Here is a 112588-nt window from a genome sequence, read left to right on the forward strand (position 1 = left end):
TGAGATGAGGGTTACGTGTCTGATAAGTGTCTACTGCAGTTGTGCACAAATGTGGTATGTATAGTCACCAATAAAGCCAACCTGCATTACTTGGTCCTGGGAGGTTTCCTGTATTTGACACACAAAGCACTACATCATCTGGGGACCAAACTGTGTCACGATTTTTTTGAAGAGAAGATAAGGTTCGTTAGCTGCTTTGTATGAGGAAAGGGATTTCTGTGATGCTGAACTAGCTAAAGCATTGCTTTCTACTAATCATCTTTTGTTTTGTATCTGGTTCTTATTATGATCAGGCTTGGATGATACAGCAGTTTTCAGTGCTTTAGAAGATAAAAATATCATACCTAAAATATTGTTCCTGCCAGATCACAGCCTACATAGATACAATCTGGGCACAGGTGCCTATATGAGGAGCTTCCAACAGATGCAGAAGCTCAGTACAGAAATAAACAGCCCAGTACAAGAGGTAAGTTAATGCTTCCAAGAAAAGTCAATACTGTACGCTTCAAATGACTACCTGCTGTGCTAAGCAGATGAATTGTAAGACCTTTGTAGGATGCTTGCTGCTAACCGTAGCAGGTTCTGGTTCTCCCAAAATCTCTCCCTTGTTGTTGGCCCTGCTCCTGGCGGTGCTGCCCGCAGGATGGCACACAGGAACCAGGCAGGGTGACCTCTGCAGTCCTTAGGCAGGCTGTTACTGACCTGTACAGGTGTTACTTGTACAGTCAGGGTAATGCCTTTGTTTCAAAGTGGAATCATCTAAAGGGCAGCTGCAAAGAATGAAACAAGGCAACATGAGTGCTCCCATCCTCACGCTGCGTCTTGACAGTAAGTGAAACTCTGCCCTCATCAAAGTCAGTGAGATTATTGCCTCTGACTTGCAGAACCAGGAGCTTCACATTTTAAATAGATGTGATATGATCTCTGCAGACGCCTGAAAGAACTGCAAGACTGACCTGAATGATTTCCCTCTCCAAATATGATATATTGATCTGACTCATGCCACTCACATTAGCTGTGTTGCCTTTTAAACCCTAGCCTGCCATCTACTCTGGTCCCTGGTGTGTGCACCAGGCCCAAACTGATCTAGATTTCATTTTCCGCTACTCCTCCTTTTGTCCTTACATTTAGTAATAGAAATTGGTCACTCTTTGAGCAAAGGATGACTGCTACTGTGTTTGGAGGGGATGCATAGTACTCCAGACTGACTAAAGAATTCCTCATAGAGAGATAGTGTCCTCAGTAAAGCAGGCAATATTCACATCCGAATCCACACAGCAAAGAAGTGTCTGAGCAGGCAGCAGGCTCCCTACAGACCATGGAAGAGCAAGGAAAGAAGCAGAGACGTGCAGCAGAGCAGGCAGCTGAAGGGTAATTCTTAGAGCTATAAAATTTCAGGCAGGGATCTGTAGTTCCTGAATCCTCCTAAATATTCTTTGTTCTTGTTTTATCGGTCTAAAATCAGGTGCAGCATAACGTATCATGGATAGTTGGTGCTGCCAGTTCTCTTCTTTCGTGTGCCCACACTCAACCAGTGAGAGTTTGCACTATGTGTAACAGAAATGGCAAACATGAAATCCCTGCTGTATGCCATCTTTGGAGGGATGCTCGTGCAAGGCATTCACCTGGCCATTCTGAACAGCAAATTGATTTAAAAGCAAACAAACAAATAAAAGAGCCCCAGCGAATTATTTCTCTCGTGTACTCATGAAAAGAAAAGACATAAAGTTCTTGAGTACATTACTGGCTATATATCATGCCAGCCTTCAAAATCACATGCAGAGACAGAGCAGAGGAGAACAAATGCAAATGATGTTCGTCTGTTTGCAGAAAAACTAACCTGGTGGGGTAGCAGGAAAACAACTAGGAAAAAACCCATTAGGAAAATATTTTACATTCTGTCAGGTTTTGCCTTTGTCAAACAAGAAGTAAAAAGGCAGGAGAGCATGATATTAAGATGCCACTACCTGATAATTTCTTGATAATTGCCCTTCAAGAGCAAATGACAATGAAATGAGTAAGGTAGAGCTTTCACCCACTCTATCCTGATTTAGGCAGTCTGCTTTGGTACACACTTCCTTTGAGTAAACAGTACCTATAGTTATACGGGATCTATTCACCCATTGATGTACCAGGGATTTATGTAGGTGAGTCCCATTAATGCTAATGGAAGTTATGTGTGTAATTCCCCTTTTTTCAGCAATGAGAGAATAGACCTTTATGTTTCTAAAGTAATTACAGCCTTAGCTCTGGCGAGGCTGTTCTCCCCACCCTCCCCCCTTTGATAACTTCTTTGCTTCCCTCCCCAGCATTGACTCTGGGAGAAAAAAAAGGGATAAATTCCTCCATTCAGAAAGGAAAATTGGAGAAATAGCTGAAAGGTGAAACAAATGTAACTAGATCCACTCATTGTGTGGAGGAAATGCAAATACAGGAAGCCAAGCTACATCCCCTAGGTTTGCTGTGCTTTTGGGGACAGAAGTAGATTCATTTTCCTTAAATTGTGTATTCACTGCGTATTCAGTTTTCTGGGCATGTAGGTTATTTAGAGAGAACAAGTTGGGGTTTATTTTTGGCACTTTATCCTCAATCTGCTTTAGAAAAGCTTCATGTCTTAATAATGCCAGATTTCTGCAGAAAAAAGATAAAGAGTAAACTGAATGGAAAGTTTCGAGAATGAATTAGTTGATTCACAGAATCCACTGTTATCATCTGGGTCTGAGCTGGGGGACAGAGTACCCCATCTAGGAGCAAAAGCAGTCCAGAGTTTTTTGACACCTCCTCTTAATGGGGGTGCTCAGGCTGGGGCTCAGTGCCAGCAAGTATCACAGGGTGTGCTGTAATACAATCAGGCACCCAAGCTGAAACTTTTCATTCTTGATTTTGGGACAGATTATCACCGAAATTCATATGCTGGCCCCATCTCAAAAGAATATTTCTTTCTGAATATGAAGAGAGAGACTCAAATTCATTGATGGTATGGGGTGTGCAGAACACAGGTGCATTTTTTACCTGTTTGGTCCCTGGAGGTTTATCTGCCAAGAAAGCCACAGGCACAATATTTAGCATCCTTTTGGAAAGCCTAGGTCAGTTTTGCAGCTGCTGGTATTGTATGCACTGTGAGCCCCACTCCCCGAAGACAGCACAACTGCCTGGTTTGGGGCTCACTGATATCTACAAGCAGGCAACAAGGACTGTTCTGCACCCTGCTGCCCACTCTGCCCATGTCTTAGGCCAGCTCCAGCACCCTGGGAGCTGATCTGAGCAGATGTGAGTGTGGCTGTGGAAACCTTCCTTCCAGAAAAGCCACAAATGTAAATTCAAAGGTGGAAAATGCAGCTTTAGGAACAGACAGAGGCTGCATACAGCTCAAAGTTTTGGAATCCCACAGCACACTCTGCCCCCGCTGCATTCTTTCATTTAAATTCTTCATCTTCTTTGCATCTGCAATAGAGATCAGCAGGGACAGACAGGACCCAGCAGGATCAGGCCCTCATTTAGGAATCCTTCTATTTTGTTAATCTGACATAAAAATGAGCTGTATACTCTTGTGGGTCTTTGCCACCTGGCAGGGCTAACAGCAAATACCCAATAGTTTCCTATAGGCTCACCCAGAGTTTAATACCCCTCCTGCCATGTCAAGAGAAGAAAGGAAGAGTGGGTGGAAACTTTTTTTTAAGTATCAAATCAGTCAGAATGCTGATTTATTTTCTTAAAAGCTTGGTAGAGATTAACCCCCGTGACATTTACAACACACATACATTAACTGGATTGAAATACCACTGGAGCTGTGACTGTGAGGGGGAGTGAAGGGAAATGATTGGAATGGGGAGGAAAAAAAGTTCAACATACACAGTATGCACTCATCTCCCCAAGGACACCAGAGTGGTGTTCAGAGGCCAATTCTCTCCCTGTTATTTTTTAGTGCAATAATAGGGGAAAGCACGACTTTACATATACTGGACTGGTAGCAGACCACCGGCTTCATCAGAAAGCCCAAGGAAAACCAAGAACTGCTTGGTGCTTTGGAGCACTGACTTCTCCCTCACTCTGGAAATAAGTAATATCTGGATTTTCCTTTTCCTAATTATGCAGACTGTTTCTCAGGGAAAAACTTTGCTTTGCATTAAACTTCATCTTATTCTCTGGATCCCATGTAACTCAAGAGCCCTGCAAGGTCTGTGGGAGACACAGGTGGGGTTTCAGCAGCATTCCTTGGTCAGTGCATACCATCTGTTCTGCTGACTTCAGGCTTGGTTTGTAATGAGTACTTTTTTGTTGTTGTTGAAATGCTTCAAATACGCCTCTTTTTCCAGGGACAGATACCTTGTGCTTGTAGGCAGCTCCCCAGGTAGGTCTCAGGGCAACACGTGGTAGCTGCACCTGTCAACATCCTGCTCCAGGGTCACTCTGAATTCCTTCTTCTTGCCTTTGTTTGTGCTGTGAAAAAGTAGATTAAAACAGAAATAATCCCATAAAACATCCAAAGTTATTGACATACATGCCTATGCCTCACAATGAAAAATACACTGAGCGCAAAGGAACGGTAACACTTCAACAATGGCAATTAGTTTTTGACATTTCCATTCACGTCATCGTTCAGCTTCTGAGAAAAAAATTTATTCTGCCTGATCATTCACTTTTCCCATCTTTTAAGATATCTTTGTGGTCCTGTGCTGTTCCCTGTAAATATTTCTTAGCTCAACATTTTAAAGTGGCTGGCACAGAGAGCTAAGCCAGAGATGATGACGATGATGAATCAGTCATTCATTTTGAAAACGCACCGTGAGATAACCAGAAACATTCAATCTCTGGTTTCTTTATTTGGCATTAAAAAATGTTCATTTTTCAAAATACAAGCACTAAAGATGTTGACAATCTCAATTCCAGACCTTCCAACATCAGAGATCTTCTTCGCTGCTATGTCCAAATGGGTACTCCGCATTTCTTCAGCACACTGTATTATGAAGTGCTGATTGGTTGGTTTGACACAATTAGTGCAACCATTGTGCTTTTGTCTCACCTTCTATTTCTAATTGCAAGTCCTTGTTCTTTAAATAACAAGTTTGCTGGTTAAGGGATCTGTCATTTTATATGCCTCGAGTTTTTTCTTGTGTTGCAAACATACGTGAAAAAGTACATCTGAGCAGTTGTTCTTTGGTGCAAGAATTGCTACTGTAGTTTTTTTTCTGTGTACATCTGTGTTCTATGAAAGCTTTTATTACTGCGTTTTTACATTTAACACCTTGAAAGAATTCCATGAAAAGACTCTCCTAAGTGTTTTGCCCTTGCCTAGAGCAGTGTCTAATGAAAAAGATTCATTATGAACAAATGCTCAGATGAAAATATACCAAATGAATTCCGTCTAAAAACTCGCATTCAGCAAGATTATGATAATACGCACACTTCATATCTTCCTACTTTATCAGGCTGTGGGAGGCAAACTCCTTTGACCTATGAAGTTGATCTGTGAACTGCGTCAAAAAATTCAAAACCTCGCGGTTGAGGTTTGTGCATTCTATTAGCATAATTTACCACCCAAGCTGTAAATGTACACTTTGTACAATGGCATGCTGAACAGATAGCATTCTACAGCGTCCTAAGGGGGATTGTTTACATCTAACATTTCTTCTGCAGGTTTGATTATAAGATTGCCATAATAGCTGTTTTTTTCTCCATTTTTCCTTCCTCACCTCTTCCTCCACCGCCCCCCCCCCCCCCATCCAGCTGCTCTGGAAGTGCCTAATTACAATGTCTTCTCTACCTCATACCCCGGGTGCTTATTTGTGGCCCAGAAAGGGCAAGTGGAACGCACAGGGAAGCATGCTTTGGCTAACTTGTGCCGCTCTGCTTGGGCGATGTAGAGGCCGTATCAGGCCCGTATCCATCCTGGGCTTGTGCAGCTCCCTCTGGGCGAAGGAGAGGCCATGTTGGGCCCTTATTCAGCCTCGCCTTGTGCAGCTCCCCCACAAGCGATGGCAGAGGCCACGCTGGGCCCTCACGACGCGTTCAGTTCTCTCCTTGCACAACCCCAGGCCTTCCCAGTCAGTACACTGGCAATGTCAACGTGGAAGGGGAAAATCCAAACGTGGGGCTGACGCGCATGCAGCCGCGGCTGTTTGTGAGGAAGGGGTGTTTGCTGAGCTTACTTCACCGCTCCTCCTGCTTTTGTACGCCCAGCTCAGAACCAGGAGGATGTTGTGTGCCGTCCCCCTGCTGCCACAGCCCTCCAGCTACACCCTCCCTTTTTTTAATTCCTGAAATTAAAATGTGTTGGAATGCTCAGTGCCGCTTTTCACTCTCTTTTGAATGGGCCCTTTAGTTTTTCACACCAAGGTGTCCTTTGGGGTGCCAGGTCAGGCTACCAAAACAGCTTCTAGGAGGGGATTAGGACCAATTAACATCTTTGTACACAAAAGCCACTGGCAGCTGAACAGGCGGCCTGGTGGCCTGCTCGGGAGCTGCATTTTAAATAGGGGCCTTCTGTACTTGAGCTCAAGTGGGAAGAGGCGGAGAAAGTTTTTATTTATAATTGAAAATGCTGCTCCTGGATAAAGTCTAATGAAAGGCAGAGTGGTGTTCAAAAGTATCTAACAAATACCATTTGAATATTGGCCTTTATTGTATGATTTCCATCAAGGATAGCATAACAATATAGTCATTTCTCCTACATATTGAGATGGAGTGATTTTTCTTGTAGAGGAAAACAGCTAAATCCACACGTTGCTTAGGCTCTTCTAGTTTTCATTTCTTCTTTTTTTTAAACCAGCTATACATTAAAGGCAGTTGGCAGGGCGGCTGCTCAGGAGTGAGAGACATCTTTACATCTTTCTAGGGGAAATTCTGCTATTTATCCACTTGATCCACCAAAGCTCAAGCCTGCAGAAAAAAAAAAAAAAAAAAAAAAGGAAAAAATCGACAAATTTAAGTACATATATCAGTACGGAGTGCGAAGGAGACCTACAAGGGAATCTCCATGTTTTACACAAGTAAATTTGCATTTCCACCTCTTCGGTTTGTGCAAAGGGGAGAGAAAAAAAAAAGGGCTCAAGGTTTGAATTGTTGAATTCAGCCAAACCAGATCCACAGCAGAGGTAATGGACTTCACAGCTTGGCCCTGGGTATTTTGCACCTGACTTAATATCTATACTCATGCCCTGCTTTGTTTTCAGCACCTATCACTTCTAAATCATCACTCTTGCAATCTGATCAGGCATTAAAGCTGGGGAAAGGGAAGGAAATATATGGTGTGTGAATTACTATTGTACAAGACCCAGTAATTTACAAAGGTTTGTAAGTAGGAGTTTTGTGAATTCTAAGCGATACTCTGTTACAAAGATTGTAATGAGACTGATTCCTGTTTGTTGAGGATGAGACTTCCTCAAATACAATATTTGTAATCACTGCATAAGCATCCCTCCTCCCCCTTTCATAACAGTAGTAGCAGAGCAGTTTCACATATTTCTATATCTCGGAACGAAAAGCCATTTCTAGAAGTTTTCTAACCATGTGTTTGGTAGGGAAAAGATTCACGATAGGAAAAATTGTCATGCAGGCAACCTAGTACCAACATCCTGATTGATATGGCTAAAAGGAAGAAATTACACTCTGGAAAGATGGTGCACAAAGTTTCTGAGAGGCTTGCAACTGGGTGAATGAAAGCAAATAAGAGAGATACTAAGAGCCCAGTCTGCGTTGGCTTAGCTGCATCGATGTGTGAGAAGGATGGTGTATGTTAGAAGAGCACTGGATGTTATTCGCTACGGTGTTTATTCATTCATTTTTGATACGTAGCTAAAATATGGATTTTTCCCTCAGTTGACGTGAATAGAAAAACCCTAATCACGATCATTTTCAGCCTCCTGGTTCATATAAATAACGAGAGATTCTACAGTGTGCTGTTCTGCAGCAAACATTAATACACTCTATGTGTGGCTTTGCCCTGTCCTACCCCCTCTTTAGTTTCAGATACTGTATTGTATTTCTTCCGACATGTTGATTCTACCTAATGTTAAATGGTAATTGGTAGTAGTATAGGTGGGGAGAGAAACATTGTTATATTTTGTTCATTTTTCACACTTGAGCAGTTATCCCTTTCTCTCTCTGGCTGTACGCTTATTAGTGTATGAAATGCAGGTGTGTGGGAAATGGCAAGCACACATTGACAGGTTATTTTGTTGGCCACTGCCTAATTAGTAGCATAGTGGATGCACCCTGCTAAGCTTTAGTGTGGTGCAGTAGAGCTGGTCTGTTCTAATTTCCTCACAGCTTTGATATTCAGCAAGAGATTGACGGTTAGCACAAAGAGCCAAAGCGCGACGGAGGCCTGCAGAAACAATGGCCCTTCTTGCTTGTAGACACCACAGATGTGAGAGAAAGCTGACTAAAAACAATTGGCCGACACTGTCTAATTGTCTCCAATGTCAGCATCATTAATGTTTTCCCATGTAAAAAGTAAAAGGCCAAGGTTGTATCCTCCCTTTATTTTGAGTCACATGATTATGTAACTTACTGAGATTCAGATTAAGTGTTAATTGTATTTGTGCAATAAAGAAACTGAAGCTACCTTGAATTTAATGAATATGTACTTAATTAACTTTGACAGCCTTTATCTTTATTACCTATTGAATAATCACAATCAGAATTAATAACATTTATAGGCAATTAAAATTACAGCCTATTTAATGATAATATATGTTTACATCTTTTGCTGAGATACAAATTATGATTACTTATTAGCAAAGAAGTTGTTTCCCTGCCAGGAGGGTTTCTTGTCTGTGTTAACAGCAACAAACAACAATAATCAGTTCAATGTGTAATAGTGCTTTTCACATCAGACAATCTCCCAAAGCACTACACAAGGGCACACGAGAAAAGGCTTTGCAGAATTTAAAGGTAATCACTAAATGGCAAAAATTGTAGTGTGCCTGGAACAAATGCTTCAAAATTACACACAGTAAGACAAGTCCGGCAATATTTTAGCAGTTCTAAAGCTTTATTTTTTTCAAAGAATAAACTAAAAATATAGAAGACCATCAAGGGTGCAATACCATATTCTGTGGTGATGTGGTAATAAATGACCAGAGCCACAACAGCCAGCATCCAGAATAACTCCACCAATGTCACCGTGGTTTCCTTGGCTTGCAAGAGCTAGCAAGTCTTTTGGACCCAAGGTTTTACACAGAAATCCCAGTTCCTTGGTACTACAGAGTTGGAATAAACACAGCTCTGGTTTAACCAGGTCCCACAGGAGGAGGCAGCATGATGGGAAAAGCATTAAATCTTACAAATAAATATGTTTTGAAACCACGAATCCTCTGCCACCACCAAAAAGCAGTAAGGCCATTACAAATGTACAGAAAAGATCTGTAAGCAGCAAGGATACAAGCCAGCCTAAGCACATTGTCTTTGGGAACACTGATCTCCCCTGGACGTCTTTTGTTTATTAATATAGATATAAGCATTGTAATGCATTCCCCATGAGCAATCTTTCAAAACAACTAATAGTTGACAGAGTAACTGCATCCCCAATAAAACCAGCCCTGTCCAGTATGTGGAGGGAACGATAATCTTAAAGAAAGGAAAAAAGAAAAGGAGCAATTAATGTGACATAGGTGTGAAAAACAGGAGCTCTAGAACTGGGGTACTAGCAGCTGTTGCAAAGAGGCATGCAGGAGCCCACTGCTCTCAGGTGGCTGTTTTCCTAGATGAACGGGCACAGGGCTCCCTGACTGGGAGCTGGGCTGTCCCAGCTGAGGCCACTTGCCCATCCCTGGGGAAGAAAGAACTTTCCCTGGCTCCTAACCACACCTGTGGCTACACTGCTGAGTGCTGGTATTTAAAGCAGCCCTGTGGGGGAGATTGTTTTCATTCAGTTCATATCAACTTGGTCTTTTCACTCTTCAGGTTTGTGACTTGCGTGTTTGACTGGTTTTTGTCTGACTTTGTGTTACCAGTGTGAGCGTCTTGATCTTTTATCTTGACTATTGGGTTGGCTTGTAGCACCTCAGTTTATGCATGAGTTTATTTCCTATGAGCAATTTTTGTATTAAAACCTTTAGGTTCTAAATGACCTCCTGGAAGGTAAGCGTGGAGATAAAATCCTACATGTCATGCCACTGGGATCCTAGCAGAACATAGCTACTAGGCTTGCCAGTTATGGTGCATACGTAGAGTTCATGGGACAATACGCTTGAGCAACTGTTAAGGAAGCAATTGCCAATGTGCTGTGAAGAAGGGAAGTGAGACAAGTGAGCTAAGGGCTAGAAGAGATTGGGAAACAGGGGGCCTATCCTTTGGAGAGGCTAATGGCTTTACTTGCTCATCCTTTCAAACTGAGATTGGAAAAGTAAAGCGTGCATGGAAGAGTCTCAAGGGAGGAAAGCTGTTTAAGCCATAAGCTAAGGTTGGTGTAATTAACAAGTAGCTAGATACCATCTTACCTTTAGTTTATCATCTGCACAGGCTGGTAGCAAGGCAAATGTGAGTGGTGTTTACCTGATCCTAAAAGGGAGGTTGATAAGTGTGTGAGAAGTGTGGTGTGAGATGATGTACAGGGCTGGACATGGGATCCTGGGTGCTCTATTGTAGCTCAAGTTTCTTGTGCAGCGGAGGATCTGGTCAGATTGGATGTATGTAGGCATCCTTTTGTGTGAGGAAAAAGGAGTTTTCTGCCTGACCTCAGAATCTGTGCTGTTAAAGTGAAGTAGAGTAACAAACAGAATGACAGGAGCTAACTGAACGTTCAGATTTCTGAAGCAATGCACGCCAACATTCCTAAAACCCAAGGAGCACATTTGAGGGCTTCTAATTGACCATCTAAAAATTAGTAATATGACTGACTCCCAGATAAATCTGCTAACTGGTCTCTTGTGCAGGGAGGTTTCAATCAACACCCAGCAACTGCTGGGCATCGACAGAAGCAAAACAGTGCATTGCTTTAGAATAGCTACAGTGTATGGAATCATTACATTAACTTATAAAATCAATCAGTGCCTATATGTTATGTTACTCATTAAGCTGTGGAGTGCATAAGCAGTGGCTTCACGAGCCTGAATGTCTGTTGCAGTCTCTTGTGCTCAAACACAAGACCCAATTTGTTAATGCCATAATATGTCAACTTTTTTATACTTGAGACTCTTGCTTTTCTTTTTGATCAAGCATAAGGAGGAGAATTACTCATCCGTTCTGCAGCTGTGTGTCCTTACATTGGCTTCACTCACCTTAGAAATATGTACTTAGTTGTGTCTAAGATAATTGAGTGCTCAGAGACAGATTACTTCAATTTAGGGCTGAATGTTACCCTTTTCTGCAGTGCAAGCAGGTGCAGGGAGGCTGTGCTCCTTGCATACCTACTCAAGAAGTGTAAAACAGGAGCAGATGCTGCCTGTGTCAGAGTGTGACCTGGGAGGCCAGAGGCATGTTGGCCTTCTGATGAAATGACAGCCAAAGGTGAGACCTTGGGGGCTCTTTTAGGCCTGATTATTTCCAGGGATTTTATTTCCTATTGCAAAGGTCCTAGGGCTCAAGTCTTACCAAGTAGTTAATTTTTAGTTGTTGGGTGTGTAACTGCTTTTCTCAACTTGCCCAACTGTGTGCTGTAGACTGAGCATGCCTGTAATTGTGGTTTGCATTAAAGTGAGTGTTCAGCTTGGTTTTCCTCACTTGATCCTTTGGCAAAGGGTAAGCTACAGGGGTCTGCAACTTCTAGGGCATCTTCTTTTCCTTGGTGTGGCAGAGTAAGCAGTGCTGCTGGAAGGTTGTTCACACTGAAGCAGTGCCCTTGCATTTCTCAGAGCTCTTCAGTGCCATACTTGACAACAAAATGACAGAAGGTAAGCACTTGTCAAAAACACTGCAGCCATATAAAAACATCACAGGCTCTGTTTGAATTGCACATCTCTAGGGAAAATGCTCCCTTTTCAAAGCATCTTGCAGAAATCTTTAAGGGACAGTGCCTTCACTGTCTGTACTGGGAGACCCTGAACACCAGATACTCTAGGACACAGAGTCCCTTTTTCCAGCTAGGAGCTTCTGCACCTGTTAAGTACTGGTTAAGTACTGGTTTTCTCCTTTAAAATGGTTGGAGTTTTGCCTCTACAGATTACGTTGCTTTCCCTGCCAGAAGTACAGACCATATCTAGGTTTCAAAATCGAATCCTCTGCAGGTACTCTCCTTACCTTTTTTCCTGTGTCTATTTATATATTTTCTCAGTGCTCTGAGAATTTACCTGTATGCATTCTATCTTAATAAAAGGCAATTTAAATAAATGGTCGTGTTTCATCCAGTACCACAGTACCCATCAGAGAGATCAACAAATGAAATGAATCTTCCTGAAAATAAGGAGGCCAAGGAAAAAAAAAGTAGGTGAGTTTTCTAGTATCATTCACTTGGATAATGGCAGTCTGCAGTAATGTATGCAAGAACATCAGTATTGACTTGTAATCCATTATGAACCAAGGTGTTAGCTTTGTAGCATGGTCTTGTTTTCATTTTCTAAGACTTCCCAGTGGCTTTCAATACTTTACATCTTCATTAAGGATTTTAAAAGCAAAGATCTTTGCTTACATTTAAAATACTTTCCTCGTGCAGTGGTGAAGCACAGTCACTTGCTAATGGATTTCTGAATGCCATTTTCATTATAATATTTTTTTGTAAGACCCCTTTCTTCCTCTATTATTACATTTGCTTTAGCAAAATGGTTGAGACTGCTCATCATGTACTTTAGGTTCTTTAAACATTGTTCATATTTACCATTATGTGAAGAGTCAGTGTTTTATTTATAAAAGAATAAAAAAATAATCCAGTTTGTATTTGGCAGGTAAGTGTGTTTATGTAGAACGTATACTTGTTCCCAGGATGGATAATAGGCCATCTTCCTTCAGTACAAATCAGTCTCATAGTTCACTTTGAATTATATGTATGGAACATTGGCTGAATCATTAGTCAATGCAAATTATAAGCGTGTAGGGATTCCATGATGCCATGAAACTAAACTCAGCTGCATTGGATAAATGGTGGTGGTTAGGGGAGATGAAACCCTGACAGCTTGAGCACCTCAAGCCTGACTGTGTAGCCTGTATGGGAAAGGGAGGATCAAATGCTATGAAGTCCTACTTATACATGAGTTGCTGCTGATAGAAGAGGATGCATAAAATTACCTTAGTTGAGGCACTTGGAATGGCTTAGCTAAGGAGGCTTTGGTACACAGTCCACCCTTTATTTAATGAATTAGTACCCTAGTCTGGCAAGACTCAACAGGTCCAGCAGACTTTTCCTTGGCTGCTTTTCCCCAGCCTCTTCAGACAGCTCAGAAAAGCAGCTCATGGAATTGGGGCTGGGAGCCCAAACCTCCCCCTATTGCTCCATGCAGTGCCTGAGAGACAGACCAGCTCTTTCAGTGCTGCTGGCCAGGCTGGCAGCTTGGTGAGGGGTTTGACTTGATGACAGTTTTCCCAAGGTGTCTATTGCCTCTCTGCTTTAAGAAGAAATATATAGAAAACTATATTAAAACAAGGAGGGAAGGAGATTGTTCTTATTATAAAACAAATATTTCAATGGCAGTCTCTCTATCATTGTCCTATATTGCAGTTATCTTGTTAATTTTAATTCAGTAGAATGTAGACCTGATTTTATTTTGTTCCCTGGCTATAGTTTTCCAACTTTATGGCCGTAAAGATGAACTTTTGTAGTTTATTCTTACACAAGATAATGTATATTGTTCCTGGATCCCCTGAATACTGAGTAAATCTATGGAGTAATTGTGAAGAGTGACTGCTGTAATTGCCAATAGTGTTAAGAGGTATCACAAAAACTCTGCAGTAAAATTCTGTATTTTTACTATTTTTTCAGTAATTCCTGTAGAATAGTATGTCAAGAAGCTGACTTAGCAGCTCAGGATTTGCTCCAGTGGGTGGAAGTCAAGGAAAAAAAAAGCAGTTATTGGACTTGATGAGTGTTATACTCTACCTTAATGCATCTTTTAACTGATCTGTCAGAAACATTTCAGACCTATTAATCCTGAAAATCTTCTTTCAGTTCATCTGTTTCATGCTGATAGCTTTCCTCTCTTGGAGCAATGATAACAATGCATTTTAGGATTCCTACACAGTAAAAAGCAGATGCTGCCCTGACAAGGGTGATGAATTCCACATGTTGAATGTGCCAAAACAAGGACAAAAGGCCCAGAGCCTTGAGCCTGAGGGCTGCTGATGGGCAATAGGAGACCCAAAAAACAGCGACACAGGTTGTCTAATGACAGTACTGGTAGTGTTTCCTTTCTGTGGATTTCCATCCTCATTATCTATTGAAGCTGTCTCTTTTTTGGAGGTAGATGGGGGTGGAGAGGCATAATTGCTACATACTGTCTCCAGGCGTTTTTATGACAGCTAGGATGATGAGCATAGGGCTTAGTGAGAGCTAGATGTGTGCCACTGTAAAGCAAACACTGGTTACTGAATACAGTCCTAAACAATTCTGGATGGGCAATCCCTGCTGCGGCTCCAAAGGGTGGGCATCACAAACAGAGCAGCCTTGGAGCCACCAGATCACTGTCACGTTTTCAATCTGCTGAGCAGGTGAGGGAAATGAAGAGGGCAGGAAGGCAGGGGGAGACAAAGTACACACTAGAAGGCTGATTCTTATTACACTGTTCAATATTGTCTGCCTTGTTGAACTCTCATTCCTGTGATCTGATCTGACCTTTTGTTTGATTTTTTTTTTTCCCGCCTTGCATTGGCTCACTTCTAGCTTGCACTGTTCAACCATCTGTAGACACCTTGAACTTGATGTAGTGCTGGTGGGGCGGGTGGTTTTTTTCTTGACAGCAGGACAGGAGGGCACTGGGTGTTCTGAAGGTATTTTTCTCCTGCCCCCTTGATGTGAGGGTGATTTTTCTGATGTTTGACAATGCCAGATTGTTCTTAGCTTGGAACTCAGAAGACGTGTTCTGAAAGCATTACTCAGATACTAACTGTGCAGCCTAGAAACAAAGGCCATGGAGCATTAGAAGCAGGAGAACAAGAAAATCTATATTGAAAGTGCAGCTGGCTTTTAGTAGCTCGGGTTGTGTGGGAAATGTGTTCTGGTGTGATGACGTAAGAGGAGATGGATATTCAAATAACAAACTGCTCATCTTTGGGCTGTCAGCTTGGATGGGGTCAAGGTTTGCTGTTGACATCAGCAAATAAAATTCTAGAAAGAGAAAGGCATTTGCATCTATCAGTATTGCTGAGTTTAGACATGAGTTGTGGGCGGAATGGTCTGCAGTGACTTTTGACTGCACTGTTACTCTTTAGCAGGAAGAATAAGAGAAGGGACTATCTCGCTGTCGGTGTATGCTAAGGGCTCTAGAAGATCTGGATGGGCTTTGGGCCTGCTGAGATGCTTATACCAGAGCCTGCAGGAAGGGGACTCTGGGTCCAGCAGCTCCGATCCTAGCAAGCTGCCTGTTTCCAGATGCTTATTACCAGCAGGTTTGGTTGGAGGCTCTGTCCTTATTTCCATAAAATACATCTCGTTTGTCTTTAAAGCCAAGTGCTGTTTTGATGGTGTAGAACATGCTGTTCAAACCAGCTAGTCAAGTTGGACTGTTTCACAGGCTACACAAGCATCTAATTTTTCAGTAACCATGCCAGAATGCTGCCTTTCCCAGCTTGATAAGTGCATGCTAGTAAAACAGACGTTACTCTTGATGTGGTGTAGGAAGTAAAATATAAATATGTATTTGCCAAGCATTTGTTCCAAAGAGATCTGCTGCTCACTGAAGGCTGCATGTCCTTGCCTGTTCTGCCTCCAGGCAGGCTCGTGGCCGTGTGCAGGCGTGCGTGTGTGCGTTTCTGTTTGCTGGGAGGAACAGCAGGGTTTTTCTGCTTTTTTTCTTTTTTGGCAAAGCTATTGTGGCTGTAGGTCAGCTCATCCAGCTTGGGACCCAGAGCCAGGATGTGTCAGTGCAATATTTTTATTAAACATTTTAATTAACAGTTAGGCTGCAAATCTCTAAGCTAGTCCTGGATGCTGCTGTACAGAAGAATGCCCTGCCTCAGTAGTCTCATGTGAGCAGTGCCATGAGAAGGGGCAGCCTGCCTGGCTTGTTTAGCCTTTGGGCTTGTTTATCTTGGAGAAGAGAAGGCTCCAGAGAGACATCACTGAGGCCTTCCAGTACTTGGAGGGAGCTTACAGGCAAAAGTGGGGCTGACCTTTTGTACGGTCTGATAGTGGCAGGACAAGGGGGGAATGCCTTTAAACTAAAAGAGGGGAGATTTAGGTCAGATGTTAGGAAGAAATTTTTTATTCAGTGTGGTGAGGGCTGCCCAGAGGTGCTGTGGTTGCCCAATCCCTGGAGACATTCAAGGCCAGGTTGGCTGGGGCTCTGGGCACTTGATCTAGTGGCTGCCTGTGGTAGGGGGATTGGAGCTAGATGATCTTAAAGGTCACCTCCAACCTAAGCAGTTCTATAACTGCAATGAGAGCAGAGAATGAAGCAGCTTTGTGTCTCCCCCTGCTCAACCTTGCAGCTGTAGACAGGGATGCATACTGCACCAGCCCAGGCTAACAGGGGTCAATGCCCCCTTAGTTGTACTCCCCTTTCACTTCCTTTCTCCCACACCTGCCACTGTATATTCCTGCTCCCCTGAGGATTGCAAAGATTAGATCCTTTGTTTAGGGCACTCTGACCCAAATATTTTATTTGCTATGCTGAGTGCCTAACTTAAGCTCCTTGGAAGGGTGATAATTTTGTGTGTCTTAGAATACCACCTAGAGGCCTTAGCTGACTCTGGGTGGGCAAATGCTCAGCTTTTTCTGGAAATCACAGTCCTTCAGGCTTTTCTCTAATTAGATGCTTCCTGGCAGAGAGCAGAGCAGCTTCACTGGTGTTATTGAGCTATGCAAACTTCTTGCAGCAGGGATTACTGCTTCGCACTGATAGCCTTGCAGATGTTCTGCTCCAGATGTGTATTATGTCAAACAAGAGAGGGGGTGCGGCCATTACACTGTGCTCTCCTGCATGGTTTGGAGTCTATGGAAATGCAGTCTACCTGACTATTAAGTCTGAGGGCGCATCTGAAAATCCAAATGGAGAGTGAAAATACATGGAAGCTATGGGTCATGATGTGCAGAAGAGCACTGAGCACTCTTCCAGGCAGCAGTCCTGCAGCACAGCCACCAGTGGGAGATGGGACTGTTGCCTACCATTGCCAGGGTACTATGCACTTAGAAAATGTGGTGGTTTCAATGTTCAGATCTTCATGATTCTTATTTTCTACACTAGGGCCATGTGGTGCCACACCTGGGCTCAATCAGGTCTTGTAGGGATGAGCTCCCTTCTGCTATTTAAGTGTGCTAGGCAGAAAGATGAGTTTTCTGTCAGCAGCCAGGTGGTGAGTTCTTTTTATCTGGGATTGCTTGACCTGGCACGCTTCATTTTGAAGAGTGCTAGGATAAATTGTAACACCTGATACACTCAAAGTAGTTTTTAATTAATATGCACAACTGCTGACTGCCATGAGGAAGTTCTGTGCTGTGAACTCAGGCTTTAAAGTAGACCCCAGCTCCCTATGTTCCTGAAAAACTTTACACTCAGTGTAGAAAATTAATTATGGTTTTATGATTTTTGTTGTATAATATATTCCACATCATAACACAAATCATAAAACCATAATAAAAATGGAACAACAAACAATATGAAGACTCTCAGACAATGCAAGAAATAATCTTAGCTTGAAAAAGAGTATTGTCTTTGATAGCATGTTGCCTAACTACCTCTTACAGGCTCTGGCATTTAGTTGCCTACCTTCTAGTTCCTACAACAAGATGGGTAGGGATGCTACTAATTATGGCAGAAGAAGGAATATGGTATGTTCCACAGGGAAAACTGATCACTTAACAAAGACTGCATCTTTGAGTGTACAGATAAGGTAAGATAAGCCAGATTTACTGTGGCAACAAACTCCCAAGATTTTCATAGTTGGATAATGCTAGAGGTTATATTTCTGGATGATTCCTCTGAAGCTGTAGAATATTAACACCTAGGGGAGGAGGAATAGACAAATGGGAATGTCCCTGACCCTTCCCTTCTTGTCTTCTGCTTTGGCAAAATTGATCTGTGTGGCCAAGGTGTCCCTGACTAGCTCTTAAGAATGATGGAGAGATGCTAGAGTTTATCAACTAGATGACAGTGTTTATTTATTTATTTAAGGTATCCAAAATCAGTGGTAACATAAGCATCAAAAATCATAAAATTTGGTATTAGGCAGGAACTTGCCCCCAAAATCAGTAGCTGAATTTCTTAGGGTGATGTTATAAACAAAGGCATACCAGCCCTCGTAATGACATATACCTGACACAGAGACCTGCTTTTCATTTAATCTGAAAGCAGTTACAGTGTGTACAGAAATGCCTTGATTCCAATACATTTTTACATAAACAGTGCTGTACCATTGCTGGGAGTGTCAAAAATTAGTGCATTATAGAGATTTATATAGTTCTGTGGCCCTCTGTGAAGTCTTGCTGCAGTAAAACACCCACCAACCAAACCCTTATCAGCATCATTAGCCTTTGGCATTACCTATGAGATCATTCACTGAATGGTGCAGAGACAGATTTTTCTCAATTTTTCAGAGGCACTTAGCATCAGTACAGCCCATCAATATCTACACCTTTAGATCTAGGCCTTCAAACAACCAGGGAAAGAAATGCTGTCTATCTCTTCAGTTTCTTTATTTGAAGTGTAATGTTTTTTTAAGATCAAAGCTAAGCTCTTTTGTGTGAACTCCTCTCCAGAGTTTCAGCACAGGAATGCAGAAGCAGGGTGATTATTTAGCATCTCAGCCAGACTTCTGCACATCATCTTTAAATGGCTTATATGACAGAACGGCCTGAACTCCAGCAACAGCATCCCTTCTTTAAAGCTTTGTCAAGTGCTTCTCTGTGCAGCTGGTGATGATTCAGAGTTTAACATTTGGCCCTCTGCCTATGAAGTAGCAGTGATGGAAGTGGCACCGTGGGAATGGCCCAGTAGGCCCTGCAGCACGTCCCACAGCACGCTGCCCACATCACTTGGGTTGTGTTTTGCACGTAGATTTCTCCGAAGCATTTTCATCTTATTAGGAGTCGCTGTGTATGGCCAATATAAGTTATATCCTTCCTTAAGCAGCAAAAGGAGAAAATAGTCAGGGATGAGGGGATTGCTTGGTGTTCTAGCATGAGGTGTAAGTGGCTGCCATTGCAATGTGAAGCAAATTCTAGTATCTCCTATTTAGCAAATAATCAAGGCAAATAATCAACAAAGGCAATTGTGATGAGTCAATGAAAGTAGTTGTCTCCATCTCAGATGATGGTAGTGGGAATCTCTGCTGCAAATGGTGAACTAGAAGTAGCTCAAGCCCTACTTAGGTAACAGCTTTCCTATCCCTACAGATCAGGGATGTGGATCAGAGGACACAGCTGCACATCTGAATGAGACATTAAAGTGTCCAGTGCAGATCAGATCACAAGCATCTCATTCTGAATTTCCCAGCTGAGTGCTTTTTGGGGGAATAATACAAGATGGCTATGCTGAAGGCTGCAGGGACAGAGCTGCTTTATTCAGATGAACAGCTAGCACAATTTCTCTGTTCCTTTCTACCTTTTATCCTTAGGAATAGTGTTCCTGAGGAACCTTTTGATTTATCATCATCTAAATTGCTTTTTGCCTTTCTGTTATTGCTGCCTATTATTGCAGGTGGTGTTCACAGGAACTTCTAGAGAGAGAAAAATAATTATTAACCCCTTTTTTGCCCTTCCATCTTGATTTTAATAAGACATGAAAGGCAAAAATTTGAGACATCTGTTGTTTCTTTCAGCCATTTCCACAGAGACATTAGATTGCATTTCAAGCACTCAGCTGAAACAAAACAACTCACCTTGCGATAACACTGCTTTATTAGATTACTGCATTGCATTTGTTTGGTATGATACAGTTTTTTTTCTGAGTCTTCCTCTGTTTTTGCATTAAAAGTGTTTTTTTATGCAGTCCTATGGTATTTTATTATACACGAGTAAGCATGTACTTGATGTGTAAAGCATGAAAGAAGTTGGTTTAAAAAGTGCAACTAGTCCCCCAAATCTTCTGCTCAGATCTAGAGATGTGGCTAATACAGGATTTGCCATACACCTCAGTGAGCTGCAGTGCAGAATCTATGTTCCAAGTAAAAGCACTGACAGAGTGCAAAGATGATACACACTACTTCTAGTGATAGAAATAGAATATATTATGACCCAAGGAATATAGCAAACTTCACTTTGCTAAAATTGAGTGAAATGAATAGTTTTAAAGCAAAGTGGTTACTGAAAACTGTTAGCATGCTGAGTGAACTTTTTACACCAGCTGTTCACTCTACAGCACTGTTCTATTTGGATGGGGATGGTGCAGCCAGTGTCATGGTCTGCTGGCTAAAGTGTTCTGCTTAGGGCAAACATTCCTCTGCATTTGGTTTGCAGCTTCAGACTCCAATTAAGAACTTGGAATACCCTCTTAATGCAGACCAGAAAAGGCCATGTGTGTCTGAGAAGTTACGGGGTAAACCATTGACTTCAGCCAACCTGTGCAACAAGTTCATTTGAATGGCTGAGGGCTTCCAGGAATATTCCCAGAATGAACTTCTAGTGCAAGAAATTGGATTTGAGGATTTGATCCATTACACAAGTCTCTGTATATAGCACTGTATCACCAGAAACAGAGCTTGAAGTAGGAGCTGCCCTGTGGTATGGCATGTCAGCAAAAATGAAGACTGTTGGAAAGGATGTACACTTTTTTTTTGCGTATGATGATGAACAGTTGGTTAAGTGGGAGAAAGTTTGCTTGTTCCTTGGTCCCTTCTGTCTTGTTGAAGGACTTCCAGATGTGCTAGTTAACTTGGTGAGAGCCCTCATGCCAACTTGGAGCATTGTCTCTGGCCAACTCTTATGAAGTACCTGATTTCCTACTGGTGTGAATTAATAGAGCTCTACAGTGTACATTAAACCCACGGTGATTTTTATCAGCAAAATACTTGGCATAATTATCTTAGCATAGCAAGTGAGGTCAAGTGGTGTAATGTAATCCAACACCATCTAAAGAAGGTATGTGACAGCTTTGTTTCGCAAGAAGGGAGTAGGAGGGCTTGTTGGAAGGAGAGCCCAAATGCTCTTTAATTCATGGAACTAGCATCTGACCCTAATTATGTAGTGAAAATGAAGGTAGTGAAGGCACCAGAAAATGGTCAAGTCTGCAGTGGGAACAAAAGCATCAACTACTGCCGAGGTCTATGCAAAGTTCAGCTGAGAGGAGGAGAGAGAGGCGCGAAGTGGCTCCAGTTGCACATAAATACTTGATGGAAAGTGCATTGAGGAAGCAGGGCATTGGGTTATTTCTCATAAGCTTCAAAATTGCTTACAAGTGAAATGAATTGTTCTTCCTGGAGAAATTAATTATGAAAGTAACTTTACAGAGCACTGTAATAAAGATGTAAGCAAAACAATAGTGGTATTGAATTCAAAAGCTATGCATAATGAGAGGCTTATTAACACGTCTACGGTCAGTACCAAGAGACCTTGACTGTTGTACAGTAATGTAAGTTTCTAACTGATTTTATTTTGTCTGGCATGATGTTAGTTGTTTAGCAAAGAACAAGGTCTAAAACAGTATTAACTCCTTAAGTAACTGGAATGGAATAACACTTATTCAGAAACACTTCATTGGCTTCTGGTGTGTTCTTTCCCTACGATTCCTGTCATGGTAAACATTGGTGCTTGCTCAAATTTGATTCTATCTTTGTTCAGCCATCAAACGATGGGCACGGAGATACTTGACTACAATTATGTGGCTAAGATCTAGTTTTTTCTGCCCAAGCTGATAGATTGCATCTTCTTCCTAGGATAAAAAGGTAACTTGTTTACTATTGTCATTTATCATTGCACAGCCTGTCAGGTAAAATACTGCAATTGAGGTATCAGAATTTAGACTTCTGTACTTCGCCCCTGATTCAGCCCAGGACACCATCAGTCTCCTTTGTGGCAAGAGCACACAGCTCAGTCATGTTTAACTTGGTATTCACTGTGATCTTCAGGTCCTCTGGAGACTTGCTTTCAGCTGGACGGCTCCCAGCAGGTAGTAGTGCATGGGGCTGCTCCTCCTCAGGTGCAGGATGTTGCACATTCCCTTGCTGAACTTCAGGAGACTCCTGTCAGCCCATTAAACCCTAGTGGTTCCCTTCCAACTTGGGATATTCTATGCTTCTATGATACTCAAAGAGTTATTTGCAACACTATAGAGCACAACAAAATTTTATTGCAACAATGCTCTCACGCAATCCTTAATCTCTTCTCTAATGGTCCGTTTTATCTAAAGAGGTACAGCATACACCAGGGAAGTACTGCAGAGAAGCATGTAAGAGACACTGCAGTAACTGCTGGAGGTTATTACAGACTCCCCAGTGTGGTACTGGTGAAACCGTGTCCCTCAGGAGAGAGGTCTGGAGATTGAGTCACTTTCTTTCTTTACAACTGCGTGGCATTTGTCCCTGCCAGGCTAGGAGCAAATTCATCTCTTTTTTTTTTGTGGGTAGGATCATAGTGAATCACTTCCGAACTATTTGCTCTCTCTAAATATGTGACTTCGCAGCCATTGGCAAGTGCTCACATCTCAGTGCAAGAGCATCACCACCTGTCTGCCCTTGTAGATAAAGGGAGCACTTATTTCATCCAAATTACATAAAGTGAGCATCCATAAAGTAGGGTGTATTGCTATGAAAGGCATGTTGCTATAATTTGCCTAGTTATATTTTGTAGCTATAAATTTAATTTGCAGCATTGTTAATTACAACACAATTAAAGTATTTCAAAATGCCATGCTAAATACTTACTCTTCTGATTTATCCTCCAATCAGCTTGTGCCTTTTTTTGTGTGCATAGACATGTTTGCCATCCTAGAAGGGTGGAACTAGGAAAGATCATGCCACTGTTTCTAATCAAATGGTTAAGTTTTTCAAATGAATCCGTATTATCTGGGGTTTTTATTTTTAATCATACTTACACTCTGGTTTGAATGCGTGCTGATTAGTTAGTTGTCATCTTAGGGGAACATGAAATGCTTATATTTACCCAGATATATTATGCCAGCCATTATTCAGCACTGATTGGTTTGATGAAAAAATACACATTATTTCAGTAGACAGTCTGCTCAGTTTTATTCATCGTCTCAATTATATACTCAAAAAGCTATTCTGATTTCATTTTTAATGGAGTTTATTAATAATTGCTTATCCATGAAGTGATTGTGTAGTTTATTCTTCCTTGTCGCTGTTCTTTCCCTGTTCCTCTGAAATATGTCTGCTATAAAGTGGTAAACATACAGCTGCAGCCATGCCCTGAGGGTAACTTCAGCTTGTAGCCATGGTGGTATCCACAGGGCAGCTCTCCTCAACAGTACCACGACCAAGGATTCATTTAGGCTTTGCAGGGATGGGTGGATGCCACTGCACTAGAAGAGATTGTCACAGTGTACTCTCAGTCACAGCAGATCCATGCACCCTTCTTTCTCATAGAATGAGAAGTTACAGCCTCAAGTTGTACCAGAAGGAGGTTCAGGTTTGATATTGGGAAATGTTTATTTTCAGAGTGGTAATAAATTGGCACAGGCTGCCCAGGAAGCTGAGGGAGTCACCAACCCTGGAGGCATTCAAGGACTGTGGAGGTGTGGCACTGAGGGATGTAGTGGGAGAATGGGTTGGGGTTGGACTGGATGATCTTTGTAGCCTTTTCCAACCATAATGATTCTGTGACTTACTGTTGGAGATGCTAAATTTTATTTGCATATGAGAGATAAAATTATCTTTGTGGTCACTGAAAGTTCCAAGTAACTTGTAGTCAGAATTAGGAATAGGAATATGCGCTATCTGGCACGGATAACAGCTACAGTAAATTTGACTGTAATGCTTATTTGGTAAGGTACCACACTTTTTCTGCAGGCACTGTTATGCACGCACAGTGCTCTGTTACACAGCTAAGGTATGAGGAAAAAATATTTTGCAAGAATGAATAGATAGGATTCAGAATCTGGTGTCTCTGGATCATTCCAGGTCAAAATTATTAATTCACAGGTTAAATGTTTGTGATGCTCTTCACTGAAAATGTATGGTTCTAGAAGGCATTTCAAGTGAAAAATAGCTACCATTTCTTTCAGTTTGTCATTCTGTGAGATTTTCAACATGCCAAGTCTGCCTGTCTGAGTACTCAGACAGGAGTAGAAGGGGAGAACAAGCTTAAAACATACTTTTAACCATGGGTGGGGGGGGAGGGGGGGGGGAAAGAAAGTAAAATGTTAAGCATGCTAATTATTTGTAAGATTTTGCTCAGATACAACAGTTTCGCTATACACATGAGGGGGAGCTGCTTGTTCTTATTAGCTCCAAGCATTAGTGAAAACAATTCCTACCTGTTGCAGTTCTGAGAGTGTTGATGCTTGTGTTTCTCTTTCATTTTGATGTGGCAGCGCTCTCTTGTCTGGTTCTCTGGAGCTGAGGAGACATCCCTGTGTCCCCTCTGGAATGGGTGAGCCCACATGGTCTGTGCATGGAGCAGCAGGCACAAAGAATATGTGCTGCATGGGGAACAACAGACAGGCTTTGAACAAATGTTGGTGTTATGTCCAATAAAGCTTATTGAACATCATCTGTGAATAACAGGGAGTGGGAGCCGAGATGTGAAGATTGAATCATCCCTTAAAACACAGACTTTGCAAACCCTTCCAGACACCTGGCTTGGGTTTCTGCATTTGGAAATTCAGCAGGGAGGAGGCATTGTCATTCAGCTCTCATTATCTCTTCTATTCTTCTCATAACTTAAGAGTCCATCACCAGTTCCTGTGTATATGTAAACCTGCATGGAGATAGGAAATTGTGAAATTCTGGAAAGACTGCAGGGGGAAGATCTTTTCATGATGTTAGCTTTGATGTGGATGATGGGAACCAGAGGCAGAGGCATGAACCCCATGGATCGTATAGATCTGTTAGAAATTTCTGGAGACTTCATCTTACCTTTTGCTTACAGCCTATTCCAGTGCTTTCACTAAGAAAACTCTTTTAATACCCCTCCCCTCTTATAACTTAAACCCTGCACTACTTCTCCAATCCAACTGAGAACAGTTTATTAACAATTTTATGTTAGTCTTTAATATTACTATATATTATTTTTCTTTCCCTCAGCTTCATCCACAGTAAATAATCTCCTCAAATGCACCCTTACTTTTTCTCACCAAGTGTCCCCAACTAGCCTGCGCTTCAATTTGAAGCGTGCCATTAGAGGCTGACATGCTGTTCTCTCTGATGTCCCACCAGAGCTAAGCATGAAGAAATCACCGTATGTTAAATGTATGTATTTACGTGGCAGTATTTGTCTTTTGTTTGCAGCCGTATATTGCCTTCATTAAGTCTAATTTCCAGAAATTATGCACTGATTGTTGCATATATAGGATAGTTTATGTGTAGAATAGTATAGAATTGTATATAATGATACCCAGCTTAAATCACTGCTCCACTTAAACAAGACCTGAATTTTAATCCAACTTTCTGAAGTTCTTCTAGCTTTTTCCTGCCAGTTATCAGGTGTGCCTCTCAAAATCATGCATAATCTGTGATAAAACTATTCCAGGTCTTGAAAGAAGAGATGCAAAAGGGTAGAACCTACAGATAATGGTGAATCAATCTGAATTTTCTTCTCTGCAAGGATGTGGATAACGATGATGTCATTTACTGACATGGATTTTCCAACAGAATGTGATCTAATCCTGGATTTTCCCCCCCCTCCAAGTACTAGTACTGTCTGGGAACTGAACCAGTTTTTGAACACATTCAGTCTTAGCTTCCCAGTTTAACAAAGAAGAAGTGATATTACTGAAGTGATACGACAAACTGGCTATTTATGTTCAAAGTACAATCTTGCTTCTCCTTCTCTGATAGAGGAAGTAATAACTACCTAATCTCTATGTAAACATTGAAATCCCATGTTGGATGCTTTTATTGCCTGCACAAGCTTTTTGTGATCTTAAAGGTTTACTGCATCTGCTATCAAATCACAATATAAATATTACTACACAGCATAGTATGGGCATTACAGACTATCTCTTATTTTAAATAACTTGGAAACAGTGAACTGAATTCATGATCCAAGGAAGCATTGCTGGAGATGTTAAGCCCTTTTAAAGCACAAGGGCATCCGTTAGCAAGAGCTAATTTTTCTGTTGTCTGCTAACTCATGAAAAAAAAAAGTAAGCCAGTCTGGCAATTAATGATTCATTAGCACCTTTGGAGAACAATGTCAGTGTGGCTTCCATCCTACTTGCTACTGCAGCCAAAAGGGTCTGTGATGAAGACATCCTGCATTAAGTGCTTACTTTTCAAGATACTGTAACTTGAGTTAGTTATGAGTGAGTAAGAACAGTGCTGAAGCTGCAGTATTGAAATTACGGAAGGGAAATGTTTTGACCATAATACTTGAATTTGAATAAATAAAATAATGGAAGAATTGCCTTACTGTCTCTGTGAAAATCAGAGAGATTTTATGCTCTGTTCTGGCAGCACATAACAGACAGGACATTGTTGCAAGATGAAGATGTCCGGTGTCTTGGCACGGTGCAACTCTATACAATGGTTCTTTTGCAAATCCTGCTATTGCACTGTAAGAAAGATTGGTTTGGGAATAGAGGGGGTGGCATCAGCAAAGGGATGGGGAGTTTGGAATGAAACCTGTGGCTAAAGGGAAGCCAACAGACAGCTTAAGACGCTACAAATTAAAACACTGGCAAAACTGCTCTGTCTTAAAGTGGGGGGCTATTTGAAACCAAGGTCAGCCCAGAACTCTGAAGTCTAAAATAAGATCTCTGTGTTATGCAAAATGGAGGCATTTATTGATGTGTAATCCTATTTGTAGCCTTCACGTTCAGCTTCTGGTTGCAGGCACGGATTCTGGTTGAGTCTTTTCCACTAAGCCAAAAAGCCCTCAAGTACCAAGGATTTTCTCCTGTGAAATCAGCATAATCCAATAATTTATTTCCTTTTTTGCTCAATTAAAAAGATCAAAAGTTTGAAGTCTCCCTCCTTGAGCCTTGGATCACTTTTTTTTCCTCTTTCGCTTTCTCTACAAATGACTCTGTGCCATCTTTTGAAGAGGTGGATTATAGTATCGTTATTTTGGTCTTGCTGATGTCATGGGAGAATTTTTCCCTGTAGTTAGTGAACATCCCATTCTGCTGCAGCACCTCACTGGCAGCAATTCTGTAATTACTCGCACGCTGCTTCCCACAACTGCTACAGGGCCTTTGTTTTCCAGAGTAATTTCCCCTTCTCTGTGTGTGAATGCTCACAGGAGAATGGATTTATAACTTCAGTTAAGTGCATTTTATGCTGACAAGTTCCAAAGCAGCTGACTAGCTTCTGAACTTTCCTGCATGGCCTTGGTAGCTCTGAGCACATTGCACCAGTACTGTTCGTGTGTGCTCCTGGCTCCTTTCCAGGACAACATCACACGTTAATAACCATCTCTAGGACAGATAACGCTACAGAATAACAGCACAAAGTCTTTTTTTTTTTTTTTTTTTTTAGGTTTACTGGGTCAAGAAGACTACAGGATGCAGTCGGGCAAGAAAGAGGCGGGATGTCTGAGCAGCAATTTGTGGTGAAGTCTTTTTCCTTTCTTTCTCAGATCTTCTAACTAAGGTTGCCACGTCAGGGGCAATGTTTTGCTTTCTGGATGCAATGGTGTGCTGCCAGCAATTGCCAAGGATTGAGATGGAAGAGCTGTGACTTTGCCAGTGCTTAAAGAACAAATCTGAAGACTGCTGCAGTTCAGTGGACCACTACTGTGGGCGGCTCCAGTGTGACTGACAGGAGGTTCTTGAAAATGAGCTCAACCTCAGATTTATCCCAGAATTATCCATTACGAATCATGTGTCTCACAGCATTTGGTTAGTTAACATTAAAAATGGCAATTTTATTTCAAAGTTCTGAGTTTATAGTTTCTAAAGTTCAAGAAAAAAAAAGGGGGGGGATGGGAGATACAACCAAGCTCTGCAGTATTCAGTGCCAGACTCCAGAGGAGCTGGGTGGGGTCACTACTTGAGCACAGAAATAGAAACAGAGAGATCAATTTGGTCTGTTGTGATAGGACAAGGGGAAACGGTTTCAAACTAAATGAGGGGAGATTTAGGCTGGATATAAGGCAGAAGTTTTTTACAATAAGGCTAGTGAAGCACTGGCACAGGCTGCACAGAGAAGTGGTGGATTCCCCATCCCTGGGGACAACCAAGGTCAGGACGGATGGGGCTCTGAGCACCTGATGGAGCTCTGGGCGACCCTTTTCAGCACAAGGAATTGGACCACGTGGCCTTTAGACGTCCCTTGCAACGCAAACGGTTCTATGCCTCTGTGTTCATTGTCAGATCCTCTCCTTTTCCCCTCTGGGACTGCTGGAAAGCAGAACTGTGTTCTTCATGGACAAGTGGAGCAGGGCATCCACCAAAGCCCTCTGCTCTGATGACGTCCCCAAGTTGCGTCCGTGCTGGTCGCTGACACTGGCCCACAGCTGCTTCTCTGCAATCTCTAGGAATGCACTTCTCCGCAAACGGTGTAAAAAACACTCATTAAAGCTACACAGGGGCGCATCCTTCTAACCAGGACGAGGCGAACACTGCGACGAGAACGAAGCTTTCCTCTGCCCAGACACTTGAGCGCATTTTCGACACCACCCACAGCAGCACCCCCGCCCCGATCGCACCCCTCAGGATCCCGCTTCACCCCCACAGCCCCGGGTACGCGCGGGCAGCGGGAGCCCCCCCGGCCCCGCACGACCACCGCCCGTCATAGCGCGGAGCCGCCGCACCCCGCACATGCTCACTGGGGCGCCGCGGGACTCTGGGCATGTGCAGAGCGGAGCGGGCCGGGCCGTCCGCCGCGCCCCGGGGCTGAGGGATCCGCCCGAGCGCTGCCAGGTGCGGGGCAGGATGAACAGCTCGGACGAGGAGAAGCAGCTGGAGCTGCTGGCCAGCCTGAAGGACAGAGGTAGGGGAGTGCAGGCGGGCGGCGGCTCTGAGAGGACCAGCTCTCCCTCCCTCCCTCCCTCCCTCAGCCGCCGCGGAGCCGGGTTCGGGCGGTGGGAGCGCGGCCTGCGGCGCGGGGCGGACCCCAGGCCCCCGTGGTGCGGAGAAAGCAGCTTTAAAAACGAGAGCGGGCACGCTGTGATTCTGCCCCGTGCCGGCTGCCTCGCCTCTCGGCACCTGCTGGCTTTACGCGCTGTCGGGGTGGGCATCGTGTGGCTGAGGGCCACGTGCGGGCATCGAGCCCCTCACACACAGCCGGTTGCAGTCCGGCCTACCCTGGGGTCAGTCCATCTCCTCCTCTTTGGAAGAGGGACTCGGCAGGAGCGCCGAGGCTCGGGGAAGTGAAAGCCTGGCTGTGGTGGGCTTCCTGCAAAGGCTGAGCTTCTTGAGAACGTGCCTGCTGTGGCAGAACTCTGACCCTGCTCTGTTGTGCGTGGCAGGAGGTGCTGGACCAGCCTGTGCTCTGCTCCTAATCCTGGTAATGCAGCTCAGGGCTAGCCCTGATATGCCGTGAGTTTCTGTAGAGCCTTTGTTGCTCCAGGGGAAAGGAATGAAGGGCGCTTTCGGTTCCCTGTGTGAGTCAGTACCCAGTGCTTCAGCCTTATGGATGCTCATGTCCTAAGGTGTTGAAGTGATTTGTGTCCTTAATAAGGAGAGACGAGGAAAAAAGCTTGGATACTGCACCTTCACTAGGCAGTTTACTTCTGAACCAAACTGGTCTGGAAGTTTCTGCCTCGCCTAGTTAAACAGATACCAATTGCTGGGGTTAGTTATCAGTCATCTGAGTTGTGAACATTCATCTGTGAGCATCTCTCCAGGGGCCAGCATGTCTCTGATCTCTCAGCTTAATGGCAGCAAACTTATTACAGGCTATAACTGGACTGGGTCACTTCTGCTGTGCTGTTGGCTTCTGAAGAGTTGTCTGTATCAAAGTGATGGTTGCTGAACAAGTATGCGTTATTCTTCAGAAATCCCAACATCTTGAAATTGGTTTGAGTTTCCTCACTGACTTCAGAAGATCTGGGGTCACAATGTTGACATCTGAAAGCCTTCTGCTCCAGTACATTGAATGTCCTGTAACATCTGAAGGAAGTTTATGGGACTTCAGGAGTTAGTTCAAAGGAAAGACACTAACTCAAGTACTGGCTACCATAGATCCTCCTAAGCTGTTGAAATAGAAACTAACAGGCAGGTCCTGTCCTGTAATGTGCTGTTCTTGATAGGTGCTCCTCAAATGTAGGAGTGTTAGTAATTTGTTGTGGGACTGACAGATAGTTTTGTAATTGCATGGCTGGTTGGGAAGCTGATTTTTATGGGAGAAGAATTATCCAGTGCAAAACTTCTTGAAAATACTTAGTTTCTGATATTGCATTGTTTTAGATGCAAACTGGCGTGTTATGCAAGCACACTGCAGTTAAAAGGTGTGCACTGGCAGGACTGAAGTGTCCCAAGAACCCAAAGAGGGTTGGAAAGAGGAAGAAAAAAACCCTAGTAATTTTCCTCTTTGCTGCTTCTAGGTATAGTTAAGAATATTACACTGAAAGTAAATGCAGGTGGTGGGATGACCTGCAGTCTCTGAAGGCTTGAGATTCCAGGTGTGTATACTGTTCAGGAGTCCTGTATTTATTTAAAGTGGTATATGGCTTCAGATCATTGCGGCGTTACGGTCTGTGGTCAGATTTCTGGATAACACCCATTGATTTGGAGGAGTTTGAAAACATTCTCTTGGTAGCCTGTGTTCAGTTTCTTTTTCAGGGCGCGTTTTTCCAGTGTTGAGAAACAGCCTGGACGTGATGCCAGGTGGAGAGGGCAGCAGTTGTGTACGTGGCTGATTGCAGTAGTGTCTCAGTGCTGCCTTTACTTCCTCAGCAAGGTCAGCAGATTGCACCTGAGGCAGGTGTTTGGTGGCTGCTGTGCAATTCTCAGTGGCAGCTGTGACACTGACTGGTGTCTGGACAAATTCACTTGGCTTGTTTGGCACAGCTCTGCGCAGCAGCAAGGACGCTGAAACTGTCTGAGTGTGCAATAGGCTTATCTTTCACCCTTGCTGAATTTTCCAGGTCCTGTGGATGAGACCTGGATACTTGACACTACTTGTTCTTTAGCTTGCTGAGTTGCCAAGTTTAAGGTGAACATCACAAAGAAACACGATCTCTGTATCAATGATATTTAAGCCTTAGATGTATTATTTGAGTTTTCATTCTGTAAGTAGCTTTCTCAGGTGGCTCGATTAGGTGAGACAGGTATGCTATAAATATGAGCATTACCTAAATGCACCTTTTTTTTTTCACTATCACAGTCAAACTTGTGGTGACTTGGCTAAATTACTGTAGTTAATGACCACTGTTAACTACAGATATACTGAACATGATTTTCTTTATCTATTTTAAAGGTCTTATCTATGTTTCTGTTGGCTTTTTTAGATTTGATTTTTATTATTTTTGATGAAGATTGGTGATTTTCCAGGGAGCTGTGGGACTCCCAGGATACAGTGCAGGCTGCTAAGTGAATCTTAAAGTTTGTATGTGGCTGATACTACCAATGCTGTGCCGTGTCCTGCTGGAAGAGAGGATGCCTGGGTTTAGCAGAAAGGATCTTTGGCCACAAGATTGGGAACAAAAGAAAAAAAAACAGTCCTTCTAGCTTGTATTTTTACTCCTGAGAGCAGTTTGCAGGTCTCGCGTACGCTTTACTTGTTAGGGGATTGTTGCTATCTGGGAGGTGTTTTGTGCAACAGATTTGGCCAGGCTGTTTTCCAGGTATGCTGGGATAAAGCGTGTGGCAGAAGCCAGCCTGATGGAGCTTCTGTGGTCTTGCTGTCAGGGATGATTCTCCCTCTCACGGTGTCCAATGCTGCCAAAGGCCAGGTGTGAATTTGCTCCTACCAGCACAGTGACTTCATTAAGATAGCTTTTTGCACTGCAAGCTTTGACTCTTGCCTGCACCAGTAAATACATGCCCAGCCTGCAGCCTGGAAGGATAGGTAGTGATGTGCTTTCCTTGTGCTCCACTTATTTTTTGATTGAGTCTGAAATGCTGAGGTGGCATTATGGGCTGATATACCGTGGAAGGGCTCTCCATGTACTTGAAGGCCGCTCTGGTTTGCAGTATAAATGCTGAAATATATGAGCATAGAGTTTTCTTGTTTGTGGTTTTTAGTATGCAGCTTTAGAAGGTTTTCTTTTAATAAGACTGGGGAATCTCACTTTGTATATGTGTGTCTTTTCTGTTGTAAATCTTTTCATTGTAAATCATAATCATTGCACACTTTTTACTCTTCTGACCTTGTTTTACTAATAAGTGCTTTGTATCATAACATGTATGTAAATATATAAATCAACTAATTGAGGTAGCTCATTTTCTGTTAGTAAATCCAGGTTTAGACTAGTTGAAAGTAAGATCAGTGCTGGCTGGGAGTATGTTTTGCGTGGGTTGGGAGCTGTAGCCAAGAATATTATGTTCTTTTTTCTTCACAAAATTATTCTTTCTTTGGTGTTGAAATGAACTCGTAGTGTTGCACCTCAGTCTGCATGCAGTTAGCCTGCAGCAAAGGAATCTATATCTTGCTGCATTATTTCTGTAACACTACTCGGTATCAGGAATAGATCTGTTAGAGATAAACTGAAATCAGTGTCATACTGCAGTGGCAGTTTTCCAAGGGATGTGGTAGTATTTAGTAAAGTTCTTTGGGGTTTATGGGAGGTGAATGGATACAAAATAGGAATTGTACTATCCACGTGTGTTACAGAGCTGATTCTTTGAGAAAATGATGTGGAGCTTTAGAATTTCAGGTGCATCTTTGCTATAGCAACTTCACTTGTTTGTTTCTCACACTGCTGATCTTGATTTGCAGGGTAATGTAAGTATAGTATAATCTGAATGAGCCAACGTGAGACATAAGAAGATCTCAGATGCCATTGTCAGGGATATGCTGTTTGGGAGCCTTTGTAGATGAAGAAGTAGTCCTGGCTTCTACAGAACAGATAGGCAGGTCCTGGTAAAACGGCATCTATGGTTTGTCAATCAAGGGATAAGTGATAATGATACTTTCTGATCTCCCAGAAATGTTTTTAGGGCTAGATACTCATGAGCTTTACAACATGAAGCTGTATCTAGTTGCTGCTGTTTTTTCCTAGGACAGCTACAGAGTGACAAGATTATTTCCACCTTTCTGCAGTTCAGGACTCCACTTGAGCATTAGATAGAGTTGTGACTCTTTCAGAGGTAGCTTCAGAACTTTGGTATGCATTCACCATTGAAAAACTTTGTATAAAATGCCCTCTGAATAATTAAAAAAAAACAATAACAAAACCAACCTCTGTTGTTAAAAAAATATACGATCCCCCAACTATCCATTCACTCTTTGTAATTTCAAAGTTCTCATCTGCCTCTGTGGGAAATCTAATATGCAGTAGAAAGCATGGTCGTCTTTAAAATTATAATTTAATTATTTTAATTGTTGTTTAATTCATTATTTTCAATGATCATCAGGCTTCCAGGCCTGATAAAAGGAGCAGGTTCTTCCTTAGCATTTTGTAAATCCGTACCTGAAGATCCAGAGAATGAGATCTGTATGGAAACGTGATGATCCAGAAATTGCCTTCCGTGGAGATTTCAGAATAAGAGAGCAGAACATTGCTACTTATATTCAAGAAAAAAGCAGTTGTTTTTTTAATGCCACTACTGGGGTGGCCGTGGTGAAAAGACACTGCAGTGTGAGCTTGGCACTGATGATTGTGTTTGCATTCCATGAGAAATGTGCACTACCAACAGCAGGAGAAGAGGGAAATGGCTTTCTCCAACACGCAGTGCAGTTCTCAGTCACACATAGGTGAGCTGTGAGCACGGGTTGCTGGAGGGTTGTGTAAGCTCCTGGCTTTGTGGGAACTTGTTCCAGTGTGTGGGCCTGAGGGGCTCATGACTTCAGAACTGTTGGTTTACAGAACAGATGAGAGCTCTTGAGGGTGGCACAAAGCTGTACTCACATTTTTCAGTCCTTTATAAAGCACTGCGTAACAGCGTGAGTTGGCCTTTAGAAGTGAGCACATGCTATCAGTTTCTGAGTACAAGGAAGCAGTACCTGCAGTTACAGACTTCATTGTCTGCCTTTGCCATTTCTGTGCTCCTTTAAGGAAACCAGAGTAGTACAGCAGTGATCAGGAGGCATGGCTTTTATGTTTCACTTGTGTCACTTCATGAGCTCTTTCTTAGAGCAGCTACACTAACGTGGTTTATTTCAGGTTAACATAGCAGCAAGATCTTGCCATTCCCTTGTTCCTGGCCTGGGCACATCAGAGCCCTGGTGTTAGAGGGACTGGCTGAGGAGCTACAATGACAGTCTGCCTCCTATACTCCTTGCAACTTTCATCCATGTCTCTAAAACAAAATGATACTGGAGAAAATAGACATAACTCAAATTTCTCTAATATGTTTCTGTGAGAGTAACAGATGTGCTTAAGAGAAGCAGGACTGCGATGTATTGGACATAGCTTTCAGAAGCAAGTTGTATTTGTTTTATTTCAACAGATTTTTAAAACGGGGTGGGGGAGATGAGAGATGTTCACAATTGTGCAAAACAAACTTGGTTTCTAAGAGCTTCGTGTTTGAATAAGTTGGGGTATTTAAAGCTGGAAAGGAGTAGCGTTTTCAGCTGGTTAATCCACCAGACTTGACATGGTTATGCCTGCAGGTGAAGCTTCTTTTACCATCTTACCCTACAACATCTCTGTTATCTGAAAGCTATGTATTCAAAACCTTTATCCAGTTCTGCTTAAGTTGGCTTAAAATAACACTGGTCTGCTAGTGTAAGTTCCTCTTGCGTGTGAGAACATTTTGAAGAAGTGAGTACTGAGGGAATGAGATAAGATGTAGGATAATGTCTCATTTTATTCATATAGTGTGCCTTTTAAGGACTGAGCAGAGTTCTCTTTTACCACACTTTGTTTCTTTACCACTTTGAAGGTGTGCTCAGACTTTTTCATAGTAAAAGTAGAATTTCTTGAAGGCCAAAACAGTCCTTAGGTTAAAAGAAGAGTAGGAGTGGGAAGTTGCGGCAGTGAAAGCATGTCCCTGAGGTGGTAGAATAAGCAGTTACAAAATGGCACACAAAAAAATATCCCATAAACTGATTTGTTTCAAACCAGTAAATGATATGCAGAAACAGAGGCCTTCAGCGTCCTGGAGGTTGAGCTGTTCCTTGCTCATCCCTGCAGCTGAGTTGTTGTGTGATCTTGGGTAAATCATGCTGTCTTCTTATGTCTTCTTTGTGGAGTATAATGAAAAAAAGTGTCTTGTAGGACTTATGCTGGTGAAAATATTTAAATAAAGGAGTGCTCAGCTTTTCTCTGGAGGTATATGTGCATATCTGTGTGTAAAAGTATTGCATTAGCAATGCCTTCTACTATTAATCTGTAACCTGAGCCAGTGTGGGTTTAAGCTAGTGTCTGCAAGCCAGTACATTCACCTTGTAATTTTTGAACTCGATCGATAGGATTGTTTAACTTTCCATTGATCAAACATTGATTGTTTTGAGAGCTACCATCATTTTCAGACACTTTCCAATTACTTCAATTCTAAAAGGATGTCCAGTTCATCCATAGGCTGTTAATAAAGTTTATGACCTGTGTTATTTAAAGTCTATGTAGATAGCCAGAAGAGCTTTGAAATGACTAAGTGGAAAGTTAATCTGAGTAAAAGAGATGCTGCAATGTTAACGTTTTTTTTTCTTTTTCTTTTATAGCTATTGGTGAATATGAAGAGCTTAGAGCAGAAAACAAGAAAACGAAAGAGGAGGTTCGTATTGAAGGATAATTTCTTAAATAATAATATGTTAAATATCAGAATACTTGATTGGCTGTGAGAGGTTATTGTCTGCTTTTTGTGAGCTCAGCTGATTTATAATTATTTAATTTAATATTATTTAAATTAACTAATCAGTATTTCTTGTACCTATACGTGTTAAGGTGCAAAGGAAATCACTCACAGCAGCTGTTCTATCTGTCTTAGACCAGAAAAGTTGCTGTAAGTGTATGATGATATGTGTTTAAGAGACTGCCTCTATAGCAGGTTTAGCAGGTCAACGTAGGCCAACTCATGTGTTTAAATATTCTTAGGAAAACTTGTTTCCCGTGAATCTAAACATTATATCACAGCTTGATCTGTGTCCCAAAACTTAATGAATAGGGAATAGAACAACTCCTGCCCGAATCCAGTCCTTCTGAAAGTTAAGAATGTGGGAGTACAGTTTCTGAAGGTACTCAGTTCGCTCTTTCCACAAAATTCCTTTGAATAGATGTCTCACCTCAACATTTAGAGTGCAGCTTAAATCAGAATTTGCAGTACATCACGTATCCTTTTGTGAAATATGTGCACCTGTGTAACTTGAAAAGAGACTCTGAATTTATGGAATGAACATCATTATTGCAGGCTTTGTTTTGTAATAATTTTAAGTTTGGTGATACAAACATAAGGGCTGCTTTCCAGGTTCATTAATGTAGTTATGATAAGCTGTCTTCCTAGTAGTGAAATTCAGCACATATGGCAGGGACTCTCTCCTCACCCTGGACTCCTATTCATATGACACACTTGTTTTCCATGAGGAAACCAACAAGAAGAGAGAGCTTGAGTCTATGTCATTGTCAGTGTGCAAAAGGTTTTTAGCAGGTATCTGCCAGAAGAAACTGGGATCTGTGAAAGCCTCTTATCAGTTCTAGATAGTGGGGAAGGCAGTAAGGGCACTGCCAATGTATACAGTGAACAGAAAATTCCTCTTTCTCCAGTACTAGGAAACATTTTTAGCTGCTAGGGTGTGAAGGTTTAGTTCTGCTTTCTGTGAAGTCATTTCTAAAAGGTCAGTTTTAGTCTCGTTGTTATAAATGTTGCAATCCAAGCCTATAAGGGGGAGACCTTGTCCTTAACTACTTTGTCATTATTTTGAAAATAAGCTTTAAGGGTTTTTTTTATGTTTCAACAGTGATTCTGTATACACTGTATAACAGTGACTGAGCTCAGCATATTCTGCTTCCTTCCCTTCAGCCCATTGATGTTGTCTCTTTTGTGCTTGTTCCTTTATTCCCATTCTCTATCCTACACCAGAGCCCCAAATATCCCAGGAAATGTATCCTCTGTATTCGCTACTGAGAAAACTGTGGCAGTTAACTTATAGTGCATGGGAGAAGTTCATCTAGCACAGCACGCAGTCCCTGGCAGAGGCCAGCAGCAGAGAGGGAGAGGTGTAAGCTCATGTGTAATACCTCCCCGGAGTATTCCTTTAGCCTGCAAAGCATGTGTAACTCCCTTCTTGAGCTGTATGTTTTCTGCATGTTGTGCCCCAGCAGCTCTCTCTTTATTCATGTGACCCTTGAGCTGAAGTTGGCAATTGGCCTCCATCACATGTGAGGAGTTCCACAGTGGGACTTTCCCATGCTTGGAAAATGAGTGCTCCAGCTTTGCCCTGAAAGGTTGTCCTGCTACTTTGTGAGTTTCTTCTGCAAAGTTGTGGGTTTTTAGTTATTTATTTGTTTTTTATGTCAGGGAAAGGACAGGGATTGTTCAGGAGGGTTTCCTTGAACTGCATTTTTATTAAGAAATTTTCTTTTCAAAGGCAATTCAAGTGAAAAAAAAATATTTCCAAAATCAAGATGAAATGAGATGTTCTGAGGTTCCTGCTATATTCTGCTTTTCTTTTTCTTGTTCCTCTTTTCCACAAGATTTCTTATACCTGCAAAGGTGTAGTCATTCTCATGTGCTTCTTCTGAAACCTTGTGTAACAGTTGAGAATCTTCCAGCACTGAGCCTGTTCTTAACTGATTTGCCCAGCTGTAAGGTGGGAGATGCAAGAACCTCTGTCCTACAGCTTGGTGAGCTCATGTATGCAGTTCTGCTTAATTGCTGAAGTGCTTGGACCCAAGTGGTTTAGTGTGAGGCTGTAAGTGCATTTCTTCTACACAAAAGGAATCTGCAGTTAAAGAGTTCACAGCTGTATTTACTTACAGCACTAATACTGGAAGAAACTGTTGTAGGCTGTGTAGGGCTGCAAGCTTATTAGTGTCTCTAACTATATGTCTAGTTTATGCTTTGCAGGATCAAATATGGTGTTGGAGGAATTATGACACAGCCTGTGTCTTTGGCTCTTAGAAGTTGCAAGTAAATTCAGTTTCAGCTTTTGCCACTGCCTGTCACAGTGTAAGCTTCCTCAGTATCCACCATGTATACCACAACTGCATCCATAGGTGGAAGATCAGAGGGAATTTGTTAAAGTCTTGGAGGGGGATTGTGCACTGGTGACAAAGACTAACACAGGAGTTAGTCTTTGTCACCAGTATACATGTGTGACTCTGAAACGTGAGCTGTGTCAGTTTAACTAATGGTAAAATGATCCTGCTTAATATTAGATCCTACTGGAACTAAGTGCATTGCAGACAAATAACTCAGGATCAAATGTAATGTTAATTTTTGAAAATATGTGCTCTTTATCCCATATTTTTTCTTTCGAAGATTAGGAAGTCAATTGATTTTTATGCATACTACTTTGTTTAAAAGAACACCACTATGAACCTTGACAATTCAGGAGTAAAGCATCAGATCTTTGGTCCACCGTGTTCCTTCCTTACTCCATCACTAAACTGTCAATTTGGAGATCTCTGCTGGGGTCTCTGACAAAATTGATGCAGGCATTTCTTTAGTTAATATTTTACAATACTTTCAAAAACTGGAATAAAAATAATGTTGGCAGATTACTTCGGTCTTCCTTTTAATTGGAGAACCCAACAGAACATGCATGCTGGTTCACAAAAAATAGAAGGTAACTAACATTCAGTTACACACAAATATAGTTAATATGCAGTTCTGACGTATTCATAGTCAGATCATGAATAAATATTTGAGTACTTGCTAATCAGCCAGAAATGACTTCAAACACTGGTTTTGACAGTGTTTTGTCATTCTGCCAGTAGGGAAAAAAAAAAGCAAGACAGCTTTCCAAAACAGTAGGTGTAATACTGTATCTCTGATACATCATTCATGGTGTTTGTTCTGTTAAAGCACGTGTGCAGAGTGGATTATATGTTTTGTCACCAAATGGGAACAGAGAAGGGATTCTGCCTTGATGACATGCTCATTCTTTCTAGGAGCTCAGCAAATGTCATAGGATACTTTTGCATGCTGTGCCAAACCAATAATTTTAGAACAAGCGTTAAATCTGCATAAATTTTACAATCTGTGTAAAAGGGACAGAATGTATCTTGTGTTGCTTAGCAATGGCTTAATTGACTATATGGCTACTGTGTGAACTTCTTGCATTTTAATATCTGGGCTGAACAATCTCCTTCTTGTTTTTGCCCTTTGGAGGCCTTTTGCTGAAGTCAGTAGGAACTTTATGCAAAAAAAGTAGGAACTTATGCATTGGCGAAATAGATGACTGTTAGTGGATTTCTTCTCTGATTTTCATCTAATTGCCTCACTGAAATTAATGGCAAAAGATCACTGGGTGAGCAGGAGTAGGTGTGCAAACCACAGCCTTGCAGGTGCTTGCATGCACTGACTGCAGCACAGCCCAGTAGTATCAGGTTCCCATGCTGTCGTGGTACCCTCTTGGTACTGTGCTCGTTCCCAGTGTAGGCCAAGTTCATTTACTGTTATTTACCTCACTAAATATGCAGTATTTTGTGTGAGCACCAGTGTTTGCCATGTAGGTGATTTGCTTTTAAGCAGTCAGTTTAGTCAGTTCTCTGCATTAGAATTGCAAGGATTGTTTCTGATTATTTGCCTCAAAAGCAAAAATCTCAAATTGAGCTGGATTGGCAAAGCTCCTAAAGTTGCTGCTTTAAAGGTGCAGAATCAAGGAATTAATCATAAAATGAGTTTTGGAAACTGAGCTGTTACATCTTTCTAAATGTACAAATGAGGTGACTTATTGCCAAGAATATAATGTTGGCTCCTGGACCTAGTTGAGGACTGAAATGTCTATTGCCTGTTATCTCTGGTTTATATTGGGATAATGATGCTATAAATACTTGACTAAAACATAGTAAATAAAATTGTATGAATGGTTATTTTGCTGGAACTCTTAGCAGAATAAAGTTTAAAACAGAAGAAATGGCTCACAAGCCAGGAGTAATCTACTTTTATTCCATTTGAGGATATATTGGGTTTGGAGCTGTTGGTTACTTCTGATGAGGGGATAAATGCTTGAAAACTGCTCTTCTCTTCAACAGTTCATGCACTTGAATGTGAAAAGTGAGAAATATATTTTACTGCGGTAGAACACTGCTTCTCTTTTAAGGTTTAGGATGAGTTGCTTGCTTGTTAATTAACGATTCTGCTGTATATACCTTGTGCTGCCTTTTTGAAATGAAGTAGCTGTGAATTTTAATGACTTCTGTACATTTTGTCAGAGCATCTAATAGATCTACCTTTGATATTTTTCACCATTTCCTATCAGTGTTTCCTGCCATGAAACGGAGTAGTTTTGTGTGAATAGCTTGCAGAATGTGCAGGTTATCAACGGTACAAATAGTTAAAGACAGTCTCAACTTTCTCTTATTTTTATCCGGCTTGGAGATAAAATAATTTTTATCTTTGCAGGGCTGTGTAATAGCTCTGCTTGCCCAGGTCTGATTGCAAGACAAAAGGCAAACTGCTTTGCATTGATCATTTCAGCAAGGGCAACAATCTGCCACTCTCCTTTTCTTCCTGCTCTTTTATTCTGAAGCGCAGCAGCCACCAAAGGGAAATATTCAGAAAGCTGTAACTGGGAGCAGGAACTGCTCTGCAGAGACCCAAACCTGCAGACCCTGATTGTGCAAAGAAACGTGTAGCTGTCAGGAGAATCGTCTAGTTCGCTGTGGTCCGAGTGGAGCTCTCTGCAAATAGCACTCAAGGTGAAGTGGGATGGGTCATTTAACTTCCCCTTTTGCTGTACAGGGAAAGCTGTTATGCTTTGCACTGTGTTGCTGGAGGATGTCAGAAGAAGTTTTTTCTACAGTGATAGAGGATGTAGTACATTCCCTACGTCAAGGTTTCTGTCAGCAGGAATGCATCTTATTGACTTCCACGGGCAACAGATTAGATCCTTAAAATGCTAAACTTTGTGTGTATATATATTTTTTAAACTGAGCATTAAGAAGCACTTTCTGTCATTGTGTGCCGTGGGCTGTAAGCTTGCAGAGTGCAGAGAAGTCCGTGGGTGAACTATGCCAGTATAGTACAGTGTCTCTGTTGTGAAATGTGAAGAGGCAGCAGCAGCTCACGCTGCTCCTCCTTTGCAGTGCAGCTGTGCTCTGCGGGAACAATCAGAACTACTTCCTTTCTGTGTCTTTTACTGCCTCCTGTTCTTAGACTGTGCTGCTGTTGGTAAGGTAAGACAAAATTCTGCTGAGGAAGCTGAGAGGAAGGGAAGCAAGCAGCAGGATTCTTGCATACATTTCCCTTTCCACCTTTCCTATGCAAGATGCTCCTAACCACTTCTTTAACACCCTACAGTGCCAGATGAAACAGCATGTCCTTGTCTGGCACTGCTTGGGCAGCATGGCTTGCTCCTTCTGTGTCTCTTCCCTGTTTCACAGACCCTCATCCCTGCTCAGTAACTGTCCTTCATCTCATCACCCCCAAAGCAGCAAGAGGAGGGATTGCTCCGGTGCCACTCCCTTGGCTCCTGCAGGCAGCCATGAGCAGCAGCTTCCAGTGCCAGCACAGAGACCGCTCCCGCAGCGACACTGACAGCAGCCTTTCCTTATCCAAGAGCAAGTCCTTCTTTGGGCATCATCCAAAGTCCCTTGGGGCTGAGAGAAGGGCTTTCTTGAATTTGGCTTCCTTTGAATCGAGCTCTCCCCCTTGTTACTTAACAGCAGGCTCCTTTCCCGGCTAACTCAAAGTGGGTCCTCATGTGGAAAAACTGAAAATAGAGCAAAATCATTTCAGCTTTTTTCTTTTCCCAGTTCTGTTCCAGTGATTGGAATCCTTGTAACTGCAGGAGGAGTTGCACTGTAAGGAACTCAGTCACATAGATCTTTTCCAGGAGTTGATTTGTGATCTTGAATACACATGGCTGTGTGTGAGGAGGAATGTTGGTACACCATGAGTGTGAGACACGTTATGTACCAGTCATACTTCCCCCCGGGTCATGTGTTTTTCAGTGTGGTTAATCACTGACTGTGCCTCTTGTGGAGTTTACTCATTTCTGTGGTTTCTTTCATTTGCTTATAAAAGGGGTTTTATTAGAGAAGTCTTTTGAATGTTTGTTTTGTTCTTTGTCTTTGATGAGACGTTTCCTTCGTAAGATCAATGTTTGCAGCCCTCTGTAGTATTAGTGTTAACCTGAAAATTAATGAAGTGAGATGGTGAGAAATTATCATGGTATGAAAATGCATATCCTTCCCTTTTCAAGATTGAATCCTTGATCATAGTGTTATGAAACTCAATTGAATGTCCCTGGTTATTGACTTTGGGTATTTTTTTTTTGCATGTGGTATGAATAGAAATGTATTTCTTTCCCAAATCTGTTTGTGTTTAAGAAACTAGACTTAAAACGTATTCACGACCTGCAGAGCATTACCTTTTCTGTTATGTGGGACCTGGATGACTTCGTTTATACCAGTTTTGGATAACGTGGGTTTTCTAAAATGTTTTGAGTAGCCAAACATCAAGTACAACTTGCCATTCTGTAAAGAAATGCTCTGGTTAATGACTTAAAAGGCCCTGTCAGTCTAATATGACTGAAAGTAAGAAGATATGCTTAGATAGGCTTCTGTAAATTATTGTTCAGTTGGTGAACTTTATTTTTGCATGTTGTGACTGGCTCCTAATTAAGAAACTGGGATCAGTGTTTCATTTCAGTTTTCTCTTTTCCTAGTGTGACAAAATCAAGCAAGAACGAGATGAGGCTGTCAAAAAACTGGAGGAGTTTCAGAAGAGTAAGTTGATGTGTTAGTAGAAATTTCTTTGATATAAAGGAGTTAAGAATATAGTTCTGCATTCTGTAAAGTGATGCTCATAATGTTGAGATTGAGGTCCTCTTGCGATTTCTCCTTCAAGGCCTTGTTTTAAGGAGCTGATCAGTCAGACTTCGATCACAAAGGCAAACTGCTTCGTCAGGCAAACTGCTGCCACAGCATTTACAGGTTCTGACACAGATAGCTATTTTTAAGGTACAGAGTGGTGAAAATAGTGGTACAGATGTGGCTCTGTCTCACCAGGACTTTGCAGGTGACTTTGAGAATAAGACATGCTCGGAGTGAGTGGGATTTATCCTACTGCTGAAGTTACTGCTAATAATAATGTTTTTATCTTGAAGGCAAAAAATTGCTTTAAGCACAGACACGCTGTCAAAGGTTTCTGGGATGAAGTGATGTCTCTTGATAACTTTTAGAGCAACTTCTTCCTTGCTTGGGCTGCGAGAATGTCAATATTCAGTTCTGCTCTTTTATGGTAATGGTTCTATTGAAACTGTACGGTGTCTGGAAGCAACAAAACACATCTAATGGGAGTGGAAGTATCGTGGTGGAATAGCTCCTTAGAAGGGACAATTACAATAGGATTGTGGTCTGTTGTGTCTGGTTTGTGCCCGTATGGTGGGCTGCACGATGAAGCATTAGAAACATGGATAAAGTTAATGCAGGATAAGGAAATCACATGGTCTGCACTTTTGTGTGACTGTGTTAATAGAGGAATTTGCTCGTTTCTGTTTTATAATTGTTCATATGGTGCAGTTATGGAAAATAGCGTAAGATCAGCAGGAATCACTGCTGCCCAAAATGATCGTAGGTAACTATTCTGTGAGGCAAGAATGTTCTCTAAGAAGTCTAATTCCTCTGGGAAAAATTGAAGCCTGTTTCGTTTTTGTTACGATACAGGGAGTACCAGAGTGTGGCAGAAAATGTCAAGTAGTTAAGACTTAAAATTTGAAGTAATATTTGATGTTGTAAAATTTTATAGGCTTCTTTTATCTTCCTTTCACATTTTTAAAGGACATACCTTGTAAACATAGTGATAAAATGCCAGAAATATTAGGATTTTAAGGCAATAATAGAGCCCATTATTTAAACGACAATATAAAAGGCAATTATATTGATGAAGAGCTACATCGGCTTTGTGTCTGTGAATAAACTTGGCCTGTACTCAGCTTCTATTTGTTCTCCTGGCATAAACACATATTGTGTGTGATTCCAGTTTAATGGGGCCCCGTTTGTATGCCAAGCAGCTGCATTTTAGGCCCTATTGCGTGATTTCATAGCTCTCTGAAAATTGGTTCTATTGAGCACAAGAGATAGAAGGTGGTGGTGGGGGGGAAAGCTTCAACACACAATCATTTCTTTTCAATTGGAGCCAGCAAGGTTGATGACAACATGACCATTGTGTTATAATGATAAGACCACTAAGGATCTGTACCTCTCATCAAGGCTTTCACACAACAGCAGATACAATTTAATTCACTGCTCTGTCAGCAGTGCTGATACCATTATGCCGTCTGTCTCCACAGTTATAATCACTGTCCTCCGAGAAATGCAGTTGAAATGATCTTGAGCAGTCAAAGAAACTCTCAATTAAGGCTGCCACTTCCAATGTGTCAGATTGTGTCTTATGCACTTGGTACAATTTTCACTTCCAATCCTGTTTATTTACAATGTCTACCAGTAATTACGCTTAACATGTCATTTAGTGAGGGTGCCCCTGCCAAGGAGATTGTTGGGTGCTGTAGTACCATTGAGTGGGAGTTTCTCGCAGTCAATGCCATCAGCGGCTTTTAGTCCCTGATGGGATGCAGTAGTAATGTTGATAATGCAAGTATCGTGCTCATCAAGTCATAATTAGATGCCACTCAAATGTGCCACTTGTAATAACAGTGTTGATTCATGTTTTCTCGGTGACTGCAACTACTAATTAGTTAAGTGGTTTTTGGTTGGCCTGCATTTGCTGCGGATTATTATTACCCCTGAAAAAAACTGTCAAGGTTAGAGATGTTTCAGGCCACTTAGTGCTGCTTTATGAATTTTAATATTGACATAATAAGAACTTTGGACAGACTTAGGAAATAATATATTTTTGTATTTAATTTGGAAAGATTTTTTTCCCCTGAGTTAATCATAATTGCAGGTTAATTAAGTTTAAATGAACCAAGAGTAATCTCTAGTTCTACCATGCGAGCCCAATCCTTGTTTCCTACCTTGACCTAGCTTGACTTGGGGGCACTGGATTTATGGCTCTGAAATGGGAGCAGCTCTGGATCTTCTTGGGCCCCTCATCCTGACTAGAGCTTTTCATTGCCCCAGATTTCCAGAGCTAAGTGGAATAAAAGCAGAACAGAGATGGGCATGCATTACCTGCAGCTTTCCCTCATCCAAATTAAATGTAACATCTGGTAATGGCATACTTAGAGCTTGTGACTACTCTAAAGCTAGGAAAAAAAACAAGAAATAGAAGACAACCAAAGAGAGGTGTGGTAGTTCTGCTGTTAGAAGACTTTGTGAATACAATTCGTGGAGTGAGATTTCCCTGTTCCCCCCTACTCTTTTTTTCCTGTTTTGGAGGACAGTTAACAGCCAGTAACTGTTCAGAGGACTGAACCTCAGTCCTTCAAATGAGACGATCTGAGGAATGCCATTAAAACTGCTTACACTGTGTAGAACTTAATTGCATGCAGCTACTGATGGGCAGCACACCCCAACGTATTGCTGGCTTCCTCTGTTACTAACTATAATGTTAGTTAATATTGACTAAGTATCAATAAAGCTGCATAAACAAAACTTGTCGGTGGTCTGTGTTGCCTGTCCAGAAGCCCTGCTCTGTAGTCATTAAGGTGATCTCTGGATGTCAATGAGGACTGAAATATCTCTCCTCAGGTTTCACCCAAAAGTCTCAGAAGAGGGCAGAAGGCACTTTCTATCTGCTGTTATTGTATTACTGTAATACCGTTGAAACCTGAGAACTGAAAGGTGAAAACAATCTCTTTGTGACACCTGAGTTAATGTTGCTGTTTAAAAATGTGGAGGTTCTCCTCTTATAGAATCTGCATCCGTGCCAAATTTTCAGGGAAATTACGGTGGCAGTATTGAGGGACAGTCCTTAAAATACCACTCTGACTTGCTGAGACTTAATGAAGTAAAGCTGGTGAATAACGATGGTCAGGGAGGCTTCTGCTGCCCTTCTGCTTCCTTAAGTTCTTGTTTGATTCTCCAGTTCCCTGTCTGCTGCTGGCATTCCTCAAGGGAGCAGCGATCCCAATGTTCAGTGTTCAAAGCAGTTCCTGTCCATACTGCTTGTCTTAATTACGTACTTCCCAGTTTTGGGACATTTTGCATAGCAATTAAAAAAGCGTAATATTTCTGATCATGGGATGCGTGCGTCAAGTGCAGGAAAGCAGTGACTAATTTTTAAATTCTCCCCATAGTTTCTCACATGGTTATTGAGGAAGTGAACTGTATTCAGAATCATCTTGAAATTGAGAAGACATGCCGTGAAAGTGCTGAGGCTTTGGCTTCTAAGGTGAGAATTGTGGTGTTTCTATTTCATCTGATTTCCATCTTTTTTAACTTGCTTTTGTGTGCCTATCCCATATATGTTTCTGCATAATCTTGCAGACCTGTGGAATGGTTTTGAAGTAGCAGAAGCTGTACGTGAGGTGCAAAATGCAGTTTGTGACTTTGGAGTAAAGGGATACCCATTAGGATTTGTTTGCTATTGTGGAAGAGCAAGTCACAGACCAACTTGTTGATTTCTACATTTTATGTGCATTTAGGTTAAATGGAAAACAAGTTTTAGAACTGTCCTGTGTGAGATATAAAACAATAATGAGCATTTCAGTGTCTAAATCAAATGGAAAAAGTCAACCACTGCATTACATTTCAGGTGATTGTTTGTGAAAGCAAAGTGAGGGCAGGGGAAAGGTGACCTCCGCTGCTCTGTTGATTGCGTCTAGTCTGATGAATTTAGCAAGTGTGTAATTTTCTATATTCCATCTCATCAGAAGTGCATTATTATTAAAGAATGTTTTTATCTCTCTGTTGTATATTTTTGGTTGTATAAAATGCATCTGAACCACTTCATCAGAAAATGGATTACAGCAATTTTGAACCAAATTTCATTAGCAATGCTGACTGCTTTTTTTTTCCCCCCTTCCTCTCCTCCCCATCCCCTGCCCGAAGTACATCTTTAGATATGGTAAAAATCACACCAGCAAGAAATCACTTTAATTTAGATGCATTAGCAATGTACTTTCTGGAGGTATTTACTTAATTGTTTCCATAATGACACTATATTAGAATTCATAAGATAGGCAATCAGCATATAAATAAGAAAATGAATGTATTTATGTAACTTTTCTTCTTCTCTGTGCTCTTTCTGTAATGGGCATACAGGGGCACTTCTAAGTCTAGCTTTATCCCCTGGGGCTGCTTTACCAAAGCGGATTTGGTGCTGTAAGCTGCCTGAACCATGTAAGGTTCCATGCACCTTTCCCACTTGAAATTCTGGGAGTAGATCTCCTTTAGTTAGGGGGCTGAGGAAAGGGTTGGATCAAAAACAATTGCCCGTGCAGGAGTTTAGGGTAACCTAAACTGTTCAGCCTATCTTTTATTTCAGTGCTGAAGTTGGACTCCTAAAGTGTAGGTTGACCTGAATGTGTTGTGTGTCTTTAGTGGAAAACTGAGCGTTATTCTTAGAGTTGAATGCAGGGAATGCTTGGCCACTGGGCAGACACCCCAACACGCACCTGACTGTTCCTGAGGAGCTGAGAGCTAGCAGGGGGTGTTTATATATAGAAGAGTGAAACTTTGAGAGTGAACTTCTGCAGTAATCCCTGTTGTTAGTATATCCTGGCACCTTGGTCAAGATGGAGATGCGTTATAAACCAGGCATGTGCTTGAGTATCCAGCCCAGAGTGGTTTCTGGCTTGAGGTCTGACATATAAAGAGTTGGTATGTGATATGGCTTTCATTTTACATATGTTGACTCTTCAGAATTTTCTGTCAATTTGGTTCTCTCTGGGAGTGTAGTAATTATTGTTTGTAGTTTACAAGCAAAGTGAGAGATTTTCTTTGAGCAGTTGATAGAACTGACAAAACCAGAAAAGGAACCCAGCCCCTCTCTTCAGGTCATTCACCTGGGGGTCTTATAGGTACTGGTACATGTTTGATGGTCTGGTACTGAAGCAGCTATCACAGAGACAGCATAGCATTATGAAAGCTTAGTAGTAGATAGGTTTGAACCTATGCAGGTTGTTTATTAGTCAGAAGTACCAGAAAAGAATGTCTTCCCTGATGGAAAAAAGGCATGGATGAAGTATCATGTTGAATTCAAGCCTTCTTAAAGAAGAAGGAGGGGAAGCTTCCCATCTTCAGACCATTTTAATGTTGAATGGAGCATTTAAGGAAATGTCACTTAAAAAAAAAAGTTTTCTTGCACAACAGCTTAAAGAAAGAGTAACCAGCTTCTTACTGTTTGCACTCTTAAACTTTCAGCTGAACAAAGAAAATAAGACCTTGAAACGAATTAGTATGCTCTATATGGCAAAACTGGGCCCAGAAATTATCACTGAAGAGATTAACATTGATGATGAAGATCCAAACACAGATACAGAAGCTAACTCTGGGTCATGCAATTCTGTGCATTGTCAACAGCAAATAAAAGGTAAGCATTGCTGGGCCTACAACACTATAGCAAAAGTGAAACCAGTGGCTGTGTCTAGGTATCCACCTGGTTTCAAGTTATGCTTCTGAGAGTGGTTCTCAAAGGATTTCTGGGAAAGGCTGTAAGGATGGGGGTAGGCCTGTAGTGATTCTGCAAAATGGATACGATAGATATATGTTATGCAAAGTAAATTGCAGTGCAGTAGGAAAATGAGATCTACACAGCCAAGAGAGTTCAATGTTACTGAGATGGTAAAAAAAAAAAAAAATTCCTTATATCCTTAACAAAGCTGAGTTAAACAGAAGGACAAGGTCACCTTGGTATTCAACTGCGTTGTAACTATTTCAGAGCTTGTGAAACAAGACCCTCCATTGGTGTTTCCATTGTGTACCTTTGTATATACAAACTTTGTTTATATTCCAGAGTTACTGCCAAATAAGCAAATTAAAAAGGGGCTGCTGTACTAGGAAAAGCAGTGAAGTTTTGGAACGTGGAAGTTCATTGCTATGAGAAATCTGTGTTAACAGAAGAAATCTCATGTTTTTCTTTGACAGGCTGTTTGTATTTTGATAATACAGAATCTGCTGTTCTCTCTTGTCTTAGCTCTGGTGGAGTCTTTGTAATTCTCAATGTTATATCTCAGCATCCAGAAAAGGAGGATGCCTATATTCTGCAGTTTGAGACAAAGACGTATTAAGTTCACTTTAAACGAGCAACCAAGTAAAAACTCTTAGTTTTTTTGTTGTTTTTTTCCCTAATAATAAGTTACAATAGTGAATACTGTACAAATACAACTGTCTTGAGCTTTCAGCTTGACCTTGTGAGCTGTCTGCCTGAATATTGCAGCCTCAAAGAAGGGGTACAACATACTGCTGAAAAAAACAGTGTTTTAAAAAGTTTTTTCAATCCACAAAAAATCTCCCAAGAAGGAGAAGAGTAGAATGACAACCTGTAATAACAATTTTCCGTCCTGCAGATGTAGGAAAGGAGGCAGAGAATGATGTGACCCATACCATGCAACCCATTCTGAATCACAGATAAGATTCTGTAGTTTCTCCTCTCATACTGGTGAAAGATGTCAGAGATACTGTTAGAGAGGGCAAAGATTCTGGCTGCAGCATGGTCTGGGAGGTTGGCAGGGCCAAATGTGACATCTCAAGAAAGTCTGCTGTATATGCTCTCTGCCTTACTGAAGAATTCACTATGTAACAGAATGAAAACATATAGAACTCCTGGCTTCTTCTCCTTTCTCTGTCCATATTATTAAATGTTAATGAACTTACTTGTACAAGTGCTGAGTGATTTAAAAGCTTCCCATTTGCTGTAGGAGAAGATGCTCTTGAGAGTGGGTGTGTGTATGGGATAGCAGAGTGATCTAAAGTCATGTACCAAAAGGGAATTTCAAGGCTCTGACCCCAGACTAATCCAAACTGGTTGCCATTAGTACTGAGAAAGAAGTCTAGTTATTTCTTGGATTACTTACAAAGTGAAAGATCACATGAAATGAAAGGTGTTTTCTCCCCTTAATGTTCTGTGGTGCTGCCTAGGTTGATATCTGCTCTTCTGTTTATGTCAGTGCTTTCAAATGGTTCTACATTGTGTTGGGGCTCTTGGGAGTCCTTCAGCTTTCTCAGCAAAATTCTGGATGGTTCTTTCAATGATTTGCTCCTACTACTTTTTAGAAGTTGTACCAATGAGGTAGCATAGTTTGAGATTTGATGGATACTCTTTTACTAAAAGGATAAAGTTTTGATCCTAACATATAAAAATAGAAAAAGGCAGCTCATCCATTAGGGAGAGATGACAGCAAAGCCATAGTTCCAAATGGAAATGGAAGGTTATCTCAGAGCAGTTCCTGATATTCATTTATGTTTTGTATTTTTTTTTTCTTTTTAGCTGCTTTTTTGGGGCATAACAAGAACTGAAAAGTCAGCTGTGCTGTTGAAGCAGCTTAGTACCTACCCTGTCTGTGAAAATAAACATTTCTTATATGCATTTATAAAGATTTAGGTATATGAATATGCTTCCTGTAAGACCTGACTTAATCCAGTTACCATACATTCCAGTGAGGGATCTTATTCTCTTCAGTGAAATTAATGAGAATACAGAAAAAAAGAAGGCATGCTTCAAGAACCTACTGAGAAAAAATAAGTCTTTTTCTTTACTTCAGAACGCATGTGATGTTAATTGAGAAGAACATAAATCTCTTGAATTGGGAGGGGGGTGAGGGCAATCTACGTTTTGAATATTGGAAACCAGAAAAAATGAAATCCAGTATGTTGTCATCATCTGCAATTGATTAGCAACAATTTTCTTAACTGGTGGCTGGTATTCAGTGAACAGCAGTGCCATGAAATACTGGAAGCAGGTGGGAAATGAGAGCACTTACTGAAAGCTAATATATAGGAATAAATTTATGTTTTTGTGGTGTTTCTGTGTTAACCTAAACCTTGGTATATTATGTATGCAAACTGATCTCCTGTTAGAAGTGATTATAATCAAACGGTTTATTCCATTGTGAATTTAATTTATTTCATATTTTCATAATTAAGGAACAAAAATTCTGCAGGGAAAATTACAAGCATTAACTCTTCCATCAGGAAAGGTTATATTCTGACTCTGCTCACATAATGTTACAAAGACTAAAACTTGGCAGCTGTTCAGGACAATTTCTTCGGTGCAAATCTCCCAAGTATTAACTGCCTGTTGTTTTGTTTATTTCCCCTGTGACAAGAACTCATGATCCAAAAAGAAGTGAAGTGCATTAATTTGTTTTTAAGGATGCCTATTAAAAATTGCTTTCTGTTACCTGAGTACCAGAGTCTGTGCGATGTGACAGTCTCCTGAGTAGGACTGAGGATGCTTTACAGTGAGAGTTGGTCCTGTTGTAATGTGGAATGAATCATTCAGAATGCAAATAAAGATGGCAGCACTGAATGAGGCAGGTTTTACCTCAGTAGAGTAAATCTGAAACCAGAGACAAGTTGTATATCTACTACTTGACACCTCTACTAAGTTCTTAAATTGTGGATATGCCTTGAATACTTCTGATGCTTTGTATATAGTTTGTTTTGTATTTGACTGCTTGCACTAGTATGGCATTTCTTTTGTTGTTTTCTTCCAAGAATAAAATAAATACATATTTTTCATTTCCTTCCTCAAACTACAGAGCTGCGAGATCAAATCGTATCTGTTCATGAGGAAAAGAAGGCCTTAGCCATTGAACTGGAAAACCTGAGGTGCAAACTTGTAGAAGTAATTGAAGAAGTATGTATTGTACCATGGAAGGCGAGACCACGTTAGTGTGTAGTCAGTACTCTTTGTACCTAATTTTGCTAAAAATGCTCAGTTGTGAAGTTAATTGAATACTGTCAAATTGGAAGTCCTGCCAGCCAGCACCACCATATAATGGTGCCCTTAGAGTACATGTCTGGAAGGGACTTTCTATGTCACAGTCCTGTCTTGCTGCTGTTACTGGCAGATGCTCTTCTGATGCCTTAATTTTCTCTCTTCTCTTCCTGACATCCCCTCACCTATCAGCCTGCCATATTCTTTTTTTTTTTCTTTCTTCTTAAACCTGTGCACATGCAATAAATACTTCGGGAGAATTTCTGTTTTAATCGCTGCTGCTACTTCATTGAACACATCCTTGAGTTTAGCCATTGGCAGTGCCCTGTCATGGTAATTAGACCAGCAAATTGGCTTTCTGAGCCAGCAGAATTTCATTCCTATTTGAAAACTGGATAAGCCATGTACTGATGCAAATCAGGACTTAGTGGTTCTTCCTGTCCGTGCAACACTTGAATTCAGAAAGACACAGCTGACAGCTCTTGGACAATGAACAGAGCTCGGGGGGGAAAAAAAAAGAACTAAAAATCAGCAGCTTGTCTGTATTAAAAGGCAAGCAGTCAAGGGCAAGCTAGTAACTTTAACCAGGTGCTATGGTGCCTTACTCAGAAAGGTTCAAAAGATAGCTGAGGATGGTACATGCTGTGAGAATGGGCCATGGGAGCCCCACATTAAGGATTAGTTTGTAACCCTTTAATCCTGTTTGTGATAGGGATCTGTAAGTTGGAATAAAAATTCTTCCCATCCCACAGGAAGACATAGGCTTCAAGCCAGTGCTGAGAAACAGAACTACTGAAAGCAAAATGATGCTTACGTTATGGAATTTGTTATGTGCCTTATGCCTCTAACTAAAGTAACCTTTTTTATTTGCTCTGTATAATTTTCTAGGTCAATAAGGTGAAAGAAGAAAAGGCTGCTTTGACAACAGAAGTTAATAAACAGCAAAAACTGTTGGAAAAATGTAACAGAGGTACGTTGTCTCAGTAGGCTCTCTCAGATATGCTATAAGCTTTGCAGAAGGTTATATTATTGTTTCAACATTTTTATGATGTAGTACAAAGGATAGACTGCAGAACAGTGACTGCAGTCTAGAACCAGAACTTGGCCTTATTGCTGCCTACAGCGATAAACTGCATAAACACATGGACAGTTCTTGACTTCTGATATGTGGAAACGTGGCAGTATAAATAGCAGGTTGAACGAGAGATGGGAAAACTGTTCTGTGGCAGAAATGTCAGACAGCCACATTCCTGTTGCCTAAAATTGTTCCAATTTATCCTCGGGTTCCTCCTGTGTAGTAATGTTCTGTCTCCTTATGTGAGAAGAGAAATAAAAGCTTTGAAAGCATCTTTAATGTCTTCTGATGTTTGTCAGGTAGTGAAGGAAATTGCCAAGGCTGCTGGTATTGCACAGGAGGACTTGCATCCAGCTGCAGGTGGGGCATAGCCATAGTGAAAACACAAAAGTTAAGTGCAGTCTTGGAAATAATGAAGATTGATCATGCTTTAGCCTTCTGCTAATACTGCTGTCTTTTTCTTTGGAAAAACTATACAAAATCTGCATAGTGTGTGTTTTCAAAGAAACAGATGAGTGTTGAACTACAGGCAAACGTAGGAACTCACAGTGGGAGATGATTCTCTCTTCTTCAATGCAGTAGGGCAGTATTTTGCTTTCTGTGAATGCTGCAGGTGCCCTTTGGCATAGAGAGAGATTTGCTTAGTAGGGCATGTTCTGTAAGCTTTCAGGTGTTCTCTTGTCATGTGTCTGCACTTCTTGAGCCTATGACAGGCAATACTTGAAGACTCTTAAAACATCAATCTTGGTTTAGATTGATTAAGCTGACTAGCCTGAAGAAGCTTTCGATGAGATGATATTACAGATTAAAGGTTTTCAAAATGTTTTCATTTTTCCGAAGCACAATCGAAAGAGCCACTCCTTATTTCATGTTTGCCTGTTACTTTGGCCCCTTGAAATCACATTGTGAAGGGACATTCCAAACCTCACTTGACCAGGGTTGGCAAATACAGTTGCCTCCAACGTGCATAATAATGCCTGGTAGGTTGAGCAGGGCTCCCTCTGAGGCTTTGATTGCTCTCACACACAAAAGCAAAATGTGATCTGTGGTACTTGGTGTCTGCTACTGGAGTTTGGAGGCTGGAGCCCACCAGAAGGTGCTCTCTCTACCTTTATTCTTTAAAAAGAATTAACAATCCTGGAGCAGCAGGGAAGAAAAGAAGAGATGAACTGAATTTCCGTGTCTAGCTGGATGTTTTGCTTGAAGATTTCTGATCTGAAGGACAGAGAATCTCTGCTGTCCTTTTCTTTCATCTGAAGAGCAGTGATGAGGAGTAGAATTCTGTGAGAATTATCCACCAGAATAAGCATATTGTTTCAGTCTCATTGTGCAGCTGTAAGCTGTGCATTTTCTCACATGCTTTTAGAGGTGGTAGCTTATAGTGCTTAACCTGTATGCTTAACAACACACGGATGTCAAACTTCACCCTGCAGGATGAGTAATGGCATTTCTGTGGAGTTGGAACTTGGCAAGTTGGAGCTGCAGGTGATCCAACAGGATCAAGAAAGCTGAGAATTTCCATGACCACCTGGTGTTGGTAATGCTGAGAAGGCCAACCACTTTTGAGCATCTGAAGGGAGGTGGTTTTCTTGCAGAAGAGCTTGAAATAAATTGAGGGACCCTTCCTTGGACTGTGATGTCAGAAGAAAGCAGTGTTGTAGGTCAGCAGTTTCAAGCTCTGCACACTTCTGCCTGTCAGGGAGGGAATAAGGAAGGTGTGATATGTGGCTGAGTGTTGACTGTGAAGTGAGATAAGAAGCACCAATGTTGTGTTCTTAACACTAAGACCAGTGTGTAGGAACACTAGCTGAGCTGAAGAACAGCATTTTTTTCCCCAATCCATTTCTTACAGTCACAGAATAATAATGCAGAGAGCAAGTTGCCTTAATGCTTCAGAAACTGGTAAAGGAACCATAAAAATCACATCCTATTGAAAGAAAATAAACATCCAGAATATTTTTCAGGTGTCAAAATACCTGTATGTGCAGGTATGTGAGTTCACAAGTCATCACAGCAGTAAGTTTGCTCAGCAGTGCAGGGCAGGAGAAGTATTACTCTGTTCAGGAGATCAGTAATTGTGCATATGTGTATATAGTGAGGTTCAGAGCAAACAGGATAAGTATTGCAATGTGGACTCTATGCAGAAAACTCATTTATGACTTCATTCAGGAATTTGCAGTACTGAAGAATGAGAGCCTATCTGCATAAATCAAGCAGTTCTTTTTTCTTACACTGTGGTTTGTTATCCATTCTGCTTTCACTTCTGATTTTCCTTCATTCTGGTGAACAGTGTCTGTGCTGGCAGTAGAGGAGTATGAAGAGCTTCATGTCAACTTCGAACTGGAAAAGGACCTACGGAAGAAAGCGGAATCATTTGCCCAAGAGGTGAGTAATCACAGAAGCATAGGGGTTGGAAAGGACCTCTAGAGATCATCGAGCCCAACCCCCTGCCAAAGCAGGTTCCCTACACCAGGTAATCAAGGAAGAGGGATCTCTTTGGCCAAAACCCGACCAGCCTACTTGATTTTGATTCCTAGCTCTTGAACAAAAGCTGTCTTTGAATTTCCATGTATTACTTAACTAATGCATCCTTCATATATGACATTGATTTAGTGTTTCTGCAGAACTTACAAAGCATTACACAGCTACCTGTGTAATCTTGCCTCTTTCTGTTTTGGAGTGGGGCTTTCAAATTATAACAGGCTTCCTCAGGTGCAGCATTTCAGTGTGCTGCACGTGGTGATTGGGGCTGGGAAGGATTAGTTGCCTTTCTAGTGAGACAATCTGAAGCGTGTTTTTCCTGAAAAAATACCTGAACTTACAAGGAAAACCAACCCTAAAACAACCGAGTGATCAAATCAGCATTAATTGAGGTTTATGTGAGTTTAGCTGCTGTTTAACACGTGCATTTTGAGTGACCTGCTGCAAAGAACATTCAAGTTGGAAAAATTGCTTCTCTGTGCTATAAAAGATAGAAACTCCTGAAGAGGAAAATGAGGTGCTGGGTAGCATTATGGAATGACTAGTGATTGCTCAGTTGGCTTCCAGCTGGCAGTGTTGTTTGCCCCAGAAAATGCTGACAAACCGTCATTGTGTTGATAGGCCGAAGCTGTATGATTTCTTCCTTTCCCCCAGGTGCATTTTCTGTTTGCACTCTGGATTATGAGAGTTCTGTGCATGGGTTTTATTTTGAACTTTTACATGCAATATTTTCCTTAGTAAAAGCTGGACTTCCTAAGCAATTGCTTTACAAGGAGCTCTGGTTTTAAAGAAAGCAGTTCTACATCAGAATTATGCGTTGTCATTATTGAAATACAGTAAATAAGGAAAACATCTGATTTCAGATTTAGAAACCGTGGCTGCTAGCAGGCAAATCTTTAGCCTTGAGGAAATCAGTTTTGTGTAGAGAGCTCTTTCGCTTTTTGTCTTTGCTGCTGCTGTTTTTTTCTCAGTGGAAATAATTTGTTTTATGACTGTTTTCTAACTGCATCCAGACAGGGATGGTAACCAAGAGCACGTTAGTAACTTTGAAACTGTATGGAAAATGTCTGAATGTTCTTATTGCTTCTGTTCATGTTGGGTTTTGTGCTGACTGTTTGATTTCTTTGGGTATGAATAGAACCGTATAGGGACATATAAAGCAAAATGCCTCGTGAATTTGAGACAGAACTGTATACAAATGAGAAAACCTGGAAGCCTAGTGTTGAGGAAGTCAACCAGATACTGCTCATGATCCCTTTGTCACCTGTGCTGTCTCTGACTGTGCTATGTAAAGGCTGAAGAACTTCACTGCAGCTGAGCCAAGGGTACTGCTCCTCTTTCTCCTCACTGCACCCATTGCACCTCTTTACTGTATTCCCCCCTGCAAGGACACTGTGTTGACCTGTCAGGAAAACTGTAGCTGCCATCTCCTGCCTGTTGTCAGTACCTCTGCCACGTGTCTGAATTGTAACTGTACTTCAGGCAAAGCAAAGGCAGCTGACACGTTTTTCCTCCAAAAGAATAAGGAATAAGAAAAATGCAAATAATTAGTTAATAAAATATCCATCTATATTCCACATTTGTGATACGAAGCTGGACTGTGTCAGATGTCGTTAGAATCAAGAGATACTGGAGACAAGTTGCTCAAGAAGAGGATGGAAATGGAAGAACCTGCACATTTTTTATTTTATGTCATTATGTTAAGATGGAAATATTCATAAATTAAATATCGTAGAATCCTTAGAGTTGGAAGAGACCTTAAAAAATTGTGTAGTCCAACCCCCTGCGGTGGGCAGGGCTGGGCAGGGCTCTGCCAGGTGCCATGTGGTGGCTGTCTGACAGCATGGAGTGTCACCTGGAGCCTTTCACCCCTGGAGCACTTTGAGGAGGGAAATGGGCTCAGAATTATGTGCTTGTCTGTGCCACAGCACTGCAGTGACTTTAGAATAGTGCGTTTCAGTGTGCTGTAGCAGTTTGTGATATCTCCTGACCGTGGACTTAGCATATGCAGAGCTCTGCAGCAGAGGATGCCACGAGCAGCTGTGTTCCAAGTGATGCCCCTTCCATCCTGTGCTTCTGACAGGAGATGGGGATTTGTCACAGGATGTGAGCAATTGGGAGTGCAGGTGTGAGAGCATGGGGAGGGGAGCGAGCGTGAGTGCAGCAGAAAATGCAGATGGGGTGAGAGAAAAGACAGAGAGAGAGGGAGCGAATGCACTGAGGAGTGAGAGAACGCTTGAAAATCAACTTTTGATTTAAAAAAAAAAGTATAATCCAATACTGACATCACCATAATATATATTTAATTAATCAAAAATGATCCAACTTCAAACATCAGGATTCATTCTCTTCAGAGGTTCTGAAGCAACCGAGTAAATATTGTCAGCCATGGTGTGGAGAGCAGGAGGGGGAAAAAGAAAGGGGGTTTGAAGTGAGTCACAATCCATTGTGAAAGGTACAGGAATCTGCATAAAAGAACTAAATAAATAGAGTGTGTAAGGGGTGGGGGCATGGAAAAATCTGTACCTACCTGAATAAAACGAGGTTGTTAACACAGGAATCTTGGCAAGCTTCACCAGAATTCTAGTGTCATGTTTTAAGAGACACTTTAAGGTCTCTCAGCTCTTTGTAGAGCAGTTTATAAGCAAACAAAGGAAGGAAGAGAGTATCTTGAAGGCCATTGCAATAAAATAGAGGCTAGCCCTGAAAAGCACTCTTCCACAAAGATGAGCAAAGTACAATACACTCAGCCAAAGCAAGCCAAAAGGGGTGGAACACAGTGCGAGTTGTAAATAGGAAGTCTAAACTGTGTAAAAATCCGTGGAGTTTAAGGGAAAAATTCTGGCATATATGGTTGATTAAGCACACACCCAGCCTTGCAGCAGTACTTTGTAAGGTGAGCAGTTTGTTATGGTTGTTTACGTTGGGACAGAGGTGATGAATGCACTTAAAATTACTTAGGCAACCTCCCTGAGAAGAAGCAGTGTGCTCCCGAAGTTAGCTGTGAGCTGTTCTTGTCTCTAGCCTGCATCTCAGCTAAACAGAAACGGAGCATCAAACTGCTGATCACATCTGTTGGATTCCTCTCACTCTCATTGGCTTCCTAAGTGTTGATTAGTGAAGGATTTTGTTATTTGAGAAGTTGCACTCAGAAGAGCTGTCGTCCGGACAGATTGAGAACAAAGCGAGTCTGTAATGTGCCCAGTTCATCGTTGCCGTGCCTTCGCTCCAGTTCTCACTGCCTATCATTTGTTTCCCTCAAACTGTCTTTACCCTTTACCTGTACCAGTTCATAGCTGATGTATTACTTAACCTGAGATTGAATCTTCCAGAATCGAATGGTGAAAGGTGGCTGTCATTTTATATCACTCAGGAAAAATTACTGTCTTTCTGCGCAGATGTCTGCACTGTTGATGGGATTGATTGTGCTATGGGTTTGGTTGTGGCAGTGGTTTGTGTGTGAGCTCCTGAAGCGCTCTTCGTTGGCTGTGTTTGTGACTTTTGGGTTAATTCATGAGGGTTTTTGTGTTCCTGTGCTACGTCTGTGAGAGGGCACTGCAAAGCCAGCACTTAGAGAGCAACTCTGCTTACAAATACCACACTCTGTGCATTGCCAAGGGTGGTTTGACAGAAACTGGTGTCTGAAGATAATTAATTTGCAGTCCAGCTGATTGAACTGGAAATAATAATTAAAGAGAGTGGTTACTACTTGAATTCTCCTAAGCTTGGATGTTAGAACTTTTGAAGCGTGATCCACCACTAATATGTTTCATCAGGCTTTTTCCCAGGAACAAGCTTGTGAAATGGTGGCAGATTAACAGATGTATATAGGAAACTTTTCGGTCTTTTTTGTGTGTTTTATTTTTTTTTCCCCTCCTGTTTTTTTGTTGTAGTATTTTACTGTTCAGGCCCTTACTCTGCTGGGGAAAAATGAAGTTTTCCTTCTCATTTGTGAAATACTATGGATTATCTGGAAAGAGGGGAGTGATTGCTGGCTGCCCACTGCTGTGCATTGCTTATATCCATGGTCCTGACTGACAGGTTGGTTCTGTGGCAGTCTGAAAATGTAGGGCTAGTTGTTAGCTCCTTTGGAAATCCCTTGAAATGCTCTGGTTCCCCATAACTCATGTTGTTCTTTGTTAAAGAGGCTCATTGTGTGCCATCCATGCCCTCGCTATTAGCTGCTTTAGTAATCCTGTTTTTCTGTCTGGCATCTCAGGGTGGTTACTCTCTGTAGGAGTAGATCCAGTCCAAGGCAGGAATAGAAGCACCTGATAAGGAATTTTCAGATCTCAGTAATGCCTTGAGCACTTAAAGCTAAGTACATGCTGAAGTAAGTTTCCTTCAGAACCATCTATTTGTTGTAGCTTTTTTTTCCCCATGAGTAGTGCTTCAGAAACCTATGAACCCACTAGAACACACAGGCTTTGTAACTCACACTGTGCTGATGTCACTGCGTGATGTGTAGCATTGAGCCTGAGTGTAGGGGGAGCGTTTCTAGGTCAATGTCCAGAGTGTGGCTGAGTTTCTTAATGCGCTTTAATGAGGTGTGTCTGTTTATCAGCTCTCCCATCAGAAAAACCCCACAACACTAGCCATTGTTTCCTGCTGTAATATTCATACGCAGTGAAGCTCAGGAGCCTAGGTGTCCTTGATAATACAGCACAGTTCAGCAGTTATGAAGTTGAAGTGTGTGTGTGTGCATATTTTTCCTTATTAGCCATTGAACTAAAATGCACACTTGGACTTGCATTTCCAATCCGGAGTGCCTCCTGAATTTAGAGCCACTTAGTGCTCTGTCAAGCCATAGTCAGGCAAGATCACTCTTTCTCCCACATCACATAAAATCCTTCATACACGTTCTCTTGGGGAGATGCAAGTACCTTGATCCTGCCTCTCTTGGGGACTTAATGCACAGGTGAACTTGGGAATGTAAGGCTACAGGGTATCTGTATTGCAAAAGGCCTTGGCTCCTGTAGATTATGTAAATGAGTGCTTTACCACTGTGAGGTTGATTTATTGATTCCTCAGTAGGGTGTGGAGGGGATGGAGCTGTCCTACCAGGGATCTGACATCAGGGCCAGATGGTCAGTTGACTGATCTTGTTCTCTTTTCTGTTTAAGCTTCCAGAGTCTGATTCTGCCTCGATACGTACCTAGTTTTGTTCTACTTGTAGTAGTCGTGTTTGCCCTCGACTTCTCTTTCACTTTATGCTACCAGTGATTGCCTTATTATAGCAGTGCTGCAGTATTTGGATGTTATTCTGCCCTTCTGAACCACAGCTAAGACAAACAAGTTATTTCATGCAGTGAGTACTCACGTGAGTAATAGTTTTATAGAAGCATAGCAGCACATGGATATTAAAGCATTTCCTTTGGCCTCGTTTTGCTCCTGGGAGAAGAGTTATTTGGACAGCGTCCAGTTGTACCCTCAGCATTGCCTGAACAAAGCTTGCAGTTCCCAGGGACTTGACACCAACAGAGTTGCTTTCTAACTTATTTTTTAATTAGGAAGAGTTCTTTTTTGTAGCTCTGGTGTAAACAGGACAGCTGCGGCGAGCACTCTGTAGGGTAACGGTTGGAGCAGGGGTCTGAGAGTGAGGCGTGGCCTCATGGAGGTCAAGGGAAAAGCCTCTGTTATTTTTGGGATTTCGCTCCCCCCCTCTCCTGCAGTTTTTGTGCTGATGGAGCGTGGCCATGTCACAGATTGCCTGCACTTCACAGCTTCCGCTTGTGAACCGAAGGGAGGGATGCGTGGCTGCTTTGTGCAGGTCTGTGAAAGGGAGGTGGTGGGTGCGCATCCTTTGTTGTCCACCTTTGGTTGCAGCTTTCCTACATTCCCCCAGCGCTGCCTGACGTCTCTGGCATCGGAGGATGCTCTGCAGGTAATTGTCTGGCAGGTGGCAGAGTCGGAACTAATCCATCAATTGCTTAAATTCCACCTGGTCCAAATAATCCTGTTAGGAGCTGCTTTGGCCTTTCAGCAGTTCCTTTAGTTAATATTCAGGCTGTGCAGGCAGACAGGTTCCAACCTTGCTAAAGCAGTAATTGTTTTAATTGGAAATTAGAATTGATTTTACGAGTCTCTTTTGTCCAGAGTCAAACGCACAGAGCAACCTCTCATAAACTTGCAGTCAGCATCACCAGCTCTTTTCTGTGTGATCTGCCATGACCTTCATGTCTAGTTTTGGCCTTTTGTGTAGAGTATGCTTGTACTTGAAGTTACAGGAGTGGGACTAAGTTCTGGAATAGATGGGACTCCCCAAGAGAAGTTGGTCACCACATACCTGGTAGCTGAGCTAAGTTAAAACAAGAAAGTATTTTTCTCTTTCATGGTGGACAAGAGAAGTATGTATATCATAGGAAAGAATGTACTTGCTGTGTCATGAAAGTAAACTAATAAGGCTAATTGGAAATGAAGGACTTCTCTTTTCTCAGGTGAGGCTGTGAGGTGATGGTGTCCAGTCATGCTGGGGGAGGTTTAGGCTGTATGGTAGGAAGAATTTGGGGTGGTTATGCATTGGAAGGAGCTGCCCAGGGTAGTGGTGGAGTCTTCATCCCTGATTTAAGTGACATTTAAGAGACGTGTGAGCGTGGCACTGATGGATGCGGCTTGGTGGTGAGACTTGGTACATCGGGTTGGTGGTTGGACTTGGAGATCTTGAAGGTCTTTTCCACCCTAAAAGATTCTACGATTTAGAGATCTGTGATTTTTTTCCAGATGCAGTCTCTCTTAAGAAGATAAAAGGTTAAACAAATACAGGAGTTGCAGCACAAAGGTACACCTTTACAGTTTGAAGTGGGCAGCACTGATTGCCAGCTTCTGTGGCCTTTGAATTGTTCTTGTCAGAGATGTGACTGTGTGGCTTTTGGGATGGGAAGCTGATACACCATGTACATTTTGGCTCAAAGCTGTGCCGTTTACGATGAGCTCTCTTCCTTTGCAGAACGGTAGCTCAGTGGCACACTCAGTCCTGTGCAGCTCAGCAGGTGCACCGAGTGCAGCAAGCAGCGGCTGGCTGCGATCCCCCTCTGCCTGCACACAGCCCCGATGATGGCCGTGCCCCAGGCCTGCTCAGTGAGCCATGCAGGAAGCTGGGGGGAGGATCACGCCCTACCTGCAGTAAGCACTGGCCGTTCACCCCATTTCATTGAGGAGGTCAGATGGGAAGAAGGCAAGCTCTTCCTCTGCTCTCTGTGTTGTAGTAGATTTGTTGGGGTTTGTTTTATAGCAGAGCCAGCGTTCGTTGTTTCCCCTTCATCGAATGCTTCCAGTTCCTTATCTCCTGCCTCGTGGCGCAGCATTGCCCGATGGTGTGTTCTCCATTGCTTTTATTGGTATTAAGGCCGCATCAATTGGCTCTCCTTGGCATGCAGAGTCAAGCAGGGTACGTTGTGAGGGCAATAGCACGGAGCGGAAAGAAACCATCCATCAGTGCGTAGTGCCTGTAGTTTTGGCTGATGAACAAACAGTACAGGAACCTGGTTCAAATCTCACGGAACTTTTATACTTGAGACACTGCATTTTTTAAATATCTTCTTGCTGTGCTGCAGTGTTTCAACAGTGTGAAGGAGCCCCTGGCTGTTCTCTGTTCTCCTGCTTGTGGTACGCTTTGCTGACCTGTGCACACCCATCTCATATCTCAGTGTGACCAAGTCCTGGGTTCTGCTGTACAAACAGGGACAGCTGAACTTTGCAGAAGTGCAGACTCCTTCAGTTTGGAGGGCAGATTGCTGCCTGGAAGAGATATCAGGATGCAGAAGAAATTCGCTGAGGAGCTTTTTGGGGCAGGAAATAACTCTTATCCAAGTTCCTAAACAGTCTGCAAGAGGTCAGTGCTGGCGTGGGTGAAGCCTAGGGAATTGTGTGACATTTGTATCAGTGCCATACCTCTAAACAGATGGATTTTTTTTTTTCCTAATCCATTCCCCGAATCTAAACTATAACTGAAAAAGAGAAAATGTGAACTTCAGAAGTAAAAGGCTGAAAGGGATCTGAAATGCCTTTTCTCTCAGGGCAAGTGCATGCACTGATTACACAGGCAGTCACGGACACAGCCAGGTGACGGCGCGGTTGGTGGGCTGTGTGCCAAGGCTGCCAGATGTGGTTGAGGAGATAACTCGTGAATTCAGACTTTTCCTCCTCCACCCTGAATCCCTTTAACATTTCCAGGTCTCGCAGAACTGGGTTGTTCATTTTTCCAGGGAATAAATTTCAGACATACTGTTAAATCACTGCCGCCGTGCAGGTAATAGAGGTGGAGCGCTGGGTTGTTCTGGGTGCTTTCAGTACAAGCTCAGCTGTTGTAGATATTACTCTGACTTTCTTTTCCCTTCCTTCTCACCACCTTCCCCTCTATCCCTACTGCATTGACACAACATTAACTTCGTTGCTTTCTTTCCAGTTGCCCCTTTTTTTTTTCCCAAGGTTGCACAGACTTTACTTAACTGCTGTTTTTGTTTGGGGGTGGTTTGTTTTGTCAGATGTTTATTGAACAAAACAAGATGAAAAGGCAAAGCCAGCTGCTTCTGCAAAATTCTGCTCCTGATCAGCAACTTTTGAAGGCTCTGGATGACAACGCTAAGCTAACCCATGCATTAGAAGAAGAGAGGCTTCAACACCAACAAAAGGTAAAAATACTTCTCATTTCACGTGGAAATCTTTGAAAGCTTCTTGAATTGAAGGATGAATTAATGCTTTGGTTTGCCAACTGCAGGTCAAGGAATTGGAAGAGCAGCTAGAAAACCAAGCCCTGCATAAAGAGATCAGTCGTCTTAAACAGCAGCTAGAACTCTTAGAAGAAGATAAAAAGGAACTAGAGCTGAAGTGCCAGAACTCTGAAGAAAAAGCAAGAGACCTAAAGCATACAGGTAAAGTCATGTAATAAGTTTATTTTTAGAAGTACAATAGAGTGAGTGAATGGTACACATCTAATAGCATTACACGTGCTGTATGTGAGACACAAGAAGCAGCAGCTTTTGTGTAGCTGAGATCACAGAATCGTAGGAGTGTTTGAGGAGCCTTTAGAGGCCATCTGGTCCAGGTCCCCTCAGTGAGCAGGGACATCTACAGCTCCATCTGACGTTCAGACCCCGACCATTCAGATGTCTCTGGGGGCAGGACATCCACCATCCGCTCGGGCAACCTGTTCCAGTTCTTCACTTACCCTTATTGTGAAACTTTTTTCTTCTGTCCAGTCTGAATCTCCCCTCTATTTGAAGTCATTTCCCTCTGTCTTGTCACAACAGATCCTGCTAAAAAGTCTGTTCTCTTCCTTCTTATAGCCCTCTTTAGATACTGAAAGGCAGCTATCAGGTCTCCCCGGAGCCTTCTCTTTTCCAGACTGAACACCCCCTCATCATTTTTGTGACCCTTTGGATGCTCTCTGACAGGTCCATATCTCTCCTGTACTGGGCAGTCCACGTTTGGATCTCCAGATCCAAAATTGAGAGGTTCAGCAGTTACCTTCAACTCAAACAGTCATGTCTGGAATGCATGTGAAGGAAAATCATTGTAACACTTCTATAATCATATTAAAACTTACATTGCCTTCAGTCTTGTAGATGGATATGCACATCTGAGTGGGTTTCTGTGTGTAAGAATCGTTCATATTGAGCCAAAATATGCTCTTCTTCCCTAGTGTTAAAAAAATGAATAAAATTGAGTGAGGAAATTTGTTTATTGCTCTTTATTCAAATATTTAAAATTAAATTTAATTAAAAATTGCTTTTAAAAAGGGTCCCTGGTGTCTGCAGCCTTACTTGGAAGAACTGTGGGCCTATGGTTTGTTAATTTGATGGCACAAGCCTTTCCTTTATTCAGCTCAAGGCCTGAGCAGGTGCTAGTTTTAAGTGTGATGTTTGGTCATGAAAATTTTGAAGCCCTGACAAAGTCCCAAATCCTTATCATTAGGTGAGGCTTTATGTATAGCCACACTTTTTGAAACATATCCTTAAGAGCAGTGTTATCTTTAAGTTTGTTAGCAGTGTTGCTTAGGAGGGTTGTATTTTTTTCTTTTGGTGCTTTATGTTACCCAGCCTTGGAAATATGCCTGGGCAGACTTGTGAGTTTCTCAGCTCTCTTTAAAAAGATCTAAACTTCACAGTGAATTTTGTCCTCCAGAAGGAATTTGTCAACATAAAGTTTGTACCTGGAGGTCAAAGTCACTCTTTTTTTTTTTTTTTCCTTCCTTCAAATGTGGATGGTAAGGACTGGAATTTCAGTTTGAGTTAATCATAATGAGAACTGAAGAATCATCCACAAGAGAACCATATCCAAGAGAGAGAATCCCATTCCCCCTCAGCTTGAGCTGTTTGGTGAGAAAAGACAAGCCAAAGTCCATCAGCAAGACGTGGTGTCAGGTTGTGGCCTTATCCTCATTGTTGTTCTTAGTAGAAAACGTTGCCAAAAATAGGACTTCCTAACAACTGACTTAGTAGCTTTTTTTTTAAGCCATCAAAGTTGTTTTTAGAGCAGAAGTAAGAATTGGAGAACTCACCAACCCACGTTTTTTTTTCTCTTGCACAGTTGATGAACTTCAGAAACGAATACACCAGTCTGAAAATCCTGCACCTCCTCCTCCGCCGCCACCGCCGCCTCCTCTGCCGCCTCCTCCTCCTCCTAACCCCATACGGTACGTGCTCAAATCAAGTCAGTGTTCCCCACTGAAGAACACATCAGAATACAGAGTACCACGCGAGTTTGCTTTTGAAGAGGTAAAGCGTATTTAAATAAGAAAGGTTTTCTGTGTTTCTCTTGGTTTATTCCTTCCACGTTGCCAGCTGGACACTCTCTCTGCTAACACACTTGCACCCTGAACAGTTGTGAACAGTGTCTTCCAAAATAATCTATTGTCTAGGCTGTGAACTTGGAGGAAGAAAGACACCTGACTCCTCTAAATTTAGGAGATTTTTCTTTTATTCACCTGATAGCTACAATTATAGACTTGTGAAGTGCTTGCCTGAGTCTGCTGCTAAGAATACCCCTTTGAACCAGCAGATATCTTGGATTATAACTGTTGTTCCTTCCTGTCAGATAAAATTAAGCTTGAATTTTTCAGAGGGCCATAAAAAAGTGGACCAATACCACATACTGGGCACTAGCCACAGAAAAGTGGAGCCCTAAAGTGTTTTATTTAATTTGAGGAACAGGGCCAGTTTTCACATTGGCTCTATATTTGCTTGAATTAAAACACATACTGCAGTGCAGTGCTGAACTATGGGGATAGATATTCACAGAACCCGGGCACTGGGTGTTCTTTTTATTCTGGGGTGGAGCTTTGACACTTTATCTCACGGAGGTGTCCCAGCTTCATGAGGAGCAGTGGGGGGTGATAAGCCCCACTGACACTCTGGATGTGACTGGGAGCATGTTCTTGGCCTTTAAAAGGAATCATTTCCTCACCTGGATTTGTACGTTTTGACTGTAGTGAGGGGATAATTGTTTAACACTGTAAGAAGATTACAAACTCAGAATTTGTGAGAAGATACTGATCACCATATTTAAGTGTCCTCTGGAGAATAATACTTCACTTCGATATCTACAGCTCTTCCTTCTATTTTTTTTTATGCTGGAACAGCTTCAATTTGTCATTTGTCACAATGAGACACTGCCTTTTAATATTCAAATCTGAAGTGTTTTGATTTGTGCCTAATTGTTAAAGATGAATCTGTTAAAAACTAATAAATGTATCTGGTGCATTTTGATGGGAGGCATTGTGGGGGGTAATTCAGAACGTCCATCTGTGCTCAGGAACTGCTAAATGAGTCTTCTGTACGTGGCTGTATAATCAGGTACAAGCAGGCTGTTCTGTGGTGAGTTCAGAGTTCTGGCAGGAAGCAGCAGAGGACAGAGTGATGCTCTGCACTTCGGTTTTCCTCATAGGTCTCTCATGTCAATGATTCGCAAGAGGTCCCACTCCAACACCAATGTGAGCAAGAAGGAGAAACCTCCTCAGCAGGAGTCAGGTATGGCAGGTCCTTTCTCAAGTCACGTGTATTGTTTGCTAGACAAGGCTAGTGGAAGTGAACGTGGGTGCCAATGGTTATGCAAATGCTTGCAGTTGTCAGCATTAACGATTGCTGTCCATGTCCCAGCATATTCATCTACCTTGCAGTCCAGAAACGTGATTGCAGCCCAGTTCTGTGAGCTCTCAGGTGGCAGATGGTGTCTTTGGTGTTGTAGCTTTGCTCATGTAAACTTCATCAGGATCCTAAGCAAATTAGCGTAGTCCCCTTTGGTTATCTATTCCCCTACAACTGAGCTTGTGGTCAGCATGCAATTCATTTTTTCCAATTGGATTTTAACATGAGCAATCATAAACTGTAGGGAGGACTTGCTGTAACCAGAGTATGTAGCAGACACGTTACAGTGCTGCTGCAGCATGTCCAGTGCTCTACACATCCACAGGCTTCAGAAGAGGCAGGACAGTCCAGCAGCCATGCAGCAGAGTATAGACTGGATGACAGAGGGAAGCTTCCAGCTTAGAATGGCATTGATTTTGTGATTTCTTCTGTCCAGAGCCTTTCCATGGAGCTGCTTGAAATGCTGCAGTTTTTATCCCTTGATTCGTATCTTATGAAATTACCTCCCGGAGTTGACAGCACTGCTAATCCTTTAATAACGCTGAAAAACTAAAACAAAGCAGTCTTGCACTAAGGTGGCAAAGTAACAGCTGAAATTGCATTTTTTTGTTGTTGTTAAATGGAAGCTGGAAACTTTCATAGGTTGAGAATGGGAGTTAAGTACTGATTTATAAAGCGCCTGTAGAGTCAGAGCTGGTCAGACTAATGTTGCCTGGAAAAAAAACCCTCTAGATTTTCCTTCTCTTTTCTCTCTCCTAAAACAGTAGAAGTTTGTTTGTAGCAAATTGCTTGGCTTATTTGGTGCCACTTAAAATAAGAATGGGTCCGCAGAAGAGAGGGGGGATGAAAGGATAGGATTGGGTAACACTGTTACAGAAAAATTACTGCTAGCTGGTGGTAACAGTATTGCAGGCATGGCTGCTCCTGGGTGGGGCCTAGGGGTGAAGAGGAAAGGAAGTGTTACTGCCCCTGATTTTTAGGGGAGGAACTGAAGAATGGTGTGGACTTGGGACTTGGAGAATCTTTGGGAGCTGCCTGTCGGTGTGAGAGAAGCCAAGTTGCTGGTCTGGGTGCAATAATGAGGCATGACCTTGCACTGAGATCTCTGATGAGGAGTGAATCTTATCTTTCAGTAATAAGCTGTTCCCTTTGGTTTTCAAGTTTCCTTATCTTGAGGCATCCTAGATGTTTTCGTTATATCTTTTTGTTGAGAGTTAGAAACAGTGATTGCAGGAAATACTGCAAAATTTACAGTGAGTTCTCAAAATCCCATTTTGTTATTTATTTGGAAACTTTACCAGTTCTGACCTTTCTTCAGTCACGTGAGCTGCTGCTTTGCTTAATGTCTGAACTGCTCTTACCGTAAAAGTAAAAAGGGGGAAAAGTTTTTTCTTGATGGTGTTATTCTATCCAACCCGAGGCTTGTTTTGACCCTTGTTAAGGACTTAGGATGAGTGGTTTGATCCCATACCACCAATTAAGCTTTTATATTCGAAATAGCATGTTTGTGAAATCAAAGCCTGACGTTCAGTTGGCTTACAATACAGAAACTGCACTTCTATGAATCATCAATAGTACCCTGACAAGTGAGAGATCAAAAGTCTATTTAAAATTCCTATTATGTAAGGTACAGCGTTGCTGCTTTGAATAGCACCAATCATATTTCTCTGTGTATTTCTTTTCTTTAGTCTTCTTTCCCTTTTTGGTATGTGACATCAGGTGTCTTTTGTTACAGTATCCAGAACCCTGGAAAGTGACCAGGTATTGCTTGGGTTTGTTGCCTCGCTTCCACTTTCTCCTGAATGTTTTGCAGAACCTCTTGAAGAGCAGCCTGTTTGGTTCATGGTATTTGAGCTTTGGCTGGATATGGCAAGCAAGCTGCTTAGGAGTCTGTCTGTCTGACATGGTATTTCCTTTCTTCTCATCCTGTGTAGTTTGTATTTAGAATGTGACATGCTCTTTTTGGTACAGGTGAAGAAGTTACGGATCTGAAGAGGCAAGCTGTTGAAGAGATGATGGACAGAATTAAGAAGGGAGTTCATCTCAGACCTGTCAACCAGACAAGCAGACCTAAAACAAAGGTTTGGGATAGCAAAGCAGCAGTATTAACTGAGTGAAGTCATTTATACAGAAACCAAATCTCAGTGCAAGATTCAGAAGAAGGCACTTGCCTTGCATTCCTCTTCTGCTTTGCTTAGTTTTGACTAAAACTAATTAGAGCAGCACACATCAGAAGAGCAGAAGATTAAGTGAAAGCAACAGTTGAGTATAAGCGTAGTCTCTATGGTAAAGAAAAGCACTGAAATCAAACATCTTGTGAACAAAAACTACAGAGAAAGAAAAAGCACCGGGGGAATAACTGAACTGATGAGAGGAAAAGATCTAGAAGTGCAGTGTATTTAGCAGTGTTCCCTTTTTTCATGCAGCACTTAGCTACATGCATGTGATTAGTGCTGTTTCCATAGGAGTGTAATCTTTCTTTATGTGGAGGCTGGAATTCACAGTGTTCAGTGTTGCTCTTTAAATGTTTAAGCTTGAATGTTAGCCATGTGCTTGTGAGAGGATAGGGCAGACGAAGGTGGCAGAGCTGCATGCTTGTGCAGTAGGCTCTTCTGTGATGTCTGTTAAAGTGCAGTCTGCCGTGGCCGCTTCAGCCAGGCCAGATCAGTAAGCATGCATTTTTTTTAACGTGTGTGTGTTATGTTTATTTACAGCCAGAAGCACCAAAGCCCTCTGAAAGTGCAATGAAAGAACTGAAAGGGATTCTGGTGAGATCACGTGCAATTTATATTTCATTCTTCTCATGGAGCTGATGTGACCTTCTGTGCAGAAATGCTTGAGTTCTTGGAAGTTCTGTATTAAGGTTTTGGTTTGAAGCTGTGGAGCAGTACTCTGGTTAGAAGCAGGGATAGCCAAGGGATTGACTTCAGTGCCACTGGAAGAACAGTGCTGCTCCTAACTTGCTTTGGAGAAAGGTAGCTTGTTAGCTGAGCTCCAGGTGTGTTTGTTCCTGCCACTAGAGGGGATGTTATGTTCTGCATCTGCCGTAGGACCTTTGGAGACGTTCCAGATGTAGGGATGCTTAGGGAGGGAAATTAAAGCCCATGAACTACACATCTAGCTGGAGGACTGTCATCATTAGCTGCCGTCTCCCAGGGCATGGAATTGCTTGGTAGTGTAGTCACAGCCTAAACAGAGCAAGAGCTTGCTACTCTTTATGTTTATAAGTATAAAAAACTGATTTGGAATAGCCCTCTGTGTGCCTGTCCATCACTGAGTAAAGACATTAAGCTTGTATTTAGTCCTTCTGAAAGTCATGGACTTAAGCTTGCTTTTGTTTTGTCCCCAATTCATGTATTGTGTTGCTTCCTTTGCACAAGTGCTCAAATTGTCTCAGACTCTTGGGAACAGCCGTGGTTCTTGCTCCCTGATTTTTGTGATCCCTGAGCTTTTAACGCTGAAGTGCAACTTGGGCACAGTGGGTGAAATTTTGCCTTTGTAGGGTGGAATATGGTAAAGTCTGACCTGTGTCAAAGCAGAACACAGCCACTCCACAGCAGATCATCACCTGGATAATAACTTCAGTGTTGTGTTGGGTGATGGAAGACAGTAGGCACTGCAATGCAAGTAGCTGATGGTGACTTAAAATCCTAATGTATTGAGCCAGGTCTTTTCCTGTCACATGAGAGAGGGGAAGAAGGGAGGAAACCATCTGGGGAGCTACCAGACCTTAATGCCAAGCTGTAATTAGAGGAGTGCGTAATTAAATATGGAGGTAAAGAGAAAAGGAATAAAGTGCAACATGTAGGTGGCTTTCCATGCAACTCTGTATGTCCGTGCCTCCTTTGCTGCAGTGTGCTGTGGGTACTTGTGCAGGCTCAACGACCCTGCTGAAGGCCCTTTCATTTTCTAATAGCAGTTTTGTTTCTTTGAGGCTGTATCAGTGACATCGAGGGAGACTTGATTATGTACTTGAGAGGAAGCAGAAGGAGATCTATAGTTACAGTGTCTGACTTGTTGCTTTTGAGTTCTTAAGGATATTTGCAGTGTAAGATGTGCTGTATAAACCCAATTCCAGCCTGCTGCTGAGACCGGTCATTATGCACAGCCAGACAACAAACATGGGAGTGGGATGTGATGGAGTAAATGTTTGTTGTTACTATGCTAATTATGCACTTCACGTAGGCTTCCATATAATTGTTACAAACAAAGCATTTGTATTCTGTAAAGTGCAGAGTTTGAGCAACTCAGTTGCTCAGGTTGCTTTTGTGTGTGTATGTCAGGACAGATCCCTAGGGCAGGGCTCGGAAATAATGTATTTCCTCAGTTAAATTTCAAATAGCTGCCAAAGATATTTGGAAGGAGGATGTGGTGGTGGTGAGGAATCAGTTATTGTGCTGGAAGCCTGACAGCACTCAGCTTCTGCAGCTTGTGGCGGTGCTTCCTTTTGTCATGGGCTATTCCCACTCAGAATTTACATGTTTGTCAGCAGAAGTTGTTAAGAATATTTCATGTACACTCTGGAAAAGTGCTGTAGGAGTCCGATGTGTTCTGGAAGTCTGAGCAAAACAGATTTCCTACAGATTGCCAGAGGTGGCAACACTTGGAGGGAGACTGAGATAGCACATGGATGCCACATTTTTAGTTAAGTTATGCACGTTCTGGAGGAACTTCAGACTCAAGTGGCTACTGATGCAGTAAGTGACCTGTCAGGTGGGGAAGGCGTGCAGTGCTTCCCACGTGCCTGTCAGAACTCACGTGGGCACCTTCACAGGCTTCAATTAGAGCCTAGTTTTGCACACTAATCTAGAACTACAGTTGTCTTCCAGAGGCTTGGAAGGTTGTCACACTGCACACGCAGGAGGTGTGGCAGGGTTGGTTGTATGCTCAGAGCTGTGTGCCTGTTTCTTGCTGTAGGAAACACTGAACAAATCCACTAGTTCCCGAAGCTTGAAGTCCCTTGAGACGGACAGCGGTGAAACAGAGCTAGAACGAGTTCTGCGACGTCGGAAAGTGACAACTGAGCAGGACAGTGGCAGTAAGTGTCCTGACTCCTTCACAGACCTCTTCCTACCCCTCCTTTAAGAGCCTCTTGAAGATTTACCTCCTGTTCCATGCCGTTGCTGTTTCAGCCGTTATGTCTTTAAAATGACTCCTTAGAATTCCATTTTGATTCCTGCAGGTGACGTGAATTCTGTTCTTATGCCTTGTCTCTACACCAGCCATCTTGGCTAACATCAGCTTTTTTGGGTTCTAGATCCCTCTGGAATCTTGGCCACATCGGAATCAAAATCTCTGCCTGTGTTAGGTTCAGAAGCCAGTGGTGCACAAACAGTGCTGAAGAAGAAAGACTTGGAGGCGGACTTCAGTTGCAAAGTACCTGATTCAGGTCCTGCTTCCACCCAGCTGAAAGGTGTCCCAGGTTCCAGAGCCACGTTACAGTGAGTAGAATATGTGTTCTGTGGATAGCTGTGGCTACCAGGTCTGTGTAGCTGATGCTTTTCCAGAGGTGCACTGTGCTCTTGCTTGGAACTTCTCTCATCTGTTCTATGATCTGATATTTACCTCACTCCCCTGCAGGAACTTTTAGCATTTATTTTTGAGTGGGCAAAGAGCCCAATTTCCTTTCTGTGCCCTGCAGTTTTATTTAATTTACACCGAGTTTTAAAAGCAGACCGCTTCTTCCACACATGTGTGTTTGCCACTTTCATTTCAAAGTGTCCTTCAAAGAAAGATGATCCTCACTTTAATTTAATCAGAAAGATGAAGATTTGTTCAACTGGTAATTGGATGTGAATAATGCTGCTGCATTTTCCTGGTCTGCCAGAAAGGTTCACCCTGCCAGAGAGGTGAGGCTGTTCCTGAGAAATACTGTTTGTAGTTTGTGGTTTTCCACAATTTTGAGCAGATAACCTTAATCAGAAAACACAGCAACTCCCACCACCTTTTGTCTACCTTTTATTATTCCACCAAACTAAGTGGAAATTGCATTTGCAAGAAAGGAAATGAAATAATTGCAGGCCCCAAGGTCTTGCAGAATGCGTGGTGAATTGACAGTGAAAAGGATCCTGTGTTGACAGTCACAGTTGTTATGTGTTATAAAAGCATACGTGAAGCTCAATTTATTTCTCAGCTTGCCTATTCAGTGACATCCTAAAAGACACATTTCATTTTAATTTATCTGTTTAAAGCATTAAAACTAATGTGATGGGCCAGGTTCCTCAGTGCTGCAGGGCTTCTTTGCACCGAGTCGCTGTTGTAAACCTGGAAAGGCTCAGCACTGGGGGTGGCTTTCTGAAGCAGATGTCAGGAGGAAGTTCATTTGTCTCACAGGTCCGACTGCTCAGATCTATGAGCAGGGCAGTGCTCTGAGCTTCCCTGGGTGCATCTGTGTGGGCAGGTTGGTTTGGGTCGCAGTGCAGTTCTGAAGGGAATCTGCCCGTTGTCCCACTTTGCTGTGCTCTGATGTGCATCCTGGGTGAAGCTAAGGCAGGAGATGTGGTGCAGCCTGATGTGGCTGCCCTAGGAGCCACACACGAGCTGCTTCAGTGCATGACTTCAGAGCGGTCCTGTGAGGACATGGGTGCAAAGCTCGGACTGTTTCTCCCTCTGTGCCTGCTGCCAGTGTGCCACTGCTTCCTAAAGTAGCCTGTGTTAACTCAACAAACCAGGAACCCTCCCTGACGAAGACGTACTTTCCTATTGTGGCACTTCTCCTTATCCATCCCTGAGGTACAACGATCTTGAGGTCTGACAAAGCTGTGACCTCCCTCAGCTGTTTGCAGCACAGGACTGCATGTCTCGTAATCCCCACGTGTCTCTTCCACTGCAATTCTTAACTCTTTTCTTTTTCCAGCTGGATTTTTATGGGCAGCTTCTTATGGCTTCTTACCTCATGTGTGAGGTGTTTTTCTTGGCTGCACTGTCCCTTTACTACAGCTTATGGTCTGAAGGAGGCGGGGTAATGCATAGAGACATGTCAATGCTCCCAGCCCTATGCATCTTTCTTTACTCACGTTAAGTACAGCTGTTCCCATAGAGAAAGGACGTGTTTGAAAACGGATCTGTGAACAGCACTGACAGGAGTCGGCTCATTGGGTGAAGTCGTGGTTCCTGCACCAGCCTGGTGACAATGCAAGTGCTGATGAGAGGGTGAAACTGCAGTCTGTGGGTTAAGCAGGGCTCCACCGTGTTGGTGTTTCCAAAGCACCACCCCAGCAGAATCGGGGGGCTGCTGACACCGGCTGCCAAAGGAGGAATAGTGGAAAAGGGCTGTAGCATAAATAGATGTGGTTCACTCTGAGATTTCCTGGTAGCCAAACCAACTGGTGATAACTCAGTTGATTCGGAAGGAAAGGTTAGGGGTATGAACCATGAGGTTGGGGGTAATTTCAGTGTAGGAAGTTGTCAGAACAGCGGCGTGCAGCCTTGAAGCCGATGGTTTGGAATGTGTGGAGCTGAGGTGGTGGTGAGGGAGGACGTAAATGATGTGTCCTACGGAGGGATTGAGGCCTTATGTCAGTATTCAGGTAACTTCCTCTAGAAGTCATTTCCCAGGTGTTTAACCCAGCATGGGAGTGATTCTGTGGCAGCTGTGTGGAGGAGAATAGGTGACAGTGTGGCCCCGTTGGGAGCGCAGAGCATTCCGGCAGCTCCTGCGGTGCGGAGACACAGAAGGGCAGGGTGTGTCCAGCTCTGCCCCATTTGGTGTTTTCCTGTTCCTCCCCCCAGAATTTGGTAAACATTTTGTTTCTGGGCAGCAGAGATCTCTGTTCACAGAGAGGGCCGGTCTTAATCTCCTGATTTTATACAATTAAAGGATTTGTCCTCCTTCTCCTGCCTGTAATCTTAGTACCCCTAAATCATCCAGCAGCTCTGTGGGAAGCGGCTCAGCCGCAGTGAGACGGAGCTACAAAGGTTTTCCAGGGCGGCTGGGGCACGGGCAATTTGGTCTGAACAACAAAAGAAGGAAGCAATGGGATGTTCTGGAAGTTTGAGGTCTCCTTAGATTTAACTGTTTTTAAAAAAGACTGTACACCGTGTGCTCTAAGTCACTGCAGGCAGAAGCTCTTGAAGGCTGTGGATGGAAATCAATTTGCCCATCTTTGTGAGCGTTTGGGAACGTTTGCAATCAGAGTTGTGGGGGTTGGAAGGCACCTCTAGAGATCTTCTATTCCAGCCGCCCTGCCCTGCAGCTCCCAGCCCAGGTTGCACAGGTAGGTGTCCAGGTCTTGGATGTCTCCAGAGAAGGAGACTGCACCGCCTCTCTGTGCAGCTCCAGTGCTCCGTCACTGCGCTGTGGAGGAGACGCGATGCTGCGAGGCGCGGTCAGTCTGCAGCTGTGTTCTGCTCACTGCTGCGTTGACCACTTCTACTTGAGATGTGGACAATGTTCCTGGTGCTTCGAGGAGAGAGCCAGCAGGCTAATTCACTCGTGTCACTGTGCATCCCCTGTAACTTGCCTTGGATGAGTGCTATGTGGTGGAGGGACGCGCAGTGAGGAGTGTGTGTGTGTGGGACGCTGCCCTCTGGAACTCGCCCAAATTAAAGGCTGGTCTCTGGCCGTGAGCTCCTCGCTGTTCTTTGTTGCCCTGTGAATTGTGTCAGCGTTACTGTGCGAGTGATGATTGTCTTTGGTACTGCAGGGAGACAGTGGGGAGAAGGTGGGCAGTATTTACACCGATGAGAAGCTGCAGCCATGGTTTTTGAGCTCCATTGAAAACTGAAGTGTTGGTGAGCTAAAGGCAGGTCAGCTCTGCCCTTTGAGTCGCATCTTTTGGGCAGAAGGGAATAGCACTGGCTGAGTTTGATTTAGGATTTAAGAGCAGCGTTGTTTGAAGAGGGGCTGCAGCTGTCCCAGAGCAGGGACCTCATGAAGGACAGAGACTGGTGCTGTGGTGCTGTGCTGATGCTGGCTTTTCTATCAGAGGTTGCTCCTTAGCAGCCTGGGTTCTGGGCAGGAGACTGAGCTGTGGTTCCCCATGCTTGAACAGTGGGCACTGCTGGACTGCATTCGGCCTGTGTATTTCCTGCAGTGTGTAAAAAAATAACAATAATAAAAAAATAAGGCTAATTTGTCGATCTTTCTTGAATGCTCCATTGAGCATTGCTTTTACATACTGTTATAAAGTTGGATGAGACTTCTGAGACATCTTCCAAAGTTTTTTGTGATGTTTACATAAAATTCTGGTTCCCATTGGGAATATGTTTGTGATTTCATGAACAGAGCAGCAAGGAAGGTTAAAAAGAGATAAGGTCATCTTAACCGGAGGAAACAAAGAAAATCCAAGTCTCAGTTGGCAGTCTGATACTCAGTTTGTCCCTTTGTGTTCTTACTGACAGCGGAGGCCCAGCAGCACTGCGTCACGGATGGTCCATCAGCTGTAACCCTTTACTTTGACATTTAATGCTTTTGATACCCTCCTGTCACAAGCTTAGATCTGTGTGGGACTTTGCATACCCCATACAATTAATCTAAAAAGCACTTGTCATTTAAATCTGGATTTCACAGTACAGATTTTATGTATTTAGTCATAACAAATACATACAAGTAACAGAACGAGGAGCTCGATTTCTGGCTTAAAGCTGTAGTTGGACAAGTAGTGAGAATACCAACAGCGATGCTAACCATTGTAGGGAGGGATGAGCTTTGCACAGGGCCACACAGCGCTCCCTTGGCTGGACAAACCTGTCATCATTCTAACCTGGCTGACTACAGCTGTAACTAATTGCTTTATCTGAGCTTTACTTGTAAGAGCAAAAACTGCTTTGTAAAGGGGGCACCAACATTGTGTTCATTCTTGCACTGAAACTTTATTATGCCTCTGTTCTGCTCTGGACAACTATTGAAAAGGAGCTATGAATGCCTAATAAATAGGGTTAATAATTCCCAACAATACCTCGGCTGTAGCAGCAGCACTGTCAGCCTGGTGCTGCAACTCTAACGGATTTGAAGAAGGGGATGTTAGTGCAACACAGCCTGAATAGTAATTCTTATTTTTATGCTCAAAACTCTGATTTTAATCACTGGTTCTCTCCATTAAACTACTTCATATCGACATCTTTCGTTTTTCTGACCTTTGGAGGTGGTAAATATGATTGCTGTTTTATCCATTTTTGTTATAAATGAAACAGACTTCAGAGCGTTTGGCTGTGCATCAGTTGTTGGAATGCTGCCATGCACTAATGCAGACTCCCCACTGTGAGCCCAGTGAAGAATTATACTTTGATTCACCAGATTGTATTAAATAGTCCAGCTGTTGGGATTTGAAGGATAGTTACCTCCAAAGTGAAATAGAAATGAACTTGGCATTTATGGCTTTGACCATTTTTATGGCGTTGGGCAATCAGAGGTAGCACTTTTAAAAATAACCCTTTTCTGGTTACACCAGTTTAAAAACTTTAATTTGCTGTAACGTTCGCAGTACTCCACCGTGTATTTCCTGGAATGGTTGGCAACTTTTGCACAAAATAAGCATTATTTTCCTTCTGATATCACTGGCTCCCGGAGGTAATCAAATGAATGCGAAACTGCATCCATTAGCACCAATTTCTGAGTTAATTAATTTACCCCGAAGTTGTAATGTTAGAGACAACTCTTGCAATGGAAGCTTCGGTGTGGGATCTCATTCGGTACACCCAGAGCTTCAGTAGTGCCCCGAGTGACTGATTTCTGGCACAGCCCGTGTGACAGCTGTGCTCCGTGGGGACATTCACGTGCTGGTGACGTGCACGCTGACCCTGCTGCTCAGGTAGGAGCTGGCCTGGTGCTCTGCTTGCTGAGTGGGTGACCTCTTTTTTTCCTGGTCGTGTTCTGCAGGACAAAGGTTGTCAAAATAAAGGGCAGTTCATAGCAGGTGGATCCACTTGGATGACTCTCTTCCTTTCACCTCCAGTAGGTTTTCCTTTTCCTTTATCTTTGCAGCCATTCCTTATGAGTAAGCATGAAAAAACCCACAAAGTGGCTCTAGATTAGTAAACGTGTGCAGTGCACACGGGGCCTTCCTGTGCTGAGGTTTCCAGTCCGTTTTGCTGGTTCTGCCTACGTATTCACCCTATCTAAAGACGTGCTGGGCACAGGCGTGTAGCCCTAAGGACCTCTGTCTGAGCGTGTGTGGTTATTTATGTACCTGCAGGCATCACAGCCCATGCAGAGCACGGCAGGCCTGGGGAGCAGCCTGAGGATGGCGTGGGAAATACCCCACCTGCCACGTGTGCGGGTCCCGCTGTCCTCTTGTTGGCCTGGTTTCTATTCTGGTGCACGCTGGCTAATCTAAGGATTTACCTGCGTGTCTCAGCACTGGGACAAAGCCTTTGAACGTGGTCAAGTGCCATTAGTGCTTAAGCCAGCCTCAGCGAGTAATCCCGGTGTGTCTGACCTTTCCTTCCTCCCTCCCTGCTCCGAGGGATTTTCATCCGCAAGAATCTGCGCTGCGAGCAGTCAGGGCACAGTCCCATTTCTAAAGCAGGGAATGCAGATCTAACGCTGCTCTGTATCTCAGCAAGCCCTCTGTTGGTGCCGAGCCACGGTAGAAAATCTGGTCTTGCTGCCCTTAGCTTCTGCTGTGCAGTCAGGTGCAGGGCAGTGAAAGCCCTGGGATGCAGGTGTGAGGAAGCAGGCACGTTTTGACTTACAGAGGGCAGGAGCAGGTGGCATTTTCTCTTGGTGCAGCCGCTCTGTGGGACAAGGGGATGCTAAATCCAGCTCAGAGATGATCGGAGAGAAAATAAATTCTGAAAGCATCGTTTTAAAGATGAGCATAATAATAGTCCGAGGATTTTCTGCAGTGCTCTGCGAGGTCATTTTTCTGGTGAAATGTCTGACTCCCATTGTGTAACAGACGACTGGGGAAGGTGATGTAACCGTTGCGTTTTGTGCACTGCTATGTAACAGCTGTAATCTGTAAATCTGTTTACCATCCTCCTGGACCTGTCCTGGTCACAAGCGCTGGTGATAATATAAAAGCTTTCCTGTGGTTGTCCAAAGTATGTGTGCTGCTGACTGTGCTCACCTCTCTGTTCTTTTTCCTTCAGATCACCCGGTCGCATGGAACTTTCAAGAAAAGCTTCCAGTAGTGAAAAAGAGACAGAGTCCGTTGTAGTGTTAGATCCCGTGTCCACCACTGGAGATCGGGTGACTGAGGACACGCTGAATCAGGACAAAACAGAGGAAGAAAAAAGCAAGCCGCTGCGTAAAGGAAGTAATGTTGAGAAGATAAGAGAGACAGACAGCTCTAACTGTTAATCCTCGTTCTGAGAGGCTGTAGCTTCTGGGAGTCATGGCAGTTCCTCAGGCGTGCTGCGGGGCTGCAGGCTGCCTTCCAGTTTTCAGGTTGAAATGGTCTTTTGTCTGCAGTTTTGTTACGTGCGTTAGTGTTAAACAGCGATATGTCACTCACAATCCCTTCCCGTTTTAGTTGTGCAGGTACGGTTAATCTTTGGTTAGACACCTTTCTTCTCTTTAAACTGTATTCCAAAAGGCTTTTTCAATGATTCTTTTATTGAGAAGATGCTTTGTTAGGGGTCCAGAAGCCCCTTGTGTCCCTGTTGAATTCGGGGCAGAGTGAGGGCGGCCGCTCTCAGCTTTAGTGCGGGGCTGTTTCGATAATCAAGAAAAAAAAGCAATCGGTTTTTAGACGCATTGCTTTAAAGATATTTTGATATCTACTTGAAAAAAAAAATAAAATAGGTTGTTAGATCTCCTCACAGCTGCCTCCATGCAGACCACGGGGATGAAATGGAAAGCACAAAGCAGAACACTTCTGCTCTGGTTTCCCCTGCAGACAACAGTCCATGCACGGAGAGCAGTGCTCTCGTTTGGATTAACTCCTCTTCAAAGGAGGATTTACCTCCTGGTTTCTCTTTCAGTCTTATGTAGCAGTTGGGTGCAGGTGCAACTGAAGTGTGCTGTGCTGCTGCGGGAGTGGGTTATCGAGGGCTCCTGGGGGTTCCCTGGTTCGGGATTCAGCTGCTCTGGGATTGCAGGCAGCACAGCCTGCAGTTCCCCTCAGCCCTTATTTCCTACCAGCACACACAGATGGTGCTCAGCTGATTTGCTGCACTGCCGGTTCACGTTCCACCACAGCTTCTTTTTAAACCCAATCTGGTATCTCACTGTGTTAGAACAAACCAACAAATGCAAACCTGAGGAGGATCGCTGTGACAGAAACCACGTGCTCCCACACCTGAATGCACTCGGGTTGTTTTTAAGTTAATGCTTTGAAGCAGTGGTAGTACTGAAGGATGACTGCTCTGAGTTTGTTAGTTTGGCTCTGCATGCAACTGTGTGGTGCTTTTCCTCCAAATAAAGTGATAGTAACGAGTGTGGTGGCTTCACTTCCTTTCTGGTGTTTTTGCATGTTTGCTAAGAAAAGCTTGGATTTGGTCTCATTACTGAACTGTGTTTCGTTCCTAAACCTGGGGAAATTTGTCTCTCTTTTTGATGCCTTGCTTTCTGGAGGGTAGTGCTGGTTTTGGTGCTTGATTTTTCACTTACGTATGTTACACTGAATATAAAATGCAATGTTTTATATCTGTATTTTTCCTTGAATTATTACTGCTGTATTATATATGTTCAAATTTTCAAATTATAAAAGGAAAAAAAAAAGCAGAAGTTAAAAAAAAAAAGTACTTCTTTTATGTAAACTCTTTGTTACCTACAATATAAATTATTTATCTTTCCACTGTTGCTTATTAAAAAGATGACTGACAAGTTTCCCAGCCCTTGTTGTTGAGCTGTTATTCTGCACTTCAGGCTGCAGCGAGCTTCCTAGCGATGCAGGTCCCAGCCCTGTGCCCTACATTTGGAGTTTGCAGTGCTGCTCTTGCATTGATAGCTTGCTAGAACTGGAGCAGCGTTTCCCTTGTAGGCCAGACCTGCGAGCAGCACCGAGGGCTGCGCGGGGGATGGAGCAGCGTCACAGTCACAGCCTTTGTTGTTTTATGAGTTTACTGTTTGTCAATAGTTTGCTCTCTGTGCAGAGGGAGATCTCTCCAAACAAACGTTTGGTTTTGGAGTTAACACGGAGGTATTTGCTTGGTTGGTTGGTCCGTACAGCACAGCACTGTGTGCTGTTTTCCTCCTGCAGTCGGCGTTGGGTTAACTTGGCTTCAGCTGAAAGCAGCGCTCCCCTGGGGAAAGAGAAATGAATATTTGAATGCTTTTAAAAAATTTTAGCTGAGGTGCTGGAAAAGAAATGGATTAAAGAACGGTCGGTGTGTGGGTTCTGTACCAAAAATAGTTTTTGGAAATTTACCTGGCAGTTATTTCGGGCAACCTAGGTCAGCGTGCTGCTCCCCGGGAGCTGAGCGGGCGCGCAGTGAGTCCTCCTGTGGGGGAGGAAGGACTTCAGGCCGCTGTGTTTCTGGCTGTGATTCTTCAGCAAAGTCGGTAAATTCAAAGTTTGCCTCATAGCCTGCAAAGAAAAGAACGAAGCTTGTTGTTATCTTTGCTGTCGTCCGTTTCTTGACATGTTCTCTGATGCACTCAGATTTCCTTTCGAAACTTCCAGCCATCCATCTGTAGACATCGTTAAGGGTTTGCTCCTAAGAGCCATAGGAGCCGTGCTCCTGCACGTGGGTTGTGGGGTCAGGAAGGTGGATGTGCTGTTGGGTCCCTTTCACCTCAGACACCAATGGTTTGCAGCACCTGGAGCTGGGATACTTCCTGCATTTCCCTCACGTTCCACCTCACCTGTTGCTCACTGCCCTCGCTCTTGCTGCCCTTCCTTTGAACGTCCATCTTCCTCTGCACTGCTGTCCTTGCAAAGGTTCCCACTGCCTGCCTGTGCCTCCTTCCTCCATCCCCAGCCTGACAATGCAAGCCCAGCCTCACACGTGGCTCCTGACACTTAACCTCTCCTCACTGTTGTTCCTCAGTCCCATTGCGCTCACTGAATAGGTCCCATCTCCCTCGGCCTGCAGCACGGGGCTGATACCCATCGGTGCCTTCATGTCACGAGCAGTTCCCATCTGCCTTTCAGGTGTACCTGGGGGCTGAAATGCAGCATCAGCACCGGGGCTGCGCTTCGATGGAGAGTTCAGCACAACCCCGGAGCCTCACGGTGAGGGGCGGGCAGAGCTCCGCTCCCTGCAGCTGCAGTGCCCCGCTCAGTCCGTGCTCGGGACTCTGATGGGTCGGTGTCACCTTCCTCTGCTTCACAGAGCTCCATGCTCAGCCCCGCAGTGCGCTCTGTAGCTTGCAGCCCAGCCAAATGAGGAGCTTGGTATGCAGCTCAGACACGCCATCTCCGTGTTTCCCTGCTGTTGATTTAATCACTGGATTTCATTTCTGCCGAATGATTAACGGCTTCAGGAATTGTTGCTATTTCATTTTGTGAGATATAGTTTTAAACGTGTCAAACTTGAGCTCTTTTGTTTAGACGATATCCATTTGAATAGGGAATATATTCATACTGCTAAGGCAGTGAAAGGTCATCGTTCTTGGTAATTATTATGCCTTCATTTTGAAAACACACTCTGTGGAACTCATCCAAACAAACCTGTGTATGTTTCTGAGGTTTTTCATGGTCACTGTATGAGAGCAAGTGAGAGATTCCCCAAACTTCAAATCATTTTCAGAAATTTCTTTAAAAATACCTCGTTCTGCTTCTCAAGCATTGCTGTTCCATGCATGGAACAGAAAGAAAACAGTAACAACAATAACAGAAACGAGATCAGATGTGTTAGTCCTCTTTCATTGCCCTTTGCTTAGCCATAGTGAATTTGTGCAAACTCCTTCCTTCCTTTCTGCCTTTCCCTGTCTCTGCCCCCCGCTCCCAGGACTGTACGCCTTTACCTGTCTTGGCTGATAACTGTGTAAGTGAGAAGTGGCTCTAAGGAGCAGTGAAGTATTTAGCTGTATAAAATGATGTCAGAATGAGGTGCAGATGGTGGGATGCAGGCAGATGCATGCCAGTGGCCAAGGCTGAACGTGCCTCCTCAACTTTGATTTTTCTCTGGTTTTGTATAGTGCTTACCCATGCAATTGTAGCCTTCAAACACATTTTTTCTGGACGTATAACACACAAAAAGATGGCGAAATGAAGTTCTGTCAGCAATATATGTTTAGGGGCTTAAGGGAGGTGTGGGGTATTTGGCCTAAAATTCCATTTTGGCAGCTTTTCGGAGCGTTATATGTATGGTTTTTGTCTTGTTCCCTTTGCACTGTGGGCTTCAAGACTCCTACCAATTAATTCTGAAAAAAGGCTTAATGTAGGCTACTCCTCAAGAAGGGCTCTATTTTAACATTCAGTAAACAGATAATCCATTAGGACAACAATATACATTGTGGCAAGTGCTATCCTAGGTTTTTTTTGTCAGCGCTTATTTATAGCCTTTTGATTTCCCTTCCCTCCTGTGGTGCAGTTTCAATCGTTCTCCCTCCAATCTTTGTTCCCTTATTCATTGCAAGCTGAAAACAAAGTAAGAAAGAAGCTCATACGTAGCGTTCTGTTCTTGGCCAGCTCTTCCTCTATAGCAAGCAGGCGGTTGTATTTGGTCGCCCTTTCTCCGCGGGAAGGACCTCCCAACTTGATGAACCTGGCACCCAGTCCGGCAGCCTTGAAACGAGAAAGTGCAGGTTTGAGACCCGCTTGGGAAGTGAAGTCCCCGGTAATAATTACCCGCGGTATCCCGCTTCCAGCTTAACAATTTTCTTATCTTCTTACAGATAATAAACCTCCTTTAAAGTGGGTGCAAACAGTAATTTTCAGTGGCATGCAAAGTGAGATTCTATTTGCAGAGGCAGCTTTAGGACACAGCCACTAAATGTGGCGCCGCGTTGAGGTTTCGTGCGTCGTGCTGTTGGCGTTCTGCGGTGTTTTAAGGAACTCTGTGAAGGAAATGGATCGCACACCCGCGTGAATACGCTCCCCGCTTCGGCACATCTCCCGCGTCTTCGCGCTCCAGTCGGCGATTAATGCTCTGTGGGGGGAAACAACTCTCGGAAAAGACCATTTGGTGAAATGTTTCTTCCTCGTGCACAAACAGGCTTCCCCCTAAACATCACTCCTGTTAAAAGCAGTGTTCGGCAGTGCTGCCATCGAGCAGCGTTCAGTACTTACCAGATCCACAAGGCTGGCATCAGGAGATTCTCCATCTGGGCTTCCTAAGATGGTGACGTGTCCCTGACCTGTAGGGAACAGCACACAACCTTCGTTAGGATACATTTTATAGATCTGACTGAGAAATTGTTTACATTTCTCATTCTTTTTTTTTCCCATTGGGCTAAGATGAAATGAAACTCATTTCACTGAACGTAAACTATACTGGCGTGCTGTAATTATGGCATTAATGGCACATTTTCTTTCATTCCCAGCACAAATAAGGACCACATAACATCCTGTCCTGCTGCCTCTCGCATGCGGTAATGTACTGTAGGCGCCAGGAGCCTGTCCTGTTTCTTTAAACGTGTTTTTTCCTACAGTAATGATTTTTCCTCACTGTGAAAAAGAGTTTACCCTCGTGGCTGAATGAAATGTTGGAGTTGTTATTTACTCGCTGCGATTATAGTGATTCTGGAATTTTTGAAGAAATAAGGAGAAGGAAGTCATTTAAAATTTGTCCATCTATTTCTTAGGGATAAACGTGAATAGAACAAAAATGGTACAAAGAGATCTTATATGAGAAACTGCACAAGTTTCGAGTACCGTAAAGGTTCAGTAATACGTAAACTGCACTTTCAAACGTTTTGGACTTGTTTGACTTTCTTAATTATTAATACTGATGTAAATCAAAATTCGAATTCCTCAACCGTATCATTTGTTTCAGTTTGAATCTGACATCGAACTGCACGACTCCTAAGTGCAGTGTCAAAGGGCATCCACGTTCAAAACACACACAATGTACTCGCTGGCTGTAGTTGAAGCTGGATCCTGTTTTAGGCTCCTGAATAAGAGATCTGTGAACAGAACAGGACTCAATTTCTTCTGAGAAACGCTTTCTAAGATAGAAGTGGTGATGATTCAATAAAAAGATGTAATGTTTATAGGTGTAGCAACACTTGCAGGGCTTGAAAGCAAGCCTTTTTAACTGTGTACTCACCATCTAGAAGTCCAGAGAGTTCTATGAGGTCTGACACCTTGGTTTGATTAACATATTTTAGGACGACACCACTGCACATTGGTATGTTGTTTATGTTTGTTTTAAGTTTGGAAATATTTGTGGCAGCATCCTCAGCAATCAGGTAACATTTGGAACCAAGAGCACAACACATGCTATTCCACTGTTGTCTGTCCTGCATAAACAATCACAAATACCTGAAGTTTGAGACACCAAACCGAATGAAAACTCTAACTGAGGAGGCAGAGTCCACAATCAAAAAAGTTTTCTTTGGATTTCACCCTGTTCTCCATATAAGCAAATATTTTACATTTTGAATCTATCTCTCTATGAAAAATACAATAGTTTTGCTTGAATTGTAAGATTTTGCTAGAAAAGAAAAATTAGTAGCTGGAATTAATTGAATCAGCAGGACAGTTTAATATACTGCAGATTAAATTAAATGTGGGGCTTTACTATTTTAATTTCCTTTCCTGCATTAATTTAAATGGATGATAAAACCATTTTCTGTTGTTTTATTTAGAGGACTTATTCTTATGTTCATGTTCTAAGTGTCATTAGATTTGTTTGAATATGGAGTACTCGGACAGGAGCAGCCAGGCTCCGTGAGGTGTATCAGAGGGGATGATCAGAGCTACAAGACTGGCCCATAGGAATCTGTGGTATAGAACACACTCTTTCCAGCAGAGCTTCAACTTTTTTCGGCTCTTTATGTCTTGATCTGAATGCACTGTCCACCTGGTACTGAGATCTAAAGGTAAACAGAGGATCGGAATTTATAAATAACTTGAAAAAAGAAATGTAAAAATATGTTTGTTTTCTTTGTGTCCACAGAATGCAAAGCTGTCACATTAAAATCACGTGCATTTTCAAGTTAATAATTCTGAAACTAGTGATTCTTGGTCTGTGGATCACACTGAAATACGCCGCTGTATACTTGCAGTACGCAGTACGCATGAGAGTCCATTCCCAGAAAGCTGTCAAGCCCATAAGTAACTGAAAATGAAGGTCTGACACGTGGTCCAACGTTTAAACTTAACCACTTCAGTGGTGTGCTGTCTGGTGGTGGATTGTTGAATTGGTACCACAGCTAATCCTGCAGGACCTCATTATCTGCAGCAAAGATGTGTCTTGGGTCAGCTTCATAGATGGGCTGTGGGGGGGAGGAGGACTGGTATCTTCCTTAACAGCACTGTCTATAGCAAAAGCACAGTTTCCTCTCACCACTGTGTTTCCTCATAAGAATTTGCAAGGAGGTCTGCAGCCCCCGCAGGAGCCGGGGACAGCCGAGTGCTTTGGAAGATAGAAATCAGTTTGAAGCAGTGCAGGGGTGCAAGGCTCACTCGAGTGAGCTAAAATGTCACACAAATATCTGAGAAGCAAGCTGGTAGAGTTTCAGCTAAGAACTCCATTTTGCAGTTCATCTATTACAGAATTATCACTTGGCAGATTGACAAAGACACTTCTGTACCCCCTTCATTCACATTCATCTCATTTTTTTCATGAAAACAAAAGACACGTATTCATTGTAAAACAAAGTCAAAATTCCACAGAAAGAAAAGTTTTTGTGAAGTTGCATAACTTTAGCATCTTGTGCTGCAATTAAATTTAGATCTTTTTGTCAATTTGTAAGCTGAATGGTATGCATAAATGCTTATCTTTGAGGTTATGCCATCTTTCACCCATCGATAACTTGCTAATTAAAAAGCATTCTACTTTTTAGTTTTATTCTGTTGCCTGCACCCAGTTTTCTCCTCTAACAGTGATCACAGTGATAAAATGCACTTTAAAAATTCTGCTGAGCAGTGCTGCCAGTTACAGATTAGTTTTGGCTTTGGGGATACATCGCAGTCATCAAGAACAGCAGCTGTGTGAGTTTTTGGAATGGTTCTAAGGAATGTATACCTGTGTAGCTTTGTAGAAATGTATAGCTTCTTCCATATTATATCATTTATATATCACATGAGTTTTATAATTTGTTTTTATAGTACAATTTGAACTGTTTTCATAAGGAAGAAAATGTAATATGTGATATGACAGTGCTTTAGCAAGTAGAATTGGGAAGAATTATCATTTCCTCATAATTCTCTAAAATATTTGCACTGTCCATAATTCTGTCATGATTATTTCATGGACTGATGTCAGGATTATTCTCTATAAGGAATTAGCTCAAACAAAAAAAAATTGCATTATAGTCCATTTAAAGATATGCAAATGAATTAATGCATGCCTTTTTTACACTGGTATTTCTGTGCCTAAACACTCTGAAAACAGAAGCTTTGTATTTGCTATGTCTTGTAAAAGCATGAAAAGTTCAGTGGTTTCACATAAACTCTTACCTCTTTCCTTAAGGGATCTACTATGGCGATAATGGAAGGAAATTTATTAACCAGTTCCACGTACACGTCCACCATTTCATCAGCACTTCTGAATGTTCCAGTAAGTATTTCATATTTTCCTTTCACCTACAAAGTACAGTAAAACGTGTAAAAGAATGGCAATTCTTCAAGACACAGAACTGATAGAAGCACACAGGTCTTGTGACTCTGGTATCTCCATTAAGGCACTGGATTGTGTGCTCTTCAGTAAGCACACGTTCACTCTGCCTACTTTATTCTGTCTGTGTGAACGTTATGATGGGAATCCCTGCCTGAAGTAACAGTAAGCTCGTGCCAAACGTGCTGTTCCCAAAACAAGGGAGATCTCTTTCAGCATTTCCTAGGCAACGCTGTCGGTTTTGCACAACTTTGTCAGAAAGTTATCAATATTTGACATTTTTATTAAATCTTGCATGAAAAATCTCTTTACACTTCCAAAACAAAAGGTTTATTCTCAGTCCTTATTTGCATAAGGGAAATGTTGCAGTGAGAAAAGGAGCACACCCTCTGTACTCCAGAATAAGATACGGCCTTTCCTTGCTGCTTTCCCATTTCAAATAGAGAAAAAAAGATGATCAAAGAAACAAAAAACTATCCCCACCCCTCAAAAACAAACAAACAAAAAAAAGCCACACAAAGTCAAAACAAACAAACAACCCCCCCAGCACACACACACAAACACAGAACACCCAACCCACTGCCACCAAAAAAAAAAGCTCATTTCAAACTAGTCCATCTTTGTGGAAAACACAGAACACACGAGTAGAAGGATTATTAGGGGAACAAGAGTGCACTATCAAACTGTGCCAGAAAGAGAACACTGCTTTATTGGCTGTAGCAGTTAAATATCAGAATTATTAATAATTCTTTAAGATGTTGCTCATTGGAAATTGTCAGGAAAGCAACTGTTTTCAGGAAAGATAATAGGCAGCTTGTCAGTACAGTGTACCCAAAAATCTCATGAAATACTGAATCACAGTGACCAGCAAGTTTTTTTTTCTGCTCAGAGAAAAACCTGATTGATCTTGGAACAAGGGGTCAGAACCTTAAGCATTCAGCCGGAGATGAATTAACTGTATCAAATAAAAAACTTGAAATATAAATCACTGTAAAGGAATGCTATACAGTGAGTTAAGCATTACTGGGTATGCAATATGTAGCAAAAATATCCAAAGAGGTCAAGGCACTTCAATAAAACAACAGATGTAGTGTAATGAAATGGAGAAATAAACATCAAGTGGCACAAAGGGATTACAGAAGTAGATTTGCATAAAGAATCGGTTGCTCTTCATGTTTAAAAACAAGATAGATGGAAGATTAATTTAAATTGAGATAATTACTTAATTTACTCCTTGTGGTGAAATGAACAAAACTGTATTTGATGCCTGCTACTCGAATTCAAAACTGTCTGAGACGTTATGTGAAAGGAAGCTGGTTTGCTGAACAGAAGGTAGTAGGTGCTTGCCTGTTGAGTTTGCTACCTTTGACAGACTCATGTGAATAGAAGCAGAGAAAAGGAATACATGCGGCTGACTCAGGTCAGCTTATGCCGTTTCAAGGATAAAAGTTGAGTTGTGAAAGTAGCAGAGATTTCTGTAGGCAGGATACGGGGCATAAGGAGAAGCTGCCTTGCTCCACTGAGCCTTACTCCACACGGGGTGCATCAGAATGCAGCTACAGCTGCATGGGAGGAATACATGCCAGCTCTCATAGCTCCCACTGCACTGGGCGACAAAAAGGATGTGTGCACAGCTTGCCCCTTATGCTTATAATCCAGTAGCATATCTGCTGCACCTGTAGCACTGATTCAAACATAATTTGTAAATGCAGAGATACATCTTCTTCTTTGCTCGTGGAAAACAAAAGATTCTGGGTGAGTTTGCATTACAGTAGTAAAGTGTTAACAAATAACTATTTTAATAAAAAGCAGAAGTAACTTACGTAGTCCATTACTTCATGAGCAGCACAATTAATTGCTAAATACATATCTGTTCCTAGCGCCAGACCTATATTGTTGCAAGCTGTTTGCATTAGGAGGAGAGGTTGTTCTAGATTATCACATCCCATTGTTAGGCAGCCTAAGTGTGATACTCTTTTTAAGGCTGGTGGCTGAAAGTGAAAGAAAAATAGTCAACTTATTTACAAATATATAAAACTTACATATATATTCACTGTCATTACAGCCCGCCTTCAGTAATCAACACATAAATCAGTTCTGGAAAAGAGCATTAGCAACTGTAAGGACAGTTCTCTATGAATGAGGGGTACCACGTATGAAACCTTTTTCTCATCCTGTGTTTCATACACTTCACAAAAGCAAGAGTTCTGATCTGATAGTATTTTAAATGTCTCGCTGTGGAAAGCAAAGCCAGCACGGCATTCCCATCCCACTGCTTTGAAAACTCATCTATAAACTACAGATTTTGAGGTGGAAATGAAGACACCATAGAACAACAAGAGATCATTTGAGCCATATAAAAAAAAGCCCTGCTACTGCTGTGAGCACTGCCCTTTAGCTGCTTTTTCTTATCTGCCATTATCCATAACCTGAAGCAGGAACTGGGAGTTCAGTGCAGCATGACTAAGAGGGAGTTAGGTTTCCAGTGTTAGGAAGCAGGATGATAGCAAGTCTTACAGGTAACAGTTCTGGGCTTGCAAGATGAGAGGCACATGCACTGCTTGTGCTACAGGCCTGCAGGATGCTCTGCTGGATGATTTAATAGGTTTTCTATATCAGAAAAAATCCCCAGGTTCCAGAAGTATTCCTTCTTTCTGTTACTGTTCCTCAGGAGGGGAAGGTATAGTCAGAAGAATCCACATTATTATGTAAAGTAGGGGTATTTGGAGTACTTAAAAGTCTTGTGTTGACCTTTCCAAAATTGTAATGCAGATTTATGTCTCATTTCTTAAGAGGATTTTGGTTCTCTGCTGTCGTCAGTACCTTGCTGAAGATTTAAAATTAAAATCTGTTTTCTTACCGAAGCTTTCTTCTCTTTCTTATGTGCTCTGCCTTTCTTACTGTCTGCTAGAGGAGGACAGGGCTATTGGGATTGAAGACAGAAACAATGAAACAATGCCATATTAAGGTCGAAAAATGACAGAGAGCTCAGATTAAAAGAATAAAAATGCACTGACCGAATTTTGGTCTGAAGAGATTGCATATATTTAATTTAGGAAATAATATACAAGACAAGGAAACTATCAACAACTAACTCATCTTATTTTGTAGTGGTAGCTTATTTCAAATATTTATTTCTATGTAGCCATCACCCCAAACATCATCTGTTTGTCAAAATGTTCCCACCTTGCCAACAATGCTGAGGTTCTAAGAAATGAGAATCTAGACTCTGTGTTAGGGGAAAACCTAACAACCTTACTTTGCAAAAAGCATATGCAAATATTGAGCGTGATAAGCTACTGCAGTAATAATACTTTGAATTTGTTTGTGTGATACTTAGCAGAACCAGAAGCATTTGGTATATGTTCACTGTGACAGTATTCTTTTCCAGGAGACATTTCCTGGTGGACACAGTGAAATAGAAAAGTCTTCCTATACTCAGAAAAACGTTTTATACTATCTTTATACTATTTTATACTAGTATAAAATAGTATAAAGTATAAATATATACTACTTTATACTAGTATACGTTTTATACTATTATTGTAATATCACTAAATACCCAATATTTTATTCATCTGTCAGAGAGACACACCTATTCTGTGAAATAAGACTAAATGTGATACTATGCAAAATATTCTATGTTTAAGGTTAAACAGGCAATAGTAATAGAAAGGCCAAATGAAGTACATCACATTAATGACACAGTTTTAGTGTACCCCTTTCCCTGCAGGCTCCAGCAGTCTCATCATTTCCTTTTGAATGTCCAGAGCTCTTTCAATGCCCTGAAATTAAACAACATCATTCTTCAAAAGAAAGATAGATTACTTCATTCTAACTGCTTGAATCAGAGCACTTCTAAGTGCAGACCTCAATATAAAGTCTTTAAAATATATGTATTATAGACTTCCTAAACACAGTCTCCTTCCTACGAGTGTCGAGTGCTGAAGGTTTACTAGCAGTGGAATGAATAGAAATAGTTGATTGTGCCATTTAATGAGGTGGCAAAAAAGTGGCATCTTCCACCAAAAGAAGCCTTCCCAGATGAAACAAGTAAGCAGCATCTCGGTCTGTCTAATATCCCAGGCGTGGGAGTGTCCACAGTTGTGAATTTCTCTAAGACTACCTAACTGAAAACTGACAAAACTGATGTTTCCAGAAAGCAGGGGAAGAATTGCTGTCTTTGTTTCTAGAAGTAGGGAATGGAGAAACACTCCAGTAAAATGAATCCACTGCTTTTAACACAAGACTGTTTGTGGCTGAGTTAGGAGAAGTTTAATGCTAACTTTGTAAACCACATTTCACATTTCCTTTATCTATGCCTGTAAAAGAAAACTGAGAAACTGAAGGGGGCAGAAGTCAGTCACAGCTGACAACGTATCAGCACAGGAGGAACTGCTGTGCTTACTGCACTGCAGCGAGCAGCTTGCTACTTTCTCTTGAGCACTGGGAGGAATTAAGTCTTTGAGAAGTACAGAATTGGTAACCTTATTATGAGCTCTATGTGACAATTCTGAAAAGTTAAAGGGAAAGGAAAAAGAAAGAATTGAACTCGGCTATTTGTTCAGGTCACCAGCATACAGAATAGACATCCCAGCCCTAATGTAGGCATCTCGTGCAGATACATTCTTTGATTCACCATATGGCTAAACAAAACCAGGGTGTTGACCCAGCCTGTCTCATCCATCCTTCCTGCCCACTCAATGCATTTTGTTCTGCTTTGTATTCCCTTCTATCTTCACAATTTCATTTCTAAAGCAATTTGTTCTCAAAGATTTGATGCTCTGCTTCTAATTTGTTGAGAGTTATTTTTTGGTTTTGTATGTGCTAACAATAACTATTTATAATCTAGTAATGTAAAGTCAGATTTTTGAAAAGACTCAGGTTTTATTATTTATAACAGATTTCTTTAAAGCTCTGATTTTTTTATGGTATACTAACACATATATACATTTTAAAAATGTTAAAACTTGGGCCTTACAAGTAAACAAAAAATGAAAAAATGTACTTTCTGAGGTTTCTATGGATATAATCTATGTACTTTCTCACATACATTTGAAACGTATGCAATATATTAATTAAAAATAGAATATATTATTAAAAAACCCAACACAGCAGTACCTGTTTGAGCGATAACTGAACTGGTGGGATGAGCATAACTTCTTTCACTAATTTTAGTTTTGCAAATTTTTCACAGCTCAACAGAGAAACCATTGGAAGTGGCAGAGTCATTTCTTCAGGTGAATCCTGTAATTGAGAGTGGCAAGTGAAAAAAAATTGTGTTAAAAAGAGAATCACTTACTGTATGTTTTAAGTGTGGCACAGGGCTAGTTCAAAGCCTGCTACAGGCAATTCTTTGAAGAAAGTATTTTAAGGTATCTATTTAATCCAAGTTTCATGAGAGATTCCCAACTTCACAACTGTAGTAATTAGAATAAACCAAATGATACAAGTCACATGTACCTGACTACGTTTCAGCAGTGCAATATGTAAGTACAGTGGGATATGCTTAATAGAGGCACCAGCCTTAGCTATAGCAAGTGATGTCCCCCCAATGGCTAAGCTGCCACAAAGCACTGATTCATTGGGTTCTGCAGGTGGGACTGTTCTCTCTGTGCTTGACTTCTTTCCTGCAAGACAGAAAATAGTAGCTAAATATTTTACTGCTTTAAAACATGTGCTTATGTGCCAGGGTTATGCGAGCAAATATGATATTCAAATTTCAGTAGCGTACTCAATGTATTAAAAAATATATATATATATATATGTTAGTTTTCTAATTTAATGTTCTCATTTGTTGCATGTGAAATGATTTTACAAATAAGTAAAGTACCTGTCCTCACTCTCATTTCAAATGTGTTTCAAATCCATTGCTATCAGCCATTGAAATCATTGTTCAGGTTTCTTTCATAGATGTGTTTTTGGTGTTATTTATTGGTGTCCTTATGTGCTCAGCTTTTGCATCAGTGACTTGGAATATTACATTATAAGGTGATTGGGGGTACACATACTTGATTTCTTCTAATAATGAGCATGACAAAAATTGCAGGCCTATTACAGTTGGATTTTCCAACAAAAGAACACGTCTTTTACATATTCCACACACAAAGACTTGTTAAAATCTTGTTAAATTTTCAAAGGAACTTATTTCCCTTTCAGACGCAGTAGAATAACTTTTGTCAAAATGCTTGAAGCCCAGCAGTTCCCACTATTATTACCTACCCTGCTAACATGTACAGCAAGCACCTGTGTGAAAGTGAAATCATATGCATTGGGGACTTTTTTGTAGATCAACCAAAGCAACTGCTTTGGTTCCTAATAAGAATGACATACAAATTTTCCTTCCCTGTGGAAGTTTTCAAGAAAATATTCAAATACTGCAGGATACAACTATGATAGGCAACAAAATAGGCCCAGCACAACCTTAATGGTGGATATGCTGATTAGATTAAAAATCATTTGCATATTATATAGAACTTTATGCCTCTTACATTGAGGGTAAAGAGCTACACACACAGAACATCAGCAATCCAGTACTGAGACACTCTGCTAAACAGACAGCTGCAGATGTTCCATTTCAGGTTAAAGGGGCACATGTTGAACATATGAATTGGAAGGTTTTACCACTATTTTATGACAGTTCAAACAAAACTGATAAGGAAATGATAATTTGCCAAAATGGTATGACCTTCCAGTAATTGACAGCAGGAAGATGCTGGGTTTTTTGTACATATGGAGGTAACACCATGCCTTTTTTCTTTTTTTTCCCATATATAGTAATTCTGTTTCTCTGCTCTACTTTTGCATCATTTTTCCTTCAGTACTTCTTCACTGTCTCCTTATTTCTTTTTCACCCTATACTGCCTGTCTTTCCCATCTCATCTCCTTCCTTTTTTCTTTCACTTCTCACTTTTATTTCCTCCCTTTGTCAGTGTTAGCCACAATTTTCCCTTCCTCCCTTCTCCTTTCATTTCTTTTCAACTTCTAAATTCAAACTATTTCCATTTTCCTTTTCAGTTCTGTGATTCTTTTCTTTCCTTATCATTTTCATTTTTAGTCTTCATTTGCATCCTCCTCCATTCTTATTCCTCATTCTGAAGAGTAATAACCTCCTGTCTAAGCCAACCATAAAACAAAGGCAGAGACTCAGTTCAATAAATGCAAACGAATGATGACAAAACTGTGTACTTTCCTCTCTCATTTCTGAAGCAGAAACTGCTGTGTTCAGAAAGAAGGACAGAAAGAAGATTTAGGACAGACTAAGCTAACTCTCTGAACTTGTGACACTAGTTTTAATGTCTCTGAGATTACTGCAGAAAGTATTTTAGCATCTTTGTCAATTTTGGTATAGCAGAAAATATTACAAGGAAATCAGCAAAAACCTGTTTTTGCTTCCTTTTTTTGTTTGGAGCATGCCACTGCTGGTGGAGCACAAGAAGTTAGGGAAAGAGTGCCCTCTTCTTCCTCCTTTTGAATTTCTTTGTTTTCTTCTACCTTTTTTGAGAAGAATTCACTGAGAAAAGGAACAAAGATTAGTGGTTCATGCATGTCAAAGCAGGCACACTATGCTCGCTGAAGAAGATGCTGGAGATGGATTAAGAGCATCTACTGGAGATGCTGCTGTGATTGTGTGAAGCTGAAGTCGGTAAATTATTGGGTTTTGACAGTTATCTACAACACTGGATAAAGAAAAAGAACCACAAGCAAATCTAACAGTCCTCAGCACATGATTTTCAGATTGCAATGGTTTGAAAGTAAGCTCTGTGTAGACACAATATTAAAGATAATCTTAGTGTACAAGATTCCCCATTTACTTTGTATGGTAGTACAGCTGTAAGCCTGACATAACTTCATGACATACAGCAACTTGTTCAAAGTTGCTAATTCAGTAGGTCACTTGTGCACTGTCAGGCAGGTGCTTGTAATCCCAGAGTGGCTGAATTCAACTGCCTGCATGAAATGGAAACTGCATATCTAGTTGGTCACAGCCACCCAATTCAGGCAGGCTGAATATATGTAAGCTATATATAGTAATGTAAACAATGCACTACAATAATATTTAGATTCACCTCAGTAGTCTAAATCTAATTGCCATAAATTCTTGTTAAAAATGGCATAATTTTCATATCAAAGTTATGAATCAGGAGGAAATCATACACTGCAGTAGAGCTGAATGGCCTCCTCATGCTAAAATACACAACAATATTTAAAAAAATATTGTATATGCTTTTCACATCAAGTATAAATTAATAGTACTTCACATTAATAATTTGTTCTGCAGTAGCTTAAGAATAGAAATTGAATGCAAGGCTTACCCAAGCATCTTATCAATTTCACACTGGTCAGTAGGCTTCAAGTCTCGTAACATTGTGTTTAGTGATTCATTCACCCATTCCACAGCAGTGCTAACAGAGTCATTTCTTTCTTTCTCATCAGCTTCGGTTGTTTCAGATAAAGCATTCTCATGTATTTGATAATGAGAAGAAATTATAGCAGAACAAATCCTCTGCAAAATAGTAAAGACTGAAATCACGAATTCTCACTTGGAAATGTCTTCTGAGAGGCTAAGAAGTAGGTATTCTTATTAGTGCTACAAGTATCCATCTGCAAATCTGTTTGCTCCACTTAACTGATCTTTTTTTTTCTCTACCCAGCACTGCCTTTATGGTCCCTTACACCTCAGTACTCACAGACCTTATTCAAATTTCTCAATCTAAATGATAACTACTTAGGAAAAAACATTGTGACAAATCTGCTTTACATATTTATTTTGTTATCAGAACAGAATAATTCTAAAGATCACACTCTTATCATGACATCTTTCACTGCAGCTGTTGTTAGCCTGTCGTACCACAATTCATCAGCATTTGTTTAATGCCATCACTCACGATCATGTACATGTCTTGATAAACCTATCTTTCTGTGACACAGGAGGATGAACAAAACTCACTTAACAGAGACATCATTTACAAATATCAGAGTCGCCTTCACTAATGGCATAACTTTACATACGCTGACTACCTTTGAAACTGTAATAAATTTCTTTACATTGTCGCCTTTATAGGGATCAAGAATGAAAAGAGCCAAAGTTTACCAGCTGGCATTCAACCTAACTGCCACCCACATCAGCCTATTGGCTCAAGGAAAAGAAGTTCCCTCGACAGTACTTTATGGACACTACTACAGTTTTCTTTAACATCACTGTTTTTACTGAACTGGTGAGTGGCAGAGCTAAAGCTGTAATACAAAACACCCACTAGGATATGAGTGGAATAGTACATCTCCCTGACAGTGCCTTATTAAATAAAACAAATCAGGAAGAGGAAGCTCACACCTTCTCGCAGTTTTTCACCGTACAGTATATTTCCACTTCTAATGTTGGTTGACCAACTCCATCAAGGACTTTTCTTCCAGCCAGTCTGTGTATGACTGGAGCTTTTGAAAATTTAGACAAGTAGTTAGCCTGAAATGAAGGTTAGATAACGTGTTTTATTTCGCAGTGTTAGCGATGGATATCATAGAATATCACCATGAACCTATGCAGCCTCCTGGAAAACAGGCATTTACCCAAAGCTTAATAGGATTTACACCGCCTAACAAAAACAACTGTGCTATTCGCGTGCTGCTCGTGAAATCTGCTTGCGCTGAGGCTCACACAGGCAGGTTCTCACCGTGCAGCGAGTGCGTGCCCCACCTCCCACGGGTGACAGGCATCTCCAGCCCCACAGCCCGCCCCGCCCCCACCCCACCGCCCCTCACGCGGGAGCGCGGCGGACGCCTGCGCACTGCGCCCCGCGGTACCAAATCCCCGTAGAGGTCTGCGGGGCGCAGCGGGAAGAGGGCGTTGAGCGCCTCCTCCATTCGCTGCGGCACTCGGTGGCCTCGGTAGTACTCCGCCGCCTCCTCCGTCTCCTGCCGCAGCCGCCCGTCGGCGTCAGCCTCCATCGCGGGGCCGCTGCTAGGAGACGGCGGCGCCCGCTGTTCTCGCGAGACCGCCCCGCGCGGCCGTTACCCCGAGGCGGGAAAGCCCTGAGGGGCGGTGTCGCCCCACGTGACCTGAGGCAGGCGGTGCTTTGTACGTCCCGCGGCCGCTGCCCTTCGCGTTCCTTGCAGTCGGGCGGGTTGCGAGCAGCTATTGTTTAGCTTTAAAAGTCTCCGAACGGCGAAATTGCGTCAGGTTATCACCGTGAAGGAGAGGCGGGTGAGATGTCTGGCGAGGGTAACATTAAAAGCCCCTTTGCTTTCAGTGAAAAGAACCGTCTCGCCGCCTAAGTGATCGTTTGCAGTCTGCGATTTCCTACCAAAAAAAAAAAAAAAAAAAAAGCTTTCACGTTGTTACGGTGCCCACCGGTAGTTTTGTTGAAGTCACTGGAAATGGAGATGCTTACAAAGCTGTTATCCGCGCGCTTCATTGTGTGCTCGCCTCTCTGCGCTGCGCGATAACGAAGCAAAATCCCCGCGGGACCGTTTCCTTTCACGTCCTTCAGAAATAACACGGTGCCTCTGCAGAGACTTAAACCCTCTTTTTGTTGCCTTTTTCCTTTCAGTTTGCTGTTGTTGTTTCCCTCGGGACTGGCACTAAGCCGTGCCCTAAAGGCAGTGGGCAGAGGACGCGAGTGGGGCTCGTTCAGCCTGCTCTGTGATACCAGGAGTGGGTTCAGCCCTGCGTGGCACACACAGCAGCGTTCCCGTCTGATTAAACACCCCCGTGGGAATGCTGTTCTGAAGGTAACGGTGCTTGCAGGGCGCCAGGGCTCGATTACTGGGTGGCACGATGTGATCTGGGCTGCTGCCCGCTGCTGGAGCTCGGTTTTTCTGTCCATCCGTTTCCCACCTTCTGCCTTTCCAAGGGTTCGGAGTAAAACGCGTCGTTTGAGGCTGTGTGGGCACTGATCAGCAATCTGGGAAGAGAAACTTGTCCATTTCCCTCCCTAGTTTTAGGGAAACAATGAATGAAGCAAGCTGCTGATAGTCACTCTCCACAATAACCTTGCGCTCTGCCTTAATTCACCCTTTGAAATAGCACCAAGGATTCCAAGTATTTACCACTTTTGCTTCACGATCAAGTGAACGTTGCATGAATTATCGGCGTAGGCATGTAATTTCCATTAACAGTAATAAAGAGCTGTAAGCATGTAGAAAGAGGATGACTTATCCTATGATCCGACCTATTATGAAGTATTTAACTGATTAGTTAGGGTGCTGCAAGCCACTTCATACCATCGGTGAACTCTCTGCAACCCCATTATCTTCATTAGGCTTGTGTGGGTGTAATTAATTGGTGTTTAGTTAACAGTTGTGGTGAATGAAAAGAATTTAGTTCTATTTCTCTTAGTTTTATTGGCCCCGTAGTGCTAACAGGCTGAAGTGTAATTAAAAACTCACTAATCAAAGTGCATGCAGCAAGCTCTAAGGAACTCCTAAGTGAGGGAAAAGCATGTCATTGGTGTGGAGCTGTCCTTTGACAAATGAGCAGGTACAAATGATATCCTGCAGTAGTTCTTGTTTGTTTTAGAATAACAAAGATGACTCAGTTATACAGCACGTACATTTAAACAGCACCAAACCACAAACACTGCCATTATCCCTAACCCTAGGAGTGTCCAGTAACACCACACTGTGATGTCTTCTTAACTGATTTCCACTCAAAATATTTGTAGTCATACAGAACTTGGGCTAGACAGAAAAATGATTTTTGTACTCCTTTCTGGAAGCCACGTGCAAATTTTTGCCTCCTTTTGATTTTGCTGTAGCTCCTTTCTCAGGAAACATATTAGGATCAGCTGCTCTTCATTTACAATGCCACATTCTGTGCATTACTTTATTTCTCCAAGCTGCTTTACATCTCGCTTGAGTCTCATGGGGTGGTTATCAGCATACTACTGGGCATGCTAAACCCACATACAGTATCACATGCCAGCGTGTTGCATAAAGGATTTGATTTTTGCCATTCTGAGATGTTGCTTTAAAGGCATGAATGTGCCTCTTAAATCAATTAAGGTCATGGTCTCACTGCCATCTATATTCTTGTAGGATTTCACAGAAGAGTAATGGTGCTGATTCCACTGGCAGGGTTTTTTAAGTCAAGTCTGAGTGCATAAAAACTGCATGACACTGCCGTTTTGTCTTGGCAATACAAGTACTCTTACACAATTATATTGCTGGTTTTAAGGCATTCACATTTCTTAAAAAGGCTTAAGGTTCTTCTCTTTGCAAGTAAAATAATTCTAGGGTTGGTTTTTATATTTCCTCCCTTTTTCCTCCCTTTTTCCTCCCTTTTTCCTCCCTTTTTCCTCCCTTTTTCCTCCCTTTTTCCTCCCTTTTTCCTCCCTTTTTCCTCCCTTTTTTATATAGGGCAAACATAAGTAACAAAGTTAAATATAACTTTATATATGGGACCAAGCCAAGGCTGGAGTCATAGGATGCAGCTAAGCATAACATTTAGGTTGGACTTTGTGTCTTGATGGAAGTTCTCCAAGAACTTCAGCAGTATATCTAATGAATATTTGGAAATAAATGTAAACAATTTAGCTTGTGGTTTTTTTTATTCTTTTCTTTGTTCTCTAGTGTTGTTATTTTAGTTTCCAGAATACTCATATAAGTGTTCATTTGCCTTGAGTAATTGTTCTCCGCTCCAGTGGTTACTTCAAGTTGAGTGGGTTTTGGTGCTAATTTATTTCTAAAGTTGGAGGATTCTTCCTGTGGGTCTGTGTGGCTCATGCTGTGCGAGGGTGAGCCAGGCCTTCTCCAGAGGCGGCCACAGGCCTGCAGTGTGATAGCTGATAGGCTTGGGTTTATTATTCCAACTCTCAAGGTAATTTTGAATGTGTAGTACTTACAGTCAAGTCTTTCAGCTGAATTTTCAGTTCACAAAAATTGCCCTCACATTTCTGTAACATAGGTGTTTTTTTTGTTTGGTTTTTTATGGTGTGTATTATTTTGTTTTGTAATGCACCTCTTCTTGATGAGTGCTGAGATAGTTTTAGTCCGTGACATCAGGAGTTCATTATATGATTTCTTTGTGCCTGCAGTTTGAAGTACCCGTTATGCATTTTAAGTTGTTATTGAAGCCTACCTATTTCCACGGTGTTGACATGATGGATTATAAAGATTTTTTGTTTGCATGTTTTCAGTACGATGCTCCGTGATGTTAGTACTCCTATGAATATTTACACAATTAAAATGCTATTGGGTGTTGTAAAATTGATATACACACACTTCTTTTTAACATGAAAAAATAATGTCTGTTCTTATATCAGTTATTGCATGAAAGTTATTGATTTAGGTTGTATGGCAAGAAGGCCATGCTGCATTTGGTACATAGACAAACCAGTGATCAGATTCAGAGATAAGCAGAGCTAGAAAAGCAGGAGCATATATTTAAATTTTCTAGGTCTAGTGAAAATAAATAAAAAAAAACTTTTATGTGAATCAGTGGAATTTATTTTTCCTTCTTTTTATTATTATTATTTATTTATGGTCAGAATGATTTCCTTGGATGTGCTGCTTTTGTTGTTGTTGTTGTTTTGTTTGGTTAATTTTTTTAATTTTTGTATTTTTATAAATCTTTCTGTTCCCAAAGAACATTGCCAAAATTATTTTTTAACCTGAATTATATTTTAGCTTTACCCTTTGGGTTTTCCTCTTTCTTTTAAGAGTCTAATATTTTATATTGGTTTGAAAATCCCCTACATTTTCTCAACCGTAGTAGAAGCATTACTTGCAGTTCCAAATACAGAAAGTTTTGGGATAGTTAGAAGCAATCTGTTCCTGACTGCAGATCAAAAGCTTATGTGACTGAGAAGCTGGACTGGATGATCTGTGGGATGCATGAAAAATAACATTTTAAATCAGATCTACAGAGAAGCTTGTAATAGTTGAAATGTGAATATTGTGATGAATAAGCAATAGTGTTACCTGAATTCTCAAGTCCCACAGCTTGCTGGCAGGTTTTAAGAGAAACTGTTCTGTTTCTTTCTAGGAAGAGCAAAGCTGACAGCACTGGATTTTAAGGAGTTCAAATAAAAAGGTAATTTTCACATTGCTGTTTAGAAATGAGGCTTTACTGTGTCCTGTAATTTTTTCTTAAACACATTTTTTGGGACCAAACTGAGTATGGAAGAAAAGGAAGACTGGCATTTTTTTCCCCATGGTATATCTCCTGATTTTTGCAACCTTAATCACTTGGGGCATGTCTTGAACTTTTAACCTTCTTTCTCCAGCAATGATGCTGTGAATAATGGACTCTCCTGCTTGACACATAACTAGATTGCAGTTCAAAGTGGATGTCACAAACACTATTGCACCATCTGGAACAAAAGCTTGACCTATCATTTTGGGATAAGCCCACAAGATTATATGAATTTATAGCAGACTATATATATATATTTTTTGTATTAGAGATACCTAGACTAATGCAATTGTAAAAATATATTTTTTGTGTATTTCTTGCACAAGCCCCCAAATTTAAACCCCCATATTTTTAGATCTCAGATGAAGGTGATTTTCCCCCACAGCACCCATAAGTGTTCAAAAAGTTCCCCAGAGGCCAAGGAAATGCTGAGTGAATTGTGACCCTGAAATTCTCTATTCTGTTTCTGTTACTGCCATTGTTACCATTAACAGTTCACTTTGGTTTGAGACTTGTTCACTAAAATAGAGAGAAACATTGCTCCTACGTACTCTTGGAAATAAATAAATAAATAAAAGAAGCTCGATGCAAACTGAAAAGCTTTAGATGCAACGTTCACAGTTCCTTGTAAGATACTGTTACGAATTTGAATAGCATCCTGCTGATGCAGTGAAATACATCTTCTTTTGAAGAGTAGATTTACTGAGAGGCATTAATGTTTGAGTGAGCATTCATCAACAAAATATTGTTGTGGTACGTTCTGTGCTGATAGATTTATACTAGGAGCTAGCTGTGTGCCTTGACTGAATGCGCTGATTTGGAATGAGCTCAAATGTCTTTGTCTTTCCTCAGAAGTCACTGAGACTGGTAAATCTGTAGCATTTCTTACAGAATGGCTTGAAATTAGGTGAAACTGTGAACATGAGGTCAGTCTGGTGGTTTTGCAGTTGTGTCTTTTAGGGTAAGAGTGGAATATTTTGGTAACAGTACAGCATGGAGAAGAGTTTGACTTTCTCTTCTTTATTACCCCATCAGTTATTTATACAAATTGATAAGATAACCCTCTCTTTTCCAGTTCTCTTAGTTTCTCTAAGGATGAGAGATGTTTCAGTCCTTTAATCATCTCTGTGCACTGTGTTGAACTCACTCCCATAACTTCCTATCTTTCTTGCATCGGTTGCATGCATGGGAATTGAGAAGGCATGTTTGATCATGCTAGTGTACAAAAGATTTGGTAGTTTGATGGAGCATAACTGGAACTATGCTTAAGAATAGATTTCAGTATCATGCTCTTGGCTTCTATCAGGATTTATCAAACAGCATGTATGTAACCCACTGAAAATATTTCAGACTCATTCATGGCATATAGCATTGACAGGAGTGTACCTTTAGCCGCGATACAGGTCTTCTGTCGTCCAGTCCCCATTTCTTACAAGAGCCACTAAGAGCAACATGAGAGGAGAAACTGATAGAAATAAGTGTTTGTTAGAAGTCCCTCTAGAACTGGGGGGAGGTAGCACATCTGTGGTTGTACCTTTTGTGAAATGCGTGTAGAACAGTGAAAAAGTCAGTGTGGAAAACGTGTCAGGATTCAGCCAGAAAGCAGTCGGTGCTCCTAATGTGTCCAAACTGCCATTATAAAAATCACCACTTTCCACAGCAAGGAAAGAGGATGTGTTTATTGTTAACTGCTGGCCATCTACTCATCAGGCCAACAGTAATACCCAACCTGCAAAACTGTATTTGTTAGAGTTGTTTAAAAAGCATTTGTTTTTTGCCTTTGCCAGTTTATTGATACTCGATTTCTCGGTTCGTTCATGAGGAAGGTAACAGTCTGATGCCCACAATCTAGAACGCTTCTGGCAATGCATGCTCTGTTTCAATAAATAACTGAAATTATTTTGAGAAGTGCCTGTTCTATTTTAATGTTAAATGAAATCCTAGCACTTGTATTTTTAGAAGCTTAAATCCACAACGGACTATCAGATCATTTACTCTTGACCTCCCATGTATACCAAGCTCCGCTCTGCTTTTTTTGCATGTGATTTAAAAGATTAAACAGTTTTAGTTTTAATTTGAGAATAATTGCTGCCTGCTTACAGCATAATATCTTAATAAAAAGCATAGCCTACAAGATTCTGTGATTCTGTGATAGCGCTTAATTAAAAAATTTATATCTTTTAATTATGTATTCTGTGAGCACTAACTGTAACATGCAAGAAAATGAGCATAGGAGCATCTTAAATTCCCTGGTTACTTGTCAGAAGATAGTAGAGCTTTTCTTTTATGTTTCCTGCTTCTCAACAGTCATTTTTCAGGGCTGCCATGAAGTGTTTGTGAAGCTACTGCACCAGGCTGCCCTGTGATGGGAGTTCATTCAAAGGCCATGTTGTTTCAGGACAAGCATCAGTAGCAATTACCACTTCAGCTTTTCTTTGGAAGTGTGAGTTTTTGCCGAGGGCTTCAGAGTCAGTCTGCTAGCTTAAGCTTCAGACAGGAAGATCAGTTATTCTCAGCTTCCTCTGTCAGTTCTTAATGTTTACATTTTAGATAGAAATTGTACTCTCAGTGACTAGTTGTGGAGCTATATATTTAAAAAAATAATGTAGCTATTGTGATTACTGAATTTTCAAATTACACTTGTAAAAAAGGACAGGAGGAAACAGTTTCAGACTGCTGGATCCTCTTTACTGTATTGCTACAGAGCATTACATCATCCAAGAAATCTTCAAAGTAATTCTGAATAAGTTATATAGTGAACTTCAGCAACCACTGCTGTTTCATTGGTTACCTTCACTAAAAGTCACTTGGCTCATCAGCTGAACCATGACGTTTATTCTAGCACAGGATTTCAGTTTTTGAAATATTTAATGTATAAACCACCTGTGCATGTGGTTCTCTGCTTCATGTAGCTTAAGTCTGGTGCCTTTGGGTGCACTCTTGAGTTTTTTATCAGTGTGTAATATCACAGCTTTTGTTATAAGTTACTGCATGTTTCAGGTGAAGAAATGAATTAAGTATGGTCTCGAGATATTTCTGTTGCTTTGATTGCTATTAGAATCAGAGTGTTAGTATGGCATTTTTTATAAGCTATTGCTTTGTAATGCTATGGAGCAGAGCAACACAAAACATGGTCTTGTCTGAATATTTGGCTTGCCACTGGTAGCAAATGACAATTTGAAGAGGGTTAAACTCAAGGTGCAGTTCAGTAACTTTACCCACTTTTCAGGCCACTCCAAGCTTTCTATAAGGGTCTTCTGCATACGCACAACTTTTTAAGATTAAAGAGAAATTACATTAGTCTGGCTTTTAAGAAATACAGTAAGAAATTGGGAAAATGTCAAACAGGCAATTACATTTTGTTGTCCCTCAAAGCTAAAATAGGTAACACTTAACTTCGGTGTAAATGAAAAATATGTCCTTATGTGAATTGGTGTGTGTTTGTTGTTTAGCTTCTTTAGACAGTCATAATAACATAAACTATGTGAAAAGTCGTCCTTGTAAAGCACAATTGTTCACGAGAGCTGATCATGGCAAACTTGCTTTATATGCCCAGATACATTCATATACAGGAGCTGCTGCTTTTTTGCCTCCTTGTTCTTGAACTTCACTAAGAGCTTTCAATTGCTCTGACATTTTCAGCCAAGGAAGTAATAGTTGTTGCTGAGCAGTATCCTACAACCAATTATCTGATCTGATCATTGGAGCAATCCTCGCTAGAAAGGAACCAATACGATCAACTTAAATCATTACAGAAAGGCAAGAGCAACAGAAGGAGGAACAAACTGAGAAAAAGGGACTCATCTCATTAACGGGTGCCTGTGCTGCAGGCTTCGGAACAGCAGACAATGAAGTTAGCATGTAAGACAAAGCTGTGGAGTTGCCTCCTGTAGCTGTTGACAGGTCTGAATCCTCTCTTCCAGAGCCCTTTGTGGCTGTAGTATGAGGCACCTGCAGAAAATGTGCCAAAACTAGGCAGGGAGTACGAGCTTTTCAATAGGCTGTCACCTCTCTCTCCCTTCACCCACCCCTATGGTTCTCAGCAGGAGAGGAGAAGCCATACTGAAGAACTAGACTGGAAAAGAGAGTCATGTGATGGGAAAAGGGGTCAGATATAGACACCTTACTGTTACCAACTTTGTGCCTTTTACAATTCAGCTTCCTCAGCAATTCCTGTGCGTTTGCTCTCTTTGCTTAATACTGCTTTTACTCTAATGCCTTTAAACAACTGCATTATAAGGACAGGCAAGCCACCATCTGATTACTGTCAGCAAGTGTGTCTTTTAATATTTATGTTTTCCTATTTCTGCTCCATAAAGAAAGGTTCAGATTTTTTTTTTCAGTAACAGACTGGTAAACAGTGGTTTGAGTACTGCCAAAATTGCCACTGACTTCATCTTATGGGTGAGTCAGGGGATCAAGCCACGCTTCCCCTGTGGATTTCTAGACTTGGTCTTGTGCTTTAACAATCTGTATTTAGAAGTCCATGTTGTTTTAGTGTTTCTAGAGTAGCCTATGCATACTCATCTAAAAAGAGAATGCATGTGCTTCTCTACATACAGACACACTAAGAACTTGTATGCAGTAATCTTTAGAGCCTGAAGAATTTTCAAAGGAGGGAGTTTTAACTATTCTGAAAATGGTCTTCGTGCGTCTGAGCAGATTCACATATGTACCTGTGTAACATCCTTTGTTTTCTCTTCATTTTCAATCTTGTTATTATGCATAGATGTTATTGTTAGTGCAGGGGGCTTGAAGCCCTAATCGACCCTTTTTATACTCAGCACAAACACAAGATAGAATGTTTTCTGAAAAGAAGCTCAGTGGATTAACAGTGGTTGCATCTGCACTCTGGGGTACAAGTTTGTTTTGGTATGTCCTCATTGTGGCATTCTGTGTAGAAAAATTGGCTCCATCTCAGTCAGAGTTCAGGAGATGTGTGAGGTATCAATACGCTGATCTGTATGAACAAATAACTTTTCATATGCTTATAGCTGCCAGCAGTGATTCAGTTAAGGTAGGTATTTAATATGCCCGAGTGATTTTTTTTAATAATGTTCTATCAAAAGTAAAATGAAATTATTTGAAGAAATGTCTGGAAAACAGGAGGACAGTGTACTCTTAGACATTCATATATTGCTGAAGCATTTGATGGCTCCAGCAAAGAGTTGCAGACCTACTGGATTAGGTGCCTGTATTCTTTTAACAGAAAAAACAAATACATGAGGAATACAGTTAGAGTAATTAGATGAATATGTGATTGTGTATCTCTTTATTCCAGTATGGGTTATGCATACTTTCCCTTTCTCATGTCCCCTAAGGCACATTGCAGGTAAGATCACGTTTAGTTGTTTGTTCACCCACCAGCACACTCCCCAAAAGGCAAAGGTTTGTGTCTGATTGTTTAAGACCTCGCTTCTGCTTTGAACACGTCTAGTTCCCTTGGAAAAACATTCTCCACATCCCCATCCCCCTTTAGAGAAAACAAGTGAACTATTCATGCAAAAAAGTGTGTGTGTGGTTGGGAGAGTGGGGGGGATGTGCAATGCCACCGACAAACCCTATTGAAATGCATTGGCTGTTCATTTACATTCACACTTTTTTTAATAAAAATGTTAACTAATGATGTTAAATGCTTTGCCAAAGGTCCTGGCGGGTCAGTAGCCGAAGTGCCATTTCTGCCTAATTAGGGCTCTTGTGGCAGCCCAGGGGCCTCCTGATGCAGTGGGTGACAAGCCAGGAGCTGACAGCTTCAATCGGCTCCAACAGGAAGGTTGGACTGGTCATGTTTTCTAACTCAGCCAGGTGTTAGCTGAATGTAGGGGGGGTCTTGGCCAGACCTGAACATTCGTTTGATCTTCCTTTCTCTCACTTGCTCTATTTTGAGCTCTTCCCTTTGCCTGTCCCGTCTTGTGTCAAGGTCAAGAATGAGCTTGACTAAATCAGCAATTTCATTTATCTCTGGGAGATCATTAGCAGTACTTCTCCCTCCCCTCCCCACGTAAACCTTAGGCACTGGTGCAGAAACAGCACTGGTTCCGTAAACCAGGCACCGAGTAGTCCAAATGGAGAAAGACATGAGAAGGAATAATACAGATCCCTCAATATATACAAACCTTTCTACTTCTCTGGTACAAGCCTCTTCTTTTTATGAATGTATACCAACATTTTCCATCAAAATGCCCTAACTAACTCTAAGAAACAGACAGAAAAAGCCTATAATATGATAAAGGTTTTATTTCATCAGTACAAAACACTACTGTTGAAGTAAAACCAAGTTAAGTAAGGTTTTCCTTTGACCTCACCTGCTTTTTAGTAGCAAACTGACCATACTCAAATGTGGCCACATGCTTTTGGTAGTTGGCTGGTCCTAGGTGTTTCTCAACATCTAACAACTGTAAAATCAGATCAGTATATTGGGAAATCAGCTTTTTTAATTGAATATCTTTGCTTGGTTACTCAGTAGCACTTCATATAGCTGACTTATGCTAGTTTCTGTAAACTGAAAAAAATAGCCCATTATTTATAAAGCACAAACACATTGCTGGCCATTGTATAAGTAACTTAGGATTTTAAAATGCTTTACCAGATAGAGTCAAAAAGCATTAAGCCTGATGGAAGTTGAAAAAATTTCTTTTTCTTTTCTTCTTCAATATGAGTGGAATCTGATACTGAGATGAGGTTTGTTTTTTCAGATCTTCTAACTAGGTTTCAGATATCTCAGTTTAAGCAGGTGAACTGAACTCATTCCTATTCACCTAAAAGTCGCTATGTGCAGGAGTTGCTTTGATTTTGATGGAATGAAACCACTTTTGAGGTAAATGGTAGCATTTGGATGGTAACAGACTACTTGTTAATAATGCTCAATGATAATGACAGGAAACAATAAGGGAAATTATAAAATGCTGAATTGCTGAACTGTACTGTTAGATTTATTTGTATTTTTTAACAAAATGACAAATTCAGCTCTGAGGAAAATAAATACACTTCTGCTGATTTAGTAAAATTGTAGCAGTGAAGCAATATAAACTTAGAACTGACAGCTGCCAATCAGTTGCACTTTAAGAGCATGAAGGGTAACTCCATTATTTTACTGAATAGTTGTTTTCAATGAGAACAACTGTTAGTGCAGCACAACATTCCAAACTGGGAGTCTTAAAAGCTTCGTTATGCGGTTTAAGAGACTCTCCCTGACTTTCAGAAGAGATTACTTCTGAACTACAGAGGCAACTGTTGGAAATTCATTTCTTTCAGGAGAAAATTTAATAGAAAATGTGATGAGTCACTTTAGTCCACATCTTGTCCAGTCTACTTTCTGAGTCTGCAGTGTACATCTAACACAGACTATTGGCGCAAGAAGAATTTGGCATGCAAGGTAGTTACTGGTTAGATGGCGAGTCTGCTGGGTAATTGCCAGAGGAGATTTTGTTTTCTTCTTTTTGATGTGATTTTTCATAGTTACTCTTGTGTTATAAATGTAGAGGTATTTCATTGATACTTGGAATCAAATAACATGAAGCAGAATGCTTGCTGTTCCTGTACTACTAATTCCCTTTGCTTTAAGATAATTTTAGCCTTCTTTTTAAAAATTTACTGTTTTTGGAAAGCTGGTAACAATGACAGAACACAGCCTGCCATGGGCAGGTCGTTTCAGTAGGAGCATTATGATTGTGAGATGTGCTCTGGTGATATAAAAATTACCAGTCACCAATTTGATAATATGCATAGTTTTCTGCGTTCTGTCTTCTGTTTTCTTGTGTAGGTTTTTTAATGGCTACTACCATACAATACACAGATCTTCAGTAGGTTTCAGAAATGCATGTTTATCTAAAAGAGTAGATATTTGGCTTCTGTTGCACTCTGGAAAAAATTACTTGGTATAATAACATACAAGTTGTACTAATATACACAGCAAACATAAATATTTAACATCTTAAAGTGCAGTTCCTGAAAAGGTAATGCTTATGAGAAGTTGTTTAAGTGAAGAAAGCACTAATAGTATGTAGAGCACAATAAAGGTGTTGATATTTTCTGAAGTTACTGCAATCGCTGTTTTATTGTATTTACCTATTGCAGCACATCAAATAGCTTCCAATACATGTATAATTCATGAATCTTAAGAGGCATGTGTGGAAAAGACAAGCCTTCTCTACCAACACATCTCTCCTACTCTTCTCTATCCTGGGAATCTGCCTAGAAATTCTTGCTGGATACCAAGGGTTATATTAAACTGCAGCATGCAGCCTTACAGCTTATCTTTGTAAAATAGACAAAGTGAATTGAACCAACGAGGAAGAATCAGGTTTTGCTCTGAATTTCTTTTTTGTTTCTTTTTAAGCTTAAACTGGATACCCATGCTGAACATTCACATTGTAGAAGTTCAGCTTTCTTTCTTTGTGACTAAATGGTTCATGTGTATATTTTTCTAAGAAGGTATTTCATTCTTTCTTATTGTTTAAAACTTTTCAATGTGTTTTTGCACAAATGAATAATTCCCTTAATTGAAATATGATTCTGGGAGAAAGTTTTTATTTACTCAGGCTGACCAACAAGAAGAAAGTGCATGCACAAATAGGAAAGATTCTGCTCTTCTGCAGGAATATTCACTGCTCAGAGCAGTTGCTCTTGCTTTCAGAAGATAGATGTTGCTGTTGCAAGAACTGAAGCTTATTTCAGACTCTAGCTGTCGGTTAGGAATAGTCATGGTCTTGGAGATATGGTGTGTGCTAGCAGTCCTTCCTCCTCTGACCATCTTGCACGTTGGAGGAGCTTAGCAGCAGTCACCTTCTTAATAGTCTTCTTAATTCATGTGCAGTGTAGGGCAGGAACAAGCTGCAAGTCTTGGTCAATGACCCGTGAATCCAGTGAAGATTCACCCAGTGACCTGCAGCCAGTGATAATTCAAGGCTTTAATGAATCTATATTTTTCCACTCTTCGTGTTTTCAATCTTTTATTTCTGTCTTCATATCAGATCAGTAGAATCCATCTGTTAAAGCTAAATACAGTGACATGAGGTCTGAAAAGGTCAGGAGCAGAAGAGATTTCTTTCCTCCAGATGGAAGCTTTAAAACAACAGGGAATAATTACATATACATGCAAGAACGCTCAGGTAACTGATCGGATTTTATCTGCCTGATCCTTACATGATGCGAATAGTAGATCGACCTGTCCCTGAACTCTCTTGGCAGCTTCACGGAATGACTTAAACGAGATCAGCTAAAGTGATTATACTAGATGGGTTTTAATGATTTGTCAAACCAATTCATCAGCTTGTTTCTCATTGGTACTTTCATTCCATCACAATACACAGGCTGGCTTTACAGACTGGTTGCATCTTGTCAACAAAACAATTTAAAATTCTGGCCACATTGTTTTTAACTTAAAATAGGAAGTTGCTTCAGGAAATACCTATGTGTAGGACATGCATACTGTGATCCAGCAGCAACAGACTGTTAGCAGTTAAGTTGCTGGAGTTCTCAGCTTCCTAAGAATGAGTTTTCAGCAAAGTTAGGTCATTGAGATTTCTAAGTCCACCACAAGTACAGTTCAGCTTTTGGAGCAGATTCTGAGTCCCATTTTATACAGTAACAACACAACCTCTCTATAAAAGCTGTTACAGCTTTGGCTTTCTGGCCATTGAAACTTGTTTAAATAAACAGATGGACAATATTTAGTTCCTAGTTGTACAATGTATCATAATACATGTGAATTTGTATCATAGTACATGTGAGTTTGGCCTTTTGATTAAAAAAATTAGAATGCTAATGCTGGAACAGGCTGAAGCCTTCCAAATCCACAAAAAAAGTCTATTATTGTAAAGACTGAGTTAGGAAAATCTAAAATAAAATCAGTCTAAAATATTCTCACTCTGATCCAAAGTAACCTGGAATGCTTAATCTAAACTTTAGAGGTTTGTGAGGAAAGAGGATATTCCAACTGAACGTACAACAAACTCCAGAATGATTAGGGACTGTGTTGTCTAATAAATTAGCTTTTGTAGTAGTTAATTAAGTGGTCAAGAATAGTATATGAGGCAATGAAGTCTGCTTCTAGTACTTAGCAGAGGCAAAGTTTATTTATAGGGATCTGAGTGATTTAATTCTGTTACATTGCAAAATTTGCATAGCTATACATTCATTAATATGCTTTAAAATGTGTTATGCTTTTAAATGGGGGAATAACAGT

General features: G+C 41.7%; 2 protein-coding genes across 2 annotated transcripts; one reads left to right on the forward strand and one right to left on the reverse strand.

Annotated features, from left to right (window-relative positions):
* Positions 1-28929: 28929 nt before the first annotated feature.
* Positions 28930-80328, forward strand: SHTN1 (shootin 1). Its single transcript, XM_065746838.1, has 17 exons — positions 28930-29070; positions 35848-35900; positions 42958-43018; positions 46492-46586; positions 48560-48728; positions 51898-51995; positions 52965-53046; positions 55442-55536; positions 64116-64262; positions 64349-64502; positions 66160-66265; positions 67516-67598; positions 69687-69796; positions 70430-70483; positions 72633-72753; positions 72973-73156; positions 79749-80328. The coding sequence occupies exons 1-17, from the start codon at positions 29013-29015 to the stop codon at positions 79957-79959; spliced, it is 1881 nt and encodes a 626-aa protein (XP_065602910.1). The 5' UTR covers positions 28930-29012; the 3' UTR covers positions 79960-80328.
* Positions 80329-81977: 1649 nt separating this feature from the next.
* On the reverse strand, positions 81978-98255 carry ENO4 (enolase 4). Its single transcript, XM_065746620.1, has 14 exons — positions 98073-98255; positions 97606-97734; positions 96587-96777; positions 95654-95784; positions 93735-93901; positions 93393-93518; positions 91991-92056; positions 91132-91194; positions 90095-90262; positions 88115-88240; positions 85758-85950; positions 84779-84846; positions 84157-84274; positions 81978-82129 (listed from the first exon to the last, which is right to left on the reverse strand). Exons 1-14 carry the CDS (start codon positions 98214-98216, stop codon positions 81978-81980), a joined length of 1842 nt encoding a protein of 613 aa, XP_065602692.1. The 5' UTR covers positions 98217-98255.
* Positions 98256-112588: the final 14333 nt, after the last annotated feature.

This window comes from Cyrtonyx montezumae, unplaced genomic scaffold (assembly GCF_038088225.1).
Source record: "Cyrtonyx montezumae isolate F1298 unplaced genomic scaffold, pur_monq_1.0 scaffold_4, whole genome shotgun sequence".
NCBI classification, from domain to species: domain Eukaryota; kingdom Metazoa; phylum Chordata; class Aves; order Galliformes; family Odontophoridae; genus Cyrtonyx; species Cyrtonyx montezumae.

Coding starts and splice junctions, on each gene's coding strand:
- SHTN1 (XM_065746838.1), top strand. CDS start 29,013: ATGAACAGCTCGGACGAGGAGAAGCAGCTGGAGCTGCTGGCCAGCCTG. Junction 67,599..69,686: donor ACCTCCTCAGCAGGAGTCAG/GTATGGCAGGTC, acceptor TTTTTGGTACAG/GTGAAGAAGTTACGGATCTG. Junction 72,754..72,972: donor AACTGAGCAGGACAGTGGCA/GTAAGTGTCCTG, acceptor TTTGGGTTCTAG/ATCCCTCTGGAATCTTGGCC.
- ENO4 (XM_065746620.1), bottom strand. CDS start 98,216: ATGGAGGCTGACGCCGACGGGCGGCTGCGGCAGGAGACGGAGGAGGCG. Junction 90,263..91,131: donor AGAAAGAGAAGAAAGCTTCG/GTAAGAAAACAG, acceptor TTTCACTTTCAG/CCACCAGCCTTAAAAAGAGT. Junction 85,951..88,114: donor TAGATCCCTTAAGGAAAGAG/GTAAGAGTTTAT, acceptor TTGTTTATGCAG/GACAGACAACAGTGGAATAG.